The sequence below is a fragment of the Rosa chinensis genome, chromosome 5, assembly GCF_002994745.2.
Source record: "Rosa chinensis cultivar Old Blush chromosome 5, RchiOBHm-V2, whole genome shotgun sequence".
NCBI classification, from domain to species: Eukaryota; Viridiplantae; Streptophyta; class Magnoliopsida; order Rosales; family Rosaceae; genus Rosa; species Rosa chinensis.
In genome coordinates this window covers 85,122,704-85,243,199 of record NC_037092.1, presented here as the reverse complement: position 1 = coordinate 85,243,199, position 120,496 = coordinate 85,122,704, and the positions used below count along the sequence as shown (strand labels likewise).

Below are 120,496 nucleotides of genomic sequence, written 5' to 3'. Positions count from 1 at the left end.
ATGCTAGGGTTTTGGGGTGGTGCTTGCGGATCCAGAGCGCCGCCGTCGCAGATGAGCTTGAGGGTGGTTAGCGCGTCGTGCGCCCAAGCTAGACGGAGCTACTGCTGGAGATAGGATGCCGGAATGTCCGGTACGACGTGGAAGAAGAGATCGAGGCAAGGGTTGCCGGAGGAGAGGAATGTGGCGGAGCTGTTCTCATTGAAGCCTATCGGGGGTTTCAGGGTTGGTTGTTGAGGTTGTTGAAATCGCCGACCATGGAATCGATGAAAGGGTCGCCGTAACGGTGCTCGGGTTGGGTGGTGGATCGTTTGTCTGGTTGAGCTGTGGATGTGATCTCCGGTGGTCTCTGTTGTGCAGGTGGTTTAACAGAGGACGGAAGGAACCTCAAGGAGGACGAAGTCGGCGAATAGTCAAGTAGAGTGTATAGTTGCAGTTCGGTGGGTCCCACCTCTTCAGATTCCTTCTTCACTCGCCGGATTTAACCGTGGTCTATATTAGAATTTTTGCTTTATATTAACTAAAGTTTTGATTTGGGACAGATGAGATAACTGCAATCAAAATATTATGAATTTATGACCGTTTATGGGGAGGGTCAGACTATAGTCACCATCAAGAAGCATTTGGATGTTTTGGCGAAAATTCTTCAATACACAGTAGTGAATGTGCACATACAAGTCTGACTGACACGTGGCAAAATATGAACAATCAAATTTGTGGGGCCAGAAATCAAGTCATCTGAGCCATCACTAAAGCTTACTATGTTTTGATAGTCAACGTCCACTGTCAAGGAAAATTTATAGTGGTATTTTTGTTGTTAGTCAACTATCAAATAGTAGTTCAAGAGATAAAAACTTTTAAATGGTAAATATCCCCTTGAAATTTAATCTAAGCCCTCCGCCTACTCTTCTGCCTCCTCCACCACCGATGAAGCCAGAGAAAAATGAAGCTCCATCTACTTCAGAGCAGCCGGAGCTCCAAGTCGCGCTGAGCTGACGATCACGGAGAACAAGCTCCTCGACGATCTGGAAGCTTAGTTAATTTTGGGATTGGATTTCGGTTACGACCGGCGACACGCAGTTCGCGTCGGCAAATACTTTTCCAGGATCTAAATCTATTGGCGGCGGTGCTTAATGCTTTGTATGTAGAGACGAGGTTAATAATGCTGGGTCGGCAAGAATTTTCGATGGAAGCATATGTTGGGTCGGTGCTCATTCATAATGATGTATATATCCCGTTTAGTACAGAAAGGAGGAAACAAATGAATGATAGCCGTTGTTGGCACAATGGCTAATTGACCAAGGAATCAAGGGTGGGCTATGTGATGCAGGAAGCGTGAACACGATAGTAAGAGGCTCCGTCAAGTGTCGAAAGTCATATGAGATGAGCTAGAATTTACTAGCAATTACGAGCACAGCCGTAAGAAACATAGAGAAACTTCTCTAATATTTGATTTTTTTATTGATAACTTGAATGAAAATTACAATCAAAGAGGTGTTTTATATAGGGCACATAGCATAAACCTAATACAACTAGAAAACATAAAGAACAATTTATTGTAGACTAAAACTAGGAAACCTAATTAAACCTAATTAAATAAAAATTGGAAATAGAATCCTAGATATTAAAGAATATTATGCTTGGAATCCCAATCAAGATTTTGCTCGAAAATCCCGATATATCCAAAAGAGTAATTTATGATTAATTTCATCATTAAGAAGCCTATTTGAATACCAATTTCCAATATTCAAATCATTCTTCTTAATGTAGAGATGTTTCTTTCTTTTCGAGATTCTTTGTTGAAATTGGCTAAAATCTCGTCCTACATCAGTCTCCTCCACTTGAAAAGAACCCGACCTCGAGTTCCTCTTGAATGCAGCTCGATCATTAGTAGGATTAATAAAACATGATAAACCATCAACTTCAATATTCTCGAAATTAAAAGGTATCACCATGAATCTAATACCGTAGACAAGTTTAGAATAAGCATCTTGAAACTTGAACTCCTCCACTTGAAAAGGAATGGGCAATGACTTCTCCTTGGGTTGATCTTGAACACAATTAGACATGCATGACATGGATATCGAAGTGATGAATGAATCAGCTTCCTTGTCCTTAATGAGTTTCTCTTCAATCTTCAAAGTGACTTCTTCATGTTCCTTTTCACACACCTCAGGATGGTCATTCTTGATGTTCTTCCTTCCACGCTTGATTTTAATTTTGCGCGACTCCCACCTAAATAAATATGTGTTGTCTTTGCAATAACCACCTTTTACGCTTTCATGCCATGGTCTTCCAAAAAGCACATCAGTGTCGTCCATGTCAATCACATGACAAGTAATCTCTTCTTTATAAAATTTTTCCATAGAGACAGGAACTTTACAAACCTCTGTTACTTGTGTATAATCATCCTCCCCAAATGGAATCCAGTATGAATCACTCAGCTTCACTGTCGGTAATTGAAAATAATCCACAACTTTGTTTGCTACAAAATTCTCTCGTAGAGCACTGTCAATTATTACAAAGCATACCTTGTCTTTGATGACTCATGTAGTTCGGAAGTCGTCGTAATCCGGCGTTGTGAATATCCAACGTTCCATGTTTTTTCTTCTTTTTTTTTCTATTTTTTTTTTTTTTGGATTGATGAGGTTGTCCTAGGGCGAATCCCATGGCATGTTCCTCTTCAATGAAACTTTCTTTGATAGATACTCTACGAACAGCGTCGTTGAGGTTGGTGGTAGTGAATTTCTCCCTTGGATCGTCGTCTGCTAAGAAGCAGGCGATACCCGCTTTGATACCAAATGATGCAGGAAGCGTGAACACGATAGTAAGAGGCTCCGTCAAGCGTCGAAAGCCATATGAGATGAGCTAGAATTCACTAGCAATTACGAGCACAGCAGTAAGAAACATAGAGAAACTTCTCTAATATTTGAATTTTTATTGATAACTTGAATGAAAATTACAATCAAAGAGGTGCTTTATATAGGGCACATAGCATAAACCTAATACAACTAGAAAACATAAAGAACAATTTATTGTAGACTAAAACTAGGAAACCTAATTAAATAAAAATTGGAAATAGAATCCTGGATACTAAAGAATATTGCGCTTGGAATCTCAATCAAGATTTTGCTCGAGAATCCCGATATATCCAAAAGAGTAATTTACGATTAATTCCATAATTAAGAAGCCTATTTGAATACCAATTTCCAATATTCAAAATATTCTTCTTAATGTGAAGACGCTTCTTTCTTTTCAAGATTTTTTGTTGAAATTGGCTAAAATCTCGTCCTACATCACTATGCGAGCTCGAAAGTTCGAGCCGTGTCAAGCTCATTTGTTTTTTTTAATTTCTTTTTATAGTTGTCTCTTTTGCTTTTTATTATTTTTTTGTTATTATTTCTTTTAATAGTTGTCTCTTTTACTGTTTATTATGATTTTTTTTTAATATTATTTCTTTCAAACTATAGTTACCCTTATAACCCTATATTTATGTTCTTCAAAGGACAACCCCATTAAATGATCAAGACATATGAAATTGGGAAAACCAATGGTTTGATAAGATTATTGGAATATTTTATGTATCTGTAAAAAATTCAACCAATCTCTTTCTCGTTTCGACTTTGATCCATTTTGTCAACCGAATTTACTTTTATAACCATATAATTATTAGTTAGATTTTTCAATGAGCAACTCCATCACAACATAAGCAATTGAGGAAACCGACCATTGGATAAGAGAATTGAAACGTATTTTATGCATGTTGTAAAAAATTTAGTCAATTTTGTCATAATTTTAATTTCGATCCACTTAGTCAACTGAAGTAATATATATAACATCTTGGTTGACCAATGACATAACGACCACGAATAGTGCCAAATTTTTCACATGACGTATATAATTACGTTCAGGATACATGTGAATGATTGACGGATCGAGAAAAGAAGTTATCAATGACTAGTTACGAGAATTTTAGTTTGATGGGTATTTAAGGTTTAGAGTTGACCGCATGGATCGAGGCCTAAACGATGATGAAAATAAGTAAATTTTTTACCATAACTCTTTCTTCTCATCATGAGAATATCCAATGGTGGATTTGGCAAAAATATGATTTCTCCATATTGTTGGTTTTATAATGTATACTTTTCGATATAACTAATAAGCAAGTTAAACAACATTAGTAAGCATATAAGGATTTTGTAGAATTCAGAAAATGAAATTGAAAATCAATAAATTTGACATTACCCATGTATCTATCGCTCATTAATAGATATTGTGTTAAAAGGTTGACCCGGTCCATCGTCATTTTGATATTGGTCAAAGCGTTTAACCTTATATACTCTTATACTTCTCTACGGGAAGCCGAACTATGTGAAGATAAATGTTTCATATTGTTTATATGGGTTGACAAAACGTTTCCCTGTGAGAGTGTGAGAATTGAAGGATCGAGAAATTTTTTTACTAATAAGTGGTTACGAGCATTTTAGTTTGATGGGTATGTAAGGTTTGCATTGACCGCGTGGATCGGACTCAAAAATGACGAAAATAGGTAAATTTGTTACCACAGCCTTTTCTTCTCGTCACAAGAATATCTAACGGTAGAATTGGCCAAATTGTATTTTCTCCACATTGTTGGTTTTAGAATGTAAACATTTTTATATAATCAATGAACAAGTTAAACCACATTAGTAGGCATATAAGGATTTTATGGATTCCAAAAAAGCGAAATTGAAAATCGATAAATTTGATATTATCCATGTATTTATTGCACAAGAATAGGTACTGTGTAAAAAAATTGATCAAGTCCATCGTCGTTTCGATATTGGTCAAAGCAGTCAATCTTGTATACGCTCATATTTGCCTAAGGGGAGCTGAAGTACGAGGAGATAAATGTCATGAATTGTTTACATGGGTTGACAGAGCTCGTCCCCTTAAGAGTGTGAGCGTTGATGGATCGAGAAAAGAAATTACGAATGAGTGGTTACGAGCATTTTAGTTTGATAGGTATTTAGAGTTTAGGGTTCACCACGTAGATCGAGGGCCAATCGATGACCAAAAAAAAAAAATTACCGTAGCCTTTTCTTCTCTTCATGAGAACATCCAATGGTCGAATTAGCCAATTGTATTTTCCCCACTTTATAGGTTTTGGAGGTATACTTTTCCTAACTAATAAACAAATTCAAACCAAATCAGTAGACATATAAGAAATTTGTGCAATAAAAAAAAATTGAAATTGGAAATTGATATATTTGATATTACCCATGTATTTATAACATATTAGTATGTACTATATAAAAAATTTAACTCTTTTCATTGTCATTTTGACATCGGTCAAAGCTGTCAACCCTATATACGTTTATATTTTCCTAAGAGGAGTCGAATCACGAGGATATAAATGTCCCAATTTTTTTACATGCATTGACATAGCTCATCCCCACGAGAGTGCGAGCGCTGACGGATTAAGAAAAGAAATTGTGAAGAAGTGCTTAAGAGCATTTTAATTTGATGGATATTTAGGGCTCGGGAAAAATTTAGGGTTTAGGATTTACCATGTCAATTTAGACCTGTATGATGATGAATATAGGTAAATTTTTTACCATACCTTATCTTCTTGTCATGAGAACATCTAACGGTCAAATTGGCCAAATTCTATTTCATCCACCTGATTGGCTTGATAATGTATATCTTTTCATATAACCAATAAACAAGTTAGACCACGTTAGCAAGCATATAAGGATTTTGTGTGATCCAAAAAATCAAAATTCAAAATTGATAAATTTGACATTACACATGTACTTACCACATATTAATAGGTACAATGTAAAAAGGTTAACTTGGTATGCTATCGCGTCGAATAGGTCAAAGCGGTCATATTTATTACCGGGTTTAGGGCTGATCTCGTGGATCGAGATTGACATGATGAGGAAAACAAGTAAATTATTTACCATAGCCATATTTCTCCGTCATGATCACATCCAAGTATCCAACGCTCGAATTGGCTAAATCATATTTCCTCCACCTTGTTGATTTTGAAAGGTATAATTTTTCCATATATTGAATAAACAAGTTAACCCACTTTAGTAAATATATAAAGATTCCGTGCGGTCCAAAAAATCAAAATTAAAAATTGATATATTTGACATTACCCATATATTTATTAAGTAGTAATGGGTAATGTGGAAAAAAGTTAGCCTAATCTATCGTCGTTTTCGATAGGAGTCAAAATTGTCAACCATATACACGCTTATACTTCCATAAGGGTAGCATAATCACGAGAAGATAAATCTCCTAAACCTTTCACATGGCTTGACATAGCTCATGCCCCTAAGAGTGTAAAGCGCTAACGGCTCAAACAAAAAGAAGTTGCAAATGAGTGGTTATGAGCGTCTTAGTTTGATGTGTATTTAAATTTTAGGTTAAACCGAATACGTAATGAAGAAGTTATAGACGTTTTAATTAAAAAAGGTATTTTCTTAAATGACCATTAAATGAGGCTGACTATATCCTGAAATCGGCTGATTTGTTCAAATATGGTCAGGGATGCTAACAACTGTTTGCTTCCATATTATTGTTTTGTAAAGGTATTTGAAGTTGTTACCAACAAATGAACATGTTAGATATTACTTGTAGGTGTATATGAGTAATGAGTTTTATATGATCCAAAAATGGTCAATTTAACAGCTTCGATCTATGTAGCTGTTATATAGAAAGAGGTCTATTTTTTACCATGTTTATACTAATTTTTGAAAATAGTATAGACATTATAAAATTAGAATCTTGTTTTAGGGAATCAGAAATTGAGAGAAATTCGCTGTGTCTTCTCATTGATAATAGGGGCCTCTTTATATAGAGGATTACAATGCATAGAATCTCAAACATACAAGAAAAGTAATCGTACATAGATTAGGAATCTAGATCCTTCTAATTGAACCCTATTACCACTAGGTTAAGTAACCTAGAGTTTGGGCTAAACACAAATTAGGTTTTCTTTGAACACTCCCCCTTGTGTTGCCCAAACGCGGTGCTTCTCCCGTTGCCTCATTAAAAACCTTGCCGAGTAACAAAAACCCAGTGGGACAAAAATAACCTCGGTCGAAGGGGAAAAAGAGCACAACACACCCTTCACGATTCGAGACGAACATGTAGATATCTCCCCCTGATGTCTGCGCCTCCCCCTGATGACTATGATCATGGGAGTTCAGATAATTTCCGCAAGTAAATTCTTGCCATATGTTTCTTGAATGTGGATTTGGGCAATGACTTAGTAAATAAATCTGCCACATTGTCTTCAGATCGAATTTGGTTCACTTTGATCTTGAGGAGCTTCTGTTGTTGCTGATTGTAGAAGAATTTGGGCGATATATGCTTGGTGTTGTCGCCTTTGATGTAGCCTTGCTTCATTTGTTCAATGCAAGCAGCATTATCCTCATAAATGCTCGTTGGCTCATCTGTGGTAGACTTCAGACCACAATTGCTTCGAACATGCGTAACTATGGATCGAAGCCATATACATTCACGAACTGCTTTGTGAAGAGCAATAATCTCTGCATGATTCGAAGAGGTAGCGACTAAGGTCTGCTTTGTAGACCTCCAAGATATCGCGGTCTTTCCCATGGTAAAAACATAGCTAGTTTGGAAGCGACCTTTGCGTGGGTCAGAGAGATACCCAGCATCAGCAAAACCTTCCAAAACACTTATATCGTTTTGGGATGGGAAGAGGGAACGCAGCCCACTATGTGTGGCATCCCTGGTACTTGATGGGTCCGAATTCATCTTTTCTCTATAGGGATAGAACAAGCCCATATCAATCGTACCACTTAGGTATCGAAAGATATCTTTAACACCAGTCCAATGACGTCGTGTTGGCGCAGAGCTATATCTAGCTAGCAAGTTCACAGCGAATGAGATATCCGGTCTTGTGCATTGTGCTAAGTACAATAATGCGCCTATTGCACTTAGGTAGGGAACTTCAGCCTCTAGCATTTCTTCATCGTCATCTTTTGGACAGAATGGATCCTCCTTTGGATCAAGACTACGGACGACCATTGGGGTGCTTGAAGGCTTAATCTTATCAGTGTTAAAAAGCCTAAGCATCTTTTGGGTATAAGCTGATTGATGAATCAGGATACCATCTCTACGGTGCTCAAGTTCCAAACCGAGGCAAAACTGTGTTTTCCCAATATCTTTCATCTCAAACTCGGATTTCAAGTGTTCAGCGGTTTCCCTTAACTCTTTAAGAGTGCCAATTATGTTCATGTCATTGACATAAACCGCTACCATTGCAAATCCGGAACTTGTCCTTTTTATGAACACACATGGGCATAGTTCGTCGTTGACATATCCCTTTCCAATCAAGTAGTCACTTAGATGGTTATACCACATCCGTCCGGATTGTTTCAATCCATATAGTGAGCGTTTCAATCTTATAGCAAACGCGCTCCATGGTTTAGAGCCACTTGACTTGGGTAACTGAAGTCCATCTGGAACCTTCATGTATATTTCTATATCTAGATCCCCATATAGATACGCAGTAACCACATCCATAAGCTGCATATTCAGTTTTTCGGAAACTACCAAACTGATAAGGTAGCGGAACGTTATGACGTCCATTACGGGAGAATATGTCTCCTCGTAGTCAATTCCAGGGCGTTGTGAGAAGCCTTGCGCCACAAGGTGAGCTTTGTATCTTACAATCTCGTTTTTCTCATTACGCTTTCTAACGAATACCCATTTGTGACCAACTGGTTTGGTGTTGGGAGGTATTGACACAACTGGTCCGAATACCTTTCTTTTCGTTAGAGAATCAAGTTCTGCCTGGATCACATCTTTCCATTTTGGCCAATCAGCTCTACGTTGGCAATCATCAACGGAGCGTGGTTCAATGTCATCGGTCTCAATAATCTCACGCGCCACTAAATACGCGAATACATCATCAATGATGATAGAACTTCTTGCCCACGTCCCATGTACACTAGTGTAATTTACAGAGATCTCTACGTTCTCAAGGATAGGTTCTGACATTGAGGCATCCCCCAATGATGTCTCTTGGACATAACTATAATCCGGAACATTCTCATGGGACGGATTTTGAGTATCGATGATCAAAGGATTTGTTTGTGCCTCATTCATTCTCTTTCTAGGGCGAGTATCCTTCGAACCAATTGGTCTACCGCGCTTCCTTGGGGGACCTGCGGCCATAGACGCCACATCATTGGGCAATGGCGCCATCTCCTGGTGTCACAGGAGTGGCGAGATGTCCAGTGTTTGGGACATCAATCCTTGCAGGCACGTTTGCAGCAGGTATGTGTGATCTCGTCACTTTAGCAATATCAGAAAACGCATCAGGCAGAGTATCTGCTATGTTCTGGAGCTCGATTATTCTTCGCACTTCAAGTTCAGACTGTGCGGTACGGGGATCGAGATGAGACATAGTGGGGACAGACCACTACAATTCCTGTCATTTATGTTGAACATCTGTGTTCTTATCTCCCCCTAACGACGGGAAGACTGTCTCATCAAAGTGACAATCCGCAAATCTAGCGGTAAAGAGATCACCTGTCAAGGGTTCAAGGTAGCGGACAATCGTTGGAGATTCATATCCAACATAAATGCCCATTCGTCGTTGTGGACCCATCTTAGTACACTGTGGCGGCGTAATAGGCACATAAATGGCACACCCAAAAATGCGTAAGTGCGAGATATCAGGCTTGTACCCAGTCACTAGCTGTAACGCAGAGTAAGATTAGGTTGCAGTAGGTCGTAGATGAATTAGCTTCGCTGCATGCAATATTGCATATCCCCAAGCAGAAACAGGGAGATTGGTGCGCATAACCAATGTCCGAGCTATCATTTGTAGTCATTTGATAGCGGCTTCCGCGAGACCATTTTGGGTATGAACATGGGGAACTGGATGCTCTACATCAATCCCCAGTGACATGCAATAGTCATCGAATGTTTTCGATGTAAACTCCCCAGCATTATCAAGTCGAATTGACTTAATAGGATGGTCAGGGTAGTGAGCCGTAGACGGATAATCTGGGCGAGGAGTTTAGCATATGCAGCATTTCGAGTGGACAACAGCGCGACATGTGACCAGCGTGTCGACGCATCAACCAATACCATAAAGTATTTAAAAGGTCCGCATGATGGTTGAATTGGTCCACAGATATCCCCTTGGATTCTCTGTAAGAACAGAATGACTATTTTAGGATCCTTTGCATAGGACGGTCTCGGTCCTAGTTTCCCGAAGGAACAGGCTTTGCAAAATGAGCGAGGGGCCTTAAAAGCAACCAATGAGGATTTTGGTTGGGCCTGAGCGTTTGCAACGCTATTAGAAGCAAAATGGGTGACTACATCTCCCATTATGGCGTTAGAGCCATGGAAATTGGTGTGTGTAGCGTCATGGCCACTAGGAGGTACAACCATGGCGTCATGCTCATGGTTGGAGTCAATGGTGGCGTCACCACATGGGACTTGGGCGGCACTATGGCGCCCCAAGACGGCTGCAGCGCCAGATGCTGCAATTGTTGCGGTCTTGCTAAGTCCAGGGATCAATTTTTGATCCTTGCTTCTTCTCACTCTGAAGAATGGATGTCCGTGTGAAGTCTTTAGTATACGGAGCATCATATCACGGCCAGGATGTCCTAGTCGATCATGCCAAAGCCAATATGTGTCAGAATCCAAGAGATCTTCTCTTATTATATTATTGGATTCAATAGGTCGAATTGTAGTGACATAGAGTCCACTAGATTGACACATAAGCTTCTCTAAGATGCGCTTTCTTCCGCAATCATTAGAGGTAATGCAAAGGAACTCTCTTCCGTTCTCATTATGCATTTCCGCATGGAATCCGTTGGCTCTTATATCTTTAAAACTCAATAAGCTTCGATTTTCCTTAGGAGCGTAGAGAGCTTCAGTAACTTTAATCAAGGTGCCATTAGGCAATAGGAATTGGGCCATTCCATGTCCTTGAACTAAACCTGATGGCCCAGCCATCGTAGTCACAGAGGAATACGTAGGCAACATCTTTAAGAATAATTGCCTATGTCGTAGAATGGTATGCGTAGTCGCACTATCCGCAAGACATTAAAGTTCATCCATTCCTAAAAGAAAAGCTCGTAATTAAAAAGGAGTCATAAAGAAAAGAACTCAACTTTTATTAATAAGCCAAACGGAATTACGTCATCGTTTCTTTAACCAAAGGAAACCTAATCCAATGAACTACCTAATGCAAAACAATGGTAGTCGTCTAACTCCTTTCGGTAATTCCAATGCAAATGTGACCAGGTGAGTAGAGAGATGTCGGTGGAGCAAAGCTCACTTAAGTACCACTTATCTCAAAACCTTCCTAGACATCACACTTACATTGAGTACGCCTACTTTGAAGAAAGACTAATATCATTGGCATCTACTATAAAAATAATATGGCAATTGCCTACATCTCTTGGAAAATAAAAAGACTTAATCAAAATCGCCAGTTTCTGGGTCTTGATTCTTGAAGTCTTCCACCTTTAGATCGAGATCTCCATCTTGATCTTCTTGTTCCATGTAATTTGCCTCCCTTGCTTCACGATACATCTTGTATGCGTTTGCAACATTCTGGGATGCTCTACATGCCTTTGCCCAATGTCCAATTGATCCACATCTGAGACAAGCATCATTATGGTCAGGTTCCCTTGATCGAGGCGCTTTAGAAGCGCGTTGAGGACGGTTGATACCCTTGGTGGCGTCACCACCATAACCGGAGGCTTGGCCTCTCTCTCTCTTCACACGTTTACCTCAACGGTTCCTTGCACGCCTATCTTGGCGATTTCCTTCCTCTTTAGGGCGAGAATATAGACCAGAACGTCCAGAATTATCCCTAATCTTAGGGTTTCGCTCCTTGCGTCCTCCCTTGGAGGCGTGACTATAATTAGACTCCGGATTTGATTTGGTTCCCACTGGTCTAGAGTTATAGTTCTTCACAAGTATGTTGTCGTGCTTTTCAGCTACGTTCATGGCTCCAATTAGCTCATGAAATCATGCGATGCGTCCAACATTAACATCAATCTGATAGTTTTTGGCTATCATTAATGCAAAGACTGGGAAGGTGGAGAGAGTCTTCTCGATCAACATCGTATCAGTGATTTTCTGTCTACAGAATTCCATCAAAGACTTGATACGAAGTGCTTCTGAATTGTAGTCAAGTACAGACTTGAAATCACAGAAGCGGAGGCTATGCCATCTCACTTCTAAGTCTGGAAGCAGGGAATCACGGATGTTGCCAAAACACTGCTCGAGTTCTACCCATAGTTTTCTTAGGTCTTCCTCATTGAGGTACTCATTCTGGAGCGCGTCATTCATGTGCCTTGTCATGATAATGATGGCTTTTGCTTCATTAGCCTCTCTCGTAGCTCTATTTGCTTCAAAAGCAGCAGCTTGTTGAGGAGTAAGTACGTCCTGACTTGGCTTGTGGATCGTACTCAGGATCCCATCAGCCTTAAGATGCTGGCGCATATCACGGACCCACTTGTGGTATCCTGCGCCTGTTGTCTCTAGTGGAGCGAAGCTCAACTTGTTCAGGTTACCCATCCTGAAAAACAACAAGTAAGGTTAGTTTCGGAGCGAAAAAGGCTACCATGAAAAACAAATAAATTTCTGAGCGTAGTCGCTTCCAAGGAAATCCGATTCCAAGAGGGGTTTTGGATTAGATCGAAACAATGATGTATGTGGTCGATCATTTTTCTTCTCAACAAACTCTAAGTTTGGAGGACTCTACAAGCTCCAAGCTTGGAGTGAGCAAGAACCCCCACAGTTCGGCTTTTGGTCTCCCCTATGAAGAAGAAAGGGGGGTAGAAGAAGGGATGTTGGAAGTCCCCGAGAAAAAGAAGAAGAAATTGAAAAACTTGAAAAACGGGAACTTTTAAAAAAGTTTACCTTGAAAATTGGCCGGAAAACTTGATCGGAAAAGTCACTGTAGATGGCCGGAAAAAGGGTCACCGGAGGTAGCTGAAAAAAGGCTGGAAACTGGTGGCCGGCGGTGGTGGCCGGAGTTATGCAGGGCTACTGCAGGGGTTGTGCGGAGCTGCTGCAGGGCTGTGAGGAGGCTGTGCAGGGCTGGCAGGCAGTTGCTCGGCAAGTGCTGCTCAGGAGCTAGGCAGCTGTCGGCAGATGCAGGCACAGGGGTGCGTAGGTCTCGGCAGGCGCTCGGCAGGTGTCGGCAGGGGTTATGCGGAGCTCTCGGCAGATGTCGACGGGGGTCGGCAGGGGCTATGCAGAGCTCTCGGCAGATGTCGGCAGCACTCGGCAGGAGGCTTGCAGGGGCTGTCGGCAGGTCTCGGCAGCTACTCGGCAGGGCTCGCAGGGGGCAGGCATAGGGCAGGGGCCAGTTCGGATTTTCCGACGGCCAGTTCAGGTCGATTCCAGCCGTTTCCGGTGGTTCCGCCGCCGGTTCTGGGCTCCTTAGGATCAGGGCTTCGATATGTGGGGTGGTAGTTGTGGGATTTTGAGGGCTACGAAACTAGGGTTTCAGGGTTAGAAGCTCGTGCTGATAACGTGTTTTAGGGAATAAGAAATTGAGAGAAATTCGCTGTCTTCTCATTGATAATAGGGGCCTCTTTATATAGAGGATTACAATGCATAGAATCTCAATCATACAAGAAAAGTAATCGTACATAGATTAGGAATCTAGATCCTTCTGATTGAACCCTATTACCACTAGGTTAAGTAACCTAGAGTTTGGGCTAAACACAAATTAGGTTTTCCTTGAACAAATCTTAATTTTTTGTTTGTTTGTTGCACACTATTAATTTTCAACCAGAGAGAAGCCCCGCCTTCATCAAAAGATAAAATGCCGCCAAAATTAGTGAATCCCGCCGAAACTTTCAACCAAACTTAAAATTTCCCACCAGTATATATTATTTCATTACTGAACTAATAAGAAAAAATCAAAAGTTCCCTCATCAGTCATAACCCAATCAGTTCCACTTCCTTTGTCCCTGTCATCACTTCGATTGCACAAAAAGCTCATACGTCATCGGTTTTGGAGGTATTTCTCATCCTCCCATTCATTTCTCTGTATGCTTATTCTATGTGTTTAAGGTTTGTGAGAAATCTGGATTTGGAAAACAGAGAGTAGTCGTACATTGGGGTTTTCTTTCTGTCAAATTTACAGTTACACACTTGGGGGTTTAATTTGGGAGATTTCATTCTATTGGGTTTGCTCAAATTTGGTTTTGATTTCAATTGCTCCAGCAAACCAAGGCGTCTCTGCCTTCCAAGTCTCTCTTCTTCCCCTAGCTGTGAAAATCTCTACAATCTGAAAATCCTTATTGGCTGTAATTGCAGGGATTTCAAATGTCATGGGATGTTGTCACGGTGCACTCAGTAAGTTTCAGAGAGAGAAGGCACTTCAAGTTTCGGTCACTGCGTGGAATAATGTCTCATATCTCTTGCCCCTCCTAGGTACATTCCCAATATGCTCTTTTAATATACAGTTGGACATGTTATGATTTGGTTGTCATTTCGAGTAATGCTCTGTTATGAATATGAACGATATCATGTTATCAGATTATTGATTTTGAAATTTGAACTATCGATCAAGTGGACAGCTATTTTTAAAATTCTAGGTGTGAGTAAAACAAATGATATCTTTCTTGCATGTTGTATCTTTGCTCTTCTAAAAGAAACTAGATTCCAGGTGCCTACTTGTGTGTACATACTTGCCAATCTATGAACTGACGGGTTCTTCAGCCTTTTTGTGTTCCTCTTGGTCCCCTGCAAGACTCAAGGATTCTCCGAGGCATACAAGAACCATTTTCATAAGATTCACTTGTGTAATAATTTATTATCTGTTTTAGAGAAACGGGAATTGAGAGAAATTCGTTGTGTATTCTCATTGATAATAGGGGTCTCTTTATATAGAGGATTACAATACATAGAATCCAAATCATACATTGAATAGGAATCTAGATCCTTCTAATGTAACCCTATTACCACTAGGTCAAGTAGCCTAGGGTTTGGGCCAGACACACAAACAAGGATTTACTTAAACACTCCTCCTTGTGTCTCCCAAACGTGGTGCTTCTCTCGTTACCTCATTAAAAATCTTGCCAAGTAACAAAAACCCAGTGGGACAAAAATAACCTCGGTCGAAGGGGAAAAAGAGCACAACACACCCTTCACATTTTGAGACCATACATGTAGACATCTCCCCCTGATGTCTGCATCTCCTCCTGATGACTACGGTCATAGGAGTTCGGATAACTTCCGCAAACAATGCTACCAACATGTTTCTCGAAAGTGGAATTCTGGCAATGACTTAGTGAGCAAGTCTGCTATACTGTCCTTTGATCGAACCTAGTTCACTTTGATCTTGAGGACAGTCTGTTGTTGCTGATTATCTTTGGTGTTGTCGCTTTTGATGTAGCCTTACTTCACATATTCAAAATAGGTAGCATTATCTAAAATGCTCGTAGGCTCATCTGTGGTAGACTTCAAATCACAATTGTTTGAACATGCGTAATTATGGATCCAATCTATATACATTCACGAACCACTTCGTGAAGAGCAATAATCTCTGCATTGTTCGAAGATATAGCGACTAGGGTCTATTCTATAGACCTCAAAGATATCACGGTCTTTACCCATGGCGAATACTTAACCAGTTTGGGAATGACCTTTTGTGTGGGTCAAAGAGATACCCAACATCAACAAGACCTTCCAAAACACAGGTCGTTTTGGGATGGGGTTAGAGGACGCAGGCCAGTGTTGGCGGCGTTCCTGGTATGTGACGGTTCTGAATTCATCATCTCTCTATAGGGATAGAACAAGCCCATATCAATCGTACATCTCTAGTATCGAAAGATAGCTTTTACACCAATCCAATGGCATCGCGTTGGCGCAGTGCTATATCTAACTAACAAGTTCATGGCAAATAAGATGTTCGGTCTTGTGCATTGAGCTAAACACAATAATGCGCTTATTATACTTAAGTAAGGCACTTCTGCCTCTAGCACATCTTCGTCATCATCCTTCCGACGAAGAGGATCATTTTCAGGATCAAGACTACGGACGATTATGGGGGTGCTTGAAGGTTTGACCTTGTCAAAATGCCTAAGCATCTATCAACACGATACTCAAGTTCCAAACTGAGACATAATCGTGTTCTCCCAAAATCCTTCATCTCAAAATCGGATTTCAAGTGTTCAGCGGTTTCCCTTAACTCTTTAAGGGCTTCTAATGAAGATCATGTCCAACATGAACCGAGATAGGATCCGAAACTTGTTATGGAAACGCATGGGCATATCCCTTCCCAATCAAGTAGTCACTTTAGTGAGCGTTTCAACCTCTTTGTAAACGCGCTCCTTGGTCTAGAGCCACCTGACTTGGGTAAATGAAGTTCACCATGAACCTTCATGTATATTCCGTATCTAGATCCCCATAGAGATACGTAGCGACCACATTTGTAAGCTGCATGTTCAGTTATTCGGAAACTACCAAACTGACAGGGTAGTGGAGTGCAATGACATCCATTACGAGAGAATATGACTCATCGTAGTCTATTTCAGGGCGTTTTGTGAGAAGCCTTGCGCCATAAGGTGAGATTGCCATCTCTTTTTCTCATCACGCATTCTAACGAAGACCCATTAGTCAATAGGTTTTAGGTTAGGAGGTGTTGGCATCACTTAGGGGTGGGTTCGGTTCACTTCGGTTCGGTTTTGCAATTTTCAGAGTTTTAAACTGAAAACCAAACCGACCGGTCCGGTTCGGTTCAAGTTCCGTTTTTTTTTCATTTTTTACCTTTTTTTTTAAAAAAAATAACAATCATTTAATATTTACAACACAGCTTGTTTATTGGGCTACGAATCAAGTCCATTCTTTTTACTTGCAGAAATTATTCTGGAAAACTACTTGCACAAATTATTCTGAAAAACTAGAAATGAAGGCCATTGGAGCCCAAAATAAAACTAGCAAATATCGATGGTTAAGGCCTAGAATGAGGTTAAGAAAATATCATAGTTCACAAGCTCAGCACCGAAGTGTGCTAAAAACAAAAATATTATGCCCAGGGATATGTTATTGATCAAGGCTCAATTGTTGAAGCCCTGCCTTGATTGACTCCATCAACCTAAATCAAAACATCCAATCAAATCATAACAGTTCATGAAATTTGTTTAACTGCAGAATCAAAGAAAATAAAATTAGATAATGAAACAAGTACGAACAACATAGTTGCATATATTGATTCTAATCTTTAGAAACTTTGATGAATGCAACTTTGTACAGATAAAGATAAATTCACCTTTGTAATAACAATTGTTCACATCTCCGCAGACAACACTTTGAACAACATCAACAGATTCATTAGAAATTGGACCAGTCCAGAGATGGTGCAACATATCTCCATTTGAGGTCTTCCAAAATTAGCATATGCAGTTACATTACAGGCATAAGAAACAGAAAGAGTAGACAAAAGTGCCATTTTAAAAAAGATAACTTTACTTGACAATCCACCATGCCCAGGGATGCTGTCACCAAAATCCTATGGCAAATGGAAAAAATTGTTAACATAATGATGGCAACTAACTTAGTTTTTAGCATTTAGAACAGCATCACCAAAAATTGCATCAGGAGCTTACCTTGACTTTGAAAGCTTTTTTAAAACCACTTGCAAAGAAGCTTCCAAAAGGTGTCATAATTGATGAGAACAAACCAAGACACAGAGCAAGCCTTTCAACTGGCAAAATTGAGATCCCTTTCCAAGGAAACTGCAATACAACAATCATGAAGGAATATAGGAATCAACACTGAGATCAACTAACTTAACTGCAAGAATAGGTTTTATTTAATTGAAGCCGTGCATTAAGTGCCAATCATCCTTGATATTTAAAGAAAGCATGCTGATTCAACGTTTGATTTCCAGCACAGAGGATTTGGTTTTTGTAATTACATAACCAATAAACATTCATTGACAGACTCATATCTCATCAGAATTGTTACCTTTCTTGGACATGTTAGCCATTGAAATAAGCTACGTAAATGTACAGACAATGTTAGTGGAACTCCAATCACAGATTTAAAAAAAGCATTACAGATACATTTTATAGAACTGGCTCAAAAACCTTCATCTTCGTTAGAGAATCCAACTTAACCTGGATCGCATCTTTCCATTTATGCCAGATTTCTCTACGTTTGCATTCATTCATCAACAGAGCGTGGTTCGATATCATCGGACTCAACAAACTCATGCGCAATGAAAGGCGCGTCTACATCATCAATTATGATGGAGTTTCTATCCCACGTCTCATGTACACTAGTGTAATTTTCATAGAGCTCTATATTTTCAGGAATAGGTTCTGACGTTGAGGCATCCCCCAACGATAACCATAACCCGGAAGATTCTCATGAGACGGATATTGAGTCTTGATGATCAAATAATTGGAATGTGCCAAAGTATCCTTCGAACCCACGGGCCTCCCACGCATCCTAGCTGGGGCCATGGCCTATAACGCCAGAGTGCCACTCTCTTTGGCGTTGGTGCCATGCCTACCTCCGTGTAGGATGGCGCTATGTCCTCTCGTAGGGAAGTCATTCCTTGCAGGCATATTTGCAGCAGATGTGTGTGATCTCGTCACTTTAATAGGGATCGAGATGAGACATAGTGGGGACAAGCCATGACAATTCCTGTCATTCCTGCTGAACATCCGTGTTCTTATCTCCCCCTAAAGACAGGAAGACTGTCTCATCAAAGTGACATCCGCTAATTTAGCGGTAAGGAGATCGCCTAGCAAGGGCATTAAGTGGTGGACGATTGTTGGAATCTCAAATCCAACGTAGTTGCCCATTCGTCTGTGAGGACCCATCATAGGGCACTGTGGCGGAGCAATTGGCACACTCAAAGATGCGAAAGTACGATACTTGTACTCAGTCACTAGCTGTAACGCAGAGGTAGATTGAGTGGCAGTGGGTCATAGACGAATTAGCATAGCTGTATGCGATATTGCATCACCCCAAGCGAGTATATGGAGATTGGTGCGCATTACCAATGTCCTGACTACCATTGTAGTCATTTTCGTGAGACCATTTGGGTGTGTACATGGGAATATGATGTCCAACATCAATCCCAATGCAATAACGTCATCAAAAGTCTTCGATGTAAACTCTCTAGCATAGTCAAATCCAATTGACTGAATAGGATGATTCGGGGAGTGAGCCTGTTGTATATGATATGTGCTAGGAGTGTAGTATAAGCAGCATTTACAGATGGACAATGGAACAACACGTGACCAGCGTGTTTGCATGTCAACCAACATCATGAGATATCTAAAAGTCCGCAAGTTGGTTGAATCAGTCCAGAGAATCCCCACAGATTCTTTGTGTAAGAACAGAATGAGTATTTTCATATCCTTTGCATAGGACGGTGTGGCGACCCGAATGGGTATACCACAGCGCCGTAATATTAAGCCAATAGGAGCTCGATACATCGTAGACATACTGTAGACCTACCAACTTAATACTACAAGGCTTTTTGAAAAAATGTAAATTTTAGAAACTAGGAGACCTAGAAAGCTTTTAAGAAAGGACTTTAAATCAACAACCCAACATTCAAATTAACAAGTCTGGAAATGCTTAAAAATAAAGTGGGCAAGTGCACTGTGACGCCTTAGGGCTTACATCATAACCAAAATGAAAGGAGTTCAACAACAATAACGATAAAACAAAGGGGTGAGGCGCGCTCCCAGGTAGGCGGACCTCACAAAGTACAACATTGAAAGAAAAACGAGTAAATCGATAGAGTACCAACAAGGAAGAACTTCAAGCAACAGGAACAGCAACACACGGACTCGGCCAACGACCCACTTCTAATCCAAATAGTCCGGAATGACCTCGTTGTAACCTGAAATGTAGGGGTGAGCATTTCGTCCTCACTAGCCCAATAGGGGCCGACCCAACCTTAGTTAGGTTTGAAAACTAATAGGTAAAACATAGATACTATGATATAGGTTGCGCGCATTTGTAAAATCGAGTAAAACAAATGCAAACAAAAACAATCATTGTTGTCTCATTTCAAGAAATCATATGCAGCATGCTTCACACAACTTGGAGCTCCGACCTACTTACCTGCAGGCTAAACTAAAATAAATCGGTGACCGACCTGGTTCATCATCCTTCGAGAACCGGCCAACTACTCTATAGTCCCTGTGACCATAAGTAGCGAAAGTGTCAATTTCCCGGCTCTGAGTCTCCTATGACTGGTTCACTGTCTGTACTCACCTTTCCACGACAAACATAGGAGCACAGCCCCCTCCGGAGGTTCACTGTTATCGACACCGTGGGATTCCTAGGAATCTACGTGTCTAGGTCCCATTCACTTTCAAGTCACAAGTATAAACATACAAAGGGTACAGTATCTCAACATGCAAGTCTAGCCTCGGTTTTCGCAATCAACAATGATCAGCAGTGAAAACACAGGTGTCACGAGGCATCGACTAATGAACAACCAAAACCATACTTGCAGGCAACATAATATCATATTAGAGCATTCCACATATATCGCAAAGTTTCTAACAAGGAATGGACAGCTCACCCTACTTGGAAAATGCAGGCATATTCCACACTCTAATACTTTCCGCTTAAGCTTCCTTAACGACCGTATTTCCTGAACCATTACTTAATTCGTAAGTAATTATCCAGGTAAACATCATGATCCACTTTAAGTAATCGTACACACTAAATCCTTTTTATTTTAATGAGGCCATTAACTACTTATTTTTAACCTTTTACCAATTTGGGAAACTAACTTCTTTCTTAAAAAGGAAAACGTCTTTATCGCTCCGCTAAACTTTCACCAACCCGAACGACCAAAGTCAAGTCGATCCCCATGTTTTTCGAGGTCAGTCAACCCTGGTCAACTCTCGAGTTGACTTTTGACTTTTGACCAAGTATTCCTTTATTTACCATTATTTATTAAAAATAAATAAGTAAATAATTATAAATAAAGTTTTACTTTTACTTTTACCCATTTACTTCTCATTTTTCACCTTTTCAATTTTACCATGACTTTTACCTCCACACTTTCACTTTTACTTTTTACCGAAATTACCTTTACTTTCACCTTCTTCACTTTTTACCACTTTACCACAGTAAAACTCATTTAATCCAACTTTTACCATTTTCTTTATTTTCCTTTTCTTCCAAAAACAAATCCATTTCTTTTCTTCTTCCTTTTCTTTTTCTTTTGGCCAAAACTACACAACAACAATCACCAAATCTTCAACAACAAAATTCCAACACTAAGAAAATTAGGGAAATAAAATCCTACTAATTAAATCATCCTCAAATCCCTATTTTTCACAATTTTTCCAACAACAACAATAGCTCAACATAATCAAAATCAACCAAATAAATTCCAAAAATTCTAGGGTTTGTCCAAAACCCATTCCTTACCCATTCTTCTTCAAAAATCATGGCCTATTCCTTCTCCTTGGCCTTCTTCACCTACAAATCCATCCAACAACATCATCTCAACCAAAAAACTCGAAAACAAGGTTGCATGGATAGATCCTTACCACAGATCCTTACCACAAATCCTTGCCAAACCCATAGACTAGCTTCATGGTTTAAGAGAAATCGGATTCATGCACCAAAAATCAAAATGGAAATCAAAAACTCGAATTTGATAAGAAAGATGTATAGATCGAAGGAATAGAGGCTAGATTAGGATGGATATTACCTTGATTTAAGCTTGGAAAGAAGAAATCACAAAAACCCCCAAATTAGCTTCGGGTTCTAGGGTTTTTGGAGGATTGAATGGCCAACTTTCTTGATTTTGGTTGGAGAAATGGAAAGAGGGGTGGAAGAGGAGAAAATCTGGAAATTTTGGTTGAAATCCGGGTTTCGGCGGCCGGCGGCGGTGCGGCGGCGTCCGATGATGGGGCGATTTCCGGCAAGAGGTAGAGAGAGAAGCACTCAGCTAGAGAGAGAAAGCTGAAATGAAAAAAATGAGGAAGAGGCTAGGGTTTGGAGAGAGTGTTTTGCTTAAATACCTCTCCCAAATTTAATTGTGAAAAGTCGAATCTGCCCCTCCTTTTGGGCCAATGGGCTTGGGCTGCTCCTATTTCATTTTCCTTTTAATTTTCCTTAAGCCCACTCCGAAGATTACCTCTTCAAACACCATTATTTCTCCGACACTTCACCGAATCCTTTCGGGAAAATTTTCCCGGCTTGTCCTAAGCCTCGATACTTTAAAAATAGTTTTCTAGTCCCAAATTGGATTTTCTCTAAATTCTTAATCCTTTAAAATAGCCTCAAAGTCTTAACCTAAGCGCGAATACTTTTGTACCTTACGAATACGTAGTTTCATACGTCATGCTACAAAATAAAATAAACATTAAAATGTACGGGGGTCTACAGACGGTCTCAGTCCTAATTTCCCTAAGGAACAGGCTTTGTAAAATAAGCGATTGGCCTTAGAAACAACCAATGAGGATTTTGGTTTGGCCTAAGCATCTGTAGCGCTATTAGAAGCAAAATGTGTGACTACATCACCCATTATGGCGTTGGAACCATGGAAAGTGGCATCCATGGCGTCTTGGCTATGGGGAGAATCATCCATAGCGTCATGGCCATGGGTAGCGCCATTTATGGCGTTGTCACATGGGACTTGGGCGACCCTTTGGCGCCCCAAGACGGCTGCAGCGCCAGATGCTACAATTGTTGCGATCTTGCTAAGTCCAGGAATCAATTTGCGATTCTTGCTTCTTCTCACTCTGAAGAATAGATGTCCGTGTGAAGTCTTTAGTACAGGGAGCATCATATCACGACCAGGATGACCTATCCTATCGTGACAAAGCCAATATGTGTCTAAATCAAAGAGATCTTCTCTCATAACTTTATTGGATTTAATGGCTTAAATAGTGACATAGAGTCCACTAGAGAGACACATAAACTTCTCTAAGATGCGCCTTTGTTCACAATCATTAGAGACATTGCAAAGGAACTCATCTCCGTTCTCTACATGCATTTCTGCATGTAATTCGTTGGCTATTCATAGGTGCAATTTGCCCTAGGAGCGTAGAGAGTTTCTGTAACAGTAATCAAGGTGCCATTTGGCAAAGGGGAACTTGGGATATTCTATGTCCTTGAATTAATACTGATGGCCCAGCCATCGTAGTCACAAAGTCATATGCTCAGAATCAAAATGGAGTCATAAAGAAAAGTACTCGAAATTTTAATCATAAGCCAACAGAGTTACATCATTGTCTCTTAACCATTAGGAGAATCTAATCCAAATGCTAGTTAATGCAAAACAATGGCAGTCGTCTAACTTTTTTCGGTAATTCCAACGCAAATGTGACCAGGTGAGTAGAGAGATGTCGGTGGAACAAGGCTCACTTAAGTACCACTAACCTCAAAACCTTTCTAGACATCACATTCACGTTGAGTATGCCTACTTTTGAAGAAAGACTAAGCCAATGGCATCTACTATAAAGTATATGGCAATTGCCTATTACATCCCTTGGAAAAATAAAGACTTAAACAGAATTGGTGATCTATCGATCTCAGCCAGATTTGTAGTCTTCAACACTTCACTTTAGATCATCTTGATCTTCTTGTTCCACATAGTGAGCTTCTCTTGCTTCACAATATGCTTTGTAGGCGGTGACAATTTCTTCACGAGCTCTACAAATATGTGCCCAATGATCGGATACTCCACATCGAGAACATACATCTCTTTGCTCAGACTCCATTGATTGAGGCACTTTGAAAGCATCATTTAGATGGCTCTTAGTGTTGGTGGCGCCACCAACATGGCCAGAGGCATTGCCTCCCTCACTCTTTCCACATTGACCTTTTCGGTTCTGTGTTCGCCTATTTTAGCGGTTACCTTCCCAAGTAGAGCGATTATATGGACCAGAACGTCCATAAGTATCCCTAGGATTAGGGTTACGCTCTTGGTGCCCTCTCTTAGGGGCGCGACTATAATTGGATTTCAGAACACGCTCTGTTTCCACAGATCTCGAATTATAGTTCTTCACAAGGATGTTGTCATGCTTTTCAGCGACATTCATAGCTCCAATAAGCTCATGAAATCTTATGATCCGTCCTTCAGTAACATCGATTTGATGGTTCTTAGAAACTATCAATGCAGAGACGGGGGAGGTAGAGAGAGTCTTCTCAATCAACATCACATCTGTGATCTCTTTACCACAGAATTCCATTAAGGATTTAATGCAAAGTGCTTCCGAGTTGTAGTCAAGAACTAACTTGAAATCACAAAAGCAGAGGCTATGCCATCTCACTTCTAGGTCAGGAAGCAGGGAGTCACGGACGTTGCCAAATCTTTCTTCGAGTGAGACCCACAGCCTTTTGGGGTCTTCTTCATTCATACACTCAAACTGGAGCGAATCATCCATATGACGAGTCATTAGGATGATGGATTTCCCGTTATTTGCCTGTAAGGCTGCTCTATTTGCTTCCAAAGCTTGAGCTTACTCAACAGTTAGCACGTCCTGGCTGGGCTCGAGAATCATATCCAAGATTCCATCAGCCTTGAGATGGTGGCGGACATCACGAACCCACCTGTGATATCCAGAGCCAGTTGTTCCCAATGGAGCAAAGTTCAATTTGTTCAGGTTACTCATCCTGAAGGAGAACAAGAAATTAGGGTTAGTTTCGGAGCGAAAAAGGCTACCACGAAAACAATATAATTTCTGAGCGTAGTCGCTTCCAAGAAATTAGGAATTTCCGAGTGTAGTCGCTTCCAAGAAATTCGATTCCAAGAGGGGTTGGATTAGATGGAAATAATGATGTTTGCGGTCAATCGTTTTATCTCAAAAAACTCTAAGTTTGGAGGACTCCACAAGCTCCAAGCTTGGAGTGAGCACGAACCCCCATAGTTCGGCTTTTTGGTCTCCCTTATGATGAAGAAAGGGGGGTAGAAGAAGGGAGGTTGCAAGTCCCCGGGAAAAAGAAGTGAAAAAGAATAAAAAAACCTTCAAAAACGGGAACTTTTAGTAAACCATACCTCTTAGGATTGCAGAGCGTATTCGATCCTCGTTGTAGGATTGCAAACGAGCTTCAGTCCTAGGCGAATCAAACTTGTTGAAATTCGGAGCAGATTTGCTTCTGAATAGCTCCCACTCCGATTAGTGTATAGGTCTCAAAACGACTCTAATAGGGATGAAATTTGAAGGTCAGATAAAAGAGACAGAGATGAACAACTTTCATGAAGGAAGAATTTTGATCTGAAGTTCCGAACTAGACATTTCGGGGCTTGCAAGCAGGCTGATCTGCACAGGAACGAGCATGATGAACAGCTCCCACCTCAAATGGTGTACAGATCTCAAAACGAATCCAATAGGTCTGAAATTTAGAGGTCAGGTAGAAGAGACAGATATGAACAACTTCGATGAAGAAAGTATTTTGATCAGAGGTCCCGAACAAGACGTTTCTGGGAGTGCTGATCTGCACAGGAACGAGCGTGCTGCTGTACTTGCTGAAGGGGCAGCAGGCATGCTACAATGCTACAGGGGCAGTAGGCGGCACACGGGTGCTCAAGGGCTGCAGGGACGGCGGACGGGATGGCTAGCAAGGGCTAGGAGCTTGCGGCAGTTTTGGTTTATAGGGCTAGGGTTAGGGCTCGTGCTGATAACGTGTTTTAGAGAAATGGGAATTGAGAGAAATTCGCTGTGTATTCTCATTGATAATAGGGGTCTCTTTATATAGGGGATTACGATACATAGAATCCAAATCATACAAGGAAAGTAATCGTACATTGAATATATAGGAATCTAGATCCTTCTAATGTAACCCTATTACCATTAGGTCAAGTAACCTAGAGTTTGGGTCAAACACACAAACAAGGATTTACTTAAACATTATCATCTCCAAACTGGAACCACTAGCTTCCCTTGTTCATTAGTTCTGCTTTTCACTTGGACTAACACGCTTGTCCTCGCTGAAGTTTTCTTTTGTCTCTTGACCTCTTATGAGGCATTTCAAAGCTTTCTTGTACGTTGGTTTTTTCTCCTCTTAGTGAAAGTTTACTTGCCAAAATAAAAAGGAGGTGGTTGTTTAAGAGGTTTCCTTTCCACGTTGTACATTTTGCGCCATGCAAATTTCTATTTTTCAAGGTTGAAAACCAACCTCATAGATACTGGGGCTGAATCAAGTAACTCTAATTACAGTAATCAAACACAAGCTAACTAGTGCAAATGTACTTGGGAAGGCAATCTTGGTTCCAATTGCACAAAGCTCAATCTTCAAGCTTGGATAATACTGAGATCATATAGAGATACTTCAGTGAGAACTCTTGCTCATTGGTAACATTATAATGCACTGATAAACAAAAGCAATGAACCAAGCTGCTGCTACAATTCAAAGAGGGAAAACGAATCTACAATTTTACATTCAACGATTACAATTGGTAAAACAACATTAATGAAGAGAAATCTGATCTTGATTCCAAATATATTACAATTGTGAACAAATTTTCGATTATCCAGAAGCTAAGAAACCCAGACGTTTTTTAAGTAGAAAATACCATTAATAAGAAAGAAGAGTGCGAACGGAGAGGACTAAAAGTCGTCGTCTGGATCGTTGTTGGCTTTCAAGACAAAGCACCTGGGGCTGCCTGATCTTTGATGCTGTCATTTGTAGATTTGCTATACACTGGTCTGTAACTAAATTCCAAAATGATAATGCATTGAGAGACATGCTGCATCTGCATAAAGAATTGATAAGTAATGAACTAAAACTTGCCTATGAAAACACATTTCCAAGTTAATTATCTCGTTAAACTTTTTTTTATTTTTTATTTTCAAATCATTATTTCTTTCTTCTCCCTACAATTTGAAGTATGTGAACTATAAGCAAGAACTCTTGTTCTTCATCCCTTCTTCATCTCAAGTTTTGTAAGATCTCTCTCAAAAGACTTCCAATTCGAAGTACTAAAAATATCAGTATAATAATCCAAGTTCACAAATCAAGTAAAACATTGAGAGTTTCTCAACATTAAATGCTTTGGGTTTCTAAGTATACAAATCAAGTTATTGCTGCCAGAAAAGCTCTAAAGCGGTACAATGTTGATAGATACTTGGGATTCTCACTCCAAAATCTAATCCTAGAGTGTGGTACCAACTCAAACTAATTTCTCAAAAACATATTCAATTCCCAGCCTACACAAACCAACCCAGAGTTTGGATTGCCGGCAATATAGCAAAATCGAAAAACATTCTCTAGTTCATAATATTTGGGGTTCAAATAGCTACAACTAACAACTAGCATAACACTCTCCCACCAACAAATAAAGAGCTATTTTAATAAGTAAAGAAAGCAGTTTCTGTAATAAACTGATATTTTATAAAATGAGCTATTTTATAAAGAGCTATTTTATAAAATGATATTTTTGAATGAAACTTTTATATAGACTACCCTAACTTATAATAAACTTATTTACAATATAACCTCTCTAAAATTATACATAAATAATAGAATTGTGATATTTAATATAAACAAGTAATTAACTAAAACTGTAGTAAGTTGCTAAACTATCTATATGTAATTATAAATGTTCTGTATATTGGCAATGTGAATGTGATTTGCTTATTTATTTATTTTTTTTTATGGCTGGAACCCAGTAGGAGGCTTGGCCATCACGCCTTTTTCATTAATAATTAGAAAAATACAATGGGGGGGATGTAATACCAAAACCCGATGAATGAGAATGAACAAGTACAACAAAAGCAATATAAAGTATTAGTAATAAGAGCTACTACGATGTAGTTCGATCCATGTGGTTGAACTGGTCCGATTTAGTATCATACAATACTGGCGTACTGCTCCCAAGTACATGAATTTTGGAAATGATTTTGGTACTTCATCACATGGGTAATGTATGTGTGTTGATCTCTTCCCACATGCAATCCATAAATCGGATATTGTGGAATTACCCAATATGGTGTTTCATTGTATGAAGCATACGGTAGTTGGGACGAAGAATGATCAAAAAGGCCATATGTGCTTCCACCTTGTGAGCTTGATCCAATTCCGTAAGTACTTTATGAGGTAGAACACATTTCATGATGAGGATAATGAGAATGGAATGGGCTAGGGTTATCGATCACTATATTGAGTTCCTATGTCCATTGAGTCAAGACTTGAAGAAATTGATTCAAACTCATTTAGAGACAAATGGTTATCGCGTCTTCCTTGTGCATCCCTAGCTCTAGAATTATATTCATGATTTGCACCAGGATAAGTAGTATGATCATCACTACTATATTGGTTATAGTGCCATGATTTGTCACTCCCCCTATCATTTCCATAATTTGCCTTATTGCAAATAGAATCATGATGTGGTTAGAGACTTGGAGCATGAGTACTTTGGTAGCAGATAAAGCAAAGAGGGTCTTATTGTATCCAATTTCAACTTGATGGGAAAAAAAAAAATCAAAATTTCTTATTTTGTCAGTGACAAACGAATTTCACAGAAATTTCACAGAAATTTCAGACAAAATTTCGGTGTGAATTATTCAATATATTTTTTTAGTGTAGATATTTCAGAAATTAAGAATTTCGCGGAAATGTATGGAAAATTTCGGGAAACTCCTGACGGAAATGATATAGCATATGAATTTCGTTTCGGTACTTCAAATTTACGGAAATTTCGACAGTTTCGGAGAAACTTAAAACCTTGAGTTTGAATGAGAACAGTTTTGGGTCAAGATTCCATAAGCACCAACAATATCTCTGAAGCTTTTAATTTAAGTGGGTCCACAGACCTGCCATAAGCACTAATAATTTCTATAGTGTGAACTAAAAACCAAACATTCTCCATCAATTTCTCACAAGCAATGCCGCAATGGTATGAATTATTTGTGATGAAAAACATGAGTCCTGCTTCTTTTTTTATTTTTTTTGTCATAAAAAGAGTAGAAAATAGAGAGTGGTCCCAACTCCCAAGAAATTAATGGAAATTTCCATAAAAGTAATGGAAATTTAGACCAAGGACTAAAATATCGAGTTTTGAGGAAATTTCGAAAGTCCCAGAAACGGAAATTTCGACAGAAATATCGATTTCGGTAAATAATCAAGAAAACTGATGTAAATTTGAAGAAAAACATGGAAATTATAAGTAAAACTTTTAGATATGTTTACTTAATCAATTGCCTACTATATATGAAAAGAAAACCTTAATAAACATTGTTATGTAGTTATTTGTAATAATTTAAGATGAAACGGTAAATGCTGAATCGCCTACAGCTTTGAAAATTTTAGAAATAAACATCTAATTTTTTTTTTTTTTTTTGATGGCCGGAAACCCAATGGGAGGTTAGGCCATTACATGTTATATCCATTCTTTGTACATATCATACATTACATCTTGAATTACATGAGTAACTTAGAATCACGTAGAAGACTTATGAGGTACAAAATTCAAAATGTAATTGATTGTTCTATGTTAGTTATTGATTGAACATTTACCTAAGTTTTCAGATTCGTAGGCAAAATGAATATATATTAGAATGTTGCAATGATAACACAAGTGTAGGTGCAGCAAAGTTGGCTAAGGCTCTTGCTCAAAGAGCAATGAAGTGACCAAGGTTTGAGACTTTGTTGGTTTTTTTATTGGAATTTTTGACCAACTATATGTCAGCCACATGATGTTGATGTTGATGTTGCATGTGACTGATGTGAGAAAGGGTGGTAGAGTGGTGGTGACTTTGCGTGTAACTGATGTGAGAAAGGGTGGGAAGAGTCGGAAGGTTCTGGAAATTACCCAAAATTTCGCAAAATATCTCCAATTTCTCGATATTTCCAGAAATTACGGGAAATTTCCAAAATATTCGTCGAAATATACTTGAATGGTCACGGAAATTACCCAAAATTTTACAAAATATCATCAATTTCTCAATATTTCCGGAAATTTTGGGAAATTTCCAAAATATCTGTTGAAATATACTTGAATGGTCACGGAAATATCGACACCAAAAAAAAAAAACCGAAAATTTCGACGAAATATCGCCGAAACTTTCGATTTTTTAGTCCTTGATTTAGACCCTCTCTGTGTCCGCCTCTTCTCCATTCAAACTATCTTTCTGTTTCCCATTGAGAGGATAATCTGGAGAGTTGTATTCTGTTCTCTGAATCAAGCCTCGCTTGCTCAAAAGGCTTATCAAGATCTGTCCAACGGTCCAAGTCCCCGCACAGATCTTCTCAAACTCCATATCAGCCAGCGGAAGCCGACGAAGCTCAGTTGTTTCGAGGTTATTAACATAATCTAGTTTTCTTAAGATCTTGTAGTATTTCATAGTTTCATGATGTTTTGTCCTCCTATGCTGCGCCTGTTTTGAGTTGATTTTTAAATTTTGTGTTTGCTTTTCTCTGTGTTTGCATGAAAGATGGAGGGGAAAACCATTATTGCGGTGATTGTTGCATGGGTCAGTTACATGGCGATTAATAAGTGGATATGGACTCTAATGAAGCGGGGTCCAAGTCCAATACGGAAGGATGATAATGATCCAGCATCTCGTCCTTCATCAGCAGCTGAAGCTTCATCATCATCACCTCCTCCTCCTGAGCAGAAGGATCATCCAGCATCTCTTCCTTCATCAGCAGCTGAAGTATCATCATCATCATCATCACCACCACCTCCTCCTCCTCCTCCTGGGCAGAAGTATGATGTGTTTTTGAGTTTCAGGGGTGCTGACACTCGCAAAGGTGTCACATCTGATCTATACCATCGACTGCAGAGGAGGGGAATTAAAACATTCATGGATAATCCAGATCTTGAAGTTGGGGATGCTATTTCTGACACTCTCTTAGCTGCAATTAAAGAATCAAGTTTTGCAATCGTTGTTCTCTCGCAAAATTATGCTTCTTCTACTTGGTGTTTGGAGGAACTTAGAGAGATTTGTCTATGCATGGAAGACGACAGTAGAATCCTGCCACTTTTTTGTCATGTTGATCCTACTGATGTGCGATTTCAGAAGAGGAGTTTCGAAGATGCTTTCACTAAGCATGTAAAATCTGGGCGACACAAATCAGAGAAGGTGGAGGAGTGGAAAGCTGCTTTATACAAAGTGGCCAATATCTCTGGGTGGAATACAAATGATCATAAGTAAGCATCCTGAGTCTATCTTAATTGCCAAGGACTATAATTGTGCCCTTAATTAGGTTCTATAAATTTACTTAATGGCTATTTGACCCTTAATTCTTCCTTGTAGGACTCACCAAGAACTGATCGACTCCATTGTGGAATCTGTCTACCGTAAAGTCTTACCTGCTGCAGTTGTGTTCATGGGAGAGTTCGAAGAGTTTCAAGCAACAAGACAAGCCATGGATGAGGTTACGAATGCCCTAAAAGACGATGAAGTCAATGCCGTTGGGGTGTATGGCATGGGAGGCGTCGGCAAGACAACCATGGTAAAACATGTCGCTGCACAAGTCTGCAAAAATGGGATTTTTCATCATATGATTATGGCTGTCGTTTCACAAAATCCTAATTTCGAAAAACTTCAAGATGCATTGGCAGAGCAGTTGGGCTTCAAATTGTGGGAGGGAGACAGAAATTGAAAGAATTGCTAGATTGAATAAGGAGATAATGAGAACAGAAAAACTCCTTATAATCTTGGACGATGTTTGGGGGAGAACAGAGTTATCAAAGATAGGGATTCCCAGCTACAAGGAACTTCAAAAGTGCAAGTCCAAAGTCCTACTCACCACAAGGAGATTGAATGTATGCCATACCATGGAGAGCCAAGCAAAAATTAAACTCAGTATCTTATCAGAAGAAGATGCTTGGAACTTGTTTTTGAACAAGGCACGAAGGTCATTTGAATCGACCACTTTTGAGGGTGTAGCGAGGAAGGTAGTTGGAGAATGCAGGGGTCTACCCATTGCATTGATAGCAGTTGCAAGGGCACTTGGAGATAAACATCTGGAGGAATGGCAGACAGCAGCTCAACAATTAGAGAAGTCGCAACTTGCCAACCCTGATCATGACGAAGATGCTTTCAGATGTATAAAATTAAGCTATGATTACTTGAAAGATGAGGACTACAAGTCATGCTTCTTACTGTGTTGCCTATATCCAGAAGACTATGACATCCCAATAGAAGACTTGTTCCGGTACGCAATTGGGGAAGGATTGTTTCGAGATACTGACACAATATATGAAGCCAGAGGAATCGCACATTCAGTGGTCAAGCACCTGAAAGATTCTAGCTTGCTTTTGGAGGGTGAATTCAGTGGACACACTGGTAAATGTGTAAGGATGCATGATGTCGTCCGGGATACAGCCATGAGAATTGCAAAATGTGAAGATGGGCATGGGTTGTTGGTGAAAGCTGGATGTGGTTTAAATCATTGGTCGTGTCGATCACATGAAGGCTACTCTGCAATCTCACTAATGGAGAATAAAATTCGCCGTCTACCCGAAGAGTTGGTAAGTCCAAAACTTCAGATTTTATTACTACAACGGAATACTGATTTAAATGAGATCCCAGAGACCTTTTTCCAAAGTCCCAATGAATTAAGGCTCTTGGATCTTAGCAACACTAGTATTTCCTCTCTACCCCAATCTTTCAGTCTCCTTACCAACCTCCAAGCTTTGTATTTAGATTCTTGCAAGAAATTGATTGACATTTCTATAGTGGGAAAACTGAAGAAGCTTGAAATTCTTAGCATGAGGAAATATTCTGGGACGGAATTGTCGAGAGAAATAGGAAATTTGACCAATCTAAGGATTTTGGAAGTCAGTGGCGCTTTAGTCACAATTCCATCTAAAGTGATATCAAAGTTGCATAAATTAGAGGAATTGTACATGCTGCACTGTGGATTTGAGTACTGGGGGTGTGAAATTGAGGGAAAAGGAGGAGAAACCAATATTGGGTTTGATGAGTTAGCTGGTTTATCAAATTTGAAAATTTTGCAGGTTTGCATATCTGATGCAAAATACATCCCTAAAAATGTTGAGGCCGAACCGAATTGGGTTTATTTTGATATACATATTGGCGGATTCATAAAATCTCTATACAATCGAATAGATCATAATTCAAGATTCTTGCATCTTGAAGGACCAACCATGAGTACCTTACCTGATTGGTTTATCAACGCGGTGACAGAGAAAACAGAGAAGCTAAAGTATGATCGCTGCGAAGGGATCAGTGACATTCTTATGAAATATGACCATGGGAGGTTACATAAACTCAAGCATCTCACAGTAAGTGGTCATTTTATTTCCTGTTTGTACTTGAAAGGGTTGATGAACACAACAAGACGAGTTCAAAATGGACCAGTGTCTGAGAATTTGGAAGAGTTGCACCTGATAGATCTGGTCCGCCTTAATGAGTTGTGTGTTGGTGAGTTACCACCTGGGTCTCTCTCAAATCTCAAGGTACTACATATTTGTTTTTGTCATATGTTGAAGAATGTATCAAAATTGGTACAGAGACTACCAAATTTGGAGAAACTATATTTAAATTATATGGATGAATTGGAATATGTGTTTGGATGCGAAGGGTTAGAGCCGATACAATCAAAACTGAGAGAGATGCATTTGTTGTGTCCAAATTCAGTGAAAAGCATTTGTAGCGGTCCTGTCCCACGTGCAATGTTCCAGAGTCTTAAAAGTTTGACCATTTACCGTTGCGAGCTGCTGCAAAGTCTGTTCGCATCTGATGTAGCCAACTGTCTTGTTCAATTGGAAGACCTTTTAGTAGATAGGTGCCCTTTGTTGGAAAGATTAATTGAAGCAGTGAACAACGAGAAGATTACGGTTCTTTCAAAATTAAAGAATATGGTTTTGAAGAATCTTCCTGTGTTGAATGGTGCAAGTGCTATTGTTGATATTGAGTGTCCTTCATTGGAACGCTTGACTGTGGAGGAATGCCCCCAGTTTTCAACCTCTGCTTCCTACTACTTTGGCAGTAGGAACCCAGTCAAACTCAATGATCCACAACTGCACCGCTTCCTATATGAAAGGCATGTCTCTGTGTGAAAAATTTACTTAATTTGTCTTTTCTTCTATATTTTTTTTGGGATTAAATATTGTTTACTTTTTATACTTATAAAGTTTCGTCGTTTCAGTCCCTGACCTTCGAATTTCACTTAAAAAGTCCATGAACTCTTAATTTCCTCATAATTGGTCCCTGCCGTCTAAATTTTCGGTTAAAGTTGCCAAAATATCTATTATACCCTCACTTACTTTTTATTATTATTTATTTTTCTCTCTCTTTTATTTCTTTTTTTCATCTCACCTCTTGAAGGTCTATGGATTGGAACCGTCTTAATGAGGAGATGAGAGCAAGCCAGAAGAATAAGATGTAAAAATAAAAAAATAAAAAAAATAAAAAAAGAGAAGAAGATAATTTTTTTTTTGAAGTAATTGAGGGTATAATAGATTTTTTAGGGGAAGATAATGAAGTTTTCACTGAGGCTTGACAGCAAGGACCAATTGGGAGGAAATTGGGAGTTCAGAGACTTTTTAGGTGAAATTCGAAGGTCAGGAATTGAAACGATGAAACCATATAAGTAGAGCTGTATATGGAGTAAACAGTATTTAACTCCTTTTTTTGTGTCTGATATCATGATTGTTGTGTTTTCATTATTCTAGTAATGCAAATTACATGCAATATTATTGACAATTTCATAAAGTTGTTTTACACTTTTCTTTGTTCATTTTTTTAGAGTTTGAAAATAATAAAATATTAATTTGGAGTGGAAAACAATTTTTTGGGAGGGCCAATCTCTCTACTGGTAAAAAAATGTTTTGTTTGAAAGAAAATTTGAAACAGGGTCCTCGACCCCTGGTACACCATATTTTCAATCATTTTTATTTATTTTTGATTTGTTACTTGCTTTTGCTTTTGAATTCCTGATTCTTAGCTGATCTTCTTTTCTTTTCCAATTAGATTCGGCCGCGTAACTAATATGCGATTTTCCATGAAGTCCTAGTAGATGGGAAGCATATGCATGGTTCCTGCTGATGTGCGATGTTCCAGACTTGTAAAAGTTTGTTCATTTGCTACATCTTTCTAGAAAGAGACTTCACATCTCATGTAGCTCATTATCATTTTCACTTGGCATTTGGGAAAACACTTATGTAACGATTTGCCATTTGTTGGAAAGAATAATTGAAGGAAGCAAGGAAACAGTGAAGAACAAGAAGACTGTTCTTTCAACATTGAAGGAATAAATCCTCTTCAGTCCACCACATTTGAGAATGTGGCGAGGAGGGTAGCTGTAGAATGTAAGGGTCTACCGATTGCATTGATAGCTGTTGCAAGGGCACTCGGAGATGAGGACCTGGAGGAATGGGAAAAGGCAGCTGAACGACTAGAGAAGTCGCGATCTCCCAATCCTAACCATGAGGAAGATGCATTCAAATGTATAAGATTAAGCTATGATTACTTGAAACATGAAGACCACAAGTCATGCTTCTTGCTCTGTTGCCTATTCCCAGAAGACCATGAAATCAAAACAGAAGACTTGTTCAGGTATGCGATCGGAAAAAGGTTGTTTCGAGATGCCGAAACAATGGTAGAAGCCAGAGGAATAGTAGTTTCAGTGGTCAAGTACTTGAAAGATTCTAGCTTGCTTATGGATAGCGAGAAAAATGGATGTGTAAAGATGCATGATGTCATCCGGGATACAGCCATTCAAATTGCAGAATCTGAAGATGGGTTTTGGGTGAAAGCTGGCTGTGGTTTAAAGGGTTGGAGGCCACGCGGATTACATGCAGGCTGCACTGCTATTTCACTGATGAGGAACGAAATTCGCAAGCTACCTGAAGAGGAGTTGGTATGTCCACATCTCCAGATTTTATTACTAAACCGGAATGATGATTTAGATGAGATCCCAGAAAAGTTCATCCAAAAGCTGAATGAATTAAGGCTCTTGGATCTTAGCGACACTAGTATTTCCGTGTTACCGCAATCATTCAGTCTCCTTACCAACCTCCAAGCTTTGTATTTAGATTCTCGCAAGAAATTTATTGACATTTCTATAGTGGGAAAACTGAAGAAGCTTGAAATTCTTAGTATGAGAAACTGTCCCGGGAGCGGGGGACTTTCGCGTTCAGGATATGAAAGTCCCGAGGAGAGGGTATTGCCGAGAGAAATAGGACATTTGACCAATCTAAGGATTTTGGATGTCAATCGCTCTTGGGCAAGAGCCTCGGTGAGTGGTGTGGTCACAATTCCATCTAAAGTGATATCAAAGTTGCATAAATTAGAAGAATTGTACATGGTGTACTGTGGATTTGAGGAAGCCAATATTTTTGATGAGTTAGCTGGTTTATCAAATTTGAAAATAGTGCAGCTTGGCATATCTGATGCAAAATACATCCCTAACAATGTTGAGGCCAAGCCAGATTGGGATTACTTTTATATAAGTATCGTCAGCAGACGCGACTCCGCTGCATACAAAACAGGAGATCATAATTCAAGATCCTTGTTTTTTAGGGGAGTAACCATGAGTACTTTACCTGATTGGTTTATCAACGCGGTGACAAAGAAAACAGAGAAGCTAGAGTATGAGTGCTGCAGAGGGATGAGTGACATTCTTATGGAATATGACCATGGGAGGTTACATAAACTCAAGCATCTCACAGTATCTGGTCATTTTCTTGATTCCTATGTGTACATGACAGAGTTGATGAATACAACAAGACGGGTTCAAAAAGGATCAGTGTTTGAGAATTTGGAAGAGTTGCATCTGATATCTCTGATCCACCTTGAGGAGTTGTGTGTTGGTGAGTTACAACCTGGGTCTCTCTCGAATCTCAAGGTATTGCACATGTTTTGTTGTCTTATCTTGAAGAATGTATCAAAATTTGTACAGAGACTACCAAATCTAGAGAAACTAGATTTAAATTGGATGGATGAATTGGAATATGTGTTTGGATGCGAAGGGTTCGAGCCAGAACAATCAAAACTGAGAGAGATGCATTTGTTGGGTCCAAATTTAGTGAAGAAAATTTGTAGTGGTCCTGCCCCACGCGTAATGTTTCAGAGTCTTAAAAGTTTGACCATTTACCGCTGCGAGTTGCTGCGAAGTCTGTTCGCATGTGATGTAGCCCAATGTCTCTTTCAATTGGAAGACCTTCTTGTAGAGCAGTGCCCTTTGTTGGGTACAGTAATTGAAGTAGTGAACAACGAGAAGACGGTTCTACCAAAATTAAAGAACTTGGCTTTGAGGAAACTTCCTATGTTGTATGGTGCAAGTGGTACTGTTGATATTGAGTGTCCTTCATTGGAACACTTGATTGTGGTGGATTGCCCCCAGTTTTCATTTTCAACTTCTTCCAATTACTCTGAATCCCTCGAAAGCATGAACCATGTATCATTTTCAACCTCTGCTTCTGACTACTTTGGCAGCACGAACCCAGTCCAACTCAATGATTTCCAAATGTACCAATTTCTACGTGGCAGGTATGTCTCTGTGTGAAATATTACTTAATTTGTCTTTTATTCTATATTTTGATATTTTGTAGGGTAGCAATTGGGCAAAGATGGTTTGATCAATTAATATGTGCGATTCAATTTTTATTCTTCCCAATCTTTTAATACAAATGAGTTCCCCACGACAGAACATCAAGCAAATTTAAAAATAGCCTTTTTATTTTTGTTCTTAACAAAAAAAAAAGAGGCAAAATTATATAGAATACTTCAACTCGGTGATGATTGTATTGTTTTCTTTACTTAGTAATGCAAATTACATAAAATGTTATAGACACTCTCAGAATGTTGTTTTTATGTTAAAATTTATAATATTTAATAATAATGTATATTTTTTCCCAATTCGATGCAACAGAACATCTGGTTTCCAATTGTGAAGTCTGTCAAAGTAGATGGAGACCATGTAATGGTCCTGCTGGCTTGCAGTGGTCCCTCAGCTTCTGACTTCCAGAGCAGGGAGTAAACAAGTTCAGCTCTATTTCTTTGTCGAGGTATGATGCTGTGTCATCAACTGAATTCTTTTCTTTTCTATTTTCTTTTCATTGAATGGTAGATTTCTTGCGATGCCATAAAAACTAAAACTGTTATTTGTCTTAAAAAGACATTCTGGTAACATATATGGAGTTCTCTGTTGAGTTCGAAAGAGTAATTGCAAATTGAAACAAGGGAAAAAACTAAGATTCATTCATAATTCCAGTCTGACCATAACTGGTCTTGCGTACAGCATATAAGCTAAGAGAGTTGAGCTGGAATAAGTCAGCAGAGTGACATGTGTCCAGGACCACAACCAAGTGTTGGGTCAACTAAGTGGTTTGCTAATGCAAGATTAAGGCTTGACTAATTGGGTGCAGAGAGTAATCTGCCTAGGTCAAGAAGGAGGTCTTAACATTCTCATTATTCATTTGCTTTCCCAATCTTCTGTGTATCAGTACAGCAAGCAAATTTTAACTACAATTTTCTTTTTCGCTCTTATATTCTTTTTTTTTTTGTTACCATTCGTCATTATCAATCTTTTTTTTTTTTAAATTTTGATGATTAATTGATGGAAAATAATAAATTTGTGAGAAAAAAATAATATCACACAGAAAACTTTGTATCCTTGAGGATTGTTTTGTTTTCACTACTTACTAATACAAATTACTGATTCACTGGTATATGAAAATGTCTAGTTTGAAACAAATTTGAATCAGGATGATTGCATACATCATGTATTTAGTCATTTCATTTAGTCTTCAATCTTCATTTATTTGAGAGATTGTGACTTATTTGGCTTGAAGGTTGTAAGTGGAAATATACTCTGCATATGAAGCAGAAATTTGTAACCTATGAATGGGTACTATTAACACACACACACACAAAATATATTATCTCTGTAGAAATTAGTCTTTGTGTGGCAAGAGTTAGTCATCAATGTTATTGCAGCTAGCCATGGGGATGAAGAGAAATTGTGTTAGCATTTTGAAATTAGTCCTTTGAGTGATGATTCTGTAGTCATCAATAATTGTGTTTACAGCTAGCATGGGGATGATCGAAGAGAAGTAGTGTTAGCATTTTGAATTAAATTCTTAACAACTTCTGTCATATGCATCAAGATCCTTATCTAAAGTTTGGAGTCATACTACCACAACGCATAGCTAATTGACTCCCATCCCTGTAAACCAAATTAAGCTCTTTTTTTTTCTATTAATATGTGGGAATGTGGGGTGCAGATTGATGAACTTACAGGGTGAATTCTCAGTTAATACACTAGAAGAGGTGGTTGATTTTAACTTAAAAAACTGAATATACAAAGATTTCTGGTATCATTAACTCATTCAAGAGAAGCAGTCAATTGACATTTAGGATAAGCAACTCATATGATAATTGTAACTGCAAGAAGTAGTGTTTTGCTGCTTAAAAGAAAGAATTTTTTCAAAGTAGTTCACTCCTTCACTTGTTTTTCATTATGTTCAGGGTTGGTCATCTAGCTGAGGCTGCAAAACCAATTGATACACTAGAAGCTTTACTGGATCGTGACTTTCAAAACAGCCAGAGAGATTGTAACAGCCATTCTAGGAACCTTGGAGAGTGAAGAGATTAGTTGACATGCTCAATCAGGATGACATTTGATTCTTGCCACTGGTATTTGTAAATAAAATTGTTAAAAAATTCAAGAATACTGTAATATATATCTATGCTGAAATTGTAGCAACACCAGTCAAGTGATTTATGGTCTAATTATGCTCGTATTATGGTAGTTCTACAGCATTTCTGAGTTTCCATTCAAAGGCCAGACTCATGTCCTTGAAGGTGTTTCTTATATCTTACCCAGTAGCAGTACCGGTACTGATAAAAATTCTATGTATTATCTTAGATGGTTTGGGTCTTGTGCTTCCCTATTAATACACCTGCATTAGTCATGCAAGTATCGCTCAATATATGTTGTTTGTCTGTTTTATATTAGCTTAAGCTAGCTTTCATTTTGTGACATGTGGTTCTCCAAATTAATTACTAAAATGTGATTACGTTCATCGATCAAGAACTCAGTAACAATATCTGGTGTTCACTGGCAGGAATTTCCTCATGCCATGTATCGACAGCTTATGATTGGGTTTTAGCTCATTATTGGCAGCGTTTATCTATTTTCTTTTGCTTTAATGCTGAGAAAAGTTGAGGAAAATGATACATGTATAGGAAATTGTTGGTGTTGCATCTGTTTGTGTACTAGCAGAAGGCTTAATTTCCTTTGCAATTTTGTTTATTCCAAAAGAGGAAAATTTGTTAAATTTAAACATGACAACTATGGAAACTGTAGGAAGAACATCCAGTGTTAAAATTTTCTGATACCATCTTCGGCATTGAGCTACAGGTTGAATTTTTACTAGCATAGGTGATGTTATGCTATATGCTATAATTTGTATCTCTTTCTATTTATCAGGTGTTCCAAAAGTATCCCTGTCAGCACAAGATGATACATTCATAAAGAAATAAAAACTTGCATTGGATAGCAGCTACTGGGGCAATGCTTTTGAATTAGTCAATTTTTTGCTCTTGATTCAGTGCTAGGTTGTGCTTTGGAAAAGGTTTTTCACATCCGCGGCAGCTCAAGGCCTTTCCATTGGTAGACATTTGGGTAGAAGATTGTCGTAGCTAGGAAGGCCTTATTGAACCAAGCCAGGAAAACGGGAAGAAGAACAAGATCATTGTAACAAGATCATTGTTTTTCTAGATTTGAAGAACTTGCTCCTGTATGCTCTTCCACAGCTTACAGGGGTGTTCAGCGGTGGAACTGCTACTATTTATATGGAATGCCCTTCATTAGAACATTTGCATTTGGACGACTGCCTTCTGTTTTCGACACCTGATTTTAATCTTTGAAACCAAGTCCATCTTCATAACGTAACATGTTTCTACAGAGCAGGTATGTTTGTTTATTATAAACTTCATTTGGTTCTGCTGCTAGCTGATTACAGAGTCACTTATCTGAAGTATTACTTGTTGTATTTCACAATTACTATTATATGTTGGAGAAATGTGTGACCAGAGCTGATATGTGGAGAAGAAACAGAGAAGAAATATTGGATTCCTCAACAGGGTTGTTATCCTTAACAATAATGTGTAGCTTGAGATTGTAATTCTGCATTATTAAGAATAAATTTTTGTTTATTTTTGTCGGTCAAGATGTATATTAAGGCATTAGACATGCGTTTACATAGACTCTTCCGTGAGATGTGCATCATAGTCTCTTTGCGGTAAGCATTTTTAAACTTGTGGATACTAAATTACTAACGCTGCAAATGAGAAATTGTTTATAAAACAGTCTAGATTTTGGTCCTCATATTATAAATACAAAAGTCCATTACAGGCTAGGCCCAATCACATGGGTCACGATTGGACCAATCCAATACATTCTTAGTCGTCATAAGAATTTGGAAAGACCGCACAGACAGACCCGAAGAAGTGGCCGCTCGCTCAGCTCATTTCCTCACGTGGAGATCACCGCTTCTCGCTGAAGCCTTGTCGTCAGCGACCCGAAAGCCAAGACTTGCCCACTAATCAAGGTCACTTGTGTTCCTCGATAGCTGATGATTCTTTCTTGGGTTCTTGTTAGTTTAGAAGAGTTGAACATTTTTACAATATATGATTGTTCTTCAATAGAGGGTGGGTGGGATTGAGCTTTGGGATAAATTTGATTACATAGTTGATGTAAAACTAGTGTTTCTTTGTTTTTGTCCCTCTTACATCTTCCAGTGTTTTATGTAAGCATTTCTGATTGATTTCATAGTACTGAGTATTCTAAATTTGGGCTCACTACTCATAATGGATCAATTTTGGATTAGCATTTTGTTTAGATTAATCCAAATATTACATAGTTTAGACACATATATCACGGATATGTCGATATATTCCAAAGGTTGGTGATCTAGCTGAAGACACAAAGTTGATTGATCCAACTGATGTGCCAATGTATCATGCATCATGTGAAAAAAACAACTTCCTAAGGGATTCCAGCTGCAACCATCCCATAAACTTCGTGAGAATCAAGAGATTAGTTAACATGATCAAGATAAAATCTTTCGAGATGTACCTGATTACAGAATTGAAGTGTAATATGAAACGAATATTGTATCAATATGATATTAGTTAGTGTTTTGGCTAGCTTTGACGGTATAATCACTAGAATGGTTTTACAGGTTAAGAAACCAGTGCTCCAAAACGAAGGTCGATGTCTAGGACCATAACCCGTTTTCTGGACTAACTTGAAGCTACACTTTTATATATGAAAACGATTTTAATTAAGATCAAGCAGTTTTTGAGGCAAGCAACTTTCCTTCAGCGAAGCATGTAGCATCACACTGAGAGTATATTATTTCAAAAAGTGGAGCCTTGTCTAGGGCCACCTAGGGGTTATCATGGGCTGGGTTGAGGCCGACCCTACTTAAATTTTAGGGTTTAGTTAAAGTCAACAAATTTTAGGTTTAGGCCAGGCTGAGGCTTAAATATGTTAGTCTTTACACACCTATTAGGGTCGAGCCGTAAAGGTCAAAAAGGCCGGCCCTTCTGAATAGGTCTAAACGTGCCTAAGTTCATTTAACCAAAAAAAAAAAGATACTTTTTTTTTTTTTCAAAATGTGGCTTAATGGTTGCCTGGATTGGTAATTTGAAACTCATTCCTATATTTTTTTTTTGTTGACCATAAATAACATATATATACGGAGCTGATCGAGAGAAAACGTACGCACTTTCACTAAAGTGCGGATGACGGCGCTGCGGCCCAACTCAGGCCACGACGGTGTGGTGCCAGTTGTCAGAGGGAGGCCAGGGGTTGAACGGACCAGTCTGCAGTTGGGTGGAGTCGTCGGCGACGAAGTTGCAGCGTTGTAGGTCAGGTTGTAGTTGTAGGTGAGGTTGTTACCCTGAAACCTGCAACCTCGACCTCCTCCGACCTCAATCGCTGTCCAGAAGCCGTCTGGGATGCTTCCGGCCCTATTCGCGCCGCCGTTGAGGCTTGAGCGGGGCTGCAACGCCGTCGTCCGCACTTTAGCGAAAGTGTGGACGTCCTCTCTTGATCGGGCCGTATATATATATAGAATTATCTTAATAATATTTATAAATATTAGTTAAGGTGGTTATATTCAATTAATTATCTCTCTAAATCTTCCAAAATTGATTATTGTTTAATAAAGAAAAAAATTAAAGAAAATAAAGCTTACTAAATCAATTACAAACTAAGAAAGAGATGCTCAATACTATTTGATCTAATGACATAAGTCTCTCCTTTATAAGTGGGAGGTCGTGAATTCAACTCACAATAAACTGTTGTTGTATATGAGTTGTTTATTTGATAAAAAAAATAAAAAATAAAAAAATAAAATTAAAAAAGAGATAATTTGTATGTTGATACAAATAAAATAAACATATTTAGAAAATAGAAAACATAGAATTAGAGCTCGATTGGGCATGCTTGGCCCTTAAGCACTCAAAATGAGCCAGATAGGACATAGGAGAGCCGGGCCGGGATTTATTTTCTTGGCCCATACCCTATCATATTTGACAAAAGGCCGGGCTGATCCGCCTTAATACAAGGGCTAGGTTGGACTTCAATCCTACGCGGGCGGGCTTGAAAATGAGCTTAGAACACAAGGGCCACATGACCCATAGGGCCAATGGGTTGGGCCGTGCGGGGATGCAAACACCCTAACTAAAGGCCCAGTCTACGAAGCGAGAACAGAGAACTTCGCGCGCAGACGCAATGAACTGGCTGCTTCACGCTCTGGTTCGGCGCGTGCAGGTTACCCGCTTCTTGCTCCAACTCCGTCGTCCCCTTCCTCCTCTGACGGAGGAGTTGTCTGCTGATTAGTTAAGATACTTTCTACTCTCTATGATCTTCACTTGCTTAATATGTTTTTTATGCTTCTTCGAATCTTGATCAATGATTATTATGATTCATGAGTAACTCTGTATTCAATAACTTGCTTATGATTTATGAAATTTTTTATTAAAGATTGTGGGAAAGTTGAAATCTTTACTGTACGGATTGTGGGATTGTGCTTGATGATGAGTAGTTTGATGACTCATTGATTATTGATTGGTAACATAAACTCTATTTCACTTTCACTTCCCTCTTACAATTCTAGTCTTTGTGGGTTTTAATTAGTGTTTCTATTTTATTACAAAGAGTTCAGAATTTGGTTTTCTATTAGCATTTTGTATTCTGTTGGCTTCTGGCTCCTATGCCAATATTGGCTCAAAATCGGAACACCTTTATTTCATGTTCTCTTCATTGTTTTGCCGGTTTAGTATTGAAGTTTTTGAAATTGGACATTTGCTTCTCCAATATGCTTGCTAAAATGTGATAACAGTCATCAATATGCTTGGATAATAACTATTAAGGAACTGAGATGAACATGGTAATATTATCACCTAATTACTCCATTATTTTCCTCGGTTTAGTATTAAGATGTGTTTTCAGTTAATAACATTATTTGCTCTAGGCATGTTGGTTCCAATTGCATTATTTAGTTTTGGGATCCGATCGCGATTAAATTCTTTTGGTTGTACATGATACAATGATGATAAATGATCGATGTGTTATATGGCAGACCATAATGTTCTGCAAATTAGGATGTTCACATTGGTATAAAGATAAACATAACGTAAGTATGGTGTCGCCTAATGATACCTAAAATTTAAGCTGAAAGATGAATTTAAATTTTGCAGAAATGAAAGCAATGATTAATGAACATCAAACTTGAAATTATTTGATTGAGACAAGAACTAGATGAACACAGTTCATTGAAAATCTAGTAATAAATAGAGGTACAGTCTAAAGTATGGAAAGATGCAATATGGAGTGTTACTGTTATGCACCTTGATTCCAAGAGTTTTTATTTGTTAAGCTTGTCCCAGTGGGGCTAAAACATCAGCATTTGGTTCTGAATAAGATTTCAAATGCATCATAGTCAACTTATTGTTCCATTTCTCAATCTTACAGGTTTTCAGTCCATAAGATTAATTGGACTTCAATTGTGACAGAGTAAAGGCCTCATATGTTAACACTCTTCCAAAAGGCCGGTGTGTGAGTGTGTCTAGGTCAAGACCAATAGAGTATGCCAGAAAGAACCAACATTAATTTCTTCAACCTTTAGTCTTTCTTAACTTGGGTGCTTTACTTTGTATTGAGGAGGCTATGGCCTATGGAGCCTAAAGTGGCTGAGCACAGTTAATCAAATATATAAGTGGATTTGGGGTTTTTTTTTAAACGGTTTCTGTAGTTTCTTCTTCGCTTCTTTGTTGGTGCCTTGTTGCCCGTTCTCTTTGAGACCTGCACATTTTTTTAGGGTGGTTTTTCAACACTCAAAGAGCCTCTGCATCTCTTCCTTCAGCTGAACCGACTTCTGCCTCTTTTTTTCTGGTTTGTAAACCACTCTGCTTTAACTCTATTAATGGAAGTGTTTAAGTATTAGACTTGTTTTCTGTTGAATTTGAATGTTGGTGTTTGTATTATTGATCACACAAAACATGTACAAGATACAGACTATATAAAGTGGAAGACATAACAGGCTAATGACCAACGGGTCAAGGACTGTGAATCATTACCACAAATCACTCCTAACGACTATGAGCCATAAAACTAGGACCTAGAAGAACCTTGCTGCAGAACTGTAGAGTGAGGAGGAACCTTAAAACAAGGAACACCCCTACACCAGGTTGGGTATGGAAGAAGGTAACCTCTAAACCAAGAAGAGTATGGGAGCAGGTAAGCCTACAATTCAGTAGCTTCTAATATTTTCAGTCAGTGAAATAATTTTCTCTAAATATCTTGGTTTCCCATTGCATTGCTATTTTGTTGTAGTACGTTTGTAAAAAAATTTCATGAAACAAGAATTTATGGAAAGGAGAAGAGAAGTTTACATTTGCTTAGTTCGATAAGCGTAAGTACCTAAAGCAGAGTGAAAGAAATGTGCTTTTATTATAAGTTGGATGATGCCATCATGTCCGCTTTTCAATTGTTTCGTACATGGCCAACATTATGTTTATGAATGATCAATGTATTTATGTGACAAACTCTTTCTAGGATCCATTACTCTACATTATTCATTCAGAAAAACTCATGGAGTTCAAACATAGTTGACTGTATATTGATAATAAAACTAACAATCTTTCCATTGCAACCTGAAGCTTGTAATTGTTTGTCTCATTGTTTCAGCTTGTCATTTTGAATACGCCTCTTTGTGAATTCGTTATGTGGTTTGTATTTTTAACAATGCTTAGAGAATGACTGATAAAACAAAACCTATGGAACTATGGAAGAAGTCTCTAATTGATTCTTTTATGTTGTGAATAAGATTTATTTTTCTCTAGCTGACAACAGCTGCTAACATAAGAAATGACGGACTAAAACGAATATCCGTAAGGGAAATTTGGCCATTACCCGTTGAGACTCAGTGGAGACAATGACATATACTATTATTTGCCTGATGCCTGATGCTTACTGCCTAAATTCCATAGGCTCCTCTCCTATACAAATCGTCAATCAAGTTTTCTTTCATGGTGTTTTCTCTTTTTGGTGATCTGTTCCTTTCACCTCCTTGGTGTAATCTTTTCCATTTGGTTTCTGCTTTGCTTCTTGTTGTTGCTTTCCTGCCTGATCTTGAGAAATTGTTTGTTTTATTTTTGGTGTTTTCAATGGCCTCGAGCACCCAACGAGCATCTGCATCTCTTGCTTCAGATTAACTATCTTCTCAGTGGAAGCATGATGTGTTCTTGAGCTTTAGGGGTCAAGACACTCCCAAGCGTATTGTATCCTATTTATACCATGAACAGCAAAACAGAGGAATAAAAACATTCATGGACGACCAAGGGATGCCTATTTCTCCAAGTCTCCTTGCAACAATTGAGGTGTCACCGAACTATGCTTCTTCTACATGGTGTTTGGATGAATTTATAAAGATACTTCAATGATCTGAAGCCAAGAAGACAATGGTTCTGCCAATTTTCTATAATGTGGATCCCTCTGATGTGAGGAATCAAAGAGGCAGTTTTGCAGAAGCCTTCACTAAGCATGAAGAAAAGTTTAGGCATGGCAATGACAATGTAGAGAAGGCGAAGAAGTGGAGAGTTTCTTTAACAAAAGTGGCCAATATATCTGGGTTTGATTCAAACAAATATAGGTAAGCATTTTGAAACTATTGTAATACTTAACAATTAAGAGCTGTACATTTGGATTTATTATTTGCCTGATCACTACGAGACCCTTCTTGATCTTGTAGGTCTGACAGAGAACTTGTCCAACGCATTGTGGAAGTTGTGTGCAGTGATGTACGGCCTATTTCAATAATGTTGAATGGCGGTTTTGAAGCATTTGAAGCAACAAGACAAGCCATGGTTGAGCTCATGAAGACATTAGAAAATGATGAGTTCGCTGCCATTGGGGTCTATGGAATGGGAGGAGTTGGGAAGACAACTCTGGTCAAATACCTTAGTGCTATAGCCCTAAAAAAGGGCCTTTTTGATCATGTGATTATGGCTGTTGTATCTCAAACTCCAAATACAAGAAACATTCAAGGCACACTTGCAGATGGTGCTGGGCTTGAAATTGAGGAGGAGTCAGAAATTGGACGAGCCGGTAGATTGCAGAAGGAGATACTTAGAAGAAGTAAGATCCTTATAATCTTGGTCGACATTTGGAATGGACTGGACCTGTCAAGCATTGGAATTCCCAGATATAATGAGCTTCAAATATGCAATTCCAAAGTGCTATTCACAACAAGGAGATTGTATGTCTGTCATTCTATGGAGAGCCAAGCAAACATTCATCTCAGTATCTTATCAGAAGAAGATGCTTGGAACTTGTTTTTGAAGAAGACAAGAAAGTCATTTCAAAAGTCTACAGATTTCTATGAAGTAGCCAGATAGGTAGCTAGAGAATGTGCTGGTCTCCCAGTTGCGTTGATAGCAGTTGTGAGGGCATTTGGAAATAAAAGCTTCGAAGACTCGAGATGTCTCAACGTGCCAACCTTGACGAGGAGAAAGATGTGTTCAAGTGTATAAAGTTGAGCTATGATTACCTGGATGATAATGCCGATGTGTCCAAACGTCAAGCCTAGTATTGCTTCTTGCTTTGCTGCCTATTCCCAGAAGATTATGATATCCAAATAGAAGACTTGATGATGTATGTCTTCAGGACAGGATTGTTTCGAAATGTCAACTGCACAATAGAAACTGCCAGAGCCAACGCAAAATCAGTGACCGACCACCTTAAAGATTCTTGTTTGCTTTTGGACGGTCTGAAGGTTGGATGTGTAAAGATGCACAATGTCATTCGAGATATTGCCATATCCATTGCATTGTCTGCATATGGCCAACAGTTTTTGGTGAAAACTCGTTGTGATTTAAAACATTGGCCGATGGATGCGCATGAGGGCCACTCAGCAATCTCTCTAATGGAGAGCAACATTTGCAAGCTTCCCAACAAGTTGGCATGTTGAAAACTTCAGATTTTATTGCTACAAGGAAATGCTGATATAAGAGAGATCCCAAAAACCTTTTTTCAAAGTCTCAATGATTCAAGGGTCTTAGATCTTAGGAAAACTAATATTTCATCACTGCCTCCATCATTCAGTCTTCTAACCAGACTCCAAGCTTTGCATTTAGATTGTTGCATGTACATTATTGACTTATCCATGCTTAGAAAACTGAAAAATCTTGAGATTCTCAGTATGAGAGGCTGTAATATTAAGAAATTTCCAAAAGAGATGGGAAATTTGACCAAGTTAAGAATGTTGGACTGGACCAAAACTAGTTTTGAGACAGTTCCCTCTCAAGTGATATCAAGGTTGCATAGCCTAGAAAAACTGTACATGAATATGTATTTTGGCGACTGGGGTTGAGTTTGGGGAAACTACTTGTGTTTTCCTTGTGAGAATGCTGAGTTTGATGAGTTAACAGTCTTGTCACATTTAAACACTTTGAAGGTTTCCGTATGTGGTGTAGAATGCTTGCCTCAAAATGTTGAGCTCATTCCAAACTGGGTCAACTTTTATATACGTATCAGAAGATACGGGTTCAGAAAGCCCAGTTGGCCCTCTTGGGACGATGGCTTTCCAGATCGTTCTTCAAGAGCATTGACCATTGACGAAACCATGAATAAGTTACCCGATTGGTTCATCAGTGTGGTTACAGAAAAAACAGAGGATGTATGGAACAGAGATTGCTATGGCTTAACTAACCTTGTCGAGGAAGACGACCGTGCATGGGAGATTACATGGACTCAGATATCTGTATATCTGTATATAGAATCTCGCTTAGATGCAGAAGTGTTGTTGGAAGAGTTGAGAATCAATTTGGGGGATTGGTTGGAGGAGCTATGTGTTGGTGAATTACCACCTGGCTCTGTATGTAATCTTAAGATATTGAATGTGCAATCTTGTCCCAAGTTGGTGAAACCGCTTCTACTGTCGAAGTTGTTGCTCTCATATGTAAGTGAGGAAACAGAGAGCAACAAGATTGTTCTTCCACATTTGAAGAACCTACTTTTGAAAGGTCTTCCAAAGCTCACAACGCTGTCCAGTACTAGCAGCAGTGCTATTGATATTGAAATCGAGCGCCCTTCATTGGAACACTTATATGTCTATGCGTGCCCCCAGTTATCAATCTCTGCTTCTGATTTCAACAGCAGCAACGAAGTCCAACTAGATGATGACCAACATTGAGGCACACTATGGGGAAGTATCCGCAATGAATCAACTCTCACAACTTTCCACTCTTAAGGTATGTCTCGTATCATTAAGTGTATATATGTATCAAAGGACATATTTAGTAGGCCCATCAATCCGATTAGTTCATGCACAAATCACAATGATGATTTTATCCATGTTAAAGAGTATTCTCAACTTTAAAGCGTTCTTATATTATTAGTCAATAACTTGAAATGACAGCCAAGGCTGGGCTTCATTATTTAGAAAAGGTGTTTTGGTAATATAGAGCCTCTCTGTCAATCTTTGGGTTCAATGATCTACCCAGAAATTGTAACTAGCTTTTTTCTTTCTCGTTAATAACTAATATAGTATGATCACTCGTCCTCTCATTTTAGTAATCAACTGATGCTGATAATGGATTTCTGCAAAAAGATAAAACATAGACATTTCATATAGACAGTCAGGCATGCATCTTGGTGAATTTGTTGTCCATTTACACTAAGAATACAAATTGCAGATAGATAAGGTTGTTGAGCAAAAATTGCACATAGTGAGCGAAAATGTCACCCAACATAATTTCACTCGTATTCATGTAGTGAATAGAGTTTTTATTATTTTGGGTTCGACCCATTCAAGACAGAATGTGTCTCTTAATTACAATCACTTGTTACAGGGAAACACCATTTGATTCCATTTATGAAGAAACCAATTGATGGGATATGTGTTGGTTTGTTTTTGCCGCTACACCCGGATATTTGAATGGGTTGCCTACGTACCCTTGGACAGGGATCAAGCCACTCGTAGTTTAAGAGTTCCGATGAGTGGATGACTCATTGAAGGGCTTTGATTTTGGAATTAGAGTAGTGTTTGGGACGAATTTGGTTTAAGTGGACCAGGGATTCGATTTTGTGTTTAGGACGCGGTTGTATCTAGATTAGTTTGTTTCTAGATTGCCTACATACCCTTTGCGGGATCAAACCACATGTAGTTCCGGCTTTTGAGATTTAAATGGGTAGATGACCCATTTATTTTGAATTTGTGTTTGGGGAAGGGTTTAAAGCCCTTGAATTTGGTTTGGACTTTATTTGTGTGATTTGGAATGGATTTGATTTTTGTGGTGTTGGGAGAATTTGACTGGAGTCAGTGATTCATTTAGGACTGATTGAATTTGACTGGTGGAGTCAGGGATTCTGTTTGGAGTTACAGTTGCATCTAGTGGGTTGCTAGACTGCCTACATACCCTATGAAGGGATCAAACCATTGTAGTTTATTGGATTAAAATTTTCGGTTTTGTACCGACTTTGGGTTGATGGATGTGTACATATTTTGAATCCATCAAGCAAAAAAATATATTCTGGGGAGGACATCCAATTTGGCGAGTATCCACCGATTTGATTTGGGCACCCTGTCGTGCGGAGATTTGTGATTAGTCCTCAGAGATTTGGAGTAGACCTCTATCGATGGACTTGCTTTCATTTTCTGTGAGAGGCTCAATGACTCCTTTCATTTTGAGTGGACACCTCAATTTTGGTGAAGTGTCCATGTATCATTTGACGATGCATATTTAATCTAGACACCCATCAAGACGAGCTTTGAAATTGGAGTCGAAGATTTGATGTGGACCTTTGTAGAGTTGGCTTTTTAGTGCTTTGAAGTTTGTCGACGGGTGATTCCACAGAGCCTAGCTAAAAGCTTGTAACTGATTTGGACACCCCTAAATTTTTTTGATTTTATATCTACACTCAATTCGAAGCCCAGACTAAACCCACAAAACCATCTGCTAGATCTGCCAGTTCTACTCAGAGAGAGAATTTGTCTGAGGCTCTGAGCATATCAGCGCTTCACCGTTTCATGGACAAAGTGAGAGAAAGCAAAAGCTTAGTTGTTTATGGTTTTGATTCTTCCAAGCACCTGGACGTGGCCATGTTCCTTGTAACTTTGCCATTTAATTCCCATTTCAATAGAAAGCTGCTTCCTGGTACTTTGAATCATGCCTTGCAGCACACTATGTTTTGATAATCATGCTTTAATTGCATTTTGTCGTCATGTGCTATTGATCAGTTTTCCACCGCCAAAACAAAAGACATGATCACTTTAGGATTGTATATTTATTAAATCCCTTGCAGGTGACACATTTTGAAGGAAACAAAATCACGTCAAGTAGAACACATTGCAGTCCTGTGATTTAAGGTAAGCTAAACCGAACACCCTGCAGTCTTGTGGTTAGGGATAAGCCAAGTCGAACACCCTTCTGTAGAAAGATAGCTACTTTGCTTTTTGGGGCACCATTTTGATGGTGGCTTTGATACAGGTGGAGTGACGTCTTGGCTTTGGCGCTGCACAAGGATCCCTCCGGAGCAGTCTCTTCACTTTATGAACTTAAGGACTTCGCATAATGGTACTTGTTATGAACTGGTAGCCACCAGGCTTTCACTTGACAAGCTTATTTTTGCCACTCATATGCAGGACGCACTGCTATGTGGGCATAAAAAACAAGCACAGTGAATCCCTCTTAAGCTTGAACCTTGCTTCCACCACCTATACGCAGGACGCACCGCAGTATAGGCATCGAAAAACAAGTGAGTGTGAAGTGACACCGCGGCTATGAATGAGGGCTTGATGTCGACTTTGTGTCTTGCCCGGAAGCCGTTAGTGAGATTTGTGAGGATGAAATCAACGAGGGACTCTTGGCGAGAGGATAGACCATCAACTTCTTTTTGGAGTGCTTATAGTCTTACATGATCACCTATTAGCTTTCTGTAATCATATAATACAAAACAAAAAGAACACTTGAGTGAAAATGATAATTGACAGCATATAGAAGAAATTATACCCACTGCTCTATATTTGTAGCTTCTCGTGGTCTCTTCTTAACTTCAGATTAATTTTCTCTTCTTCCCTTGCTGACAGTCTTTTCTTCTCTCCCCTGTGTTTTCCCCTCTGCTCTCTCTCTCTCTCTCTCTCTCTCTCTCTCTCTCCCCTTTCGTTTCCTAGCTCTCTGCTTTTTTCCTCCTCTTTCACTTTTTTGCTTCTCTTTCGTTGCCTCTCTCCTCCTTGTTGCATGTAAAGAGCTCTTTATATAGGCACGTAGCAGAATAAGAGATCATGCAGGTTAACCTTAATTTTTGAATTTGAAATTATCTTCAGATGATGATAACCACTCCCACATTCAAACTTGCAACCGTGGGAATTATCCACAACTTCCAGTATGGGATTTGAATTTGAAAACTTCATACAAAATGAGTCATTTGATTGCTACCGGTTCAAGTGATATCAAGTCATGGCTTTTGTTATCATCCTTGGATAGATGATTTGAAATCTCTCCAGCAATCTTGACTTGGTCTTGAATTTACAAGATGGGAAGATTATCCAAGGTTTTAAATTTGAATCTTGACTTGGTCTTGAATACAATCCACGTGATGCATGCATGATTGATTATGTTGCTTCATTTTCTTGTTTTATTTGAATTTTGAAGACAACTAGAACTCTACCTTCTTTGGTCACAGTAAACTTGTACAATTATCCGCTTTGGAGATAATTAAGTTAAAGATACTGGACTCTCACTTTTGCATTGAACCAAATTTTTTATTTTGGGTTTGTGAAATTTTCGGTCTCAACATGGTACATGATTAAAGTGGAGACTCACCGCAGGCAAGTCCTCCCCAATGGTGAGCGGGAACACACTCCCACGAAATCCCACTCCCACTATATACACCCTAACCCCCGCCCGCCCCATTTATCATCTCCCTCACCCATTTCTCCCCCCCCCCCCACTGGAAAAGTGGAAATTAGTTTATTTCTTGCTGGTTTCAATAGCCTCCTCTGCATCTCTTCCCTTCATCAGTTTCATCATCATTATCAGCTCGTCCATGGAAGTATGATGTGTTTTTTAGTTTCTCAGCTTTCCTCTCTGGTAAGTTTTAGTTTTGTTTCGTTTTTGTTCTTGTTCTTGTTCTTTCATACCGTTTTGCCCAGAAATATGGGTTTGTTCTTTCATACAGTTTTTTTATTTCTCAGCTTTCCTTTCTGGTAAGTGGCTGCAAGATATTCGGGGTCTGGGTCAAGGACGGTACTGATTCGCAACCTGTGACCCAACAGTTGTTCCCGGTAGATGTATCCTCCAAGACGGTACTCACGCCTGAAGCTAGTGTTGCCGCCGGGACGGTCGCTTCTTCCTCTTCTTCATCATCAGCTGTTGAGTGGAAGTATGATGTGTTTTTGAGTTTCAGGGGTCCTGACACTCGAAGGAGTATTACATCCGATCTATACCATCGGCTGCAAAACAAGAGAGGAATTACAACATTCATGGATGACCGAGATCTTCTAGTAGTGGATGCGATTTCTCCCGTTCTCTGAAAGGCAATTGAAGAATCAAGGTTTGCAATCGTTGTTATGTCGGAAAACTATGCTTCTTCTATCTACTTGGTGTTTGGAGGAACTGACAAAGATCTATGAGTGCATGGAAGAAAACAACCGAATTTTTCCACTTTTCTATAATGTGGAACCCAAAAATATACGGTACCGGAAGCAGAGTTTCGGAGAAGCTTTCAATAAGCATGAAAGCTCTGGTGGAGAACTTGTAGGACTGATAGAGAACTTGTAGACACAATTGTGGATTTTGTGTGCAGTAAAATACAACCTATAGAATCTGAGTGGTTTGATTTCCATAATCTTATAGGAGAAATTGGATATAGAAATGATCTCCCTTCGACGTTATCTGTGGTTCTTGGCCCTTATTGTGGAGGATATTTAGTTGATGTTCAAGCTCAGAAACACAAGTTGTGGCATGTGGAAAACGGTTTTGTTCATAATCTTTGGACAAAATCCAATGAAGATCTAAAAGGGCTTCTAGATATTATATCTGAAACCGTTAAACACATTAGACCTGAAGGGTGCATTTTGAGATTAAAATTTATATCAACTCCACCAGAGTGGACAATGATAAATGGACAGATAAATTAAATTTCTCTATACCATCATTTTAGGATTATTCAATGCCCTGTAGTTAAGCCCACCACTGTGAGAAACAATGGAAAACCAAATCTGAGCATCCCATGGATGAAAGCTATGGCCATAAAAAGTATCAAGGAATTAGTCTCTAAAGACTAAAGCTCTAGCCTCTTGGAACGTGGAGAAAAGATAATGATTGCTTGTGATAATTCTCTTCTTCTGGAAAGCTGTGACTTTTTCACAGCAAAAGAAGTTGATTGTTCTCTGGCCACCACCACATGGCTAGAGAATATTGAACGAGATGAAAAATATCAAGTTTTCTCTGATTCAGATCTTGGATATGAGAGTAATGATCATGAAGCTCCGGACAGTAGTCCAAGCTCATCAGCTACCTTTGAATGTTTGTAATTCCATGGACAGCCAAGCAATGACATTCCTCTCAATATCTTATCAGAACAAGATTCTTGGAAATTGTTTGTGAGAAATGCAAGGTCTTTTGAATCGACCATTTTTGAGGTTGTAGTGAGGAAGGTAGCTAGAGAATGTAGGGGTCTACCCATTGCACTGATAGCAGTTGCAAGGGCACTTGGAGATAAAGATCTGGCGGAATGGCAAAAAGCAGCTCAACAATTAGAGAAGTCACAAATTGTCAACCCTGACCATGATGAAAATGCTTTCGAATGTATAAAATTAAGCTACGAGTACTTGAAAGATGAGGACTACAAGTCATGCTTCTTGCTGTGTTGCCTATTTCTAGAAGATTATAACATCCCAATAGTTTGTGCTTGCTTATATTTATTGATACTCCCTGGCCTTATTTGCCAGGCTTAACATTATGTTGAAACTAAAAGCATTACCTCCAGCTTAATATAATGTGATTGCCTGGCTTAACTTTTCGGTTATTTGTAATGTAGAATATGTACTTCATTTTGTGGTTACTTCCGTTAAATATGAGGATAATCAAGACATTTTACCCTTATATATGGTTATTTTTAAAATGTTTCAAAAAAAGGGTTAAATGTTGTAAATACTATTATTGTGTGGCTGTCCACATAATTATTTTGGGGTCACTTTGTAATATTCACTAGCTAGTACCTTCATGATGTAATAGCAAGAAAGTTTGTGAGTGATCACCAAGTAACTTAAGAGTGACCATCATGTAACTTGAGAGTGACCACCAAGTTACAACATGAGTGGTCATCAAGTCATTCAACCATATATAAAGGGACTAGTGAAGAATGGAATATACACACCACTTTCCCCCATCTACTCTTCTCTCTTCACACTCTTTACTTTCTAGCAAGTCAACAACTTCATTCCTCACAACCAAGCAAGTAAGTTCCTTCCCTTATATTATAACACGTTTTCAGCACGAATGTCTCTACCGCTTTCATAAACTCGATGATGATCAAAGAGTCATATGGTGCAACATTGTTGCTTTCAACCAATGCTCACAATCTATGAGTTCCCAAAGATATTTTACTTATCTTTCATCTATGAATTTATTTATATGATGTGTGATTCTCTCTTGCTAAATTAATTTCATTATGCAACAAACTTTTGCACTCTTATCTTCTCAATTGGTTGAGGTAAGTAAACATTATTTATCATCTTGATTTATTACCATCTTTGTGTAATCTATATTCATGTCTTTATTCACTTAACGGAACCGGTTGGTTTATCTCGAACCTGAAGTTTCGAGCGCTAAGAGTTTGAACCTCAAGTTCAAACCACCAAAAAAATTTATAACAGGAAGTTCCTAATTGGCCCATCTTGAACCTGAAAGTTTCGAATGCTAAGCGTTTGGACCCCAAGTTCAAACCACCAATATATAGAACCTCACGTTCTAATAATAAGTCTCAATGCTGAAGCTTCGAGTACATGGCTCATTCATGATCCATTGTTCAAATAGATATGTCAGCCTCGAACCTAAAGTTTCGAGTGAATTACTTCCTTCACGAAGTTTAAATTATTTCAGTGTTAAGAACCGCAGTTCTAACATTCATGGATTCTGACATATCTCATCTTCTTGGTATAGGAGATGGCAAACTTGGCAAAATTGGAATTTGTCGCGCTCGACATTTCCAGCAAGAATTACCTTTCTTGGGTCCTAGATGTCGTGATACACCTTCAGGCCTCAAATCTTGGAAATACTATCAAAGAGGGCAATACCGCATCCCAACAGGATCGCGCCAAATCCATGATCTTTCTTCGTCATCATATCCATGAAGGATTGAAAGACAAATACCTCACTATCAAAGATCCACTCGAGCTTTGGAAAGCTTAGCCGAGCGATATGCTCATCAAAAGGATGTGATACTCCCTAGAGCTCGCTATGAATGAACGCATTTGCGCCTTCAAGATTTCAATACAGTGAAGGAGTACAATTTAGCTCTGTTCAGAATTAGCTCCCTATTAAGATTGTGTGGTGAGCAAATAAGTGAAGAGATGTTGCTAGAGAAAACATTATCCACTTTCCACACTTCAAACATGCTCCTGCAACAGTAATATCGAAAGCGTGGATTCAAGAAATATTCAGATTTAATTTCTTATCATCTTGTGGTTGAACAGAACAATGAGCTGTTGATGAAAAACCATCAATCCCATCCAACCAGATCACAACCATTCCCGGAAGCAAATGCCACAAATTCTAATGGGAATGTAAATGGACGTTGAGGAAGGCATGGCAATGGTTATAATCATGGTCGTAGACGTGGCCGTGGACGACGTAGTGGTCGTGGTCATGGAGGTCATAACCAAAATTTGGGATCAAGAAACATTGCCAAGATTAACAAAAGGAATGGCCAAACAAGCAGAATTCCAAGAAACAATGACAACAGTTGTCATAGGTGTGGCTCATCCAATCATTGGGTTCGTACATGTCAAACACCCAAGCATTTGGTGGATCTTTACCAAGCCTCCCTAGAAGGGAAAAATGTGGAAACAAACCACATTGATCATTCTGATCCTTGGGAATCGTCTGGGCTATTAGATATATCTTCCCTTGATGTTTCTGACTTCTTTGCGAACAATGGGAGCCATGTCGATGACATGATTGGTGGTGGAGTTCTTGACATCAATTAATTTACTATCTATGTCGATGACATGAATTTAATTGGGAGCCCCGAAGAGCTCACAAAGACTGCAGAATATTTGAAGAAAGAATTTGAAATGAAAGACCTTGGGAAAACAAAATTTTGCCTCAGCCTGCAGATCGAGCATTTTGCTAGTGAGATTCTTGTCCATCAATCAGCTTATGCTGAAAAAGTTTTGAAAAGATTTGGCATGGACAAAGCCTATCCACTAAGCAGCCCAATGGTCGTTCGATGTCTTGACGTTGAGAAAGATCCATTCCGTCCGAGACAAGAAGGTGAAATTATCCTTGGTCCAGAAGTACCATATCTCAGTGCTATAGGTGCCCTGCTTTATTTGGCACAGTGCACTAGACCAGATATTGCATTTGCAGTCAATTTATTGGCAAGATACAGCTCTGCTCCAACGTTGCGTCATTGGAATGGTGTAAAACACATTTTGAGCTACCTTAGTGGTACGAGTTTTGGATGATCAAGATCATGGATGATCTACCTTAGTGGAATTAAAGCAGTCATGGATGATCAAGATCTTCAAGTAGGGGATGTTATTTCTCCAACTCTCTTAACAGCAGTTAGAGAACCAAGGTTTGCAATCGTTATTCTCTCGCAAAATTATGCTTCTTCTACTTGGTGTTTGGAGGAACTTAGAGACAGATTTGTGAGTGCATGGAAGATCAGAACAGATTTCTTCCACTCTTTTATGACGTGGAGCCCTCTGATGTTCGATTTCAGAAGAAGAGTTTTGGCGAAGCTTTCTGTAAGCATGGAACCAGATCCGAAGAGTTTTGGCTAATTTCTTTGGGTGGTGTACAAATAATTACTAGTAAGTATCATGATCATCTCATCATATTTCAATATAAAAAGTTATGCGCACAACTTTTTGTATTTATTTGACCCTTGTTTCTTCCTTTCCTGTAGGACTGATAGAGAAGTTATGGAGGAAATTGTGGGTTTTGTGTGCCGTCAAGTAATACCTATTGAAATTGAAATTGGGATTACAATTAATCCTGAAGCATTTGAAGCAGCAATAAGAAAAGCCATACTTAAAGTTATGAAGAAGGGGCTTAAGGATGACGGGATGGGCAACATCGGCAAGACAACCATGGTGAATCATGTTGCTGCACAATCCAGAGAAAGTAGGAATTTTGATTTTGTGATGACTGGTGTGGTATCCCAGAGCCCTGACTTGACAAAAATTCAAGTCACATTGGCGGGGCCGAGCGGGTGTTGTACTGGGAAGCCTAAGCTTATTATCACTAATTGGAAAAAGGTTGGTCATCTCGGCAACGGCTATTTCGGGTCTGTGTATGAAGTATTTGCTGAGTGAGTGCTGCTCAAAGCTCATTTTAGCTGCTTAATATGAATGCTCAATCTTGTAGATGTCTTAAAGTTTCATTGTCTTGCATTGCTTGAGGTCGGAGTTGTTCAATTGTATATTGATGTCGATTCTCTACTTCACAGTTATCTCTACATTTAGGATTAGGTGGATTGATCGGTAAACCCATGCCTGTGAAGGGTCGAAACTTCAATATGTGATGCGAGTTAAGGGTGATTGTTTCAAGGATTTTAACCAGTATTTTAGGGTGATTGTTTCAAAATTCAAGTGACGGAAGAAAGATAAACTCAGTGAACTTAGTGATATAGTGATGAAAAGACCAGCTCTGCTTAGTGTGAAGAGGAAGTTTGAACCTTCCATGCTCGAGCTAGGCTGATTATGAGACTATTGAGCCTTTGTGGTATCTCTTATCGTTTAATACGGGAGTGAGGATGCCTATCCACTTGTTCCTTTTATTCTTGCAACTTCTGCAGTATCTTACTTCCATGGATAAAATCCTTGTTCCCTTATGGCCTTATGAAAAATTTATAACTGTATTAAAGTGAACTTTTCTTTGTTTCCAATGCACTTATATACCGACAAATTTTCTCATATAATGTTTATTAAAATAGTGGTTCCACGTTTTCATCTTTTCTTTAGCTCTGATATTTTCAAGATCTTTGCTGAATATGATTATGCTCTCTTTCAGTTGCGGAAGCTTCTTTGCTGTCAAGGAAGTTTCCTTGCATGATCAAGGAAGAGTTTCTCGACTTGAACAGGTGACATTTGCTTGTATTTCATGTTATGTCCTGAAATTGCATGTCCTTGATATTAACTATTAAGTAATTGACTCAATGATCGTATACCAGTAGAGTACTCTACCTTGTTTTCTGTTGCTTGCTGAGATTTTCTTCTCATTGTCTGTTTTTGTTTTTATTTTCCTTCCAGGAGATTGCTTTTCTGAGTCAGTTTCAACATGAGAACATAGTTCAGTATTATGGTACACAAAAGGTACCCATTATTCTATTGTCTATTCCCATGGCTAGTTATTTAGCTATGCTATGAACTTCTCTACAATAGTTAGTACTCATGGATATCCAAAATTCCATTCATGATATGATATTGCTACTTTGCTACAGATTCATGTAATGATATGTAGATGCTTTTATTTGAAACTTATTGATATGACATTGATGATCTTTGATGCTGGTCTGCACATTCCTTTAATGTACAGACTAGAGTATGAAATAACCACAAACAGAGGTATATTTTGCCTTTCTGTTACAGGATTTATTTTATGCAGTTAGCATCTTTGTTTAATTTTTTTTCTCTCTCACGTACAAACTCACTGTAGATAATTGTAATACGAAATAAATCACAAACAGAGGTATATTTTGCCTTTCTGTCACAGGATTTATTTCATGCAGTTAGCATCTTTGTTTAATTTCTTTTTTCTTACATACAAACTCACTGTACATAATTGTAAACATGCTTGTCCACACGTTATGCATTTATTTGAGAGGTTACCTTATCATCTAGTGTCCATACTATATGATACCTCTATTTGAGTCCAATAGGATGAGAAACTCGTTGCATCAATTCTAGTAGGTGTATTTGATGTGAAGCAGTTAAGCCATTTATTGATTCAGTATTAATTTTTCATAGCTCCTTATCCCTGTGAATCCACTTATTTGTGAGCACCGTTATATTATTTATATATTCTGATGGGTCTTCGCAGGATGAATCAAAGCTCTATATCTTTCTGGAACTTGTAACCAAAGGCTCCCTTCAAAAGCTATATCAAACGCACCCTCTTACAGATTCACATGTCTCTGTATACACTAGACAGATCTTGCAAGGTCTGAAGTATCTTCACGACCAAAATGTGATTCACAGGTAACTCAGGTGACATGTATATATATGTGAAAATTATGGTTTTGGTTGTATTGATCTCAGAAGATTCTGAAGTCCCACCAATGAGCCATATTCATGTGAGGATTCATTCTAAAAAACTGAGAAATCAAATTGGTGCACCATCACAATGTTCCTGATCATCCTTTGCCTTGCAATTTTTAGTACATCTATTCTCATCTTTGTGATTCTTGCATTCAGGGACATTAAATGCGCAAATATTTTGGTGCATGCTAATGGATCTGTCAAGCTTGCAGACTTTGGATTGGCAAAGGTTTGTCTTCCATTCCCCAAATTCAATTGTATTTGATTGTTTTCAGTAGTTTCCACAATGTTGAGAATTATTTCTCCTTATACTGTGTGTTGCGTCATCTTTGCAGGCTATCAAAATGAATGACAAACTATCTCGCCAAGGAACTGCAAACTGGATGGCCCCTGAGGTTTGCCTTTGCACTTTTGAATTTAAAATTTTGTATTAGTTTGTGTGCTTAAGACCTCTGTTATTGGAGGACATGCCTATAATACTTCCAAATAAATCACACGTGTCTTATTCTACTGCCATCTTATTCTGCTGCCATCACTGATAAATTTAGTGATCCTTGTAGGATGACTTTCACGAACGATTCATGCTTCTTGAACTCTGACAGAATTGTTGTTAGTTGCTTTGGTTAGGTTGTTGGATTCTAAATATACCATTTATTAGAAACAGAGGATATTGGTAAACAATTGGCTGGAGGAATCAGTAAAGTGATATAACTTCTTATATTCTATTTCTACCAGAAAACAAAAACAAATTTGAAATACAAGAAGATAGGAATTATAAGGTGGGCAATGTAATGACATGTATTAATTAGTCTATTTTGCGTAGGTAACTTGGTTTATTGTTCTAATATAAAGTATACGACCATTTGGAATTATGAAACAGTATATGCATCAGTGCTGGCCCTTGGCTAATGTCTAGCTTTCTGAATTATGTTGATTTCCCCTCTCTTGGTGGGCTTATTTCAGAATGTCTACATATTTATTTATTTTATAATCATAATAAAGAGAAGGAAAAGTATGAAAGGGAAATGAGAAAGGTGAAAAGGAGAGGAAGGAGGATGCATAAAACTAAATCTGTAAGCTTTTTAAAATTGTTTTTAGTGTGTAAGTAAATTTTAATGTATCTTCTCCTGTTTCCCTCTCCTTACTGTCCTCTTCGCTTTGTTCTCTTTCTTTATTGTTTTTAAGAAAAGAAGAAAACATTAGATAGCAGAGCCAAACTGTTTCTGATTAGATAATTAATTCTTTCTCCAAAGAACACAGCCAGATACATAGCACTATTATGTAGTTTCATTAGATTGTGTTAACTCAACTGAGTTAACTCGTCCCAAGAGCATCCCTAAAGAAATTAGATTAAGTTCAGAAAGTAATTATGATAGTTAACAGTGTCAGTTAAGATGGTCATTTCAGAATCAACAGTAAATTCTTTATGCTTGTGGCAATGATTGCTCAAGTACCAAGGAGATTATTTGTTGGCGCAACAATTGTTTTGTATCGTGTGTTTGAACCTGCAATTTCTCCCCAATGACTTTCCGTAACTTTTTTTTTGTAAGGCTAGATAGCTTTATAGGCTGATGGATGTTTGTGATTGATGGGGATGGGATTTTGGTTGGAGGTATCTTGCAATCTGAATCTTGCCTGCTTCTATTTTTCCTTTGTATCATATGAATTATCTTTTTCTAGCATTTAGGTGATGTCTTGGCTTTTGCAAATTTGAAAAGGTGCAAGATACTTATACATTACCAGTTTATTGACCAAGAGGTTGCGTATGATGATTCTATCCTGTAGTACGTTGCGTATGATGATTCTATCTTGTAGTACGTTGTGTCCACTTTTTTAGGATTTCTTAGCCAAGCTATTATTGTGCAGCTTGCTAAACCTGGAAATCCAGGTTATGGCCTTCCAGCTGATATATGGAGTCTTGGATGTACTGTGTTGGAGATGTTAACTGGGAAGGTTCCATACCCTGATCTCGAATGGGTTTGTGCCATTTTCATTAGACTCTTTATGGTTCAGAATGACTGGACTATTTATCTCTTCAACCTCGATTTTGTTTGGATAACATTATCTATTCTTTAAACAGATGGCGGTATTATGGAAACTTATGGAGGGGAAGCTCCCTCTGGTTCCTGATTCTCTTTCAGGAGAGGCACAAGAGTTTATCCATCTATGCTTACAAGTTGAGCCAGATAATCGTCCCACTGCTGCTCAGCTTTTAAAACATCCATTTGTAAATAAGCCGCTTCCTCCCACGTCTTCTGGATCAGTATCTCCTTACAATCACCACAGGCAGAGTTGAAATGATATATTCAGCTATAAGTTGTGATGGTAATAAGGTAAATTCCACTGATTTTACTGCTTCATAGTGCTCATATCTGCACTCACAACTTCCATGAAAGCGATCAAAAAACAATACTTTCACCTATTTAAAGAAGAAAAAGAAAAGGCATAATTCCACTGCTTATATCTTTGCTTTTGATACCAGCTCTATTCAACGGAAAGAAGCAGGATGACAACTCATCCATGTTCTATAATTTGCTTTGGAATCCCGTGTTCAGCCATCAAATCTTGGCTTACGCTGGTACTCCTGGTAGAGCGCGTGCTTGTTATAACTTCAGTGATGGTCTATGCCAGATCTGGCAATGGGATATATGACTTTAGAAGAACAAGCATCCTTTTGTCCGAAAATCATCTTGCACGTAGAGCAACCCACTAATTATTTCACCATCATTTCTGTTGTAGAAATATGATTTATTGATGTTCGATTAGTGTTTGGCGTTTCATGTCTTCCCCTCTGTTCCAAATGAAGATATTTAGTGGGTGAGAGATTGTACGGGCAAGTTGTGGTAGATGGTGTATTTTAGTATTGGAAAGTAATTCCGATTTGTATATATCTGCTATTGACAGTGTCATAATTGGCATGCATTCATAATATACTTGCGTTTTTTTATGGCCGAAGCAGTTTCGGTAAATCAATAGAGTGCGTTGTTTACAAATGAAAATGAATGGCGTATATACTGTTAGGATTAGTTGTTTTGAATTGTGGAGCTTTGGATTTTATATATTGTTTGTTTCATTTCAGCACTACTTTTATTTGGTCAATTGGTCTTATTGGGACAAATTAACCTAACTGCCTTGGTCCCTGAATCTAAAGATGTGGTTCATTCTGCAGAACTCCCTAGATCTTGAATAGGGAAGAAGTGATGTGATGCAAATCACTTGGTGTCACAGACTTTATCGAATTATAAAATATCTATAATACCATTTAGTCTAGAAAATAAATATTAATAATGAAATGATTTAAAATGGTTTTTTTTTTTAATAGAGTCAAATTGACTTGTTTTTGATACTCAAGTTAGAATGGCCAATATATACTCATTCGCGGTTATATATACACAAATAAGAAGTTGTGGTTGTATCACGGTGGTATATAAGGGATAAGTCTACTCATTATACAATTATCGCTCACTTAAGAAAAGCAAGCCTATAAAATATGATATCATTATGTTTGTCATAGTAAATAGGCATTGTACAAATACAAAAAGTGCATGGCTCCATAAAAAAAAGTAGGAAATTATTAAAAAGAAACAACTAACTAATTAGAAGCCTAAGAAACCTAAAAGGCCCAAAAGCAATAGCGCAAAGCCCAAGGCCCAACAAGACTGGCCAAGCCCAACTTTAGCCTTCACTTCTCTGAGCAAGAGCGTTCCACGCACACCATGACCTCCGTCACCATGATCACTGCAAGCACACCCACTACCGCCATGACTCAGGGAACACCACCACATCACCGCAACACCATCACTTAGAAGACAACGAGCTTGTGCACCAACCAAAACCCCACCAGATTTGGACCCCTTACGCAACACGTCGTCGTCTAATTCGTTGATGCCGCTAACGGTTAGTAAAATGAAAGACAGAAAAATTGAAACATCAAAACCACACGTGCTTGAAATGTGCTTCATAATTAAAAAAAAAAATATACATAATAAATTCATTTGGAATAATTGTCATAGTAAGACAAAAAATAGAAAAAAAATATGAGCAAACTTCCACATTCATCTCGAACTCCCCACCCCAATTAAATTTTTATATAATGAAACAGTTGCATTTGACTGTACAGGTTAGAAATCTAATATATTTATCTTAAGACTTAAAACAAACTAAGCTTTGTCTCTCCAAAGACATTTGTTACCATATATTGGACCGTCGTTGGTGTTTGTGAAGGAATTGTGTTCTAAAACAATCATTTTGATGTAATTATTATTGTAATTATTATTAATCAAAATGGCAAGTTTATTGTTCATTGCTTATATTTAATATTTGATTGAACAACGTCCGAGGAATATGAGTTAAAGAGAAAGTAATCTAAAGAGTTAGATGTGTGAGACGTTTACTCTTTCACACTCTTATCCTAAAAAGTTCCTAGTCATAGGATTATCACTTGGACATTGATAATCCGGAAAGACTAGCACATACTATGTATGCTCAATATGGAGGATGATATGTCTCTTATCATTTGTGTAGAGACACTAATACAAGTATGTGGGTGCTCTTAACTTAAAGAGTACACTGAACGCGATCATTAGAGTTCTTGTATGGAGTCTTACTTACATGTAAAACTTGAACTCTAAATTGCAATAATACAAATTAGTCATTTGACCTGAGACACCATAGTTGTCTTATGAGTGAATGGATTATCTCTTGATGATGCAATAACATTGTGTCCCTTAATATAATAGATGCATTCATTGGTATAATCAATTCGGTCATGGAGACATGTGAGTGTATAACAAGGAATCTGTATCCTTAAGTAAATAAGGTGTATGTTCAAAGATGTGATTCAATGAGTTTTTGGCCAAAGCATTGAATGAGATTTAAAAAGGAGTTTTTAATCACATTCTAAGAATCACATAACAATGAAAATCACATTAGGGGATTGACATATCAATTCCATACCTCAATGATGTGATTTAGAACATTGTGTTAGAGAAGGACCGTATTGTATTGTAATTCCAATTGAATAGGTTATTTGTCATTCTACATTAACTAGGGTAGTCATGATATGTTGCAAGACGTCACTCATGACTTGTGAAGTCCCCGAGGATTAATAAACATTTATAATCATAATAACACGGGAGAATCAAACATGGAGTTTTTGATTCGTAAACAAAATAGAATGGTTTCTATAAACTTCATTGTCTTGTTAATTAGAACCTAAGAGATCGCACACCATATAAGTGGATAATTGAGATTGTATATGAAGAAGATTAAACAAGAGTTGGTTATGACCAAATAATTAATTAGATTTATTATTTGGACATAATTAGGATTTTCGGGTAAAACCGAACCTATTGGGCCTAAACGATTGTCGGGTTTTTTGGTGTGGACTTGGGCTTCACTAAGTGAGATTTAAATGAAAGCCCAAGACACATTTTTTAGTGCCCAATAACATGTATGAACCAGCCAACATATTGGCTTTATGAAAGTCAATATTTTTCTTTTAGTAATTGGAGTTGTTTCCTATTATATAAAAGTGAAAGCATGGACATAATAATAAGTGTGTCTCCACACTATTATTTTCATATTTGAGAGAGAGAGAGAGAGTTCTCCCTTGGTCCATTACAAAATTAAAGGAAAAAAGAACACTTGCATAATTTCTTCTTTTCTTTCATCTTTCTTTATCTCTTGATTCACTTGGTGAAGATCCTTAGAGGCCATATCCTTTTGTGGCTTTACTTGTTACATTAAAGAGAAGATTACAAGTACAAGAAGGAGTCCTTAATCCAAGGTGCTTCAAGGTGGAGGAGACACACACAAGAAGAGATCAAGGAGAGGAACTTTGGTGGTTCACTTGGATCGGATTAAAATCACGCTCCAAGGGTGAGTAGAACATAAACTACTTCTTTGTTCTTCCTTACTATGCATGCTATGTTTATATACATATCACAATAAGCCAAGATCATGGGTTAAAGGAATGGATTTTATGTTTAGTTAGTAGTTTAATGGTTAAACTAATTTCGCACTAATTAAAAAGATTTGAAATCCATCTATTCCTTAAGTTTGGAGCACAGTCTAATCCACAAGTTGGTTTGGAAAGGTTTTTACCAGCTGCTAAACCAAAGAGGAGGAAGGAAATCTGCCGTAGGCTTGTTATGGTCGTGGTGAAGGAAGCTCTAGGGTGCATACTGCATCCATGGAAGAATAGGTAGAGAATGGTATTGAACTAATATCGGGAGGTTCAGGGCAGAGGCTGAGTGGGAGTGGTAGTTCTGCTGAGAAAGAGCTCGTGGAGGCGGCTTCTAGTTGTGGTATGCGCAGAAAACGTGTGGAAGAAGATGGAATTTCTCCAAAGAAGATGCGTTTGAGTTTGGCAGTGGGTAGGACAAACTTGGATTCTATGACAATGAGATTGTGCCTTGTGAAACCGATCAAGGAAGTTTACAAGAAGAGGCCGGGGAGGCCAAAAGGGGCCAAGAATAAGGCAAAGGAGCTTAAGGTTGTGAATGTCTCACTTATTGATGTAGGACGAGATTTTAGCCAACTTCAACAAAGAATCTCAAAAAGAAAGCAGCTTCTGCACATTAAGAAGAATGATTTGAATTAGGGCTGGGACTTAGAACCGTAGAACCGGGAAAACCGCACCGACCCGCACCGAAAAATCCGGTTCGGTTCGGTTCTTCAAAATGTTAACTTACATTTGTTACGATTCGGTTCTTGAAGCTGCGTTTACGGTTCGGTTTCGGTGTGAGTCTTTTTAAACTTGGAAGAACCGAAGTACATGTGTCATTATATAATTGGTTGTTTTTCCAAGCTTATATGGCTAAAATAAACTAGTCCGCATGAGATCATGGACGTTTATAGCCAAAACGTGAAACATAAATTTTCTTATTTCCATTTCCCTTCGATCAAACCCGGAAAAATTGGAACTCATCTCTCAAATTGAAAAATTGGGGATCACATCTCGAAGAGGGAATTCTTTTGAAACCATTGAAGAAGAAGAAGAGGGATTTGTACCAGTCTGAGCACCCGAAGATCCAATACGAGAAGAAGCTCTGGAGGCTAAACCTGCCGAAATCAGATGCTGCTCTGCTTCCTCGCACTGCCACCACCATTGGAGGAGAACGACGATGTCTTCTGAGCTTGGGTCAGATCAAAAAGGCTTGCGCACCAGAGAAGGAGAGGAAATTGCACAAGTCTGAGCACTTCGTGAGTTCGAGTGGAACCCAGAAATGGTAAGAAACCATTCTTTTAAAAATACCCATAATTGAGAATTGTATCCTCAGTGGGATTTTTGAAAGATTTTTGCTTTGAATTTGTCAGTTTGTGGTCAGTGGTCATGAATCATGATGGACTAGAACACACAAAGCAGTACTACAGATCATGTTTGCTTTTGACTCTTTAAGAATCATGCTTTCAAATTTCAATTATATTATTCTTGTCTCTGTCCTTCACTCATTGGTATGGCCGACATGGATTCAAGAAAGGCTGTTGATATTTCCCTGCAAGTGGAAGTGGAAGTGAAGTATCAGGCGGGTCTCCAAAGAATGCAAAAAAACCGAAAAAAGCAAGAACCGAACCGTTTAGAGTCGGTTCGGTTCCAAAACGGTTCCAAACTTTTTGACATCATAACCGAACCGTTTATAGGAGTTAGTTTTCTATTTCGGTTTCACAGTTTTTTAACTGAAACCGACCCGATCCCAGGCCTAATTTGAATATTGAAAATTGGTATTCAAATAGGTTTATTAATGATGGAATTAATCATAAATTACTCTTTTGGATATATCGGAATTCTTGAGCAAAATCTTAGTTGGGATTCCAAATATATGTTTGCGTAATATTCTTTAATATCTAGGATTTTATTTTCGATTTTTATTTAATTAGGTTTCCTAGTTTTAGTCTATAATAAATTGTTCTTTTTGTTTTCTAGTTGTATTAGGTTTATTCTATGTGCCCTATATAAGACACCTCTTCAATTATAATTTTCATTCAAGTTATCAATAAAAAGACCAAATATTAGAGCAATTTCTCTATGTTTCTTACGGTTGTGCCCGTAATTGCTAGTGGATTCTAGCTCATCTCATATTGCTTTCGACGCTTAACGGAGCCTTTTACTATCGTGTTCACGCTTTCTGCATCACTTATGAAGAAGTCTTTGGCAAAGAAGCTCAAGATTCCCAAGAAGGAGGAGAAATTGGTGAATGGATTACCGAAATTCACCCTTGCGGAGTTAGTCCATGGTTCCAATCCGTCAAAGGGTAAGGAACCCGTAGTTGCTTGATAGGTTTTGTCCTAGTTTTATTGTCTTTACTTGTAGCAATACCTCCATGAGTCTTGTGGAAGTACTTGGTTTTAGCGTATCACAATTGCATACTAGGCATATGAGACTAGGTATAATAGATTGCCTACAAGGCGAGGTGTTTGTATGTGGCATAGACTATTCAAAGCAGAAATGTTTACTAGAGTAGTTTTCTGTACTATTCTTTAATCTACAGAGCATAATGTTTCAATTTTATCAAAAAACCAATCTCTTTAAAATACAAGCAATACATGTGAGTATGTGACCATGAACATTGCATTGGAAAGATGCACATCATTTTTTGCCATATGGTTCTAATTTTAATTACTAGCCTCATATGCGTACAAGACACAATGAGGAAAATGTGGAAGTTTCTCAATTTTATTTTTAATGTATTTTTTATTTTACCAGAATAGATAATTTCATTATGACTTTTTAATTTTATAACCTTGAGCAGCACTGAGAGTGCGCTGTCTCTTCTCTTGGTAAATAGAAGATTAGGCTCGACGCACTGATGGGAGTAAATTCATCAAAAGGATCTATCCACGAGCACTAGTATAAGATTAATTGAGTTCCCATAAGAAATTGCATCGGTTCTTGACGATCTTATTGAACTCCACAATTGCATATTGAATATGTATAAGAGGCCAATTCATCCACACACCTTTCAACTTGGTGTAGCAGGCTACAACTGAAAGTTGTTCTTGTTTGAGGTAAACAATCTCACGCTGATACAATTAGTGTAAATACTTCCAAATCAATCACTAGCCAACTGGTGATAAAGAATTTGCTCCGAGTCAAAGTATGAGGCCTCGGCCCTCCCACTGTTGACCCAACTTTCCAATGGCCCATTACTTAAATAGGCTCGGCCCAAGTACATGGGTCGGGTCATTCGAGGAACCCGACCACCCAAATATAACAGCTGCATAAGCATAATATGCATTTTACTATTGACACGGTTCTGGAGTAAATTTTCCATAGGACTTGAGGAAATTTGGGTTCTGGACTAACACAAGGCAAGCAAACTTTGCTTCACGCCTTCACCGAAGGTGGGCCTTGACTTGGGTCACCCACATGGGTTGGGTCGTGCTTGGAAACCGACCACCCTAACTATGGCCCAGTCTATCACACCGAGAAATTCGCGCGCAACCTAACGCTCAGATTCGGCGCGTGGATGTTACACGCTTCTTCCTCCAACTCCGTCGTCCCTTCCTCCACATTCTTTGTCCGCTGATTAATTAAGGTACTTTCTACTCTGCTCTACTTTCTCCTATCATTATGATTAATTAAGGTACTTTCTACTCGGTGGATTCAACTTTTTGGGTATTGGAAATTTAGATTTGCGAAATATTTTTTCTACTTATAGATTGTGGGAAAGTTGAAATCTTTAGTGTACGGTAAGTGTGATTGTGATTAATGATTTGTGGTTTGGTTTAACTCACTGATTGTTGATTCAGGGTACTAAACTTAATTTCAATTGGTTGATGGGTGAGGAGTGTTCATACTCCTTCCATTACAAATTCTATTCTGCAGGGTGGTCTTCTGTTAGCTTTTCTAGTTGATTACAAAGAGTCCAGAAGTAGGGGGAGAAAATTGATTGATAGTATATATTATGTATTTTGTTGGCTTCTGGCTCCTATATTGGAGACTTGTGTTATAAGTTGCAACAAATCCAAGGTTGCATCTTTTGCGACTGAGAAAGTAAAAAGGTTGTAATGGTGTTTCACTGTAAAATATTGCTGATGATAGTGCTCAAAACTGGAACATGATTCATGCTCTCATCATGTTAGTTTTTCTAATTTTACTGAATCTATACTCAAACCTTAAAAAGAACTCTTTGGCTTGGTTTCGTAGAAATCTGTATGTGTTACATCCAAATTGGAAGATATTCCATGCTCTCATCATTGCTTTGCCTGTTTTGCATGTATTAGCTAACGTTTTTAACTTTCAGAAATTTGTTCTCCAATATTCTTGCTAAAATGTGATTACAGTCGTCAACATAATTACTGTTCATTTTCAGGGGGAACTCCATGATACCTATGGCTTATAAGCAGGTTTATGCTCATTATCAGGCAAGGCTGGCGGGAATGGTGTCCATGTTGCCATAGTTGTCCCTTCTATGAAGGCACAACTGTTGAGGAACCAAAACAAAGATGGTAATTTCATACTACCATCGTCCACCTAACTACTACATTATTGCCAATTAAGCATTCGATGTGTTGTTAAGTTAATAACATTATTGCTCTGAGCATTTTGGTTCCAATTGCTTTGTTTCCTTGTTGCATACATTGTCCTAATTATTTTGAAGACAAGAACAGAAAGGAGAAAAAGATTTTATTTTGCTTAATTAGCTCAATGATCATAAAAAAAACTGACTAAACCATGCCTTTGGATAGTTTTCAGTGAGTCTACTTCTTTTGGATCCAATTGATTTTTTATTTTTATTGGATACATGATCACGATGATACATGATGAATGTATTTTTTTCACAGACTATAGTGTTCTTCAAATTATGTCATTCAGATTGGTATAAAGACGCACATAAGTATGGTATTGCATGACCGCACTTAAATTTTAAGATGAAATATGCATTTAGTTTTGCAGAAATGAAAGCAAGAATTGATGTGTGTACACATCAAATTAAATTCGTTGTAATTTAGACAAGAACATGAACGCTGTTTAATGAAAAATCAGAGAGCAATCGAGTTATGATATGAAGTTTGGAAAGATGAGTATTGGTGTTATACACTTTGATCGTAAGAGTTGTTATTCATTAGGCTTGCGTTGATGAGACAGACAGAACAGATTTGTTTAGGAATACGATTTCAAATGCATCAAATTGAAATTCCTATTTCCATTTCAACATTTTATTGGCCCATTCAGTTCATAAGATTAAATGGACTCCAATTCTGACAGGGTAAAGACTTCAAATATTTACCAATCATCCCAAAGGTCGGTGTGTCTATACTAGTAGAGTATGCCAGTGAGAAACGACAATAGTTTCTCAAACCTTTTACATTTTATCAAAGATACGAGTACAATATATTGATCCAAATACTTTAACTACACCTGCTAATTGGGCATCTCTCCTTTGGCCAGGTAATGTGCATTATCGTTCTGGACTTAGAAGTCATCACATTTACTTTGATCTATTCTTACCACCTCCCTTCTGTTTTTACACTGGTTTTCTGTAGTTTCTTCATCACTTCTTTGTTGTTGCTTTCTTGCCTGTTCTCTTTGAGACCTGCTTCTTCTTTCTTTCTCGCTTTTTTGGCCTCAAACACCCGAAGAGCCTCTGCGTCTCTTCCCTCAGCTCAACCAGCTTCTGCCTCATTTTTAAGGTGTCTAAACCGTCTGATCTATGATATAAAACAGGAGTGTTATAGTTGCCTTCAGTATGTAGAAGTCTAGGCAAGACACAGAGAAGGTGATCGAAGCAATGGAGAGTTTCTTTAGAAAATTATAACTAATTTACTGAAGAAGTTGGTAGTAATTGAAGAGGTTATTAGTAGGGATTGCCTACTTTAAGCTACGCAGCATTGGTAGGATCTCTCATCATTACAATTTTTTTGGCCAGTAGGATCTCTTTCTTTTAGCTACACATTGAATTTTTTTTTTTTCAGCAACTTATATTTCCTGGGTTTTGATTATCTTCTGTTGCATGCCTGTCAGAAACTGTTCAGAGTGGTTTGAAAATGTAACCGACCTCCATGCCGACACATTCATGGACATTCCTTCACTATCTTGAACAATGGTTAAACGAAACAAGTTAAAACAAATTCACCTGAAATAGAGTGAGGTACTGTTTTACAGGATGAATCAAATTAAGTATCAAACTTTCAAAAGTCAGTCTGTCTAGACTCTAGAACAAGTCTTTGCCGAGAAAATGGTAAAGTCCATAGTTTCTCCTCAGTCTACTTTAGATAGAAGGCTAAAGTAGCTGATATGAACGGATTTGATGCTTACTGTATAGACACTATGAAGAAATATTTCGAACTAACAACTGAAATGGTACCTCATTAGGTTAATCAAAAGATAATCTCTCTAGTAAATTGGTCTACATGACAAAGTTCTTTACTGGTCCAAGAGAGTGAACTTTATTAGGTGAAGACTTCTTAATGTATAATATTGCTCTATTTTAGTGCAGGACATCTCTACCTTTGGCTTATACTTTCACGTTGTTCTCCAGAACCCCAAACCTTCTCTTGCTCAATTTATCAAAAGGCTCAAGAGACAGATCAGACAGAGTCCAAGCTATGTACAAAACTTTTCAGAGCATGTGAAAGCTGGAGCTAATGGATCTCTGTTCCTTCGAGGTTAGTAACGCTGTATAATCTTTGAAACAGTAATATCCTCATGACCTGAAGGATGAATGGTTTAGTTCAAGATGCCAGAAAACCGGAAGATAGAATAAAAATCAATAATTGGAGAATTATTAGTTGGCTTATTTTTTTTTTGGACAATAGGTGCCTACTCTGGAACTAAAAGATGCACGTTGTGTTGTATTCTAGTAATCAAGTAAAAGGTTAACTTTAGATACATCAGTTTCAACCACATCTTTAGAGAAGCTAATTTTGTGGCAGATCAGTTAGCAAACTTAGGACACAAGATTTCCTAAAGCTGCTGGTGGACACAAAATTGGCCTCATTTGGTGTCTAATGTAATCTTATTTGGTAACTTGAACATCGGGTGCTGTACAGTCCTCCTTCTTTTTTTTTTTTAATTATTTTTTTATTTATCAGAAAAATTAAAATGGGTAACTTGTAATCTTGTAACTTGAGCATCCCATGGATGAAAGCTATGGCCATAAAAAGTATCAAGGAATTAGTCTCTAAAGACTATAGCTCTAGCCTCCTGGCACGTGGAGAAAAGATAATGGTTGCTTGTGATAATTCTCTTCTTCCAGAAAGCTGTGAGTTTTTCATAGCAAAAGAAGTTGATTGTTCTCTAGCCACCACCACACGGCTAGAGAATATTGAACGAGATGAAAAATATCAAGTTTTCTCTGATTCGGATCTTGAATATGAGAGTAATGATCATGAAGCTCCCGACAGTAGTCCAAGCTCATCAGCTACCTTTGAATGTCTGTAATTCCATCGACAGCCAAGCAATGTCATTCCTCTCAATATCTTATCAGAACAAGATTCTTGGAAATTGTTTGTGAGAAATGCAAGGTCTTTTGAATCGACCATTTTTGAGGTTGTAGTGAGGAAGGTAGCCAGAGAATGTAGGGGCCTACCCATTGCACTGATAGCAGCTGCAACCTGCAAGGGCACTTGGACATAAAGATCTGGTGGAATGGCAAAAAGCAGCTCAACAATTAGAGAAGTCGCAAATTGCGAACTCTGACCATGATGAAGATGCTTTCGAATGTATAAAATTAAGCTATGATTACTTGAAAGATGAGGACTACAAGTCATGCTTCTTGCTGTGTTCCCTATTTCCAGAAGATTATAACATCCCAATAGTTTGTGCTTGCTTATATTTATTGACACTGCCTGGCCATATTTGCCAGGCTTAACAATCTGTTGAAGCTAAAAGCATTACTTCCAGTTTAATATACTATGATTGCTAGGCTTAACATTTCCGTTATTTGTAATGCAGAATATGTACTACATTTTGTGGTTACTTCCGTTAAACATAAACATGAGGATAATCAAGACATTTTATCCTTATATATGGTTATTTTTAAAATGTTTCAAAAAAAAGGGTTAAAAATCAAATTGAATGACCAAAAGACGAAACGATATTAGACGTGCATAATCTTTTTGTGCTCTGATCCCAACTTTTTAAATCCTTCCAGTCTAGGCCCACCCACCAAATCCGATTACCCAAATGGCCCAGTCCATCAAACAGGAGACGCATGAACTCCGGCTAGGGTACTAGCTACTCTCGTCGACGCTCTGGTTTCGCGAGTGGCGGTTACCCGCGTCTTTCTCATCCCTCGCGTCCCCTGCTAATCCTTATATATCCGAATATCGCGAGTGGCACTCACTCAAAATGGCTCAATTCTGTTGTCAATCGGACAGTCAGTGACCAGAAAATCCATGGTCAGTTGTTGACCATGTGATCAGCACTCCTGTAAAAAATGGCTCAATTCTGTTGGGTTCTCTTTTTTCGCTGCAATCATTGGAAATTCAGCTTTACTATGAAATTCCAACTCATGTAGAAGAAGCTTTGAAGTAGTAATACACGCGGCTTGGAGATTAAAGCCACAAAAATGGAAAGATGAACGAACAACCCATTCCGATGACTCCCTCTCCATTCCAGCCTAAGTTTTACACTTGCTGATTGTTTTCGCATTTGAAAAATGCTTCTTATTAATCGACTTTAATAATATTTGTGGATGTGAGTCATGAGAGTGAAGAGATAAGTTGGCATGATCAGGAATTCAGGATTCTGTTTGAGCAAATTCTTGCCCACGGTATGAAGCTACTTAATTTTCAACAGTTCTCTCTGTACACCTCTATATATGCTGATATTGTCTTGGGTAAAGTTTTATTTTTACCCTCCCCTGTTTCACACCCTTGAACAGAGTACTTACTGGAAAAAGTTCAATGCACAATCATAGATATATTGACTGTTCAGTGTTGCACTTCCTTTATAATACTGCTTTATTTATCATGCAAGTACCAATCAAAAAGATCTGTGGCGTAGCTTGTCAAGAGTGTGTGTGCTATCTCATTATCATTTATCTGTCGATTGTCTGTTTAGTTGTTTATATTAGCTTAAGCTTTGATTCTGGGACATTTGGTTCTCCAAAATACATGCTAAATGTGATTGCAATGTTCATTGGCAGGGGAAACTCTCATAGATGTGGTTTCTGCTCCTTCTCATGGATACGCTCCGCATTAATGTCCACGTCGGCCTTCCTACAGCTTGAGCAACCTAATTAATGAACTTGGTAATTGCATATCTACTACCAGTCATTATTTACTGTGTTACCTGGATTAAGTAATTATGTGCTTTTCATGGGTAATATTGTAATAACTAGGAAAGTGTGCCCGCGCGTTGCCGCGGGAGTTGGGATTCTTTGTGAATTGTTTATAAATGTTGCTTGTCTGTGAGTTAAAGGAATTACAGGAGTAAAAACAGTGGAGATACACATATAGGCAATATATATATATATATATATATATATATATATGTTGTTTAAGTATACAGATTTGATTGAAGTGTTTGAAAGAAGCAGATATTAGAGGAGCGATTCAAGAAGTTTGGAAGGAAGTTCAAGCAAAGTTCAAAATAAAACCAAAAGTTATTCATAATAAAACAATCTCAACAGAGGCCAAGACTATCAGTATTATAGCTATTCATTTCAATATGCTACTCTTGTTTTATGTCAAACTTTGGGAAATTAGTTATTGCCTGATAAAAGTTTCAGAGAGAAAAAAAATGAACTATTAACTTTGGGAAGTGATGCTTCTCTCATATCAGTTGTGATCACCGGACTTGTTAATGCTGCTGCAACAATAGTTTCAATGTATGGTGTTTATAAGTGAGGAAGGAGGAAGCTCTTCTTTGAGGGAGGAAGTCAAATGTTGATATGCCAAATAGTTGTGGCAGCTTGCATTGGTGCAAATTTTGGATTGGATGGAAATGTCGGTAACTTGCCAAAGTGGTATGGAGTTGTTGTGGTAGTTTTCATCTGCACATATGTAGCAAGCAATCTAAATTCAGAAGCTTCATTCTTTATTATGTCATAAATTGTACCCTTTTCTTTAGACAAATCAACAACCAATCAAAAAAAAAAAAAAACAAATAACCTACTAATGAAGATAGTAGTACACAACTGGAACAGAGGGCATTACCTTCCCTTGACATTAAACTCTGAGTCAATGAGAAGAAATCACCAGATGCAAGGCAGTGAGATGTGTGTAGGTATGCCAATCCAGTCTTCTGTACGATGTCTTCAGGGTGAACAACTTTATGCAGAGAGGGAGCTTCTGGATCTGTTTTTGTGTCGATCACATATATGTGACCTGATCTGAAAGAGAAGAACACTTAATAAGACATATATCATACAGTGGAATCCTTCTATCGAATGATCAGCAAATTTTTCCTAAATCAATGCATAGACTCATACTTGAAAAAAAATATTGTTGACTTCACTTGGCATAACTTCTTTCCAGTAGGCTTTATAATGCTTAATTTATAATTTAAAACCATGCAGCTCACATACATATGGGATCAATATGAATGTAAGCTCAACGACTTAACATTTTGGGCTTCACCTAATCAATCATGTTTTAATTCAAGTCAACTAAGATTCCAGCTTTTCTGTTTTCATCTTTCTAATTTTTAATCATAATATCTTGCATAAGAAGAACCTACATCTAAAGCGAGGTTCTCCAACTGCTCCCCTGTATTCGCAAAAATTTCTTAATTTAGGTACCTTTTATCTACTTAACTACTGATTAAACCAAGCCTAAATGCCTTGAAAAAAGAGAGTTTCAACTAATAGAAACAATTTCAAAATTTCTGGTAAAAGCATGATGCTAGAAACAAACGAAGGAAAACGCACCTGCCAAAAATTCCCTGACAGAGAATAAAAAGTGACAGTAGCTGTCGTCGACCAAACTGCCTCCTGTTGGTCCTCTGGGCCCCATGACATCTGTTTCGAGAACGAGATCCAGATCCACTGCTACCCCCACTATCAATAGACGATCCAGAAGTAGAAATAGCTCTCTTCGCTAGACCCTGGCTAGGGCCACCAGAATCCGAAGAAATTGCTTCCACCTTCTGAGTGTCCACACTAATGCTTTCTGCAGAAACAATATGACCCAAAAACCCAATACTGTTGAGCCAAAACTCACATTTGCTGATACATAAAGACAGTATCAAGTAATAGACATTTTATTTCATGGCCGGTAGGAAAAAGAAAAAAAAAATCAATGGCTAATTTGGGGGTTAGTGTTTAATTTTCATTACCTTATTAACAAAGAAATAAGTATTTACTATTTGAAACTTTATGATAATACTTATAGTATAGTTTGAATTTGATGAGATGAAATGAGAAAGGGTTTCAACGTGTTGGAGTGTGAGAAGAAGACTCCTGAAAGTGAGGTTGATGCTTCAAAACAAAAGTTCAAATAAATTTGCACATGTAACTTTGCCGTTTTGTTAAACACCTATCCACTTACCTTAAAAACTAATTGCATGATATTACATACTATAAACAAATAAGAGCATGAGAATAGTAGCTGAATAAGCAGTTGGTAAGAAGCAGTAAACTTACCATTAGGAAATCATCTGAAGTAGTACATAACAACTGCAGTGATGTGTGTTTTCCCGAGTTCGGTTGGTAATGTCACCAGCGTATTAAAAAAAATGTTGTCTTGATAGTAAATTGATAGTCACGCCCAGGAAAACCAAGATTAATCAATTTCAGATACAGTGCAGGTTGGAACAGCTTCTTGTCAACTCTGTCTGATTCACGCAAGTCACATTGTTTCTACAACGAAAAGCAAATTGAACAATAATTGAGAAGGTCAAATGAGAGCACTATAGGAATGATCTGAAACTTGTTCAGATCAAATTCAAACAGGGGAGCAGAATAGGGAATGAAAGAACTCAAGTCAATAAAAAAAGAAAAATGCAAGAAACATATTTTCAGAATTTTTGCTTGGTTATTTTATTTATTTCCCTTTGATCAGAATTTGATTTTGGGTAAAGAAATGATCTTATATATCCAGGCATCCAAATCAAGTGGCTTTGAATCGTCGTACGTTTTTACTTGCTAATTATTGGAAACAGTGATTTGCAAAATCAAAGAATGTGCTCGCAATTTATAAACCAAATCATAAAAGGAAAAGAAATTGCAGTTCCAAAGATACACTTTCCTCATGAAGAAAAGCCAATTTATTTTAGTTACTGACTTGAGATTAGTGGTTTGAATTGCTTCTCATTGCTTCGTTTTTTTTTCTAACATTGCTTCAATTTGAAGAAGTTGTTTTCTGTTGTCTGCCAGTGCCAAATACAATATCTTATACAAACCAGGATGAAATGTCTATTTTACTTGTTCTTCCTTATGAAGTTTGATGAGGAAGGAGACAAACTGCAGCTTTTGGTACTGAAAATTGATGAATGCAGAGATCGGTGAAAAGTTTAAGATGAATTTTTACGTACAAAAGAGATCAACTATCTATCAAATAGCAACAAACTGACAAAGTAAAAAGAAAGCAAAAAATCTGAACGAAAAACTTATTTCAATAATGATCTTATTCAAACAGAAGCAACAATGAAGGTTAAATTAAGCATCTAATATTCTAGATGGTGTGCATTTGATTTCAACAGTATGAACTTGCTTGCATGAGTGTATTGATGGGATACCCACCGAAAGCAGAACCAGCCTGCAATGTTTATTTCTTCTTTCTTAAAGGAAATTGGTATATCCTTGCTAGACCATGTATAAGCAAGATTGGAACATGTGATACAAACGAATCAATCTACAATTTATTGGCAAAGCAGAACACATAAACCATGAACATCATCAAAGCTAATTTACAGTTATTTGGAATACATCTATCGAATTATAATGTATCGAAAACCTTATGATGAACATTATTGCTCATAAGATAATAACTATTTTCAACTCTTTAATATCTGAATTTATGCTCCCTACATCATAAACCAAAGGGAAACAAAAATTTCAGTAATCCATTAAAAACAGAGATTAGTAGTATGTATAAAAGCCTAGCTATATGTAATTTCATGACTATACTTACATGGCTATGATGACCAAATGTAGTACAGACAGGTCTTCTTGAAGGTAGTTGCTGGTGTTGTGTTCTCTGCAAATTGCCAGATTAATTGGATTGATTAGATGAATCAAAAGTTACATAACTATTAAAAAGAGAGCAAAGTATACTTCAGTAATGAAGATTGGCATTAACCGGTGATCCTGTCAAAGTGCTTCATGTGCTTGATAGTAAAACTTAGTCTAGAATACCGAATATATGGAAGTTAATATAAAAGAGATCAAATAAAAGTATGATTTTTCTATGATACTATATCTGAATGACATAATGGAAGTTAGTATGGCTTACTTTGATATTGTTTCAATTTGAGGCTTGTGAAAACTGCAAGTGCAGGTGGCCGTGTTGTCCTGATAGCCTCAATATCAAGACTGCATGAAATATCCCCCCCCCCCAATGTCACCAGTATATCATAACCATACCACATTCAAATACAAAACAAAAAAGGACGATGAAAACAGGCAAAGATAATTAAGGTCACCTCAGAGATACAAATAATAGAAAATAAAAACTCAACCAAACCCTTCTTATTAGGCAGTATGAAAAAAAAATGGTCATTTTAAAGTTACTTGATCATGAACTATCTGATTTTGATGTCAAAGTTGGTATATATTGACTGAGCTCTCACTAATGAGCATGATATAAGTCCTATTTGTGTGTGTATACACTGACTAATATTGATTGTCTAATAACGTCTTTCAATACGAATATGCTTCTCACCCTTTAACATCCGATATAAATTACGAAGATGCACAGCAGATACTGATCAGTTTTCAAGGGATGAATTCAGGAGTTATTAGTATTTGCTCTGATATATATATATATGAATATATGCACAACAACACTGATCAATTTCAATTCAAGATACACAGCACATTAACTGATCAGTTTTCTTACATTTCAGAATGATGTTATTGGATCACAATGGAAACTACACACCAATCTCAATAGCAACTTAGACATGAGCAGCATTAAGAACAACAAAAAAACAAAAGAGAAAGAAGCCATGCGTACTTTGCTTAAACAAAATCTGTCACTTAGCCACTCCTAATTGGTCATACAAACCCATTCTTTTTGTATCACTTATCTAGATATGGAACAGAAACAAAATAAGCCAAAGAAGGCAGAAACAGGGGAAAAAAAATTAACAAAGAAAGAAAGAAGGGAGAGCAAGTTTTGTCACCCTATCGGTTTGGGCTCCTTAATTTTTGGTCCTCATTTCCTCCATTCCCTCATAATCTGCATAGGAATAACCAAAAGCTCTTTAAAGGTCAAGAACCAAGAGCCAAAACCTCACTTAATAAATAGTGAATAGAACATGTATCTTACTTTTCCTGTCTTAATAACAACCACATTAGCAAAACACATCTAGCTAGAGGCACAAACTAATACGTGATAACAGCAAAATTAAGAGAGAGAGAGGAAAAAAAAACATACGGTATGAATTTATTTCCTTCTTTTAGTTTTTCTTGCTGAAATGATAGAGAGACACGATATCTCCACCCGCACAAAATGCCTTGCCACTGCCCTTCAAAATTTAAAACCACTTTTTATAAGTCACCACTTGTGTAATCAAAACCAAGCAATATCACCTATAGTATGGGACAAAAGAATGGTAGCCCATGTTAAAGAACCAAATTAGTGGCAACGGGGAGAAAAAGAAACACAATTACCTTCAATGCAATAAAAGTATAAAACCGACATCCGGATTATCTTCCCAACTTCTGTACAGCTTTTGCTAATCTAGCCCCTATAAAATCACCACAAACTACTCAATAATGGGTGTTATCCAAAATCCCAAACCATAGAAACTAAGTGCAGCAAACAACTAATGGCCCGGATGATCAAAGGTCAAACGGACAAATTGGAATAAGATAACAGCTACAATACAAAGTTCTAGAAAATGAAACAACAAACTCACTAATAAATATACTTCTTTGTATTTTCAGTGTCACTAATAGATATACTTCTCAATAGATTCACTACTGCATATATCCATTTATTTCAATCCCAATTAAGTTTTAGCAAGTCAGTTGGGTAAAGCTTCAAACTTGGGAAATCGATTAGAACTACATGAGTCAAAACCCGGATACATCAAGATGAAAAAGACTTGGGCTTTGAGAAAGAAGGAAGTAAATCTTAATGGGCAGACCTTTCTTGGAGAAAAGCGAAGACAGATTTACAGTCGGAGCTAGGCTGTGTGAGATAGGATTGCACATCTTCTACAAACTAAGCTCTCCTGGTATTCCTCTTCGCTCTGTTACTCTAACCCAAAGTTACACTGATGTAGATTAGGCTAATACAATTCCTGGATCAGCTTCTCCGATTTCTATTGGGCTATTCTGGGCACGGCGGAAACAAACTCTCCTATAACCTGTTCTCTCCCTCCTCCGCTGCACTCTTCTCACTGTGCGCAAAAAATCCAAAAAGAGGGAGGATTCTAGAACGACTGAATGGCAGGGCCGTAGTTAACAAAAAACAGAGGGCAAAAGAGTCATTTCATACACCCAAGATGAACAGTAAAATGAATAGTGCAGGCCCTTTTGTATATAGTAAATACTAGTAATAGTTGCCCGCGCTTTGCTACGGGAGTTAACATTGTTAATCGATCCGGTTAGAATAATGAATTCTTTTTTGATAAAAAAAATGAAAAATAAAAATAAAAACTAAAATGTGTTCTATAGTTGTGGAAATATTGATTTACATAATTAGGTGCAATGTGTAATGTGCTCGTATAAGATAAATAACAATTTTAATAGACTCACTCTTATATTTTAATAACAATTGAAATTGTTTGAAATGAAGAAGTTTAGAAGATGAAGAAAAAATATAATCAAGGAAGTACCTTGGATAGAATCCTTAATCTTACACAATTCAATTAACCATGCATGGCACTCTATTGACATTAGCCAAGGATAGTTTTCATTTCTTTTTATTTTGTTCAGTTGATATATACTAATATATATGGCAAAACTTTAAAAAAAAAAAAAAAAAAGACAGAACTGTAATTTCAGTTAAAATTCAAGGGCAAAATCCGTGCGATGTTGCGGAAAGAAGTTTTTTATATTTAGTAAATATCAATTAAAAGACGTTCTTATTTTACATATTACTTTTTATAGAATTGTGAAAAGAGTTTTATTCATGAAAACTCAAACCACCATATTTCATTCATCCATAAGCAATCTCCACTTTTAAAGTTTTGAGTAGAGGCGGGTGTTTATCTTCTCTTTTTACAATTTTCAAAAAAAAAATGTTGGTGAGCTGTGAAAGTGTGAATTATTTGGTAAGTTATAATCCAACATTGTAAAAATTATTAGTAAGTTATAATTAAATATTGTAAAAATCATGACCTCGATTCTTATTGACATATGCAAGTAGAGGCATGATAAGAGTTTATTATAAAAAAATAAAAAATAAAAAAAAGTTTTCAAAAATTTGCAATCAGGGATTAAATAGTCAAAGCAAAGAAAATCTGGGGGCAAATCGGGCATTTCACTATTTTATGGACAATAATCTTCCTCATTTTCCTTCAGTATAGTTACCCTTCATTTGTTTTTTGATACAAACAACATAATATAAGGAGCAACATATGAAATTGGGGCAGATCCGGAAAATCATAGTTACTATTCATTAAACAGTACCCGCACTGAGAGTGGCAGCTGGTAATTGATGGAAAAATAAGGGCAAAATTATTTATAGTCTTTTTGTTATTGGTATGCATTATTGAAAAAAAAAAACAACAATGTTCATATGCATAAAAATGTGCATTATAAACTCATTCATCTGCCCATAGAAGGCTTGAATATCTCAATCAAAAGTAATTCGAAAAAATAAGAATTGGATTCGCTTAGGATAAAAATTTTGTGCAACAAATATACCAATGGTAGGAATAGTGGTAATGATTTCTCCTAATTTAAGCTTATACCAAAAGGTGCTCACCAGTGGCATCAAAATCCACAATAAGAATACATGCATTTCTTTCTTAGCAAAATATCCACTGAAAATTTTGGTGAAAGACAACCCCATCTTATATATGAAGCAATCCATATAAACCAAATTATGTAAGAAAGATAGAAACCCATTTTTTTCCAACAAATGTCTCATAGATCACTAATCACAAAAAAATATTGCATCCATGGAACACAAATCTCAGTAGCATCAACGAATAAACAATTTTATTTATGTTATTTTTTTATACGAACTTATCTTTTATTGTCCAAAAAATGAAAACAAAACTTTTTATATGCATTGTACAGTTTGTTGATGATTATATGCATTATACAATTACTTTAGATTTTCATAAGCATATATCTAAAATAATAAATAACGTCCATGGACTATTCATTCAATAGTAACTCTCATTATAATTTCAATTTTTTTCGAAGACAAATTGACCTGGGCCATGCTCGCGGGTTTTTTATTTTTTTTTAATGTGTAATAGAGTAATAGATGAATACTCGCAATATCAAAAAATATCAGCGTTAATAATAGATTAGCAAGAAATGAGATACAACCAAAAATAATTGTTTTCTATGATTTGTAGAAATTTACCAATACAAAACAAAATTGTTCTCTCTTAAAAAAAAATATATATATATATATATATATATTTTAAAGGAAATAGCAGAATTGTAAAATTTAAAAAAAATATTATAAAAAAAAACTGAAATGATAGGATATGCCATGTAATTTCATATTAAATTTGCGGGCAAAACCGTCTTTCAAGGTGAATACTGGAATGGCAAACTGTAAATCACCAAAAACAGAGGGCAAAACGGTCATTTCACACCCTTATGAACAGTTGTCAATAGTATAAACAGTAGAACAGTGGATTCAGCTTTAGTATATGTTTAATTAAATTACATGTGCTTTTGGTAAGTAACATAATTTGAACATGACTACTAGATTGTTGCCGAGTTTTGTTTTTTTTTTGACTGAGTCTGCTTCTTTTGGATCCATCTTTTCCCTATCATCTTCAAGATGATGTAAGGTTAATGTTATATGATATAAACATACTCGATGTTGTATAGAAATTAAGATCCCTTGACAGGTATTAATAGCCAAAACTTTGTCAGGGCATCAACTTGCTAGTTGTCCGAGAGGTCAATAGTTTTAGTTGAACAAAAATAAGTGCAACAAGCTTTATCTAACATACTCTAGTTGACATTGTATCGGAAACAATGCTCTACTTGGCCACTCCCCTTCTAATGAACCACCATTGAGTCTGCAAGTGGAGAAATTGATAATTATTAGCTGAACAAGTCAAAGGTACCCTGGGATTTGAATAACTTGTGCACTTCTCCTTTTCAGATAATTTTGAGTGGAGGGGTAATGCAGCCATTTGGATCTAAATGAAAACTGATATCATTTACAGTATAGATTGTGACTTCAAGCTACACTTCCATATACAGAAATGATTTTTACATCAAGCAGTTTTTGAGGTACGCAAAGCAAAGTGAATCATGTCTGTACAACGTTTGTATAACTGACTCGTATGGTTTACAAATCCAAGCTAGGTTGAATCATTTTTGACATTTTAACATGTTGACTATATTGCTACACTTTTCAACTTGAATACTTGTATTGTAAGAGATCCCAATGTTGAATGTTCTTCAACTGGACAAAAGTAAAAAAAGGGTATCTTTGAAATTCCAAACGATACAGGTAAAACCTTGAATTGATTGGATAAAATCAGAAATGGCAAGAGAAGCAAACAGAATTCTGTTGAAGATAATGCAAAGATTTATATTAACTGGCTAAAAATGGGAGGGGGATCCATGCTCTCATGCATCATGCATCATGCTCGTTGTTTTAATTCTACTCAGTTTAGACTTAAATCTTCAAGAGAACTCTTTGGCTTAGTTTATTGGAGTCTCTGTGTGTTAGCTCAACTCAGTTTCTGCTCTCAACACTTTTTTTTTTTGCGTTTTGTATTTGCTGAAGTTTTTAACTTTTGGATGTGTGTATAATTTTCAACATCATTAACTGCTCTCATCGTGGTACTGTGCTAGTTGTTCTATGTTATAGATATCAACTAGTTTCAGATGAAACGTAACAAAGGAAATTTTGATGGTTGGATGGTTGTACAGGTTTAACCTGTAGTCCAAAACTAAGATCAATGTTTTTTGGTCAAGATGCCATAGGGTAGATAGGACCATGAAAACCAATAATTGGGAAATTGTTGGTTGGTTAGTTGATTGATTCAGTGAATTTAGTTCACATTTAACAATTAAATTTGGTAGGCATATGTACTGATGGTAAATAACGGTTGGTATGTATAGGTGGGAAACTGGGAAGTTTCAGAAATTGACAAAAAAATCTGAAACTTCAGCAAATTTCATAGCATCCACTCTTAACTTTCTGCATCCAACTTTGTCGAACATCCCCTACATTATTGTCCTTTGGTTGAATTTGAATCAGCTCATTTCGGGTCACATCCAGTCTTCCCCTCTCTTCCATGCTGTAAAAGTTTTCAGCCCCAATAGGATAAGAAAATCCATGGAAATCTTACACTGAATTAATCTGGTGACATTAATTTGAATATGAAAACTAGCTGGCAAGTGGAAAAGTAAACCTCCAAATGAAAATATTACCTAGTTTAGGTAAGCCTCATCCAATGATCAAATGGATGAAAGAAACTAGACAGTTCTCCTGGCTAATGCATCACTGCTTCAGACAAGTCTTGCATTAAATGCATGTGTTGCCAATTCTTGTCCACATTCAACAATTAGGGCTTTGCCAAAATGTAGAAAACAAAGGGTTGAAGGCAAAACTTGTTTATGTTGTTGTCAATCTACCACATTATATTTAAGTTTTATCCTTATTTGGCTTATTTCAAATAAGAGAAGTGTAGTTAGTATTATTCAATCTAGTACTGTTCATATTCTCGCTGATTTATCTACTTCTCTTTTACTTTAAGTCCGCTATTATTAGATCAAACTCAGAGTTGAGCAGACTTGGAACAAATGATGGAATGTTGAGTGGCCTAATGGTAATAAAACTCAACCCTCAGTGTACAAATTATAAGTTGAATCTGCGCTACCTGTTAAATATTAAAATTTGTGCTCTTTCTTTCAAAGGACATTGTGTTAGTAAATTTAATCCAAAGATTAAATTAATTTGAATGAAAATTCAAATTAATAAGTCTAGTATATATGGAAGAAGTAACTGATCATTCTATCCAAAGGTTACAACCTTTCAACCTAAAAGCAACGTAGAAGTTGATGTGTAGAAAGGTATGTCCTTTCAAAGAGATGCATCAGACTCCTATTTAAGGAGAAGAAATCCCACCACTTGGAATCTAACTTTTGCATCAGAAAATATTTCCAATATTCAAAAGTTTCTGCATATCACATTAGAGTCTTAAGAGATTGAGAGAGAAAAACACAATCTGCGTTCGTTGATCCTCAAGATTGTAGTGCTTCTTCTAGAGGAAAGTTTGATCGTTGTACTCCTGGGAGACGTTTGCCAATAACCCTTCAAGCACCGACGAGGAGGCAATTTCGTCTTAAGGGGATAGAACCAAGTTCTAGCCTTGATCACAATCTGTAAAGTTTTGCTTCCTTTTTCCTAGTCTGGTATATTAACTCTATCTGTATTTATCTTTTAGATATAGCAATTAACGTGTGAATTAGTTTTCTAACAATCTTAAGACGAAATTCCTTATTTGATATTAATTGCTATATTGATTTGGACTTGGTTATTCGAATCATGGTCTCTGAAATGAGATTGATGGTAAAAGCCAAAGAGTGGTGGATTGACACAGGGGCTACCCGCCATATATGCATTGATAAGAAGATGTTTTCAACTTATCAAGATGTTAAACAAGGGGAGAAATTAGTTATGGGAAACGCCTCTACATCAATGGTTCAAGGTTTTGGACAGATTGTATTAAAGTTGACATCAGGGAAGAAGCTTACTCTCAATAATGTGCTTCATGTGCCTGATGTTAGAAAAAATCTGGTTTCTGGTTCACTGCTATGTACAAATGGCTTCAAGTTAGTTTTTGAGGCTGGTAAGTTTATACTTAGTAAGTGTGGAATGCATGTTGGGATAGGATATCTCTGTGATGATTTATTCAAACTGAATGCAATAACCCTTGTACCTACAGTTATGAATAAAGATATTAATCCTTCTACTTATATGATTGAATCTCCAAATGTTTGGCATGGTAGGCTAGGACATGTGAATTATGATACAATACGTAGATTAGTTAACATGGATCTGTTGCCTAAATTCAACGTTGATTTAAATAACAAGTGTGAGACTTGTGTGGAAGCAAAATTGACTAGAACTTCTTTTCACTCAATAGAAAGAAGTACAGAACCTCTGGGATTAATTCACAGCGACATCTGTGACTTAAAATTTCTACAGACTAGAGGTGGTAAAAAGTATTTCATTACTTTTATAGATGATTGCACAAGATATTGCTATGTGTATTTGCTTAGAAGCAAAGATGAAGCTTTACAAATGTTCAAATATTACAAGAACGAAGTTGAGAATCAACTTGGTAAAAAGATCAAGGTCTTAAGGAGTGATAGAGGAGGTGAATATGAATCACCTTTTGCTGAGTTTTGTGCTCAACATGGTATCATTCATCAAACTACTGCTCCTTATTCTCCTCAACAAAACAGTGTCGCCGAACGTAAGAACCGTACATTGAAAGAAATGATGAATGTTATGTTGATAAGTTCTGGAGCACCCCAGAATTTGTGGGGGGAAGCATTGCTTTCTGCTAATTATATTCTCAACAAAGTACTTCATAAAAAGTTAGATAAAACACCATACGAGTTATGGAAAGGTCGAAGACCTTCTTATAAATATCTCAAAGTATGGGGGTGTCTTGCGAAGGTAGCAGTTCCTGATCCTAAAAGGGTTAAGATAGGACCCAAAACCATTGATTGTGTATTCATTGGTTATGCTTCAAATAGCAGTGCATATCGATTCCTAGTGCACAAATCAGAAAATGTTGATATACATGTAAATACAGTAATCGAGTCAAGGAATGCTGAATTCTTTGAGAATATTTTTCCTTGTAAAATTTCACAAGAAAAAATTTCTTTGAAGAGAAGTTATGATGATGCTAATAATAGTCATCATGAAGGAAGTAGAGAGCCACTTCAAAATGGTCTAAAAGTGTATACCAGACGAAGTAAGAGGGAAAAGACAACAAAATCTTTTGGTCCAGACTTTCTAACTTATTTGTTAGAAAATGAGCCTCAAAGTTATAAGGAAGCCATGTCTTCCCCAGAAGCTCCATATTGGAAGGAGGCCATTAATGCTAAAGTTGAGTCTATTTTACAAAATCACACTTGGGAATTGGTGGATCTTCCTCCTGGAAATAAACCATTAGGATACAAGTGGATTTTTAAAAGAAAGATGAAAACTGATGGATCAATTGACAAGTACAAAGCGAGGCTTGTAGCAAAAGGTTACAAACAAAAGGAAGGCTTAGACTACTTTGATACTTATTCGCCCGTTACTCGAATTACATCCATTAGAATGTTAATGGCAATCGCTGCTTTGCACAATCTAGAAATACATCAAATGGATGTAAAGACGGCTTTTCTAAATGGTGATTTAGAAGAGGAAATATATATGGAACAACCAGAAGGATTCATTGTTCCTGGTCAAGAGAGAAAAGTATGTAGGCTTGTAAAATCTCTATATGGTTTAAAGCAAGCACCGAAACAATGGCATCAAAAATTTGACAGTGTAATGCTGTCAAATGGTTTCAAAATCAATGAGTGTGATAGTTGTGTTTACACAAAAAAGCTCAGAAAATGGTTATGTCATGGTATGTCTATATGTAGATGATATGCTTATAATTGGTAGTAATACTATGATCAAGACTACCAAGAAAATATTGACCAATAAATTTGACATGAAAGATATGGGAGTTGCAGATGTTATATTGGGAATCAAAGTTTCCAAAACATCTGATGGATTAATTTTATCTCAATCACATTATATTGAGAAAATATTTAACAACTTTGGTAAGCATGATAATAATCAAGCAAAAACTCCATATGACGTTAATCTTCATTTAATGAAGAATATGGGTGAAAGCATATCTCAGATTGAATATGCAAGGATAATTGGAAGTCTAATGTATCTAACAAATTGTACTCGTCCTGATCTAGCCTACTCAGTAAACAAATTGAGTAGATTTACTAGCAATCCCGGAAGGGATCATTGGAAGGCTATTGTAAGGGTTCTTAGATATTTAAATTATACTAAGAACTATGGTTTGCACTACACAAGATATCCATCTGTACTTGAAGGGTATAGTGATGCTAACTGGATATCTGATACAAAAGACTCAAAATCCACAAGTGGATATGTTTTCACGTTGGGAGGTGCTGCTGTATCTTGGAAATCAACAAAGCAAACATGTATAGCAAGATCCACAATGGAATCTGAATTTATTGCTTTGGATAAAGCTAGTGAAGAGGCCGAGTGGCTTCGTAGTTTCTTAGAAGATATTCCAAGTTGGCCAAAACCTGTGCCTGCAATTTGTATACATTGTGATAGTCAATCAGCAATTGGAAGGGCACGGAGTAATATGTATAATGGTAAGTCTAGACATATACGTCGACGACATAATACCGTAAGACAACTGCTCTCAAATGGTATAATTACCATTGAATATATAAAGTCGAAAGATAATTTAGCGGATCCGTTTACGAAAGGTTTGACTAGAGAGCAAGTTTGTAAATCATCAAGGGGAATGGGATTGAAGCCTATAAATTAAAAGTCTTCATGATGGACACCCAACCTAGTTGACTGGAGATCCCAAGATCTAGGTTCAAAGGGACAACTAAATCGTGTCTGACTTAAGTGAGAGCACTGTGGAGATAATATCTCCTACCCACTCCTATGATGAAACAGTGCTATATTTGCAATGTGAATTAGGCTAAGTTTAGCTTTTAATGATTCCTATGACTTGAAATTTCAAGTGGAGTATTGCAGAATACTCTAAAGAAGGAAGTTACCTATATCAATGTGAAATGAGGCCGTTTCTTTGAGAATTTTGGGCGAAATTCTCTAAAGCATTGATGAATACCGGGTATTGTCCATGGCCGGAAGGACACAACCGTAGAACCAGATGTGTCTGGAAAGATATTATGTGTTTACTATTGTCTTGGTTTATACGAACGGCTGAATAGTTCAAGACAACACGTTCACTATTTAGCTAGTAAACCCGATAGTATATCACTAGGGAAGGTTCAAAGCCAAAAGCCACCTATCCTGATATGATATCTTACCAACCATTCTCTCTCAAGTGTCTGCATTTCAATTTTCATTCATGTGGGGGATTGTTAGTAAATTTAATCCAAAGATTAAATTAATTTGAATGAAAATTCAAATTAATAAGTCTAGTATATATGGAAGAAGTAACTGATCATTCTATCCAAAGGTTACAACCTTTCAACCTAAAAGCAACGTAGAAGTTGATGTGTAGAAAGGTATGTCCTTTCAAAGAGATGCATCAGACTCCTATTTAAGGAGAAGAAATCCCACCACTTGGAATCTAACTTTTGCATCAGAAAATATTTCCAATATTCAAAAGTTTCTGCATATCACATTAGAGTCTTAAGAGATTGAGAGAGAAAAACACAATCTGCGTTCGTTGATCCTCAAGATTGTAGTGCTTCTTCTAGAGGAAAGTTTGATCGTTGTACTCCTGGGAGACGTTTGCCAATAACCCTTCAAGCACCGACGAGGAGGCAATTTCGTCTTAAGGGGATAGAACCAAGTTCTAGCCTCGATCACAATCTGTAAAGTTTTGCTTCCTTTTTCCTAGTCTGGTATATTAACTCTATCTGTATTTATCTTTTAGATATAGCAATTAACGTGTGAATTAGTTTTCTAACACATTGATTGTTTGAGCTTTTGAGGTTTTGTCTGTTTGAGGTTTGTTGAACTAATTAGACCTATTCCTTTCTGTTGGGAGGTTCTTTCGTATCACACTGATGGTGCGCGCTCACATTCAATTCTGAAGAACTGGAAGCTCTACTGAACTCTGAAGAGCATGCGTGGATGTAACTTGCTTCACTGAAAACCCTGTTATTTAAGGTAACACTGTCACGTGGATCATGTTCAAATCTGTGATGATCAGCAGAATTGTATTGCTTTACTTGCTTTTCATGTGCTTTCAACTGAAAATTTAGAATTTTTATTAAATCCCAAATTCCACTATCTATATGAATTGCATTGCTCTCTTCCTTTCTTTGTGGATTGAATGCATGCTGTTTTCTCCTGCTTCTGTAAAAAGTATGGAAATTTGGTTTTGGTTTCTTCCAAGCACTTGTGTAGTTGTGTATAGTGACAAAAAGGTTGAAATTTTTAGTTTTTTTTTTTTTTTACTACTGCTTCTTCAAGTACTTGTGGTTAATGTGTTAATTTCGTTAGTTGATCGATGGTATACTTATCTTGGCATTGCTTCACTTACATAATTTGCCTTTACCAATCCAAGGTTGCATCTTTTGAATTTAACCATTAAACTCCAATCAATATGAATTATTTTGGATTCAATCCACAAAAATGGCAAGTCAAACACAACAACCCATTTTGATGATCATTTGCTCTCTCTTCCAGCTGCAGGGAGTTTTTAGTTATTTTCTCATGAGAAAAATGCTTGTTATCAATTTATCTTTTATATTTTGGGTGGATGATCATGTGGGTTCAGGTGCAGTTGCAAAGTCACTTGATCGATAGACTAGCAGATTTGTTAAAAAGAAAACATAAAAAAATTTCTCCCAATGTAGTTCACTCATAATGGTCACAATTACTTGGTGAAATTTTCTGTTGTAATTTCATTTGGACTAGATGGTTACATAGACTTGTTTCAGTTAAATATGCGTTAATGTATTTTGAGGTTGGTGATGTAGCTGGGGACTGTAATACAATGGACAAAACAACTGCAAAAGGGTTTCAACAAACTTGATGAGAGCGAAGTGATCAGTTCTGGAAAATGTTTCAGCATATTCTTGTCGCTGGGTTTATATATCTCTTTGGATGAAATCAATGAAGTGCTCCGTGCTCTCGTCATGGTTGTAGTTATTCTATGTTTCCTCCATGGTAGAAATAGAATTGGTTTTTACCGGTCTAAAAAAGTAGTCCTTCAAAACGAAGGTCAATGCTAGGTCAAGATGCCATAGGAGTATGGGACCCGGTAGCACCAATAATTTCCTCAGACTTTTACCTTTGTTGGTCTCCATTGACCTGCCATAGGAGAAATTAGGAAAGAACTTGGCCGACCAGCCCTGGTCAGGGCTGACCACAGCCACTAATAATTTGACACCTGTCTTTTTTTTTTTTTTGGCCTCTTCCCCTTTCTGTTCTCCTTCTTCGACATATCAGCGGGACCTTGGGCTTTTCGGCGATGGCGGAGATGAGATCGAAGCAGAGGAGCGGCTCCGGTGGCTTCTGGGCTGCAGAGAAGGAGAAGAGAAAGGGACGCCGAACTGAGAGAGCGACGGCGGAGATCGAAGCAGAGTCGATGGGCAGCCATGGGAGTGGAGAAGAGGAAGGAGAACAGAGGAGGAAGAACTGAAGAAGGAGAAGAGAAAGGGACGCTGAACTGAGAGAGCGACGATGGAGATGAGATCGAAGCAGAGTCGATGGGCAGCCATGGGAATGGAGAAGAGGAAGGAGAACAGAGGAGGAAGAACTGAAGGAGGAGAAGAGAGGCCAAGAAAAATACACAGGTGTCAGATTATTAGTGGTTGTGGTCAGCCCATCCTGACCAGGGCTGGTCAGCCAAGTTTTTTCCGAGAAATTATTGGTTCTTTGGTTCAGGGAATGGAGTCAGCATCCAATTATCGATGGTAAAGTTAAAGTTGGTGCAAACATTGAGGGTCCCCAAAGATTAATTCGTATGTGTCGGAGGAAAGTTTCACCTCGACAGTAAATTAGGAGAACGTCTTCCATGCTCGGAGCTTGTCATGCTCGGATTTTTTGGGTCTGACCACGTGACTATCATGTGACTCTTTATTAAAATGAAACGCAGATAGGAAAGGCTCAGCCTGTTCCCGGTTTTTATTTCTGGATTGAATTTAACCAAGCCGGGGTGAATTGAGTTTTACGTAGTTTAGTTTTATTAAACTTGAATCGAGCTGTAGCCTGGAATCCCTGGATCTCGTAAATCCCTGGATCTCGTAACGATCCCAACCCATTCTCTCTGTTTCTTCAAAACTCTTTTTTCAGTTTGAACTCAAGAGTTTAGCTGGGATTTGATCGACTGAATCATTCAGATCTTACATATCCACAAGAAATTAGATTCCAATACTTGGCCGGCAAATCGAATATGGAACAAGCACAATTAGAGAACTGGAGACGAAATTGGGTGCAATTTATATCCTAACCAGGAATTTGGTGGAAAAGATTTTCGAATTAGGAAGAGAATGCGTTGGGTTTCTTCATCAACAACATGCCATACTGAAATTTTGTAAAATCTCATCAGTCTTATTCAAATTCTCAATACCCAAATTCGTACCTGCCTTTTCACCCAAAATTGAAGGAAAAAATTGGAGGTGAGAGGAGTTCTGTCCTTTTCCCTATTTAAGACGGAGAAAGATTGGAACTTTTCAGCAAGAGGAGCGACGTCCAGGGAAGAACAGCTACTCGTAGTTGCGGAGGAAGAAGAACTATGCAGGAGGAAGAAGAAATTAAAAGTGCAGGTCTTTCACCCAAAAAAAAAAAACAAGGTGTAATATATCACAAACAGTAGATTACTTGTACTGGTTGGTTAGCATGGTGAAGCGGACTTAAGGCACCTAACAGTTATTGACTTGTTGTGGGCCGCGTGGCAGGTTCGAGCCACATTAATGTTTTTTTTTTTTTTTCCAGAAAGCCGTGTTTTCGGTTGACAGCAATTTTTTGTAAAAAAAGTTCAGAAAAGAAAGGTAATTCAGGTTCCTACTTAAATTTTATTTATACTATGAGTACTTTTTTTATTATAAAAAAATTAAATAAGCAAGTTAAATTCAATGGTGGAGATGGACTTTTTGGATAAACGAAATATATTTACGAAAGCTCTTATATCATTTAATAGTTTTTTAAGAAAAAAAATCATGACAAATTATTTAATATTTGCAGAGTTTGATCAAACAAGTGCGCGTGAGTGAACCATTCTTCTAAAGCTTTATGAGTGAAAAAATTGGTCGCGGCCTTAGTCAAGGTGATCAACCCTATATACTCTTAATATATACTCTTAAACCTCACTATGGGCATCCAAATAAGAAGGAGATAAATGTCCTAAATTTTTTACAAAGTGGATACCTTATATACTCTTATCAAAAATTTAGCTAATTTCGTCATAGTTTCGATTGTTTAGATCGCAAAAAATAGTTATATGTCTACTAATGTGTTCTAACTTCTCTATTAGTTGTAACAAATACTATACCTTTCATGGGGAACAATATGGAGGAAATAGATTTTATCAAAATCGGCCGTTGGATATCATCATGACAAGAATATATAATTATAGTCAAAATTTCAGCTATTTTCGTCGTTATTTGGGTCTCGATCTACTAGGTCAACCCTAAACCCTAAATACCACATAAAACTAATATGCTCATAACCGCTCACTCGCAACTTCTTTTTTTGATCTGTCAGCTCTCACACACTCGTGGCTATGACCTATATCAATTAATATAAAAATTTCAGAAAGTTTATCTACTCGTGGTTAAGCTCCCCTTAGGGAGTTGTAAGTGTGTAAGTTGTTGACCGCTTTATTTGACAACTAAATGATGGCGGATCAGGTTAATTTTTTTACACAATACCTACTAATACGCTATAAATAGATGGGTAATGTCAAACTTATCGATTTTCAGTTTCAATTGTTTAGATCGCATGAAATCCTTATATGCCTACTAATGCGGTTCAACTTGTTTATTAGTTGTATTGAAAAATATACCTTCCATGAGGAACAATGTGGAGAAAATAGATTTTATCAAAATCGACCATTGGATGTCATCATGATAAGAATATATAATTCTGGTCAAAATTTCATCTACTTTCGAAGTTGTTTGGGTCTCGATCTATTAGGTCAACCCTAAACCCTAAATAACACATAAAACTAATATGCTTATAACCGCTCACTCGCAACTTCTTTTTTCGATCTGTCAGCTCTCACACTCTCGTGGCTATGACCTATATCAACTAATATAAAAATTTCAGAAAGTTTATCTACTCGTGGTTAAGCTCCCCTTAGGGAGTTATAAGTGTGTAAGTGGTTGACCGCTTTATTTGACATCTAAATGATGGCGGATTTGGTTAATTTTTTTTTACACAATACCTATTAATATGCTATAAATAGATGGGTAAAGTCAAATTTATCGATTTTCAGTTTCAATTGTTTAGATCGCATGAAATCCTTATATGCCTACTAATGCGGTTTAACTTGTTTATTAGTTGTATTGAAAAATATACTTTCCATGAGGAACAATGTGGAGGAAATAGATTTTATCAAAATCGACCGTTGGATTTCATCATGATAAGAATATATAATTATGGTCAAAATTTCAGCTATTTTCTAAGTTGTTTGGGTCTCGATCTATTAGGTCAACCCTAAACCCTAAATAACACATAAAACTAATATGCTCATAACCGCTCACTCGCAACTTCTTTTTTCGATCTGTCAGCTCTCACACTCTCGTGGCTATGACCTATATCAACTAATATAAAATTTTCAGAAAGTTTATCTACTCGTGGTTAAGCTCCCCTTAGGGAGTTATAAGTGTGTAAGTGGTTGACCGCTTTATTTGACATCTAAATGATGGCGGATTGGGTTAATTTTTTTTTACACAATACCTATTAATATGCTATAAATAGATGGGTAATGTTAAATTTATCGATTTTTAGTTTCGATTGTTTAGATCGTACAAAATCTGTATATGCCTACTAATGCGGTTTAACTTGTTTATTAGTTGTATTGAAAAATATACATTCCAGGAGGAACAATGCGGAGGAAATAGAATTTATCAAAATCGACCGTTGGATGTCATCATGATAAGAATATATAATTATGATCAAAATTTCAGCTATTTTTGAAGTTGTTTGGGTCTCGATCTATTAGGTCAACTCTAAACCCTAAATACCACATAAAACTAATATACTCATAACTGCTCACTCGCAACTTCTTTTTTCGATCTGTCAGCTCTCACACTCTCGTGGCTATGACCTATATCAACTAATATAAAAATTTCAGAAAGTTTATCTACTCGTGGTTAAGCTCCCCTTAGGGAGTTATAAGTGTGTAATTGGTTGATCGCTTTATTTGACATCAAAATGATAGTGGATCGGGTTAATTTTTTTACACAGTACCTATTAATACGCTATTAATAGACGGATAATGTCAAATTTATCAATTTTTCAGTTTCGATTGTTTAGATCGCATGAAATCGTTATATGCCTACTGATGCGGTTTAACTTGTTTATTAGTTGTATTGAAAAATATACCTTCCATGAGGAACAATGTGGAGGAAATAGACTTTATCAAAATCGACCGTTGGATGTCATCATGATAAGAATATATAATTATGTTCAAAATTTCAGCTATTTTTGAAGTTGTTTGGGTCTCGATCTATCAGGTCAACTCTAAACCCTAAATACCACATAAAACTAATATACTCATAACTGCTCACTCGCAACTTCTGTTTTTGATCTGTCAGCTCTCACACTCTCGTGGCTATGATCTATATCAACTAATATAAAAATTTCAGAAAGTTTATCTACTCGTGGTTAAGCTCCCCTTAGGGAGTTATAAGTGTGTAATTGGTTGACCGCTTTATTTGACAACAAAATGATAGTGGATCGGGTTAATTTTTTTACAAAGTACCTATTAATACAGTATAAATAGATGGGTAATGTCAAATTTATCAATTTTCAGTTTCGATTGTTTAGATCGCATGAAATCTTTATATGCCTACTAATGCGGTTTAACTTGTTTATTAGTTGTATTGAAAAATATACCTTCCATGAGGAACAATGTGAAGGAAATAGACTTTATCAAAATCGTCCGTTGGATGTCATCCTGATAAGAAGATATAATTATGGTCAAAATTTCAGCTATTTTCGAAGTTGTTTAGGTCTCGATCTATTAGGTCAACTCTAAACCCTAAATACCACATAGAACTAATATGCTCATAACTGCTCACCCATAATTTTTTTTTTCGATCTGTCAGCTCTCACACTCTCATGGCTATGACCTATATCAAGTAATGTAAAATTTTCAGACAGTTTATCTACTCGTGGTTAAGTTCCCCTTAGGGAGTTATTAGTGTATAAGTGGTTAACTGCTTTATTTCACTTTTTTTTTTTTTTGAAAGAGATTTATTTGACTTATAAATAATGGTGGGTTGGGTTAATTTTTTTACACAATATCTAATAATACCGTTTAAATAGATAAATAATGTCAAATTTATCTATTTTCAATTTCGATTTTTTGTATTGCACAAAATTCTTATATGCATACTAATGTGGTATAACTTGTTTATTAGTTATAAGAAATATGCCTTCCATAACCAACAAGTTGGAGGAAATAAAATTTATCAAAATCAATCGATGTTATCAAGACAAGAAAAAATGGCTATGGTCAATGAAAAAATGGCAATAGCCGCACCCAAACTTATTTTATTAACTACACCCTCCAAAGGGCAAAGACCGTCAATGGAAACAAGTCTTGGGACACCAACCGTTCACATATTACATTATTTTAGACTTCTGGTCTAAAATTGATCCAATTTAATCTATATTTCGACCTTGATCCTTTAAGTCAACTGAATAAAATTTTATAATCCTATTTTATTAACTACACCCTCCAAAGAGTGAGATCGTCAACGAAAATAAGTTTTGAGACACCAACTGTTAGATGTGAAAATTACATTATTTTAGACTTCCAATCTAAAATTGATCCAATTTCATCTATATTTATAACCCGATCCTCTAAGTCAACGACTTACATTTTACCAAATAACAAGTCGATTCAAAAACAGTACTTCTAAAAAAAAAAAAAATTCGAAAAACACTAGTACGTGGCTCGAAGCCTCGCACCTTGAAAAGCCATCACACACGTGGCCTCACCACTCTGTCAACCCCTATCACCCTTCATATCTCGTTATCTGATATACAAGCCGGAAAAACGATATCCGATCAAACCAGAAACCTGGGCTTGACTGTCTCTGCCCTACATCCTCCAGACCCTCGTATGGAGTTCTCAAATCTCATCATGGAATCGACAGTGAAGCACAACCTGGTGTTGAAATTCATAGGTTGGACTGGATCCAGAGGTTAGGTGACCCAAGTCTGAGTCAAGTTTCTCGATGACTGGAACTGGTTCGTCTTTTGTTGGTAACAGTTGTAGACGCGGAAGCCGGAGTCAGTGGCGGTAGAGAAGCAAGTGTGGTCCTGGCTGAAAGTGAGGTGGAGGAGGGTGGTGGGGGATGGGGTCGGGTTTGGGCATGTGGTTGCGGTATATTGAATAATGAGGTCGAGGTCGAGTACTCGAGTTCCTAGCTGCATAGCATGGGTTTGATTTATAATGAAAGATCAAATTTTGATTTGGAATTTTGATATTTGGTACATTTGGGTAATGAGCTTGAATGATGGTTCTGTTCTCGATCTTGATCTAATTGAATTGGGAACTCAGGGTTTTTGTTAGTTATGGCTTATGGGTTTTGGGAGTGAATTTGTGGATGATAATCATGTAAAGTCAGAACCAGTGTCCCGTGAATTTGTGAATTTGTTGATGCTGATGATGGGGATGGTGTTGAGATTAGGAACAATGATGGCTCTTGTGCTAATAGGATTGGAAATGGACCTAGCAGATCATTCAAATGCGATCCCGATAGCAGCCCAGAGATTCACCGGAGCCCATGGCAGCAGATCATTCAAACATATGTTGATTAAAAAAAGCTAGGGAGCATCGATTTTTTTTTTTAATTTTTTTTTTTATATTCTCTCTCCCTTTTTACTTGTTCCAGATTCGATTTGCTGGTCAAATATTGAAGAGGGAATTGAATTTGGTGTGGAAAATCAAGATCAGAATGATTCAATCCGTCAAATCCCAAATCCCAGCTAAATTCTGCAGGGGACGGTGAAAAAGAGTTTTCTGGGTTGAGGAGCATGGTGAATGATGAACACCCGGGTTCCTCTCTTACACAACTATATCCAAGATGCACTTCTAAAAAGTGATAAACAATCTAGCCAAGACCAGGTAGAACTCCACTCAGTTTGCATAAAACTTAATTCACCCCAGTCTGCTAGCCACCCTCAATCTGGACGATTGTTAACAAAGATTTTACCAAGAGAAAAAGAGTAAAATGATCATGGTGATTTCTTGAACAGAAAACGAGCTAGCAGGTCAGCCGGTTTATATAAATGAGTGGTCAGGATTGTGAGAACACATCTGACGGTTAGAAAGTGTGGTGATGTGCCCCAGCACTTCATGCTCTGAGCATGGAAGAATTTTCGGTAAATTAGTCATAAATAAAATTTCATCATTACATTTTTTTAATAAACAAATAAATCCACCCATTTTTCTCATTTCAAAAGCAAATTACATAATTATGTTACATTCCAATTCAGTAGGCAATGACACATAGCAAACTGAGCCAGTTAGTTGTAAAAGGAAAGTTAATTTTGTGAAATACTAATCGTTCTCACAAGAATTAGCACTCAAAGAATAAAGATATGTGCCAAAAATTGAATAAGAGAAAGTTGTGATAACCCAAAAATCTAGATTTGTCAAGGGTGAACTTGAGATAAGAGTTTCCAAGTGCTTATATGAAGAAGTGTAATAAACACTTGTAAGATGAAAAGTTATAAGCTTCGATTGAAAAATTAACAATATAAATTAGGGAAAATTTCACAAACAGTACACCAAGTAAATGTCACTAATAATTCTTATATATAAAGTTCCAAACCAATCATTTCGGTACACAAAATCAAAATCTGAAACTTCGACCCGCTATCAATACACGACGTCAATGACGCCGTTAATTTGACACCAAAATGTCTATTATGCCCTCAGTTGTTTTTTTAATAATTTTTTTTTCTGTTCTTTTTTTTTTCCTTCGTTTTTATCTCTTTCTTCTTTCTTCTTCCGGATCCACAGCAAGAAAGAGAGAGAGAGAGAGAGAGAGAGAGAGAGAGAGAGAGAGAGAGAGAGAGAGAGAGAGAGAGAGAGAGAGAGAGAGAGAGAGAGAGAGAGATAGGGATATGAGGAAGGAGGAATCGAATAGATGAAGAAAAATCAGAAAGAAAGAAAGGAAAACTAAAGAACAGAAGTGGGTTTCGAAGTGGGTGAGCTCGGGCTTCTTCTCACGTGAAGAACAGATGTGGGTTTCGTGGAGCTAGAAGAAGGAAGAAGAAAGAGATAAAAACGAAGGGAAAAAAAAAGAGAAAAAAAAACTGAGGGCATAATAGACATTTTGGTGTTAAATTAACGGCGTCATTGACGTCGTGTACTGATAGTGGGTCAAGTTTCAGATTTCGTGTACCGAAATGATTGGTTTGAAACTTTATGTATAAGAATTATTAGTGGCCTACTTGATGTACTGTTTGCGAAATTTTCCCTATAAATTAAAGAAGACAGACAAGTGTAACAAGCTTCTTTTATCGTTTATACGGTTGATATTTTGTTATGAATAAGACATGTAATGTTAAAAAAGTTTAACTTCTATGTTGTGGCTTCTAGGGGGGATTCTTTTGAATTTCTTTTGTTTTTTGTTTTTGAAAAAGAAGTTGAATTCATTAAATCAACAGCAAAATGGCTGAAGTTTAACAAAACTTACATAAGAAATCCGGCAAGAAAATCCGGAGTGACCTACCTAAGCTAAAGCAAACATTTAAAGATCACTGGGGTGCTCACATTTAAGCGAGCCTATACAAGAATGAAAAAACCTCGCATCCTACGGAAAAGAAATCATTCAACTAGTTCTCACTTGCCAAGCACGCAATTGTGGTACAAGCAAGAGACTGAAAACGTCATAGAAGATTCATAGAAGTTAATCCACCCTCAAACAGGCTCATACGCTAATAAATTAGGCCCAGATTGTCTTGATTCTCACCCAAGCCCAAAGGCCCAAGCTTTCCTATCAGGAAAAGGCCCCTTCCCCATCAGCCCAAGGTTGAGCCTATGCCCAAAAACCCAGGCCCAAACTCAAGCTAACAAGGGAGAGGCATCCCTGCACACTGCTCCTGGGTCGCCACCGTCAGTCGGTTCTCCGGCAACGCACCATAGCTTTGGCGGCCGACTTCTCCAACCGGGCATCACCATCACGATCAAAAACTGCCGAAGCCTCTGCCTCCGAGCCTCGACCACTCAAATAAACACGATTAGACCTTCACCGTCAAGCCCGATTCAAAGCCTTGCGACCTCGAGCCCAGACACCGCCGTCAAACCCAACTCGTGCTCGCTCATCCTCTGCAGCCCAGACGACAATCATAGGCCTCATCAAAAAGCCCGCGGATCAAGTGGGCCGATGGAGGCCCGCCGGCCCGGAGGGCTTTTAGCCCAGCCCGGCCCGTCAAAAAACCCGCAAAAGCCCGCCTTGGTGGGCCGAGGGCCGGCCCGCCTAAAGCCCGTAAAAACCCGGCCCGGCCCGTAAAAGCCAGTAAAATATTATATATATATATATATATATATATATATGGGGAAGTCTAAGGTGTGTTGATGTTTGTCATACATCAACTTTTTAATTAATATATATTAAATTAAATTAGTTGGTGAAACCTGTTGTACAGGTCAACAGGTTATCCAATTATGATTTGACATGTGTACTTAAAAAAAAAAAAATTACCATACTAAGTACTCATTTATTCTTTTATATGTAAATCGTTCAAAAACTTGTAATGAATATCGTAAATATAGTAATTACTTTTATTACAACTATAATTATCATTAAATACGTCCAATGTGGTCTTTTGTTGTAAAATGCTTCATCGATGATATAATTTACAAAAGAAAGGACTCTAATTACAAAAAGAACAACTGGATTACAAGAATAAGGACTTGGAAAGTTTTAGGTCTAATATGATTATTTACCATATAAACAAATCATTTGTTGTAACATTGGTAAGTGGACCCTTTTTTTTTGTAAATGGATCATATTTCATGTAATTATCATAAAAACAACCATAATTACCACTTTATACCTTAATTGTTGTAATCTATAGTAAAATGCATTGTCAAACGAGTAATTCTCTCATGGATGATGAGATTTACACAAGAAAAGAATTAATTACAAAATATAGAACTTTAATACACAATTAAGGACTCGTGCCTCATTTACAATATATACATAAAGTTTTACCACTTTGACAGCAATTCGTTGTCACATTAGTAAAATGGTTCTCAGACTTGTAATATAAAAAACTACCACAAATAAGAGTTTGATTACTACTTCTACAACAATTCGTTGTCAAATTTGTAATATTGAAGAATTACCACAAATACAACCTTGGTTATTACTTTGGACCTGAATTGCCGTAAAATCTAGAAAAAACATTGTCAAATAAGTAAATAACTCCTAAAGGACAGTAATTACAAAATAGACAACCTTATTACACCATAAAGGACTCACCGCAAATTTACTTAAATATATGAAGTTTTACTATTATAGCAACACATTCGTTGTTTTATTAGTAAAGTGGTTTTGAAAACTTGTAATAATGAAGTATTAAAAGTGAACTAAGTTTTTTATTTATTTATTTATTTTTTTTTTTTTTTTTTTTCAAACTGAGGATTGGGTTCTCTATTTGCCTTTCTCTTCCAGCGTCCTTCTTAGTTCTTCCTTCTTCCTTCTTACTTCTTCCTTCTTGGTCCATAGTTAATCTTTGGCTCTCAGATTATTTGCTTCTTCTTTTTTTCTTCTTTTGTTGTCATTTTTCTTCTTTCTCTATCTTTTACTTCCTCATCTCTCCTCCAGTCACTCTCACCCTCAAAAACCAGATCGAAAAACATACCAAACACCAAACAACCAAATCTGCATCGTACCTTCGCCATCCATCTTCGCAATCCGTTTCGTCATCCTTCTCTCTTAAACTTTCCCATCATTACAACTCATGCAAGCAAGTTAATGCTGTTGAAATCAAATTCACACCATCCAGAATATTACATACTAGCAAGGTATGATCTCGGTCAATTATTGTAGATGCTCAATTTAACATTCTATGTTGCTTTAAACCTTTTGTTTTGTTTTGGCTCTGTTACTTTGTTGCTACTTGCTAGATGACTAATCTCATTCACACATTAAAATTCATCTTAAACTTTCCAGTCATCTGTGTATTCATCAATTGTTCAGTAACAGAAGCTGCAGTTTGTCTCTTTCCTCATCAAAAGTGAAGTTGAAGGCATATGCTGATCGAGCTTCATGAGCAAGAAGCAGTCGAATAGACGTTCCATAATTAAAAGCAACTTCTTCAAATGCAAGCAACTAATGTAAGGCTGGTTACTGAGTTCACTTCTCTTGCAAATTCTTATTTGTTTCCCCTAAATTTTTCATGTTCTACTAGAAGTATGCTTTGTCCCTTAAAATTCAAAGAATGCAAGAAGAAGAAATAAAAAAATAAAATAAAAAACTGATGAAAAACAGAAGGACGATTCAAAGTCCCTTAATTGCCTAAAAGAAATTGGTAAATGATATTGGGGCTGAAATTTCTTTTCCTTTTTATGATTTGGGTTGTGAATTGGGAGCACATTCTTTGGTTTTGTAAACAATTGTCTCCCAATTTAGGAAGAGAAAGCATTAGCGAGTAAAAAGGTGGAATGATTCAAAGCCACTTGATTTAGATGGCTGGATATATAAGGTAGTTTCTTTACTCAAAGTGAAATCCTAATTAAAGGCAGATAGATAAAATAACCAAGCAAAAATCTTGAAAAGTTGTTTGTTACATTTCTTTTTTTATTCGTTTTTATTCTTTCATTCCCTTTTGATTTGAACAAAACGAGAGTTTATCTCTCAATGCTTACCTCTGATAGTTTAAAGCGTATGCTGCATATAACTCTCAATAACCTGCATAATTTCCGTACCAGCATAATTTCTATACCATTTGTTACCAATCCATTATTTATCTTTACTATTATGTATCTAACCTCATAGATTTCAACAGCTTTGCATATCTTCTGGTTGCGTTCATGATGTACTGATCAATAGAAAAGACAAAGGAACTGTATATTTCATCTCAAACAACTAGCATAAATCAGCTTCTGACCTTTGATATAGTATCCTACATTACTGAATCTACTATTCATCTGTACTACTTTAATATAACATCTCATTCATGTTATTTATCAGAATAGCTGAGAAAATTATGCTAATTGCTTTCTGCAGGCAACAGTGACCTCACTCTTTTAGGCCGAAATAGGATTCCTCTGATCACTATTAGAGGCAAGAAATCTGCAAGGATAAATATACCTCCTCTGTGCTCCATAGCTCAGCTTCTTCTTTTGGTAAATATTGATGTATTCTTTTTAATTATAAGTCATCCTCGCTTGCAGAGAGAACAGTTGTAGTTTTATTTTTCTACTATAAAATACCAGTTTTTGTAATATGTAAAATCAAAACAGTTTCAATTAATAGTTTTTACCTTACAATTGTGACCATTACGAATAAATTAGAGAGAAGAAAAAACAAACCCGCAGCATCGCGCGGGAATGTTATCTAGTACATGAACTAAAAGCCACCACGATGTCTTATTCTTCAATCAAGTCAACAAGAACTGATCACCATTATCATCTAAATGATAATGGCGCAACCTACCAGCTAAACTTTAAAGTCTTATAATCGAAGAATTCCATCGACCCTTTATAACTAATCAGCAATTGCTAATTTCATGGATTGTGCTCCAGACTATTGGATAATTTTGACTTGGGATAGATCATCTATCATGGATTTTTATGTACTTACAGGCTTGTTGCATAGAATATATAATCTTGGAGGGTGACAGCTTGTCTTCGCTATTCCCAAATATACTGAACGCAAAATCGAAGCAAACAAGGTTAATGAATCAAGATTAATTGAACAATGAAAAGAGGAATCGAAGCACTAGAATGGACTCAGATTTGTTTGTGTATTCAAATCAAAGGGTGTAGGTATGTGTTGATATCCAAATCTCGCTAGAGAGTCAATTGTAAAACAAAGTTATCAGGCTAGGAAGATATACTGCCTTGGATCCGAGTAGAAAACAATCCTGTGTTTGTTGGAACTAGTTGTGTGTATCCAATGTTCCAATCCACCTCTATGCGGATTGTAGTTTGTTGTAAAAAAAAAAAAACAGAGAGAGAGAGAACAGTACAAAGAAAACCAGAAACACACTCCAAACCTTACATAGAAGGTAGAATTCGTCTGGCATCAAACAACATGAAAGGAGAAGACAAACAAACAGAAAAGGATTCTACTTACCTGAGTATTGATTGAAACATCCAGTTGTAGTGGTTGTTCTTTCTCGCTTTGTACATGAACAAACTGTCGTTCTTCCTCTTTTCCTCGTCTTCTCCTCTAGTGGTCGTTCTTTCTCGCTTTGTACATGAACAAACTATCGTTCTTCCACTTTTCCTCGTCTTCTCCTCTGTTTCAATTTAGGGTTTTTTTTTTTTATAATTTCATTGTAGATATGTAATTCAGAATTTTGAAGAAGAAAAAAAAAAGTTTATAAAGGCTACCTGGTAAGCAGGTCACCACTATTGAATATTTCTGACCATCAGATATATTCAACTTTTAATTAAATCTAACGGTCTAAAATATTCAAAAAACTTGATGTATGACATACGTCAACATATGCTAGAATTTTCCATATATATATTTGTAGTTATGTGTGTGTGTGTTTATAAATATATATACACACACACATAGATATATATATTTGTGTGTGTTTATATATATATATATATGTGTATGTGTGTGTGTGTTTATATATATGTATATATATTTATATATGTGTGTGTGTTTATATATATGTATATATATATTTATATATGTGTGTGTGTTTATATATATAATATATATATAGAGATATATATATGTGTGTGTGTGTGTTTATATATATGTATATATATATTTATATATGTGTGTGTGTTTATATATATAATATATATATATAGAGATATATATATATGTGTGTGTGTGTGTGTGTGTTTATATAGAGGATATATATATATATATATATATATGTGTGTGTGTGTGTGTGTGTGTGTGTGTGTTTGTTTATATATATAATATATATATAGAGATATATATATGTGTGTGTGTGTGTTTATATATATGTATATATATTTATATATGTGTGTGTTTATATATATAATATAATAATATATATAGAGATATATATATATATATATGTGTGTGTGTGTGTGTGTGGAAGTTCTTATACTTCTATTATTCTATATAGAATATGTGCATATATATATATTCTACATATCGGTAATCGGTTGACCAATTAGATCGGGTTCAAAACTATGGTGAAATTGACTAAATTTTTAACCACACGCATAATTTATTGTAATAAACTCATCCAACGGTCGGTTTTTCCATTTTCTTTGAATTGATAGGGGTTGCTCTTTGGAGTGTATGATATATAAATATAGGTTTATAAGAGTAACTAAGTTTGACCTAGTTGATCGAATTCGAAACAATAACGAAATTGGCTAGATTTTCTACAATCACCATAAAACATTACAATCTCTCCATCCAGCGGTTGGTTTCTCCGAATTCATTTTCTACTTCATGGTTGCTTTAGAATGAACCGAAACAATTTAAATGCAATGTATAAGTCATACAACTAAAGGAATAAAATTGGTATACATCAATGTGTTTGTAATTAAAATTAATTTTTTTTATCTTATGTCCACGCACATCCATCGATGGAATATATACAAACGTGATGTGAAAAAATAAGCACGTTTCGCGGTTGCAACGTCATCGGTCAACCAATAAAACATATAAGTGACTACGGTTGACCAATCCGATCGGATTCGAAAATATGGTGAAATTGGCTAAATTTTTTACCACACTCATAATTTATTGTAATAAACTCATCCAACGGTCGGTTTTTCCATTTTCTTTGAATTGATAGGGGTTGCTCTTTGGAGTGTATGATATATAAATATAGGTTTATAAGAGTAACTACGTTTGACCTAGTTGATCGAATTCGAAACAATAACGAAAGTGGCTAGATTTTCTACAATCACCATAAAACATTACAATCTCTCCATCGAGCGGTTGGTTTCTCCGAATTCATTTTCTACTTCATGGTTGCTTTAGAATGAACCTAAACAATTTAAATGCAATGTATAAGTCATACAACTAAAGGAATAAAATTGGTATACACCAATGTGTTTGTAATTAAAATTAATTTTTTTTATCTTATGTCCACGCACATCCATCGATGGAATATATACAAACGTGATGTGAAAAAATAAGCACGTTTCGTGGTTGCCACGCCATCGGTCAAACAATAAAACATATAAGTGACTACGGTTGACCAATCCGATCGGATTCTAAAATATGGTGAAATTGGCTAAATTTTTTACCATACTCATAATTTATTGTAATAAACCCATCCAACGGTCGGTTTTTCCATTTTCTTTGAATTGATAGGGGTTGCTCTTTGGAGTGTATGATATATAAATATAAGTTTATAAAAAATTAGTGTCTTTAAAAATTTATTTATCAATAAATTAGTATCTATATATAAATATAGATTTTTTTGGGTACAATATAGTTATATAGATCTATTATCTTTGGTTGTATTTGATCATTATCCATTGAATTTCCAAAGCTTGATTAAAAAAAAAAACTTGTGTCTTTAAATATTTATTTATAAATAAAGCCCGCAAGGCCCGGCCCAAAAAAGCCCGCAAGGCCAAGCCCGGCCCGGCCCGAAAAAGCCCGCAAGGCCCGCTTTATATGGACGGGCTTGGATCCTTTGATTTTTAATAAAGCCCGGCTCGGCCCGGCCAGCAATTATTTAAAAATATGGCAAGACCCGGCCCGGCCCGGCCCGTTGACGACCCCCAGACAATCACTACGACAATTCCCAGCCGCTTCGGCTGCTGTCGCCCTCGTCACTCACCACCTGGACCGGAAGATCGCCACCACAGACAAAGAAAACCCCTTGCCGCACCCACGATCGCCGCATAGATCCCTCCCCACGTCACCGCAGTCCACGATTGTCACAGAGATCCCTCCCCACGTCGCTACTGTCCACGATCATCGCCTTTCTCGAAAGAAGAAGCGCCGCCACCACTCGAAATCTAGGTTTCGAGAGCCAAGTTGCACCGAGAAGCTCGGAGACTACTTCTAGAGTTTTTTGAATTTCTTTTGTTGCTTTGATTTCATTTAACATTTTTTTTTAAATTTTTATGTATTTTTTCTTTTCTTTGTTTTTTTAATAATAAGAGTAAAAACTAAAAAGGCCTAAAAATAGATAAATAAATTATGTGGCCCTATTTATTCGCGAAAAACCCAGTTCTTCTTCCTCTTTTTGGGTTATCTCAACTTTCTCTTATTCGATCTTTGGCACATATCTTTATTCTTTGAGTGTTAATTCTTGTGAAAACGATTAGTATTTCACAAAATTAACTTTCCTTTTATAACTAACTGGCTCAGTTTGCTATGTGTCATTGCCTACTGAATCGGAATGTAACATAATTATGTAATTTGCTTTTGAAATGAGGAAAATGGGTGGATTGTTAAAGGAAAAGCACATTATGTGCCTTCGTCAAAGAAACAGATGAAGAGAGAATCAAGCAATTACAAATCACAGCTCAATCAGCATTTAGTATCATAAATGTAATTGATATTTCCGTTGTAATCTTATCCCTATATAAAGGGGTTATGAATGAAATGAGTAGACCAATTCCAATCCATTTTTACTTCTACACGTTATCAGCACGCTCAGAGCCAATAGCCAATTTCTAGTTAAAAACACCCAAACCCTAGAAGAAGAAAAAAAACTCTCTTCCATTTTTATTTCTGCCGCAAACCGAAAAAAAAAACTCGATTCCCTCTCCAGCAGACTCGGCCCTCCCTTCCCCACCTGCTCGGCCTGCACAGAGCTCACACAGAGCCTCTCAGCGCTCACATAGAAGCCTCCCAGCGCTCACACCGAAGCCTACCCACCTGCAGCCAAGCCAACCCAACCCCGGCACACATCGATCCCACATCAGACCGGAGCCCACCTTGTTTCCAGTCGCACAACCCAGCCTCTCACAACCGGCGGTGACCACAGCCTCTCTGCACCCACCGGCTTCCCGGGTCCTCGCCCAGCGCCTCCAATCCAACCTTGCACCACCAGACAGCCAGATCGATCATTCAACCTACAGCCCCTCATCCGGCAGCAACCACAGCCCCGCCTGCGTCGTTTCCAGCAGCGATCCGGCGATCCCTGCCCAGCACAGGTCTGCAGAAGCCGGCCAGACTGAGCCTTGCAGCAGTCTCAGCCCCAATCCCTGCGCAGCCTCGGCCCATTCTCAAGGAAACAGCAGAGAGGATCAGAAGAAAAAAGAGCAGAAGAAGACGAGAGGAAGAAGACGACCAAAAAAAAAGACAGAAAAAAAAAAGGGAGGCCTTGAGGCCCAGAAAAAGAGGAATAGATAAAAAAAGGGGCCCTGCGGCCCAAGGAAAAAAAAAAGAAACAGGCCCTGTGGCCCAGAAAAGAAGACAGAAAAAAAGGCCCAAAGAGACCCGGCCCAGAAAAAAAAAAAAACCTGGCCCAAAGAACAGGCCCACAAAAAAAAAAGCAAACAAACAGGCCCTGCAACTCAACAAATCAGCAGGCCCAGCAGAACCCGAAAAAAAGAAAAAAAAAAAAAACATCGCTACGCACGCCTGCATCAACACGCGCGTGCGCTAGGATTATTTTCTCGAAATCAAGTATGTTTTATTTATTTATTTATTTATTTTTAACCAAGCATGTGAATTTGAATTATCTTTTCTATTTTTAAGCATGCTTTAGATTTTATTATATATGCTTTTATTATAAAATTCTCGAGCATGTTTAGTTAGATTATATTAATCATTTTAAGCATGCTTTCTCATTTATGCTTTATATGATTATCTTTAAGCATGATTATATATTTTATTTTTGAGCATGCTATTTTATTGCTTGTTATATATGTGATATATATTCGTGGAATCTAAAGCATGTGATTTTCATTTATGTATACTATTTTTAAGCATGCTTTATACTTTATTATTTATGCAATTTTGAGCATGTTTTTATTTGATTTACGCTTTTATAAATTATGCCTACGCATGTTTTATATTATGCTATTGTTTATATTTTATTTTACGCATGATATATTATTACTATTATTATATGCAACATATATTTTGTTGTATGTTTGTGCAATTTGAGCATGTCATGTAATTTATTTTTATATGCTATGTTTTATTTATTATTAAATGTGTTATAGTTATTTTTGTAATGCAACATATAAATTCCATTTTGCCATGATAATGAAAATTCATGTGCATTATACACACACTTACTGTGATAAAGTATTTTCACATAGCATCGAAAAAAAAAATGTGACCATTACGAATCTTGGTATTGAAATCTAATTCATACGTTTGGAAAATAATTCACGTGGATGTCTTTATGACTGCGTAATTTATATCTTCTCTCTTGTTTTATGTAGATGGCTGATCCAACTCGACCTGAGTTTGACATCTTGGATTCAGAAGGACTTGAGTACCATCGTTGGGTTTCCGATATGGAAACTGCCTATGGGGCAAAAGACTACACTGCCACCATTACTGATCCCACAGATGATGAACTATCTAATAAGGTGAAAGCCGATGCCTTAATTTTTCTGAGGCGACATATTGATCCTAGCCTACTCTGGGAGGACCTTCAGTTGAAGACACCCAAAGCACTGTGGGATGCCCTTAAAGGACGTTTTGGGAACATTCACGATACTTTGCTCCCAAGACTGGCTGTTCAGTGGAATGGAATCTGCTTGCTTGACTATAAAAAGGTCAATGACTTCAACAATGACATGTTGCGCTTAAAGGCACGTCTCAATTTCTGTGGAAGGGAAATCACAGAAGATGATATGATCTACAAGACTCTTACCACCTTTCCTAATTCAGCTTTTATACTAGCGAACCAGTATCAGTTGGATTATGACAACAAAAGAATCACAACCTTCAATAAGTTGATAAGCCTACTGCAAGTGGCTGAGAGACAAAATAAGATTCTCTTGAATAACAAAGCCAGGCCCACTGGGACAAAGAAAATTCCCGAGGCTAATTATGGAAAAATGAAAGGTGGAAATAACTCCAATGCAAGAGGGTTTAGACGTGCTGATCCCTACTCACGTGTCAACCATGCACCACGTGGAAAGGGACATGGGGATCATGGAAACAAGATGCAAAAGGAAAGAGTTGACAATGAACCATGCTATAAGTGTGGATTCATTGGGCATTGGTACAAGAACTGCCAAGCAAACAACAGAGTAGCAGCCAATTACAAGAGGTATATAGAGTTTAAAGAACAAGTGGCTCACTATATGGAAGAAGAAGGTCATGACCTAGACGTCAACCTTACAGTTGCAGACTCCAATGACAAAGAGGAACTTGCTAAGTCAATGGATGCTCTCAATTTTGACTGATCTGCTTTATTCATTTTATTTTCCAAAAACAGTTGTGAAGGCATGATGCCTCATTTTTAATTAGACTATTCTTTGGTCTTAAAGTTTATTTTCAATCATGGATTGATGAATAAGATTTCTGAACAAGACCTTGATTTGATTATCGTTGGCTTATTAATAAATTTTGAATTTTATTCTGAAGCACTGAATTTATTCAAATTTATTTACTACACATATTTACATGGTTCGACATAGCACTATAGAGATGTAAAGCGATACATCTAGAGAAAAATTATTAGAATGAAAAGAATATCATTCTACGCAAATAGAAATACTCTAAAGAATATGAGTTATATTTTCTAAATACCTCCCATTTATTTGTAGGAATGAATGGAGGAGAACTTGAGTGCTTAATTGATAGTGGGACTACCAACACAATATTAAGAAATAGGCAATTATTCATTGAACTAATAGCCTATAATTCCTCTGTTACTACGATGATTGGATTATCACAACTAATAAAAGGGCGAGGAACTGCCAAATTTTTGCTGCCTAATGGTGCAACAGTTCAAGTCAGAGACGCTCTATATGCACCAAGAGCTGATCGAACCTTGTTAAGTTTCAAAGATATTTGTGCCAACGGTTATCATGTAACAACACACCGTGAGAATGGAACTGAATACCTTGATATTAACTCTAATGAATGTGGAAGGAAATGCATTTTAGAGAAACTTATGAGTCAATCTAGTGGACTGTACCTCACTACGATTTGGATCATTGAATCCTATATTGCCACCAACAATGAAATGTGGGACCCTGACTCATACAGGCTTTTGCATGACCGCCTATGGCACCGAGGTAGTGACATGATGATCCGTATTTTTAAAGAACTCACACGGACATCCCTTCTTTCGAGTGAAAAATAGGAGAAGAATCCGCCACACTGCAAGGTGTCGGTTCTAGTATGGCTCAAATGCAGCCATTACCTTCTGAAGTACCAGAAGCACTACCTCCCTCCCATTATGCCTCATTGACTATCTCAAAGGCACATCACTCGTTTTGCAAAGCCTGCTCTTTAGTAAAAACAGGATCGAGACCTTCCTATGCTAAAGATACAAAACAAAACATTCCATTCTTACAAAGGATACAAGGAGATATTTGTGGACCTATCCATCCAGAATATGAGCCATTCAAGTACTTTATGGTTCTGGTGGATGCTTCGCCACACTGGTCACATGTCGTTTTATTGTCCACAAGAAATGCTGCATTTGCAAAACTCCTAGCATAGATTATACGTTTAAGGGCTCACCACCCTGATCACCTCATCAAGTCTATAAGGCTTGATAACGTTAGAGTTTACATCAAAAGCATTTGATGATTATTGCATGTCTATCGAGATTGATGTAGAGCATCTTGTACCCCATGTGCATACACAAAATGGTCTCGCAGAAGCCACCATCGAAAGGCTACAGATGGTGGCTAGGGCATTGGTTATGCGCCCCAACCTGCCTATATTTGCCTGGGGTTATGCAATATTGCACGCAGCTTTACTTATTCGTTTAAGACCCACAGCTAGCCAACCATTTTCTGCGTACCAGTTGGTAATTGGATATGAGCCTGACACCTCACACTTACGCATATTTGGTTGAGCAGTATATGTGCCTATTGCGCCCCCACAGCGCACCACAATGGGTCCTCAGAGACGATTACGTATTTATGTTGGATACGAATCCCCAACAATTATCCGCTATTTGGAATCTTTGACAGGCGATCTCTCTACTGCTAGATTTGCGGATTGTCACTTTGATGAGGCAGTCTTCCCGTCATTAGGGGGAGATAGGAAAAAGGATTTTCCAAGGGAGCGACAGGAATTGTCGTGGTTTGTCCCCACTCTGTCTCATCTTGATCCCCGCACTTCATAAAGTGAAAGTGAAGTGAAAAGAATAATCGATCTTCAGAACGTAGCAGATTCGATGCCTGATGCGTTTACTGATATCGTAAAAGTGACGAGATCACATATACCAGCTGCAAATGTGCCTGCAAGGTTAGAAGTCCCCAACAAGGGCATGGTGCCGCAGATAGAGGCACTGCAACCGCACTTAGTGGAGGTGTGGTTGAGGCCGTGGCTCCCCAAGGAAGAGGGGGAGGTCACTTGGTTCGATTGACACTCACCCAAGGAAGAAGAGGGTGAGTAAGGCACAAACCAATCATCAATGTATAGAATCTCTCTCATGAGATTGTCTCTGATTATAGTTATGTCCATGAATCAATACTGGAGGACGCTCCGATGTTTGAAATGATTCCAGAGAACAAAGAAATCTCAAAAGATTACGAGAGTGCGTATGAGTTGATAGAAAGATCTTCCATACACATTGATGATATATACTGTTGCTCAAGGAATCATAGAGCACGATGATATCGAACCACGCTCTGTTGAAAAATGTCAACAAAGAGCAGATTGGCCTAAATGGAAAGAATCAATCCAGGTAGAATTAGATTCTCTGACAAAGAGACAGGTATTTGGTCAGGTAGTGCTAACCCCACCAAGTGTAAAGCCTGTAGGACATAAATGAGTCTTTGTCAGAAAGCGTAATGAGAAGAATGAAGTCCTGAGGTACAAGGCTCGCCTTGTGGCGCAAGGTTTCTCACAACGCCCTGGAATTGACTACGAGGAGACATACTCTCCCGTAATGGATGTTATAACGTTCCGCTACTTAGTTAGCTTAGTAATTTCCGAAGGACTGGAAATGTAGCTTATGGATGTGGTTACTGCATATCTCTATGGGGATCTAGATTCAGAGATATATATGAAAAGTGCCTAATGGCCTTACATTACCCAAGTCAAGTGACTCTAAACCACAGAGTGCGTTTGCAATTAAGTTGAAACGCTCACTTTACGGATTGAAACCATCCAGACGGATGTGGTATACCTGTCTAAGTGACTACTTGATTGGGAAGGGATATAAGAACGATGAATTATGCCCCTGCGTATTCATAAAGAAAACAAGTTCCGGATTTGCAAATTGTAGTAGAATATGTCATAACTGGTACTCTTGATGAAATAAGAGAAACTGCGAGATACTTGAAATCTGAATTTGAGATGAAGGATCTTGGGAAAACTCGATTCTATCTAGGTCTTGAACTAGAACACCGAGTTTGTGGAATATTAATCCACCAGTCTGCATATGTCCAAAAGTCAGGCGATATAACATGGACAAAGCACATCCTACTAGCACTCCCATGATCGGTCGAAGTTTGGATGCAAGGAAAGATCCATTTCGTCCAAAGGAAGATGACGAACAAGTGTTGGGAGCTGAAATTCCCTATCTAAGTGCAATAGGCGCATCATTGTACTTAGTCCAATTTACTCGACCAAACATTGCATTCTCAGTGAACTTGTTAGCTAGATTTAGCTCAGCGCCAACGCAGCGTCACTGGAGTGGTATCAAGAACATTTTTGATACCTAAAAGGAACCATTGACTTGGGACTGTTCTTTCCCTACAGAGAGACAAGAGGGACCGCAGATGGAACTGTAATTCCTAAAGGAAATGTTGATAGCGAAAACGCCACTCACTATACTAAAACGCCAAATGACGTTTTGAATTGTTTTGCTGATGTTGGATACGTATCTGACCCACATATTGTTCCCAAACTGGTTATGTATTTACCAATGGGAACACAACGATATCTTGGAGATCAACCAAGCAAACCTTTGTGGCTACCTCCTCGAACCACTCAGAGATCATTGTTCTACATAAGGCGGTTCTTGAGTGTGTATGGTTAAGAACTATCATTGCACATATTCGAGGGACTAGTGGTTTGAGTTTTACCACTGAAGAGCCTACTTGCATTTACGAACACAATGCAGCTTACATCGAACAGATGAAGCTAGGTTATATTAAGGGTGATAACACAAAACACATATCGCCAAAGTTGTCCTACAATCAGCAACAACAGACTCTCCTCAAGATTCAAATGAATCAAGTAAGGTCTGAGGAGAATATGGCAGATTTGTTCACCAAATCATTGCCTAAGGACACATTTGAGAAACATGTGAAAAGCATAGGAATGCGAAGACTTTCCAAGCTCCCTAGATTAATGTAAGTATCAGGGGGAGGTGTAGACGTCAGGGGGAGTCTAATACACACATGTCATTCTCAAATGTAGAAGGTGCGTTGTGCTCTTTTCCTTCGACCAAGTTTTATTTTTGTCCCACAGGGTTTTTATTGTTACTTGGCAAGGTTTTTAGTGAGGCAACAACTCATGCACTATTTCGTCTTTGACTTGGCACAAGGGGGAGTGTTAAAGGAAAAGCACATTATGTGCCTTCGTCTATTCGTCAAAGAAATAGACGAAGAGAGAATCAAGCAATTACAAATCACAGCTCAATCAGCATTTAGTATCATAAATGTAATTGATATTTCCGTTGTAATCTTATCCCTATATAAAGGGGTTATGAATGAAATGAGTAGACCAATTCCAATCTATTTTTACTTCTACATGGATTTAATTGTTTGTTAAAAAAAAGTAATGGTGAAATTTTATTTATGACTAATTTACTGTCGAGGTGAAACTTTCCACCGACACATACCAATCAATCTTTGGGGACCCTCAATGTTTGCACCAACTTTAACTTTACCATCGATAATTGGATGCTGACTCCGTTCACTGAACGAAAGAACCAATCATTTCTCCTCTGGCAGGTCTATGGAGCCCAGCAAAGGTAAAAGCGGGAAATTATTGGTGCTATCGGGTCCTATACTCCCAAGGTTCAAAATCTCTGCGATATATCCCCCGATATCTCCTTTTTTCGACGGACCGATATATTTATGGGGGTAAATATCTTATCTGTCACCGTTTCTGCGAAATTTCTCCGACATCGTCAAATATCCCCGATATATTAGATATTTGTGATATATCCCGATAAAGTGAAGAAATATCTGTAAAATTTGAGGTTAAAAAAAAAAAAAAAAACTGAGTAATTCTCTACGTTATAAAAAAAAATAATAATAATGATTATATATATAGACTACGTTATAGTACTTCTAAAAAAAATCAAACATATATAATATATATAAGTATATAACAAACTGCAACCGACAATTCTCTATTTTTCTCCCATTTTCTCCTCTTTTCTGTCGTCCCCTCCGGCCCTCCCCACCTTTTCTTCCCTTTTCTTCTCTTTTCAAATGGTTAATGTAGATTGTATGCTTTAGAGATGCAAAGGAATCATTTGGGTCAACCATAGCAAGAAAAACAAGAGAAACCAAAAATACAGGTTTGTGGTATATCCGTATATGTATACATTAAAACACACACATACACACACATATAATTTCTTTAATAGAAAATGTTGATCTATTATAGTAGTAACTCATTGTAGTAGCTTTACAACTGATTGGTGGACACAATTTGGGTATTCTGCACCAAACATGCAGAAAATTGCAATGCGTATTTTGGCACAAACGGCTTCTTCTTCTGCGTGTGAGAGAAATTGGAGTACATTTGCTATTATTCATACCAAGCAAAGGAACCGTTTGGCATATCAGAAGTTGGAAAAGCTTGTATACTGCTACTACAACATGAAGCTGCGGCTGCTAGATAAACAGGCAAAGAATAATGTGGTCAATGAAAACAACTATATAGATCTACTTCATGTTGCAAGCGAGCCGCTTGATAATGGCATTGATCCACTTCATGATTGGATTATGCCTGCACACCTCGATGATGAAGCTGGAAGACATCTTCCACAAGTTGTAGAAACTGCAACTAATGCTGGAATCAACGTAGAGAGAGTCTTATCTGAAGAAGTTGTTAAAAACCCAGAAGATAATTCAGATAGTGATGATGCGTGGGGTGGTACAGCAACTCCAGATAGTTCTGATGATGGTGGAGAGGGTGGAAGCAGAACAGGTGGTGGAGGTGAAAGATATGAATATGGACAATCTTCTGTGGATGAAGGATTCCAATTTACCTGTGAAGGTAATTTTGATCATGCCATGGTGCTAAAGAGAAGACCCGATATGGGAGGAGGACTAGAGGTGCAACTGATGATCAAAGTACCCCATCTGATGTTTCTTCAATTGCCTTAAGTTTTGACTCTATCAGTTTAGGCACAGAGCGCTGTGGGATCTCAAATGAATCTCATGAAGGCAACAATCAATTTGGTTATGATGCTTATGGATATAATCAATATGGAGAAGTATATGATCAGTCATCTAGTTGGGTTCATCCTTATTATCCCCTTATAGGGGAAACAGTCGGCAGCTCTAAAGAGATCTATAACTATCATATTCATCACTACAATTCGCACTATATGGGTCATATGTCTTGGTCTGATTATTGCATTTTTGTAGACCAGCGAGCGGCTTTTCAACCACCTAGAGTCTCTTTTTAGATGTAGATGAAGTTTACATTCATATGTATTTATATGTAGTTCTAAATTTCTAATAAATTGACTTTTTTCAAAAACGATATTTTCGTACACTGTATCCCCGATATATCCGATATCTCCTTTTTTCAAAGTACCGATAGATATGAAAATACCGATATTTAAAACCTTGTATACTCCTATGGCATCTTGACCCAAAAACATTGACCTGAGTTTTGAAGGACTACTTCTGATATGTGCCAAAAATCGAATAAGAGAAAGTTGAGATAGCCTGGTCCAAATTGAACATTGTTTTTCTATTAAATTGACCATTGAAGAATCTCACAAAAACAGAAAAGAAATCAAAATTGAAGAAGCTTTCGTTTCTATAGCCGCGCAACTTTATAGTTGTAGGAGTAATACAGAGAGAGGGATGAGAGCATTAATCTCAACTTAACCCGTTCTCATATGGGTGTATGAGAATATAGATTCAACTATAATGTCAAGATGATAATCAAAGAGAGAGGTTTTTTCTAGTCTGATGTGGAGTGTTAGAGAATGTTGATTGAGGATACTTTGGATAGTATTGGGATGTGAAAAAAAAATAGGATGAGGAATTATATCAGTGGTGTATTAAGTATAAGATGTATATTAATAAGAATTTAGGATTGTGTAAATAAAATAACTCAACCTTAAAAAGTTTGTTATGGGGCCGTGGAATAGTGAAGTAATCAAACACAAGATAAGATTCGGTGCTTTATATCTCTTTTATCTGTTGACACTATTGCATAATGCATATTCACACCTCCTTAATCTGTTGGCACTATTGCGTATTCACAAGATCAATCTCAGTCTCCTCCCTTCTTTGCTTCTCACTGGATATCAGTTTCTTTCTTGCTGGTTTCCAATGGCCTCCTCTTCATCATCATCAGCTCGTCGCTGGAAGTATGATGTGCTTTTGAGTTTCAGGGTACTGAGACTCGTAAAACTCGTTACTCTATTAAATATAAATTTGTGAAAAAAAAAAAAACCACAGTATCGGGTTGGTCAACCACCCTAGTCTGGAACTGAAAGTCATCACATTTGCTTTCATGTTCCCCCTAAACCTTGTGCACTCATAATGGTCCTTGTTGCGATAATGCGATATTAACAATTGATAGACTATCATAACCAACTATGCTTTTGTTATTTATTTGTTTTTGGTATCTCTATCAATGGACAATTTAGGAAGTTCAAAGGTTTTTGGTATTTTACAGTATTTACCTTCTTGATGGTTTTTTTTTTTTAATAACTCTACCGTTAACAATATGGGAAGTTCCAAAAAGACACCAAAGTGAACGGTAAACCATGCCTCCCTTTATTAATAGGGATAGAGATATCAGATATGCCTCGGTTGGTGATGTAGCTGAGGCTTCAAAGTCGATAGACAAACTAAAGCATTTTGGATCATAACGTTCAATCCTGCGAAAGAGATCTCAACTGCCTTCAAGAAACCTAGCTAGTGAGAGTGAAGTGATAAGTTCAATTGTTTTTAAATTG

General features: G+C 37.4%; 5 protein-coding genes, 1 long non-coding RNA gene and 1 pseudogene across 19 annotated transcripts; 5 read left to right on the top strand and 2 right to left on the bottom strand.

Annotated features, from left to right (window-relative positions):
* Positions 1 to 16,967: 16,967 nt before the first annotated feature.
* Positions 16,968 to 21,475, bottom strand: LOC121049601 (phosphatidate cytidylyltransferase-like). The gene is made up of 4 exons (XM_040507395.1): positions 21,424 to 21,475; positions 17,616 to 17,744; positions 17,279 to 17,518; positions 16,968 to 17,104 (listed from the first exon to the last, which is right to left on the bottom strand). The coding sequence occupies exons 1-3, from the start codon at positions 21,442 to 21,444 to the stop codon at positions 17,297 to 17,299; spliced, it is 372 nt and encodes a 123-aa protein (XP_040363329.1). The 5' UTR covers positions 21,445 to 21,475; the 3' UTR covers positions 16,968 to 17,104; positions 17,279 to 17,296.
* An 8,507-nt stretch (positions 21,476 to 29,982) lies between these two features.
* Positions 29,983 to 35,120, top strand: LOC112164339 (annotated as a pseudogene).
* Positions 35,121 to 35,164: 44 nt separating this feature from the next.
* On the top strand, positions 35,165 to 39,706 carry LOC112202078 (probable disease resistance protein At4g27220). Its single transcript, XM_024342989.2, has 3 exons — positions 35,165 to 37,412; positions 37,795 to 37,930; positions 39,393 to 39,706. The coding sequence occupies exons 1-2, from the start codon at positions 35,518 to 35,520 to the stop codon at positions 37,814 to 37,816; spliced, it is 1,917 nt and encodes a 638-aa protein (XP_024198757.1). The 5' UTR covers positions 35,165 to 35,517; the 3' UTR covers positions 37,817 to 37,930; positions 39,393 to 39,706.
* An 18,388-nt stretch (positions 39,707 to 58,094) lies between these two features.
* Positions 58,095 to 63,904, top strand: LOC112165455 (mitogen-activated protein kinase kinase kinase 1). 4 transcript variants are annotated; one of them, XM_024301959.2, is made up of 11 exons: positions 58,095 to 58,245; positions 58,393 to 58,483; positions 58,579 to 58,983; positions 59,685 to 59,754; positions 59,924 to 59,986; positions 60,714 to 60,871; positions 61,088 to 61,160; positions 61,267 to 61,326; positions 62,798 to 62,908; positions 63,012 to 63,264; positions 63,414 to 63,904. In XM_024301959.2, exons 3-10 carry the CDS (start codon positions 58,595 to 58,597, stop codon positions 63,225 to 63,227), a joined length of 1,140 nt encoding a protein of 379 aa, XP_024157727.1. In that variant the 5' UTR covers positions 58,095 to 58,245; positions 58,393 to 58,483; positions 58,579 to 58,594; the 3' UTR covers positions 63,228 to 63,264; positions 63,414 to 63,904. The 4 variants fall into 4 exon arrangements, 3 of the variants coding, with proteins under 3 accessions (XP_024157727.1, XP_024157728.1, XP_024157726.1); XR_002922845.2 differs by having other exon boundaries at positions 58,139 to 58,483; positions 63,414 to 63,465; positions 63,524 to 63,904; XM_024301960.2 differs by having other exon boundaries at positions 58,139 to 58,483; positions 60,714 to 60,866; positions 61,083 to 61,160.
* A 6,400-nt stretch (positions 63,905 to 70,304) lies between these two features.
* Positions 70,305 to 74,808, top strand: LOC121049527. Of its 4 annotated transcripts, none has more exons than XR_005800632.1 (4): positions 70,314 to 70,470; positions 71,248 to 71,383; positions 73,375 to 73,543; positions 73,816 to 74,113. XR_005800632.1 is itself a non-coding variant. In XM_040507153.1 (4 exons), the coding sequence occupies exons 2-4, from the start codon at positions 71,347 to 71,349 to the stop codon at positions 74,316 to 74,318; spliced, it is 396 nt and encodes a 131-aa protein (XP_040363087.1). In that variant the 5' UTR covers positions 70,319 to 70,470; positions 71,248 to 71,346; the 3' UTR covers positions 74,319 to 74,808. The 4 variants fall into 4 exon arrangements, 1 of the variants encoding a protein (XP_040363087.1); XM_040507153.1 differs by lacking the exon at positions 73,816 to 74,113 and adding an exon at positions 74,134 to 74,808 and having other exon boundaries at positions 70,319 to 70,470; positions 73,370 to 73,543; XR_005800633.1 differs by lacking the exon at positions 73,816 to 74,113 and having other exon boundaries at positions 70,305 to 70,470; positions 73,417 to 73,685.
* Positions 74,809 to 76,443: 1,635 nt separating this feature from the next.
* On the bottom strand, positions 76,444 to 82,411 carry LOC112167852 (selenium-binding protein 2-like). Of its 8 annotated transcripts, none has more exons than XR_005799717.1 (11): positions 82,137 to 82,411; positions 81,658 to 81,734; positions 81,422 to 81,512; positions 81,168 to 81,223; positions 80,276 to 80,355; positions 79,955 to 80,020; positions 79,564 to 79,847; positions 78,466 to 78,681; positions 77,752 to 77,992; positions 76,998 to 77,214; positions 76,444 to 76,875 (listed from the first exon to the last, which is right to left on the bottom strand). XR_005799717.1 is itself a non-coding variant. In XM_040506215.1 (5 exons), the coding sequence occupies exons 3-5, from the start codon at positions 77,834 to 77,836 to the stop codon at positions 76,706 to 76,708; spliced, it is 426 nt and encodes a 141-aa protein (XP_040362149.1). In that variant the 5' UTR covers positions 77,837 to 77,992; positions 78,466 to 78,681; positions 79,955 to 80,266; the 3' UTR covers positions 76,444 to 76,705. The 8 variants fall into 8 exon arrangements, 1 of the variants encoding a protein (XP_040362149.1); XR_002923968.2 differs by lacking the exon at positions 79,564 to 79,847 and adding an exon at positions 79,106 to 79,299; XR_005799716.1 differs by lacking the exon at positions 79,564 to 79,847 and having other exon boundaries at positions 78,466 to 79,299.
* A 21,366-nt stretch (positions 82,412 to 103,777) lies between these two features.
* On the top strand, positions 103,778 to 105,566 carry LOC112168218. The gene is made up of 3 exons (XR_002924150.2): positions 103,778 to 104,120; positions 104,296 to 104,432; positions 105,325 to 105,566. It is a non-coding gene; the product is annotated as an uncharacterized LOC112168218 (long non-coding RNA).
* Positions 105,567 to 120,496: the final 14,930 nt, after the last annotated feature.

Bases quoted from the DNA above. Each gene is read 5' to 3' on its own strand.
- LOC112202078 (XM_024342989.2), top strand. From the start codon at position 35,518: ATGGTAGAAGCCAGAGGAATAGTAGTTTCAGTGGTCAAGTACTTGAAA. The intron at 37,413-37,794 runs GTATGTCTCTGT...TCGATGCAACAG, and splicing joins TACCAATTTCTACGTGGCAG to AACATCTGGTTTCCAATTGT.
- LOC121049601 (XM_040507395.1), bottom strand. From the start codon at position 21,444: ATGATTTTTGAAGAAGAATGG. The intron at 17,745-21,423 runs GTAAGGAATGGG...GTTGTATTGCAG, and splicing joins TGATTTTTGAAGAAGAATGG to TTTCCTTGGAAAGGGATCTC. The intron at 17,519-17,615 runs GTAAGCTCCTGA...CATTTGCCATAG, and splicing joins AAAAAGCTTTCAAAGTCAAG to GATTTTGGTGACAGCATCCC.
- LOC121049527 (XM_040507153.1), top strand. From the start codon at position 71,347: ATGAAGGCACAACTGTTGAGGAACCAAAACAAAGATG. The intron at 71,384-73,369 runs GTAATTTCATAC...GCTCTATTTTAG, and splicing joins GAGGAACCAAAACAAAGATG to TGCAGGACATCTCTACCTTT. The intron at 73,544-74,133 runs GTTAGTAACGCT...CTCTTCTTCCAG, and splicing joins TGGATCTCTGTTCCTTCGAG to AAAGCTGTGAGTTTTTCATA.
- LOC112165455 (XM_024301959.2), top strand. From the start codon at position 58,595: ATGGAGGAAATTGTGGGTTTTGTGTGCCGTCAAGTAATACCTATTGAA. The intron at 59,755-59,923 runs GTGACATTTGCT...TTTTCCTTCCAG, and splicing joins GAGTTTCTCGACTTGAACAG to GAGATTGCTTTTCTGAGTCA. The intron at 59,987-60,713 runs GTACCCATTATT...GGGTCTTCGCAG, and splicing joins AGTATTATGGTACACAAAAG to GATGAATCAAAGCTCTATAT.
- LOC112167852 (XM_040506215.1), bottom strand. From the start codon at position 77,836: ATGGGGCCCAGAGGACCAACAGGAGGCAGTTTGGTCGACGACAGCTAC. The intron at 77,210-77,751 runs GTGCGTTTTCCT...CTTTCAGATCAG, and splicing joins TGTCAGGGAATTTTTGGCAG to GTCACATATATGTGATCGAC. The intron at 76,876-77,038 runs GTAATGCCCTCT...ACATATGTGCAG, and splicing joins GAGTTTAATGTCAAGGGAAG to ATGAAAACTACCACAACAAC.